The following is a 144179-nucleotide window of genomic DNA, read 5'->3' on the forward strand; positions in this document are numbered from 1 at the left end:
CTCCGCAGCTGAGCACCCACGGCGCACGCCCGGCCTGTTAAATAGCCTGTAACCACTGCGTGACACAAACTCAGTGCTTTGGTCATTAAATAATGTCAGGCTCAATTCGGGTTCGGACAGAAATATGCGGCCCGTGCCGCACTCTAACACACACACACACACAAACACACGGAAAACCGGACATTATCATCAGTTTATAAAAAAACCCGGACGGGAAGTGAAAAGTGGACATGTCCGGGCAAAAGAGGACGTTTGGTCAGCCTAACTAACTTTGCACTTGAAGTATGCCCGTTCACCTACGTTTTAACAGGTCTGACGCTACTATGCGCCCCGGCTGTATCTAGGCTAACGGCTAACATGCTAACTATTATTTTTATGTCACTAGTCACTTGAAACAAATTTAGGACGATAGGAGACGGGTTGAAATAAACCTAAATTTCCCTTTAACTGTGGGGAGAGAGATTGTGGACAAAGCATATTTCTGCTGCTGTAAGAATCTGTTGATGAGCGGAAAGAAAAAAAAATGCTCACTGTCACTGCCGGAACTTTAACAGTGTGACACATCCAGCGGAAGTAAACAATGCAGGCGCTACAGCAGCGTTAGCTCTGTGAAAGTATGGAATTAGTTGTTAATGATGGTGTAGTTGTCGTGTAGAAAAATGTTTCACTTGTAATTAGACAACAATGTGTTCAGTTGAGTCTTTGAGAGAGTTTGTCAACGAGTGACTAACTGCTGCTGCTGAAGAAATAATCATCACTTAAAACGTTACTCTAAGAATACCTAGACTTTTCTGGTTATGTATTCATTGTTTATTGTGGGGAGAGAAATTGTGGATAAAGCATCTTTCTGCTGCTGTAAGAATCTGTTGATGAGCGGAAAGAGAAAAACAGCTCATTATCACTGCCGGAACTTTAACAATGTGACACATCCAGCGGAAGTAAACAATGCAGGCGGTACAGCAGCGTTAGCTCTATGGATGTATGGAAATAGCTGGGAGATGATGGTGTAGTTGTTGTGTAGAAAAATATTTAACATATAATTAGACAACAATGTGTTCAGTTGAGTCTTTGAGAGAGTTTGTCAACGAGCGACTAACTGCTGCTGCTGAAGAAATATTGGGAGTTTTTCAAAGAAGCATCGTCGAGTACGAGGAAGAGATCGATCGTCAGCGCAGACTGTTGGATATCGTTTTGAAGCCTGAAATAAAGTTACACAGGACAGGTGGGTGAAAGCTAATTGAAGTAATTTACTGGCATATGTGTATGTTTGCTGTAGCATGACATTAGTATGCTGTTGGTGTTGTTGTGTGTCCCTCCAGAGCTCCCACAGCAACATGTGTGTAAGGAGGAGGAGGTTGTCCCTGAGCAGCAGCTCTGTATTGAGGAGAGGAAGTCCAGTGTGGACCAAGAGGAGCCAGAGCCTCCAGAGATTAAAGAGGAAGAGGAGGAAGTGTGCAGCAGTCAGGAGGGAGAGCAGCTTGTAGTGAAGCAGGAGACTGATGGCTTTATGTTGACTCCTGCTGATGAGGAAAGTGAGCAGAGTGAAGATCAGACTCTGGACTTCATTCATGATGACACTCAAAGTGCAGCAGAGAAAGAGTCTGTCATCAGCGTACCATTTATAACCTATGTGATACCAACCAGTGACCACCAGCTGCTCTCTGACAACTCTCGTGTTGTTGAAGGCCAAGATGAGGAAGGAGGACATCATGAAAACGATACTCACAGTAACAATGATAACAACTCTGCCATGTCAAAGATTCACCTCAGAACTCACACAGGCGAAAAATCTTTCAAATGTGACACTTGTGGAAAAGCTTTTCGGTATAAGTCAGACTTAAATGTACACTTGAGAGTCCACACAGGTGAGAAGCCGTTTACATGCAACACATGTGGGAAAGCTTTCAGACATAATAGTGGGTTAACAGTCCACATGAGAACCCACAGCGGTGAGAAGCCATTTAAATGCAAAACATGTGGGAAAGCTTTCAGATATTGTAGTAGCTTGTTGGCCCACATGAGAATCCACACAGGTGAGAAGCCATTTACATGTAAAACATGTGGGAAAGCTTTCAGACAGAGTAGTGAGGTTAGAGTCCACATGAGAATCCACACTGGGGAGAAGCCGTACCTTTGCAGTACATGTGGGATAAGATTCAGTGACAACTCAGCATTGAAAAGTCATATGAGAATCCACTCGGGTGAGAAGCCGTTTAGATGTAAAACATGTGGGAAAGCTTTCAGGCAGAGTAGTGAGGTTAGAGTCCACATGAGAATCCACACTGGGGAGAAGCCGTACCTTTGCAGTCCATGTGGGAAAAGATTCAGTGACAACTCAGCATTGAAAAGTCATATGAGAATCCACTCGGAAGAGAAGCCGTTTAGATGCAAAACATGTGGGAAAGCTTTCAGACATAATAGTAGCTTGTTGGCGCACATGAGAATCCACACAGGTGAGAAGCCCTTTCCTTGCACAACATGTGGGAAAGCTTTTGGACAGAAAATGCACCTGAATGTCCACATGAGAACACACACTGGTGAGAAGTCATAACTGTGTAAGACCTTCAAGAAATGATACTTTCATGTGTCTCAGTCGGAAAGGCATATAAGACCTCATACAGACAAGTGGCCTTGTGTTTGTAAAACATGTAGGAGATGAATCAGTTCTGGTTCATGGTCAAAACACACAAGAACTCATGGAAGTGAGGAGTCACGTTTGCAGCACTTGTGGGTAAAGTTCTACTGAAATCACACCTGAGGATCAATAAACAGGAGAAACCATCGAGCTAAAACTCCTGTGTGGACGTGTTCGCTAATTGAATGAAGTAAAATTCATCATTGAGAGGAGACAACAATATGTTGAGGAAGTACATTTTAAAAACGTCAAAATCTTACACTCATATCATGTTTTTACTCACATTTCCACCGACCACAGTACTTCTTTGAAACAGTCTAATTTTTTTTAAGACTCTGTTGCACCATCAGTGCAGAATTCCTCAGTAGTGTAGATGCTGTGGTCCAAACCTTTGCTGTTGGAGTCAAATCCAAAAATTTGTTGTCATGGTAGCTAGAAATCCACCGTAACGGACATTTCATTCCAGCTCACAACTGTTTCAGCAGCAACACAAGACAACAAATAATTATAATAACACAGCTTTTTATGGTGACGATTTAAGAACACCAGATCGAAGTCTAAAGCTGTTAGTGGTTTCTGTTCATCAAGGCTGCAGATGGGTGTGACTGACATTGAAAGTAAAAGTAGTAATAATGAAGAATGGTTCTTTTCTGAGTGTTAATTTATCACATGTAAGAGGTGTTTTAATGTTGCAGCTCATCAGCTGGAGGTCAAGATAAAGTATAATTTGATACTGTTTGATCAGTGATGCTGCTTCATATTGAACAAGCATGTGTGCAGTGGAGTAATCTAACTACATGTACTCAAGTACTGTATTTATGTACAGCATTGATTGTCCTCAGATGGCCACAATTGCATGTCTATTCTACATAGATATGAAATCTGGAACACTTCAAATAAATATAAAAACATGATCACTTTTGAGGTTTTCTTTGATTTCTTTCCTTTAATGCTACACATATTTCTACTTTGCAGGAAAATGGACTTTTCAGGCCCATAGATTTACTTGACAGCTTAAGTTACTTACTGCTGATTACAATCTTTATAAACAACAACAACTAATAGTGAGATTATTGAATACGATGCCTTGTTGAACTATCCATCAGTGTATGAACCAGGTGAAATTTGAAGTATCTCCATCTCAATTAGTTGCTACAAAATAGCCTCAGTAACACTGACAGGACCATTGTGTATATGTATTTTAATGTTCCTGACTTTAAATTCCCTTTGGTGGAAGTGACTTTCTACATTTTTGTTATGTTTTTTAAAGCCTGGAGTATTTTTATGTCTGCACTGTCTTCTTCATACCCCTGCAAGTATGTTTTTGGTTAAAATGATTATGAAATACCTCAAAAGGGCACCAGTAAAATGTGGTTATTCAGAGAAAACTACCTCCCATATGACCCAAGCTAACGGACAATGGAACACGAGTGCAGTCTGCATTTGTGGCAAGGTCTGCAAGAACCCGAGAGGTCTGAAAATCCACCAGGCCAAGATGGCCTGCCTGAGGAGGGAACAAGTGAAGCGACGCTCAGGAACGGCAGCTGACGCATCAGACTTTGTTGCGCCAGCTGCAGAACCTGGTCAGACGGAGGAGGAGCCAGGTCCGGAGGCCCCCCACAGTGCCTGGAACCTCCAAGCAACACCAGTCCCCCCATCAAGCAGGAAATCGGAACACTGCCGGGTGAAGTGGCCTGCCAACAGCTGTGTTGCGCCATTAAATCAACCTAAACCTTTCTGGATATCTGTTCATTGTTCACTGTGGGGAGAGAGATTGTGGATAACGCATATTTTTGCTACCGTAAGAATCTGTTGATGATTAGAAATAAATAAAATAACTCACTTTCACTGCCGGAACTTTAACAATGTATAAGGAAGGAGGAATCCTGAAAAGATGACGGTGTATTAATTATGTAGAAAAATATCTCACTCATAATTTAAAGGGATAGTGCACCCAAAAATGAAAATTCAGCCATTATCTACTCACCCATATGCCAATGGAGGCTCAGGTGAAGTTTTAGAGTCCTCACATTCCTTGCGGAGATCCAAGGGGAGAGGGGGTAGCAGCACAACTCCACCTAATGGAGGCTGATGGCGCCCCAGATTCAAACGTCCAAAAACATATAATTGAAACCACAAAATATCTCCATACTGCTTGTCTGTAGTGGTGCAAGTGTCCTGGAGCCCTGCTCTCTGTGCACCGTGCTCATGTGTGCGCCCTTGCACGAAACTGTGAGACATGGCCACTGCCTTCATGTGTGCACGCACATGTGAACGCGGTGCACAGAGAGGCTGTTAGAGCTGCGGGCTACAATGAGGCTAAAAACAGAGTTCAAATGACGTTTTTCCAAACAACTTTTTATGTCGGGGCTTCAGGACACTTGGATCACTACGGACGAGCAGTATGGAGATATTTTGTGGTTTCAATTATGTGTTTTTTGATGTTTGAATCTGGGGCGCCGTAAGCCTCCATTAGGTGGAGTTGTGCTGCTACCCCTCTCCCCTTGGATCTCCGCAAGGAATGTGAGGACTCTAAAACTTCACCTGAGCCACCATCGGCATATGGGTGAGTAGATAATGGCTGAATTTTCATTTCTGGGTGCGCTATGCCTTTAACAACAATGTCTTCAGTTGAGTCTTTGACAGAGTTTGTCAACAAGTGACTAACTGCTGCTGCTGAAGAAATAATCATCACTTAAAACATTACTCTAAGAATACCTAGACTTTTCTGGTTATGTATTCATTGTTTATTGTGGGGAGAGAAATTGTGGATAAAGCATCTTTCTGCTGCTGTAAGAATCTGTTGATGAGCGGAAAGAGAAAAATAGCTCACTGTCACTGCCGGAACTTTAACAGTGTGACACATCCAGCCGAAGTAAACAATGCAGATGCTACAGCAGCGTTAGCTCTATGGATGTATGGAAATAGTTGTGTAATGATGGTGTAGTTGTTGTGTAGAAAAATATTTAACATATAATTAGACAACAATGTGTTCAGTTGAGTCTTTGAGAGAGTTTGTCAACGAGCGACTAACTGCTGCTGCTGAAGAAATATTGGGAGTTTTTCAAAGAAGCATCGTCGAGTACGAGGAAGAGATCGATCGTCAGCGCAGACTGTTGGATATCGTTTTGAAGCCTGAAATAAAGTTACACAGGACAGGTGGGTGAAAGCTAATTAGTACCAATTTACTCGCATGTCAGCTTTTTCTTCTTTACCATCACATTAGTATGCTGTTGGTGTTGTGTGTCCCTCCAGAGCTTCCACAGCAACATGTGTGTAAGGAGGAGGAGGTTGTCCCTGAGCAGCAGCTCTGTATTGAGGAGAGGAAGTCCAGTGTGGACCAAGAGGAGCCAGAGCCTCCACACATTAAAGAGGAAGAGGAGGAAGTGTGCAGCAGTCAGGAGGGAGAGCAGCTTGTAGTGAAGCAGGAGACTGATGGCTTTATGTTGACTCCTGCTGATGAGGAAAGTGAGCAGAGTGAAGATCAGACTCTGGACTTCATTCATGATGACACTCAAAGTGCAGCAGAGAAAGAGTCTGTCATCAGCGTACCATTTATAACCTATGTGATACCAACCAGTGACCACCAGCTGCTCTCCCACAACTCTTATGTTGTTGAAGGCCAAGATGAGGAAGGAGGACATCTTGAAAAGGATGGTCTCAGTAACAATGATAACAACTCTGCCATGTCGAAGATTCATCTCAGCACTTACACAGGTGAAAAATCTTTCAAATGTGACGCTTGTGGAAAAGCTTTTCAGTATAAGTCAAACTTAAATATACACATGAGAATCCACTCGGGTGAGAAGCCATTTAAATGCAAAACATGTGGAACAGCTTTCCGACATAATAGTAGCTTGTTGGCCCACAAAAGAATCCACACAGGTGAGAAGCCGTTTAGATGCAAAACATGTGGAAAAGCTTTCAGATATAATAGTCCTTTGACAATCCACATGAGAATCCACACAGGTGAGAAGCCATTTACATGCAAAACATGTGGGAAAGCTTTCAGACAGAGTAGTGAGTTGACAGTCCACATGAGAACCCACAGTGGTGAGAAGCTGCACCTTTGTAGTACCTGTGGGAAAAGATTCAGTGACAACTCAACATTGAAAGGTCATATGAGAATCCACTCAGGTGAGACACCATATAGTTGCACAACATGTGGGAGAGCTTTCGGACAGAAAGGTCACCTAAAATGCCACATGAGAATCCACACAGGTGAGAAGCCATTTACTTGTACAACATGTGGGAAAGCTTTTGGATATAAATGTCACTTAGACACCCACATGAGAATCCACACAGGTGAGAAGCCGTTTACATGCAAAACATGTGGGAAAGCATTCAGACATAATAGTCATTTGACAGCCCACATGAGAATCCACACAGGTGAGAAGCCATTTACATGCAAAACATGTGGGAAAGCTTTCAGACAGAGTAGTGAGTTGAGGGCTCACATGAGAATTCACACAGGTGAAAAGCCATTTACATGCACAACATGTGGGAAAGTTTTTGGACAGAAAAGTCACCTGAATGTCCACATGAGAACACACACTGGTGAGAAGTCATAACTTTAAGACCTGCAAGAGATGTGTCTCAATTGGAAAGGTATATAAGACCTCATGCAGACAAGTGGCCTTGTGTTTGTAAAACATGTAGGAGATGAATCAGTTCTGGTTCATGGTCAAAGCACACAAGAACTCATGGAAGTGAGGAGTCACATGCAGCACTTGTGGGTAAAGTTCTACTTAAATCACACCGGAGGATCAATAAACAGGAAAAACCATCGAACTAAAACTCCTGTGTGGACGTGTTCGCTAAGTGAACAAAGTAAAATTCACCATTGAGAGGAGACAACAATATGTTGAAGTACATTTTGTTAAAAACGTCATCATCTAACATTCATATCATGTTTTTACTCACATTTCCACCGACCACAGTACTTCTTTGAAACAGTCAAATTTTTTTAAGTCTCTGTTGCACCATGAGTGTATAATTCCTCAGTAGTGTAGATGCTGTGGTCCAAATTTGGTGTGTTAATAGTCAAATCCAAAAAGTTGTCATATTAGCAAGAAATCCACCATAACAGACATTTCATTCCAGCTCACGGCTGTTTGAGCAGCAATAAAAAAACTCTGTAAACTTTTGACAAAAAATCTTTCTCCTATCATCATTGTGATATTCTAACACGCCATAATCTACTGAGTTTTGACAATCTCATTACTTTCAAACGTGCATGTTGTGTGTATTAGATCTTGAACGGACTTGCACCCCCACCCTTGAGTCAGTTTTTTAAATGTAAATCCACCAACCGTACCAACACTAGAGCAACTACTAGAGGAGACTGTGAAATCCCATTTAGGCGCACTTCCTTCTCACAGACTGCTCTATTAGTCAGAGGCAGCAAAATCTGGAACAGCCTGCCAACCTCCATGAGAGACTGCTCGACCTTTCTAATTTTTAAAAGGCATTTGAAAGACTGGCTCAAGGCAAATCAGACCTGTAATCACTGTTAACTAACTGTATATAGCCCCCCATGTCACTGCACATGACCCCCCCCGGACATGTGCAGTGACATGGGTAAATCTGCACCTCATGATAAACACCACAGCACTTTACAAATGTACTACCTCTTCTTAATCCATCTTAGCACACTCCAACAAGAAATCCTGTTCTGGTCTCTGCATTGTTGCACCTTCATTCCATCTATCCACCTTTGACAGCTCATTTCTCCCATTCCCATCCCACTCAAATTCAACTTAAACTTAACCTTCACAGTGAAAACTGTTGTGAGCACTACAGCACTTTATTACCTTACTAATTATATTCATATGATACATTATGTCAATGATCTTCTGTATTATATTGCACTGTATGTAGTGGTTTTGTTGTGTTTCTCAGTCCATCTTAGCACAACTCCAACAAGAAATCCTGTTTCTGGTCCTTGCATTGCTGCACCTCCATCCCATTTATCCACCCCTGACAATTTCATCTCTCCCAGTTTAACTTATTGTAATTTAATTAAATTTAGACTTTTACTGTGACTACTTTTATGGGCACTGCAGCACTTTATAACTTCATATATCATATACACTATGCCAATGATTCATGGACTTGCATTGTTTCGTCTATTCACTATCTATAGCCTCTTGATCAACTATTTTGCACTGTATCACATTGCACTCTACGTATTGGTTTTTCGTTGTGAATTATTGTCTGTTTGTTATTTGTTTTACATATTATGACTTTTGTGTTCCTGTTTTTGTTTGTTATTTGTTGTTTTATATATTATGACTCTATGTTCCTGTTTTTGTGTTTTTAATGGCCTGAGGTCTTTTTAACATCATGCCGGATGACTACAGTTGAAAATTAGCCTTTGGCTAACACTGGCACATTTACAGCAATGTTCATTACTGTCCTCTAAATAAATAAATGAAATGAACACAAGACAACAAATAATTATAATTATAAAGCTTTTTATGGTGACTATTTAAGAATACCAGATTCACCATGAAGTCTAAAGCTGTTAGTGGTTTCTGTTCATCAAGGCTGCAGATGGGTGTGACTGACATTAAAAGAATAAAATAGTAATAGTAAAGATTTTTTTTTTCCAGAGTGTTAAGTTATAACATGTAAGATGTGTCTTAATGTTGCAGCTCATCAGCTGGAGGTCAAGATAAAGTATAATTTGATACTGTTTGATCAGAGGAGCTGCTTCATTTTGAATAAATGTGTAAGCAGTGGAGGAACCAAACTAATGGTACTTCAGTGCTTAATGTGCAACATTGATTGTCCTCAGATGGCCATGATTGCATGCAAATTCTTCGTAGATGTGAAGTCTTGAACACTTCAAATAAATCTAAGAACATGATCAAGTTTGATGTGATAACTTTTGATTACTTTTCTTTTATGCTTCACAGGAAATTTGTCTTTTAAGGCCACTAGATTTACATGACAGCTAAAGTGACTTTGCTGATTGTAATCTTGACATACAAAAACTAGTGGTGAGGTTATTTAACGATGCCTTGTTAAACTATCCATCCATAAGTGAACTTGGTAAAACATTAAATGGCTCCACCTCAACCACCTGCTGCAAAATTTGCCTTAGTAACACTGACAGGGGCCATTTTGTATTAGTAGTATTTATTTTGGTAATAATTTTGTACATTTCCTAACGTTTGAAAAGCCTGGGGTATTTTTATTTCCACACTGCCTTCTTCATACCCCAGCAAATATGTTTTCTTTAATTTATAAAATGATAAGAAAATAAGTCAAAACAACATCAGTAAAATGTGGTTGTTCAGGGAACATAACCTTATTTTCTTGAGAAATGACGTAAGAGTCACAAGGAAGGCACTCTTTACTTTCTTAAATGACACATGGTTAATGGGAAGAATCAAGGCATAAGATAAATTGATATGATGTTACACACTTTTGTACAGTAGGTGGCGGTATACACCTTAAAGTCGGTCCGCCAATAAAACGAGAGAAGAAGACGGAAGTAACTATACCAACGCTAGCTCCGTTAGCTCCGTGGATGTAAGGAATTACCTAGGAAATGATGGTGTAGTTGTCACGGTGAAATGTATTAAGTAAGAAAAGTAAGAAGAAGAAAGGTAAGAGCCCATCGATGAGCAGCTCACTTTCACTGCCGGAACTTCACCATTGTGACACATCCACCGGAAGTAAGAACAATAACAGCTCCAGCTGAGTTATCTCTGTGGATGTGTGGACTTATCTGGGAGATGAAGGTGTAGCTGTCGTGTGGATAAATATCTCACTTGTAATTTGACAACAATGTGTTCAGTTGAGTCTTTGAGAGAGTTTGTCAACGAGCGACTAACTGCTGCTGCTGAAGAAATATTGGGAGTTTTTATAAGAACTATCGTCGAGTACGAGGAAGAGATCGATCGTCAGCGCAGACTGTTGGATGTCGTTTGGAAACCTGGAAAAAACTTACACAGGACAGGTGGGTAAAGTTTAGTTAGGACATATTTACTGTCATGTCTGTATTTTCTTCTCTACCATGACATTAGTATGCTGTTGGTGTTGTTGTGTGTCCCTCCAGAGCTCCCACAGCAACATGTGTGTAAGGAGGAGGAGGTTGTCCCTGAGCAGCAGCTCTGTATTGAGGAGAGGAAGTCCAGTGTGGACCAAGAGGAGCCAGAGCCTCCAGAGATTAAAGAGGAAGAGGAGGAAGTGTGCAGCAGTCAGGAGGGAGAGCAGCTTGTAGTGAAGCAGGAGACTGATGGCTTTATGTTGACGCCTGCTGATGAGGAAAGTGAGCAGAGTGAAGATCAGACTCTGGACTTCATTCATGATGACACTCAAAGTGCAGCAGAGAAAGAGTCTGTATTTAAAATGCCAGTTATAAGCTCTGTGATATCAGAAGCAACCAGTGAGCACCAGCTGCTCTGTCACAACTCTCATGTAGCTGAGAGCCAAGATCAGACAGGAGGACATCATGACAACAACAGTCACAGTAACAATGTGTACAACTTTACCATGTCAGGGATTCACCTCAAAACTCAAGCAGGTAAAAAATCTTTCAAATGTGACACTTGTGGAAAAGCTTTTCCGTATCAGTCCAACTTAAATATACACCTGAAAATCCACACAGGTGAGAAGCCGTTTACATGCACAACATGTGAGAAAGCTTTCAGACGGAATTGTGAGTTGAAAGTCCACATGAGAGTCCACAGTGGTGAGAAGCTGCACCTTTGCAACACCTGTGGGAAAAGATTCAGTGACAAATCAGCATTGAAAGGTCATATTAGAATCCACACAGGTGAGAAGCCATTTATGTGCACAACATGTGGGAAAGCTTTCAGACTTAAGAGTAACTTATTCATCCACATGAGACACCACACAGATGAGAGGCCATTTACATGCAAAACATGTGGGAAAGCTTTCATACAGAAACGTCACCTGACAGACCACATGAGAATCCACACAGGTGAGAAGCCATTTACATGCACAACATGTGGGAAAGCTTTTGGACGTAAAAGTCACCTGACAGGCCACATGAGAATCCACAGTGGTGAGAAGTCATAACTTTGCAAGACCTGCAAGAAATGACACTTCAATGTGTCTCAAGTAAAAAGACATATAAGACCTCATGCAGACAAGTGGCCTTGTGTTTGTAAAACATGTAGGAGATTGTTTGGTCCTGGCTCATGGACTAAACACACAAGAACTCACAGAAATGAGGAGTCACATAGATGCAGCACTTTTTGGAAAAACACCTGAGGACCAGTAAACACGGGAGAAACCATTGAGCTAAAACTCCTGTGGGGACGTGTTCGCTAACTGAAGTAAAATTCACCACTGAGAGGAGACAACAATATGTTGACGAAGTACATTTTCATTAAAAATGTCATCATCTAACACTCATGTTTTTACTCATTTTTCAGCTGACAACTGTGTCTTTGAAACAGTCTTCCATTCTTTTTAAAGTGTTTGAGTTATAAGTATACCACATTCAACATGAAGTCTATAGCTGTTAGCAAGTTCTGTTCATCAAGGCTGCAGATGGGTGTGGCTGTCATCAAAAGCAAAAGTAGTAACAGCGAAGAATGGTTATTTTTATAGTGTTAAGTTATAACATGCAAGAGGTGTTTCAATGTTGCAGCTCATCAGCTGGAGGTCAAGTTAAGTGTAATTAGATACTGTTTGATCAGAGGAGCTGCTTCATATTGAACAAGCATGTATGCAGTGGAGTAATCTAACTATATGTACTCAAGTACTGTATATATGCACAACACTGATTGTCTTTAGATTTCTAAAGCTGCATGTCAATTCTTCATAGATATGAAATCTGGAACACTTCAAATAAATATAAAAACATAATCAATTTTGAGGTATTCTTTGGTTTCTTTCCTTTAATGCTGCACATATTTCTACTTTGCAGGAAAATGGACTTTTCAGGCCCATAGATTTACTTGACAGCTTAAGTTGCTTACTGCTATTTACAATCTCAACATACAAAAACTAATAGTGAGATTATTACATTCGATGCCTTGTTGAACTATCCATCAGTGTGTGAACCGAATAAAATATAGCTCCACCTTAATGAGCTGCTACAAAATTTGCCTCAGTAACACTTGTAGGGCCATTTTGTGTGAGTGCATCTATGTTTCAAACTAAAGCTCTAGAAGCAGGGCGGGAGTGGGATTTGATGGGGTACAGGGAACAGAGGGAGAGGTAGAGGAGATGAGAATCACCAGGAAGGTGCTTTTTACTCTGAAATGTCACAGGGTTGATGGGAAGATTCAACGACATAAGCTACATAGATATGATGTTATACACTCTTGTACAGTGGGTGGCGGTATGCACCTTTAAGTTGTTTGCGATCCGCCAATAAACCGAGAGAAGAAGAAATGGAAGAAGAAAAGTAAGAACCCGCAGATGAGCGGAGATAAACCATATTTGTCTATGAGATAAGCAGCTCACTTTAACTGCCGGAAATTCACAATTGTGACACATCCACCGGAAGTAAGAACAATACCAGCGCGAACTGCGTTATCTCTGCCGATATGTGGATTTATCTCGGAGATGAAAGTGTCGTTTTCGTGTGGATGAATATCTGACTTGTAATTAGACAACAATGTGTTCAGTTGAGTCTTTGAGAGAGTTTGTCAACGAGCGACTAACTGCTGCTGCTGAAGAAATATTGGGAGTTTTTATAAGAACTATCGTCGAGTACGAGGAAGAGATCGATCGTCAGCGCAGACTGTTGGATATCGTTTTGAAGCCTGAAATAAAGTTACACAGGACAGGTGGGTAAAGTTTAGTTAGGACATATTTACTGTCATGTCTGTATTTTCTTCTCTACCATGACATTAGTATGCTGTTGGTGTTGTTGTGTGTCCCTCCAGAGCTCCCACAGCAACATGTGTGTAAGGAGGAGGAGGTTGTCCCTGAGCAGCAGCTCTGTATTGAGGAGAGGAAGTCCAGTGTGGACCAAGAGGAGCCAGAGCCTCCAGAGATTAAAGAGGAAGAGGAGGAAGTGTGCAGCAGTCAGGAGAGAGAGCAGCTTGTAGTGAAGCAGGAGACTGATGGCTTTATGTTGACTCCTGCTGATGAGGAAAGTGAGCACAGTGAAGATCAGACTCTGGACTTCATTCATGATGACACTCAAAGTGCAGCACAGAATGACTCTGTCGTCATTATACCAGTTATAAGCTCTGTGATATCAGAAGCAACCAGTGAGGACCAGCTGCTCTGTCACAACTCTCATGTAGCTGAGAGCCAAGATCAGACAGGAGGACATCATGACAACAACAGTCACAGTAACAATGTGTACAACTTTACCATGTCAGGGATTCACCTCAAAACTCAAGCAGGTAAAAAATCTTTCAAATGTGACACTTGTGGAAAAGCTTTTCCGTATCAGTCCAACTTAAATATACACCTGAAAATCCACACAGGTGAGAAGCCCTTTACATGCACAACATGTGAGAAAGCTTTCAGACGGAATTGTGAGTTGAAAGTCCACATGAGAGTCCACAGTGGTGAGAAGCTGCACCTTTGCAACACCTGTGGGAAAAGATTCAGTGACAAATCAGCATTGAAAGGTCATATTAGAATCCACACAGGTGAGAAGCCATTTATGTGCACAACATGTGGGAAAGCTTTCAGACTTAAGAGTAACTTATTCATCCACATGAGACACCACACAGATGAGAGGCCATTTACATGCAAAACATGTGGGAAAGCTTTCATACAGAAACGTCACCTGACAGACCACATGAGAATCCACACAGGTGAGAAGCCATTTACATGCACAACATGTGGGAAAGCTTTTGGACGTAAAAGTCACCTGACAGGCCACATGAGAATCCACAGTGGTGAGAAGTCATAACTTTGCAAGACCTGCAAGAAATGACACTTCAATGTGTCTCAAGTAAAAAGACATATAAGACCTCATGCAGACAAGTGGCCTTGTGTTTGTAAAACATGTAGGAGATTGTTTGGTCCTGGCTCATGGACTAAACACACAAGAACTCACAGAAATGAGGAGTCACATAGATGCAGCACTTTTTGGAAAAACACCTGAGGACCAGTAAACACGGGAGAAACCATTGAGCTAAAACTCCTGTGGGGACGTGTTCGCTAACTGAAGTAAAATTCACCACTGAGAGGAGACAACAATATGTTGACGAAGTACATTTTCATTAAAAATGTCATCATCTAACACTCATGTTTTTACTCATTTTTCAGCTGACAACTGTGTCTTTGAAACAGTCTTCCATTCTTTTTAAAGTGTTTGAGTTATAAGTATACCACATTCAACATGAAGTCTATAGCTGTTAGCAAGTTCTGTTCATCAAGGCTGCAGATGGGTGTGGCTGTCATCAAAAGCAAAAGTAGTAACAGCGAAGAATGGTTATTTTTATAGTGTTAAGTTATAACATGCAAGAGGTGTTTCAATGTTGCAGCTCATCAGCTGGAGGTCAAGTTAAGTGTAATTAGATACTGTTTGATCAGAGGAGCTGCTTCATATTGAACAAGCATGTATGCAGTGGAGTAATCTAACTATATGTACTCAAGTACTGTATATATGCACAACACTGATTGTCTTTAGATTTCTAAAGCTGCATGTCAATTCTTCATAGATATGAAATCTGGAACACTTCAAATAAATATAAAAACATAATCAATTTTGAGGTATTCTTTGGTTTCTTTCCTTTAATGCTGCACATATTTCTACTTTGCAGGAAAATGGACTTTTCAGGCCCATAGATTTACTTGACAGCTTAAATTGCTTACTGCTATTTACAATCTCAACATACAAAAACTAATAGTGAGATTATTACATTCGATGCCTTGTTGAACTATCCATCAGTGTGTGAACCGAATAAAATATAGCTCCACCTTAATGAGCTGCTACAAAATTTGCCTCAGTAACACTTGTAGGGCCATTTTGTGTGAGTGCATCTATGTTTCAAACTAAAGCTCTAGAAGCAGGGCGGGAGTGGGATTTGATGGGGTACAGGGAACAGAGGGAGAGGTAGAGGAGATGAGAATCACCAGGAAGGTGCTTTTTACTCTGAAATGTCACAGGGTTGATGGGAAGATTCAACGACATAAGCTACATAGATATGATGTTATACACTCTTGTACAGTGGGTGGCGGTATGCACCTTTAAGTTGTTTGCGATCCGCCAATAAACCGAGAGAAGAAGAAATGGAAGAAGAAAAGTAAGAACCCGCAGATGAGCGGAGATAAACCATATTTGTCTATGAGATAAGCAGCTCACTTTAACTGCCGGAAATTCACAATTGTGACACATCCACCGGAAGTAAGAACAATACCAGCGCGAACTGCGTTATCTCTGCCGATATGTGGATTTATCTCGGAGATGAAAGTGTCGTTTTCGTGTGGATGAATATCTGACTTGTAATTAGACAACAATGTGTTCAGTTGAGTCTTTGAGAGAGTTTGTCAACGAGCGACTAACTGCTGCTGCTGAAGAAATATTGGGAGTTTTTCAAAGAAGCATCGTCGAGTACGAGGAAGAGATCGATCGTCAGCGCAGACTGTTGGATATCGTTTTGAAGCCTGAAATAAAGTTACACAGGACAGGTGGGTGAAAGCTAATTGAAGTAATTTACTGGCATGTGTGTATATTTGCTGTAGCATGACATTAGTATGCTGTTGGTGTTGTTGTGTGTCCCTCCAGAGCTCCCACAGCAACATGTGTGTAAGGAGGAGGAGGTTGTCCCTGAGCAGCAGCTCTGTATTGAGGAGAGGAAGTCCAGTGTGGACCAAGAGGAGCCAGAGCCTCCACACATTAAAGAGAAAGAGGAGGAAGTGTGCAGCAGTCAGGAGGGAGAGCAGCTTGTAGTGAAGCAGGACACTGATGGCTTTATGTTGACTCCTGCTGATGAGGAAAGTGAGCAGAGTGAAGATCAGACTCTGGACTTCATTCATGATGACACTCAAAGTGCAGCACAGAAAGAGTCTGTATTTAAAATGCCAGTTATAAGCTCTGTGATATCAGAAGCAACCAGTGAGCACCAGCTGCTCTGTCACAACTCTCATGTAGCCGAGAGCCAAGATGAGGAAGGAGGACATCATGACAACAACAGTCACAGTAACAATGATAACAACTCTGCCATATCAAAGATTCACCTCAAAACTCGCACAGGTGAAAGGTCTTTCAAATGTGACACATGTGGAAAAGCTTTTCGGTATCAGTCAAACTTAAATATACACTTGAGAATCCACACAGGTGAGAAGCCCTTTACATGCAAAACATGTGGAACAGCTTTCAGACATAATAGTAGCTTGTTGGCCCACAAAAGAATCCACACAGGCGAGAAACCCTTTACATGCCAGACATGTGGGAAAGCTTTCAGACACAATAGTCATTTGACAGCCCACATGAGAAGCCACACAGGTGAGAAGCCATTTACATGCAAAACATGTGGGAGAGCTTTCAGACGGAGTAGTGAGTTGACAGTCCACATGAGAATTCACACAGACGAGAGGCTGTTTACATGCACAACATGTGGGAAAACTTTCAGACAGAATTTTCAATTGATGGTCCACATGAGAATCCACACAGATGAGAAGCCGTTTTCATGCAAAACATGTGGAACAGCTTTCAGACATAGTGGTCAGTTGACTATCCACATGAGAATCCACACAGGTGAGAGGCCATTTACCTGTAAAATATGTGGAACAGCTTTCAGACATAAAAGTAGCTTGTTGGACCACATGAGAATCCACACAGGTGAGAAGCCATTTACATGCACAACATGTGGGAAAGCTTTCAGACAGAGTAGTGAGGTTAGAGTCCACATGAGAATCCACACAGGTGAGAAGTCATATATATGCACAACATGTGGGAAAGCTTTCAGACAGAGTTGTAAGTTGATAGTCCACATGAGAATGCACAGCAGTGAGAAGCTGCACACTTGCAGTACCTGTGGGAAAAGATTCAGGGACAAATCAGCATTGAAAGGTCATATGAGAATCCACACAGGTGAGAAGCCATTTATATGCACAACATGTGGGAGAGCTTTCAGACAAAAAAGTCACCTGAATGTCCACATGAGAATCCACACAGGTGAGAAGGTGTAACTTTGCAAGACCTGCAAGAAGTGACACTGTGATGTGTTTCAAGCACAACGCATATTATATCTCATACAGACAAGTGGCCTTGTGTTTGTGAAACATGCAGGAGTTCTGGTTCTTGGCACACAAGAACTCACAGAAGTGAGGAGTTGCATAATTGCAGCAGTTACTGAAAAGCACCTGAGGATCAATAAACACTGGAGAAACCATTGAGCTGAATCTCTTGTGGAGATGTGTTCGCAAACTGAATTAAGTAAAATTCACCATTGAGAGGTGACAACAATATGTTGTACATTTTGTTAAAAATGTCATCATCTAACACTTATTTTAACTCAAATAACCGTTGAAAACAGTTTGTCTTTGAAACAATCTTCCATTTCTTTTCAGTCTTTGAGTTTTAAGAGTACCAGACTCACCCTGAAGTCTAAAGCTGTTAGCAAGTTGTAAAAGTAGTCATAGTGAAGAACTGTTGTTATTACAGTGTTAAGTTATAACATTCAAGAGGTGATTTAATGTTGGAGCTCATCAGCTGGAGGTCAAGTTAAAGTATAATTTGATACTGTTTGATCAGAGGAGCTGCTTCAAAGTGAACAAACGTGGAGGAATCAAATTACCTGTACTGAAGTACTATATTTACAACATTGTCCTCAGATGGCCATGATTGCTTGTCAATGGTACATAGATATGAAGTCTGGAATGCTTTAAATAAATCTAAAAACATGATCAAGTTTGAGGTATTCTGTGATTACTTTCCTTTTGTGCTACACATTTTTCTACTTCACATGAAAATTGTCTTTTTGGCCACTAGATTTACTTGACAGCTAAAGTTACTTACTACTGACTGGAATTTTTAAATTCAATATTAATAATAATGATACATTTTATTTCATAGAGCGCTTTTCATGGTACATAGACACTTTACATCCATTTAAAATGATCATGAAATAGAGTACAGTAAAATACGCACAGCGTCATTCACATTAAAAAACAATTCGAAAAGATGAGATTTGATGAGTGATTTGAACTGGGACAGATCAGTGCAGTCTTGAATGTGTTTGGGGAGAGAGTTCCAGAGGGAGGGGGCAGCTATAGAGGAGGCTCTATCGCACCAGGTCTGGTGCTTGATCCTGACTGATGGAGCCAGGAGGTTGGTATCAGATGAGCGGAGGCTGCGGGAAAGAGTATAGCGGTGGAGCAGGTCAGTAAGGTAGGGGGCCTGGTTATGGAGGGCTCTATGAGTGATGAGAAGGACTTTGAAATGGTTGTGTTGTGGGACAGGAAGCCAGTGGAGGTTCTGGGGGACAGGGGTGATGTGATTGCGGGAGCAGGAATGGGTAAGCAGATGGGCAGCAGAGTTCTGGATGTATTAGAGTTTATTTAGGACTTTGGATGGTGTACCATGAAGAACGCTGTAACAGTCGTCCATTCTGGATGTGATGGAAGCATAGATTGGAGTTTAAGCAGCAGAGGGGGAGAGTGATGGGCTGAGATAAGCTATGTTTCTTAGGTGGAAGAAGACAGTGCTGGTGATTTGATTGACATGTTTTTCGAAAGGGAGATTGTTGTCAAAAATAACTCTGAGGTTGCGGATGCATGGGGCTGAATACAGAGTGAGTTATCAATGGTGGGTCAGAAGTTGTGAGTGGTTTTGACGAGGGGTTTTGGACTGATGATAATCATGTCAGATTTTTTACAGTTTAAGGTAGCTGGCTTGCATCCAGGACTTTATGTCATTGAGGCAGGTGGTCAGAGTGGAGTGAGTTCCAGTGGTGATGGCTGTCATTGGCATAGCAATGGAAGTTGAGGCCATGGCTGTGAATGGTGTTACCAAGGGGGAGCATGTAGAGGATGAATAGGAGAGGCCCAAGCACCTAACCCTGAGGGACGCCTTGGGACAGAGGAGCAAGGGAGGAGGTGCAGTTGTTAATATTGATAAACAGATGTCGATTTGTGAGGTATGACCAGGAGAGGGCAGTACCGGTGATGCTGAGGGAGGACTGGAGGCGGGAGAGGAGAATTGCGAGATTGATGGTGTCAAAGGCTGCTGTCTGGTCAAGAAGGGTGAGGATAGAGGGGTGGCCAGAGTCTGAGGTGTGAAGGTGGTTGTTAATGACTTTGAAAAGGACGATTTCTGTGCTACGCTGTGAGCGGAAGCCGGATTGAAATGGTACAAACAGGTCGTTGGAGGAGAGGTGGGCAACAGCACTTTCCGGTATTTTTTTTGTATTGTATTTATTTGGAATGGGATTGAGAGCACAGGTGGAGTTTTTCATTCCAGCCATCAACTTGGCCAGCTCCACTGGGGAGATGGGGGAGAACTGGGTCAGATGTTGAGGCTGAGTTCAGGTATACCAGGGGGCTAAGTGTGTGAATGAGAGTTTTAGTTTTGAGAAGAGCTAGCTGGGCAAGACAGGAGGAGAGTATGCCATTATAGTAGTTGACAAGGTCAAAGGGATTATTAGACAGTGGGGGAGGAGAGGCAGACACTACATCGGCAAGATTTAAAAATCATATTGAGGTTGTTAAATACGATGTGGTTATCGATGTGTTTTGTACATTTACTAACATTTTGAAAGCATGGAGAGAGTAAGAGAGCTGTACAACCACACTGACAGCGGAAAGAATTTTTATTCAAATCATCATTTAATACAGGTGATATTACATCTACCTGGACCTTTCTGGATATCTGTTTATTGTTCACTGTGGGGAGAGAATTTGAGGATAAACCATATATTTGCTACTGTAAGAACCTGCTGATGAGCAGAAAGAAAATAAAACCTCACTTTCATTGCTGGAACACAGTGAGACACGTTCAGTGGAAGTAAACAATAAAAAGGTAGAAGGAAGACCAGAAAGGAAGGGTATATCCCAAAACATAAAAATCAGTCATAAAAAAGATATACAAAGAAACTGTGGGAACTGTTGAGTTAAAGAAAATGTAAAATATATTTTACTGCATTGCACTATGGATGAGGAGGAAAGGGAAAGATTGATTGATAAAGTCCTAGAGGCAAGGTGGGGGTGGAATTTGATGTGGTTACAGGGAACAGAGGGAGAAATAGAGGAGGTAGGACCAGGAAGGCACTTTTTTGCTTTTTGAAATGCCGCAGGGTTAATGGGAAGAATTAAGGACATAAGGTACATTCATATGATGTTGCACACTTTTGTATACACTCTAGGTGAAGGTATGCACCTTAAAGTTGTTTGCGATCTGCCAATAAACTTAGAGAAAAAGAAGTAAGAACCCGTTGATAAGCAGAGGGAAAAAAAAATACTCACTTTCACTGCCGGAACTTTAATGCTGTGACACATCCACCGGAAGTAAACAAAACATGCGCTAGCAGCGTTAGCTCCACAGATGTGTGGATTTAGCGGCGGGATGATGGTGTAGTTTTCGATAATAAAGGGTTAGATGTAATTAGGCAACAATGTGTTCAGTTGAGTCTTTGAGAGAGTTTGTCAACGAGCGACTAACTGCTGCTGCTGAAGAAATATTGGGAGTTTTTCAAAGAAGCATCGTCGAGTACGAGGAAGAGATCGATCGTCAGCGCAGACTGTTGGATATCGTTTGGAAACCTGAAATAAAGTTACACAGGACAGGTGTGTAGGAAAAATTAATACTAATTCACTCGCATGTCAGTAGGCCTATTTTTGCTCTGCAATCACAGTAGTATCCCGTACGTTTTGTTGTGTGTCCCTCCAGAGCTCCCACAGCAACATTTTTGTAAGGACCAGCATCTCTGTATTGAGGAGAGGAAGTCCAGTGTGGACCAAGAGGAGCCAGAGCCTCCACACATTAAAGAGGAAGAGGAGGAAGTGTGCAGCAGTCAGGAGGGAGAGCAGCTTGTAGTGAAGCAGGAGACTGATGGCTTTATGTTGACTCCTGCTGATGAGGAAAGTGAGCAGAGTGAAGATCAGACTCTGGACTTCATTCATGATGACACTCAAAGTGCAGCACAGAATGACTCTGTCGTCATTATACCAGTTATAAGCTATGTGATACCAACCAGTGAGCACCAGCTGCTCTGTCACAACTCTCATGTAGCTGAGAGCCAAGATGAGAAGGGAGGACATCATGAAAACAACAGCAACACAGATGAAAAATCTCACAAATGTGACATGTGTGGAAAAGCTTTTCTGTACAGGTATAACTTAAAAATACACCAGAGAATCCACACAGGTGAGAAGCCGTTTATGTGCAAAACATGTGGGAGAGCTTTCAGACAGACTAGTCATTTGACAGCCCACATGAGAATTCACACAGGCGAGAAACCACACCTTTGCAGGATATGTGGGAAAAGATTCAGCGACATACGCGTGCTGGAAAGGCATTTTAAAATCCACACAGGTGAGACTTTGTAACTTTGCAAGACCTGCAGGAAGAGACAGTTGAATGTGTGACAACTGTCAAGGCATATAAGATCTCAGACAGACAAGTGGTCTTGTGTTTGTTAAATATGTGGGAGCTGATTTAGTTCTGGTTCATGGTCAAAGCACACAAGAACTGACAGAAGTGAGGTGTTGCATGTTTGTAGCACCTGTGGGAAAAGTTTTACTCAGATCACATACTTGAAAAAACATCCGAGGACCAGTAAACAGGAGAAACCATAGAGCTGAAACTCCTGTGGAGACGTGCTCTCTATCTGAATCAAGTAAAATTGCCCACTGAGAGGAGGTCACAATATGTTGAAGAACTACATTTGTTAAAATGCCATTTTGTTGAACTAACTCTCAGTTTTACTCATAATCCTGTTGTTCTTTGAAACAGTCTATCTTCCAAATTTTTTGAAAAAGTTTCAAAGTGTTGTCAGTGGAGCTGCTTCATATTGAACAAAAATGCGTGCTTTGATGTTACATATTCTATTCTACTTCACCAGATTTTAGAGGCAAATGTACCTTTTATGCTTTTACTTTTGATACCAATTCACAGCATGGATTTTTCTACATTGTTCCTTGAGGTCTTGGTGTCTTTTGTGGTACTTTGGAGAGATTTGGTTTGGACATTTTTATCAGTTATCTAGGGTTAAAAAAAACCCTTAAATGTAGCACTATATCAGGGAAACAAATGTTATCAACCCATAAACTGCTGCAACAACGTATGAGACATAATTGAACATGGGAATGGCCATTGTATACTTGATAATAATGTTCTTTAAGCACCCTCACACTAAACTTTTAAAGTTTTAATAGGTGCCTAACCAAAACACAATGTTTATCACAGATTTATGACTAGAAAAACTTGACACAGCTGTATCTCAAATCAATCTTCAAATGACAAACTGATTAAACTTTGGTGGTCAAACATCAAGGTCACTGTGACCTCGAATTTGTCTCATTTTTGAGAAAGCCATATCTCAAGAAGGCCTTGAAGGAATTTCTTTTAATTTGACACAAATGTCCACTTGGACTAAGAAATAAACACATTAGACTTTGATGGACGAAAGTCAAAAGTCAAGGTCACTGTGACCTCACAAAATATGTTTCTGACCATAACTCAAGGATTCTTGTACTAATTATGACAAATCTTCACACAAATGTCTAACAGGATGCAGTGATGAAGTGGAGAGATTTTATATCCAAAAGGTGGTCAGCTTCACTGTGACATCATAATGTTCAACGGTGCACATCTTGAGACTGTGCTGATTGTATAGATCTTGTGTGCTGCTGGGGGGAAGATGTGTGTGAAGCATCCATATTTTCACAGTCATTGATGTAAACTGTTAGAGCAGAATGGCGTTGACTTCTCATTTGTGCAAATGGACGGAAAAGATAATCATCTGTAGATTATCACATGTCTTGGATCAAAAAGATCGAGTAATTTTAGAAATAGAGTTCAAAAAGGGTGATCAACAGTAGATTCTTTAATTAGAGTAAGTAATGATGTGGAAAAGACTTTAGTTAGTATATAGTATAATAAGCTCAGTACTGTTCAACATAATGATATATGACATCATTGCAAATTTAGATGGATGATGGGGCCATATGGATGAGGGGAAGAAATGTGCCACGTGTATTCGAGAATATAGGAAGAGCAATAAAGAAAGTGGAGATGTGGTATGAGTGGGGGTTCAATATGTAAACAAGCAAGTCTTGTTACATGATGTTTACCAAAAAACAAAGACCAATGCTGAGAAGTTAACATTGTACAGTCAGTTGATTGAGCGAGTGTCCAAATTTAAGTGCTTGGGTGTATGGCTATGGCAGCAAATATACATTTAATTTTATTTTTTCTTAAAACTTAAAGGGAAATTTCGGTTTATTTCAACCTGTCTCCTATCGTCCTAAATTTGTTTCAAGTGACTAGTGACATAAAAATAATAGTTAGCATGTTAGCCGTTAGCCTAGATACAGCCGGGGCGCATAGTAGCGTCAGACCTGTCAAAACGTAAGTGAACGGGCAACCTTCAAGTGCAAAGTTAGTCCACTAAACAAGCTTTTTTTCCACAAAGACCGCCTCATGTCGTTAGGATAAATGTCAGAGAACATATAGAAAACGACATGTAAACGTGTTGTCTTACCTGTATCTAGGCTAACGGCTAACATGCTAACTATTATTTTTTGTCACTAGTCACTTGAAACAAATTTAGGACGATAGGAGACAGGTTGAAATAAACCAAAATTTCCCTTTAATTTAACTGGGAAAACCTCTTGAGATTAAAAATCTCTTTTTCAAGAGTGTCCTGGCCAAGACAGGCAGCAAAATAAGTTACAGACAGACAACACAGAACAAAAATACATAATAAAAATGTTCAGCTCTAAAACAAAAAAAAGCAATGTAAAACACAAAATAGGATTACTAAAAGATGACTATGTTAATGTATGCTAGAAGTGAACCATAAAAATGCAAAAAAGGGCAACTACGCATGATTACAAAAACCAGCTAAGAGACACTGTGACACTGGCATATTTACAGAAATCCTGCAACAGTGCAGAAACCAATGAGTGCACCTTTAAGTCCCTCTGCAGCAGATTCCATATATAGAGATGCATACATAAATGCTCGCTTGCCAAACTCTGTACGTACCCTTGGTGCAGACAATAAAAACATGTTCTGACATGGAAAGTACATAATAACCACTTAAAAATAAAATGAAAAAAAAAAAAAAAGCGATATATCTATTACGGGCTGTGGCTGGATGCAACTAGGGGGCAAACAAACATCAGAGTTCACCAGATTCACCCCAGTTTGTTTTGTACCCCTGTGGCTTCTCCCAGACGTAAAGATAGACAACAGTGCTCTGGAAAAGAAAAGAGAATGGCAACTGAGTGAAGTGGGAGTTAGAGCAAGTATATATCTAACGAATACAATTATCTCAAAATCTGCACCAGTGGCTCTAATACAGAATAAACAGGAATGTGTGGGAGTCGGTGTGGATAACCCAGAGTTCAACATATCTATTTCCAAAAGACCGTGTGACCAGTTACAGCAGAACTAATGGCAGTCATTTTTGCTTTACAGTGGGTTGAAGAGGTCAGGCCTGGTGGGGTGGTGGTGTGCACAGACTCTAGCTGTTTTAGAAAGCGTACATTCAACAACTGTCAGAGAAAATTTACTCAGTGAACTTTTTCATAGTTAACTAAGACTTCACAGAGGTGGTACAGATGTACAGTTTTGTTGGGTGCCAGCACACGAGGGGCTGAGAGGGAATTAATGTGCCGATAAACTAGCAAAAGGGGCATTACAGAAAGAAATTACAGAACCAGTTCCACTTGGGAAAGGAGAAAGAACAGCAGTGATTCAGAAGAAAGAAAGGGGATATCACAAAAATCAATCATAACAAAGACGTATAAAGAAAGGATTAGAAGTAAGAAGAAGAAGAAGAAGATGAAGAAGAAGGAGAAGAAGAAGAAGAAGAAGTTGTAGTAGTACTTGTAATAAACCCGTCGACGAGCGGAAAATAAAAAACAGCTCACTTTCACTGCCGGAACTTCAACAGTGTGACACATCCAGCGGAAGTAAACAATGGTAGCGCTAGCTGCGTTAGCCCTGTGGATGTTTGGAATTTCTTGGGACGTGATGGTGTAGTTTTCGATAAAAAAAATTGTTCACTTGTAATTTAACAACAATGTGTTCAGTTGAGTCTTTGAGAGAGTTTGTCAACGAGCGACTAACTGCTGCTGCTGAAGAAATATTGGGAGTTTTTCAAAGAAGCATCGTCGAGTACGAGGAAGAGATCGATCGTCAGCGCAGACTGTTGGATATCGTTTGGAAACCCGGAATAGAGTTACACAGGACAGGTGTGTGTTTGAATATCTACTGGTACTAATTTACTGGCATGTGTGTATATTTGCTGTAGCATGACATTAGTATGCTGTTGGTGTTGTTGTGTGTCCCTCCAGAGCTCCCACAGCAACATGTGTGTAAGGAGGAGGAGGTTGTGCCTGAGCAGCAGCTCTGTATTGAGGAGAGGAAGTCCAGTGTGGACCAAGAGGAGCCAGAGCCTCCACACATTAAAGAGGAAGAGGAGGAAGTGTGCAGCAGTCAGGGGGGAGAGCAGCTTGTAGTGAAGCAGGAGACTGATGGCTTTATGTTGACTCCTGCTGATGAGGAAAGTGAGCACAGTGAACCAGACACAAACAGTGACCATCAACTCCTCTCTTGCAACTCTCATGTAGCTGAGAGCCAAGATCAGACAGGAGGCAAACATGGAGACTCGGGATCAACTAGAAATGCAGAGCTTCAACCAAATGAAAGACTTCATGAAAGTGAAAGTCACACTAACAATGTATATGACTCAACAATTCCAAATATACACAGCAATATTCACACAGGTGGAAAATCTGTCACATGTGACACTTGTGGGAAAGCTTTCAAGTTTAAGTCCCACTTGCATAACCACCTGAGACTCCACACAGGCGAGAAGCCATTTTCTTGCAAAACATGTGGAAAAGCTTTCCAATCTAATAGTGGCTTGCTGTACCACATGAGAATCCACACAGGTGAGAAGCCGTACCTTTGCAACACCTGTGGGAAAAGACTCTGTCACATGACTGCGTTGAAAAGGCATATGAGAATCCACACAGGTGAGAAGCCATTTACTTGTGAAATATGTGGGAAAGATTTCAGAACTTGTAGTAACTTGACACTCCACATGAGAATCCACAGTGATGAGAAGCCCCATACTTGTGAAACATGTGGGAAAGATTTCAGGCGTAATGCTGACTTGACAGTACACATGAGAATCCACACAGGTGAGAGGCCATATACTTGTAAAACATGTGGGAGAGCTTTCAGAACTAGCAGTAACTTGACACTCCACACGAGAATCCACACTGGAGAGAAACCACATACTTGCAATACATGTGGGAGAGATTTCAGAACGATCAGTAACTTGACCCTCCACATGAGAATCCACACAGGTGAGAAGCCATATTCTTGCAAAATATGTGGGAAAGATTTCCAACATAGCAGTAGCTTGTTGGCCCACATGAGAATCCACACAGGTGAGAAGCCGTTTACATGCAAAACGTGTGGGAAAGCTTTCAGACAGAATAGTGACTTGAAAGTCCACATGAGAATCCACACTGTTGAGAAGCATTAACTTTGCAAGATGTGCAGGAAGAGACACTTAAAAGTATATTAACTGGCAAGGAATATGTAGCAACTCAGTATGTAACAACTGTGCCCACTGTAATAAATGTGCACAACGTAATAAAAGTTTAGAATGTAATAATCTGCACTTAATGCAAGAAAACCACAAGCACATGACATACTAATAGTTTTGTGCATCATTTCAAGTTTTTACATTACCGCAAAATTATTACAGTTTAAACTCAGCAAAAGAAAAAGTTATAAAGTCAGTACATAGTGTAATATTGTAAAAGAAGAATTCTCCTCTAATCCTCTTAAAACACATGGAACTCCTCTAGTTTTACATGCCACGAGTGGAGTCTTTAATTTAAAACAACTGGACTTTTTCTGTTTTGTCGGGAAGACATTTTGGACCCTCTTAAACGTGTAACAAAAATCAAGGACTACAAAATATCCAGTGATCTGTAAAAATGAAATTCTTTACAAAGATGATGCTGAATTTTAGCATGTGAAATAATTGTTCCACACTTAAAAATTCCAGTTACTTTAAATGTTAGCTGATCTAAGCAGCAAATCGTGTTAGAAAGCAATCTACAAAATCATGTGTCTCACTTTGGCTGCTAGATGGCTCCTATCAGTGGTGAAGCACTTCATGTTGCACAAGGGAGAAGTTCTAATCAACATTAACCCCTTAGGGTAAAGGCAAATTTAATCTGCTTAATTAAAAGTGTTTCATAACTGGCAACTCGTAAGTTGCTTGTGTTGTCTTGTATATCATTCAGTGACACTTGTATTAAAAAACTCTTTTTGCGAGTCTGTGACTAGAGTGCAGGCGGAGCTGTTGACACTCCATTCTGTTGCTCCATCTGTGCCCACAGTACACTCTGCACTCAGAGAGTGTGGAGCAATCAATATCTGAACTGGTTATATATTACCACAGCGCTGCCAGTGTACAGTCCAGCTCCAAAAATAGAAAAGTAAAATGTGGCAGCAGATGTTTAAATCGTGGCGGGCTGCCACAAATAAGTAAATGTGTGGGAAACCAGCCTGCTCTCACTCCCAACCTATTAAATACCATTGCTTCATAAAGTACTTTGGTGTCAGATACTGACGTACAGAGGCAGCAGTCGCAGTGGTACGGTACGCGTTAAGTGGCGGCTATCTCTGATACCACTGGCAACTGCAGTATAAAGAGCAAGAAAGTCCATACATAGGTGGGAGGGGAGGTGGGTCCATCACACACTGGACTTTCACCTGGCAGCCCGCTGTTCATTTCTCGTGTAAAACCAAAAGCCAGTGGAGTTGCTGTAATGACAGTGTAATGTGCTAGTCTGAGTAGCATGTTACACTAGTGATGTATATCTCATGACTTATGTCATGTGACATGACATTACGTTAGTAAGAATCATATTTATTTTAAGCTAAACCATGTTTTTTTTAAAAACTTAATTACGTGCTTTTGTTGCCTAAACTTAAGTGTTTTACCTACGTAGTAAGTTTATTTTAAAAAAGACTGTATGCATGTAACAAGCTGAAACTGTACATTTACTGTGACAACAGAATTGTATTTTGAAAAGACACAGTGCATGAAACAAGCACCAAATGAGACGCTGGCTGTGAACGTCTAAAACAGATGCAGAAGGGCAGGGCTGCCCCTGACCAAATTGGGGCCCTAAGCGAAATTTTATTTATATAATATATTATATATTCGCTAAAGTTTATAGCCTATCAATATATATACGATCACCAACTGGTCATTTTACCACTCCTTTTCATCAGAGGTGAATGCATAGGGCGTTAACAAGACATTCAATAAATGTCAATCAGGGCCGCTGGAAAAAAAAAAAATTCTCCAGTCTAGACAGAGACTGGAGACAGAGATTCCTATCTAATGAGTAGCAGCTTAGGTGTTTGTGCAACAACATACCCACCTTCAAGTGAAGCACAAGCTCCCTCTTGTTTTGCCTTTTTTTCCCTCTTGCTCCCTCCTGACTCGTGATGTCTTTTGGACGACATGTCGACAACTCTTCACCTGCTGCAGCTCTGCAAGTGCCTGCCGGCGCTCCCCTCTGATTGGTCAGATGTCGAATGCTGTCAATCATTGCAGCGACGCATGCGCGGTCAGATTACGGGTCTCTTCTCTCCTTCCTCGAGCTGATTCTACGCGTGCCTCACGGTAGCGCATATGCGCAAATGCGTCCCCTCTTGCAAAATGTGGCCCCCCATGGAAGATGAGGCCCTACGCACAGCGCGTGTTCTGCATTTAGGGAGGGGCGGCCCTGCAGAAGGGTACCTAGAGCGTCATTTTGACGTTATGGTCAGTTGACCTTGAAGTGGTGGTATTTGACGAGTTGGGATGAGAGCACATCAGAAAACCCTGATTTAGTGATGTCAGGATATAATACTTCCTCTCAAAAAGGCTAGTGCATTTATCGGGTGGTTTATGGTAGTGGCTGGAGGGTTCTCTCTCTGTTTCCTATTAAGCTTTGAGTGGCAAACATGTTTGCAAAGTACTGACTGAAATGTTATAGGGCACAGAAAGAATAGGGAGTATTGACCTTTATTGACCACTGATAACTGTAACAGCTTAGGAGAAAGATTTCTGACAGGATGACAATTAAGTGACAGTAAAAACTGCTTTAATGTTTCAGACAGAATGATTCTATATATTATTAGTTACCACAGATAGTACCACGAATTGTTCCAAGAGAAAGGTCATTAATATTAATGGCTACAAGTGATCACAGCAGTAACCTTCTGAGAAAAGTACAGGCCTGTTTGATATTACTAGCTACCAGTGATAAATGCAGTAGCCTTTCTATCCTACATCACTAACTTCCAAAACCGTGGTTCATCTTACAAGTTGCCAGTGATAAAACACTTTTAATTCATCACATTAAATTTGCCTTCAACTGCTAAGGGACTAATGTCGATTTCTGTCAGGAAGAACTTCTCCCTTGTGAAAGATGGAATGCATCACACTGATTGGAGCCATCTAGTGGCCAACATGAGGTACATGATTTAGGAATACCACATTCACCCTGAAGTCTGTTGGCAAATTCTGTTCATCAGGACTGCAGATGGGTTTGACTGTCATCAAAAGTAAAAGTAGTCATAGTGATGAACTGTTGTTTTTAGAGTGTTAAGTTATAACATACAAGAGGTGGGCCAAGTTAAAGTATTATTTGATGGTGTTTGATCAGTGGAGCTGTTTCATATTGAACAAACATGTACGTAGAGGAGGGATGTCACTACATGTACTCAAGTACTGTTTTTATGTACAACACCTATTATCATCAGATGGCTAAAATTGCATGTAAATTCTACATAGATATGAAATCGGGAACACACCAAATAAAAAGAAAAGAAAACGTCAGTTTTGAGGTCTTCTTGATTACTTTGCTTTATTTGCTACATATAGTATTACTTCACTAAATGCTCTGCTCTGCCAAAATGCTATTTAGACATCATAGCCTCAGTAGTACTGACAGGAGCCACTGTGTACTTTCATGCATGTTTCCAGTAATGTTACATGATTACTAACATTTTGAATGCATGCGTGTTTTTATACTGTGTTAAGGCAAAAAAACAAACATACAAACAAAAAAACCCCCACAATTCTTTGGTAACAATTACACATAAATGTAATATAGTAAAAAAAACAATAATTTGAAAAAATAAAGATGAAAGACAGCAATATGAAATAATAGAAGACAGGAAAGTAGGCAATAAATCAAATTTCTTCAAGAAAAATTCTGTTGTATTCTATATTAGCACATTCCTTATTGTTTATAATCTAGACTCAAAGTACTTTCTAAATTCACACCTGAAATGTTCAAATGATGGGTGAAACCTCAACAAAGTGGCTGCATGGGTGTGAAGCATTCCTGGGAAAATGAATAACTTGACAGTCCGCTGAACATTCTTTTTTTATAGCATAATATCAAGCTTCCATCTTAATTTAGTGATTTGTGTGGGTGTTAAAATAGTCCTCAAATAAATGTTTCTTGTTTCTTCTCCTTTTTTTCCCTTCTTTCTTTTTTAATACAAAATTCACATTTGGTATATTTAAAAAATCTGATCAAATATAATAATATTCTTTATCAGTGACAGGAAATCAGAGGAATTCCTCCTTTTGTAGGTGTCCAAGAAAAAAAATATTCCTGTCAATCCAATGTTGCAAATTAAATAAATTCATTCTTTCTGGTTATGTATTTATTGTTCCACCAGGCACGGCGCCAGGATTTTTTCTCTCCCGGGGCTAAGGGGGAGCTTGACCGATACGTGGGGGTGCTAAGAAAATAATTGATTTTCATGACTTCAGTTACTTTATAAGGAGGTTCTTGTTTTTTCAATAAAAGCAGCTATGATACACAGCATAAGCATGTTCGATATAAAATTGGTTTTAACTGAATTTTTCCAAAGAATATCCAACAAAATAGTTAGGCCTAATACAAGTGACCACAAGGCAATGGCAAAAATGTTTCACGTGCGAAGGTGACAGATTCAGCACCGGATGCGCCCATGCGCCTGACAATAACCAGACAATACATCCAAAATGCGACAGCAAGTGCATTTATTCCATATGCATAATTAATATGAATATTCCAGCCATTTGTAATCCTCATACCATCTACGATTTTTTCTTGATCACAAAACGACCCATTGCAACGGACTGTCGGCTAGCTAGCCTTAGCCTAACACGCAAGTATAAACAAAGGACTCCCCCCACCCCCCTTTTCTCCCCTCTCTCTCTCTCACACACACACACACGCACACTCACACACACAGAGGTTATGGTACACCAATCAATGGGGTATAGGCGCAGCACAAACATGCAAGCAGGGATTGCATTGGAACAGAATGGCTACTTAATGTTTTTTAACTTAAAAATATATATTATAAAATATAAAATAAAATGCTTGAGGGGCTTAACTGGGGCTACACAGATTTTTGACGGGACTATAGCACCCACTAGCCCCGGTGTAGCGCCATCCCTGTGTTCCACATATTTATTTTGTGGGGAGATAAACTGTGGATATATATTACGTGGAGGAAAAATAGCTTACTTGCTCTGCCGGAACTTTTACAGTGTGACACATCCAGCGGAAGTAAACAAAGCCAACGCTAGCTAGGAATGCATAGAATTTATTGGGACGTGGTGGTGTAGTTTTTACATAGATAAACATTTCACTTCATGTGACAACAATGTGTTCAGTTGAGTCTTTGAGAGAGTTTATCAACGAGCGACTAACTGCTGCTGCTGAAGAAATATTGGGAGTTTTTCAAAGAAGCATCGTCGAGTACGAGGAAGAGATCGATCGTCAGCGCAGACTGTTGGATATCGTTTTGAAGCCTGAAATAAAGTTACACAGGACAGGTGGGTGAAAGCTAATTGAAGTAATTTACTGGCATGTGTGTTTATTTGCTGTAGCATGACATTAGTATGCTGTTGGTGTTGTTGTGTGTCCCTCCAGAGCTCCCACAGCAACATGTGTGTAAGGAGGAGGAGGTTGTCCCTGAGCAGCAGCTCTGTATTGAGGAGAGGAAGTCCAGTGTGGACCAAGAGGAGCCAGAGCCTCCACACATTAAAGAGGAAGAGGAGGAAGTGTGCAGCAGTCAGGAGGGAGAGCAGCTTGTTGTGAAGCAGGAGACTGATGGCTTTATGTTGACTCCTGCTGATGAGGAAAGTGAGCAGAGAAGCAGTGAAGATCAGACTCTGAACCTAAGTATCAATGTAACTCAGAATGCTGTGGAGGAAAAGCTTCTAAACTACACATCAGTCACACCAGTCATATACTCTGTAGTATCAGAAGCAAACAGTGACCACCAGCTCCTCTCTTTCAACTCTCATATAGCTGAGAACAGGAAAACATGGGGACACAGGATCAACCAAAAATACAGAGCCTCAACCAATGGAAAGACGTCATGTAAGCAATAGTCACACTAGCAATGTATATGACTCTATCATGTCAAAGGTTATTAATGCTCAAACAGGTAATCCGTTTTTTCAGTGTGTAACTTGTGAGAAAAATTTCATGTTTAAGTCCCAGTTGTATATCCATCTGAGATTCCACACAGGTGAGAAGCCTCATTCTTGCAATGTCTTTAGGGAAAGCTCCAGATATGCATCAGTATCGAACGCTCATGTCACACAGGTGAGAAGCCATATTGTTGCAAAATGTGTGGCAAAGATTTCCAGTATAATAGTGGCTTGTTATACCACATGAGAATCCATACAGGTGAGAAACCCTACCTTTGCAAGACCTGCAGGAAAAGATTCAGTGAGACATCAGTATTGAATCGGCATGTAAGAATCCACACAGGTGAGAAGCCATTTACATGTATGACATGCGGGAATGGTTTTACTTGAAATGCTTACTTAAAAGTCCACATGAGAATTCACTCAGGGGAGAAACCATATAAATGCGAAACATGTGGGAAAGATTTCAGATCTAACAGTTGCTTGAAAACCCACATGAAAAGAGCCCACAGCTTAAAAGCTGTATAACTGCAGCACAGAGGTACCAGTTGTTGCATCACCCATACAGCTGAGAAGCCATATACTTGAAAAACATTTGGAAGAGATTACAGAATGAATACAGCACTTAGTTCACACGACACGAGTCCACACTCGTGAGAAACTGTCGTGGAACAAACTTCTTTTTCCCTTCATATGACAGTATTACTTTTTAGCAGCTTTGAAACAATCATAATCTCCCAAAGCAAGGACGATGTTAGTTTCACAGTGAGTGCAATGTAGTTGTTAAAAACTAATGGTGTGATACTGATGTGTATCATATGAGTGACATTACTGTTTATGAAATATGCAAGTCTTAAATGTTAACATGCCTTTGTTTGGCTATTTGTATGAGTCACATGCACCTCTGAAGTTGGAAATTATTTATTAGTCTTTATACGTTGATATTTATTCACATTCGCTTCTTTCTTAATATTATGTTTTATTTGTTCTTTACCTGTAATGCACTTGAAAATACATACATGATCTTGGAATCAGCCAGTCATCTATGTAGGTCAGGATTCTCATACCTGTCTTCCTGAGAGGCACCAGTGCTGGTTCCACACATTTGGAGAACGTGCCTGGAACTTAAGAGGTACTGTGGTAAACTATGGACTGTATAGAGCAATGGACGTAGCTACAGTGACATCACCTGTTGGTTTGTGGACTCGACCATATTTGGATGAGAAGGTTGATCTAACTCACAGACTGTAGCGACGCCTCGCAGACAGCCTGTCACTCAAGTGGCTTTGCCCTTAAATATGCATAACTTTAAGCCTTAATAAAATGTAAATTGGTGAGTTATATAAAAATAACCCCCTGCACAGTTGTTGTCATGAATGTTGGAATTAGCTATAAAGACCAAAAATGTTTTTTTGCACCAGGCTGTAAACATGTTTATTTGTGCTGTTAATTTGGGCATTTTAACATGAGGGTCTATAACCCGTTTCACAAATACCGTCATCTTGGACATCGCGCAGTGCACTGTGGGATTGAAAGCGTCCAAACACCACCGTGTACAGTCTCTGACCATATCTCTGACAAACGGCCGCGATGGATACAGAACATCATTTTAGTGATATGACTGTTAGTCAATTAAAACATTATTCATCAGAATATGATATTGTAGTGTCAAAAGCATTAAAAAAAGATTTGGTTGCCTGTTGCTGTGCAACATGTTTGTTAAATCTGCAACCAAAGGCTACACTGGAAGAATATAATAAAGAAATTGCGAACCAGAGGCTGTCCAAATTAATTTTAGATGGGGGCATAATGTGCCTACCTGATCCTGATATCCTCCGAGATGGTTGGGAAGACAGCCCATCGAGTTATCCACATCTGTTACAGAGTGGTATAGAAACATATTTTGACAAAAGTAAGCAATCAATGAGAATATGTTTCCTAATCTTTTTTTTTTTAACACTTCTTGGCTGTCTTGGTCATCTGCTCTGGCAATTTGCATGACTATATATTTTACTCCTTTGTCATGTATACATTTAGTAATGATGCCAACTAAATAGGCCTATGTGTTTTCTCTTATAGAAAACCGAGCAATTGACATTTTAACTGGTGGTGCCCAGGCTTTGAGGGACGGAAAGTCCCTTCACATGTCAGACCATGTCCATAATGTGCAATATCATGGCATTGGTGAAAACGTGCCATATTGTTTCCTGAGGGCCACAGTGATCAGAGAAACCAACACCTCTCTGGCACCCTATAAATGCTGGTTGATTGTACACAAGGCAAAAGCATTGTTGGTGGATGCCTTCTCCTGTCCTGCAGGGTAAGCCGATATTTATTTGACAAACAATATCATGTTCATTTCAAGAAAATATCATACTTATTAAAATCACATTTTCATTTTTTTATTTGCATTTTGAAAGAAAACAGGAAAAGCTTGCACACTGATCAGAAAAATGGAATGTCCACTCCAAAGGTAAATGGATGTAAAAGTTCCATATTTAATGGTCCATCAAAAATATAAAAATATAACAGGTGCTACCAATAGTGAACCCCTTCAAGCATCGAGGTCTCAGTATCCCGAAGTTTGCTGAACAACCAGATTCTTGCCTTCATATCACACCAACAGGTTTGGTCCAGTGGTTTCTTCTAGCTACAGTGAAATGATTGAATGTCTAGAAGTAGCTCTTGGATGTTGAACCCTCTGTCTGCAAGCAGGATATCACCCCTTTCTACCATGTCAATGATACCTGACCTCTTGACAATTTCCTTGTCGCTCATGCATCCCCCTGCAGATTTTGATACAAAAGACATCGTTCCTGCTGGTGTACATGCCACCAAAACCTTAGCAGTAGGTCTTCCCTTGTATTTTGAGTATATCTGGCTATTGGCTTTTGCCAGTGAAGGCCTCTGTATGGGTATCTCAGTGCAGTCTATGATGGCACGCACATACTTGTACTTTTGGAAGCACTCAGGGTAGTACGGGTGTATCTGCTCTTGTGTAGGCCAATAGAGAAGTGGCTGTAATTTTTTTGTGAGCAGAGCTGGCCATGCAGAAATAATCTGAGATATAACACTGGTGCAGAGTTTAAAAAGATAGGCAAGAAACTTCAGAGACAAATTGAGCTTCAATTTCATCAAAGTTAACAAAAATTCATTCTAATGGGACAAATTTCTCTGCGACCCTGGCTTTTTTTCTGCAACAATCTGGTACCTCTTTACTTTTTGAGACTGCGCACCTTTGAAATAATGTATTGAGGGCAGTTTTGACCGTACCTCATTAAACATCCACTGGAAGATGGCATAGTTTTCTAAGCCTGTGTGCAGATGCATCAGTTCATCTGAATGCTTGATGGCAGAAATATCATAAAGTACTGGGAATGACTGTTTCTCATGTGATAACATTCTCTCAAAGTCATCTTTCTCATGCAACAGTTCCTGAATGTCTCTGTCAGATAAGATTCCATCCATCTCTCTCCTGCACAACATGATTGATTTCATCTGGCACTTTTCACAAACACAGGAACATGTGCAGGCACTTGCTGGCTTAAAACCGTAATTGTGCTGCTCCCGCAGGTCAGAGGTGTTGTATGATGATGATTTGTATGGTGACTGGGATGTTAATGGCTGTGAAGCATACTCAAGCCCAACACTTGGTACAGTGTCATGATGATCACTGTAGCTGTGGTCACCTGACACTGGGCTGACTGGAGTTTGACTGGTGGCTTCCTCACTGGGTCCTGGGGACTGACTGGAAGCTTCATCCTTGAGGCCTGTTCTTCTCTTTTTTGTGGGAATGTCCTCAGTACTCTTTCTCTTCACCTTTACAATCAGAAAGACTTTATTATCACACCTTAAAAATACTTCACAATAAAAACATTGCAAAGGGTCAAATTCATTTTCCTTGGATCCTCATACTTGCAGGTCAATATAAAACAGAAACAACAAATGGCAGAATAACCACAAGAATGCATTAACAACACATTAATAAAAAGTAGAGATAGCCTATGGTCTGCTTAGATTTAAAACCTACCTTACCATGCCTTGTAGTCAGATGTGCTTTCATCATTATCCGGAGACCAGCTGCTAATGATTCTTTGAATCTCAATGTTGTCACTGTGGCTATCCTTGTCTGAATACCCCCTCATGTACAGGGATTGATGGGGCTGTATTCCAATTGGTTTGCCCAGTACAAAATGATTGCTGCAGATTCTGGTGTGATCAGTGATCTTCGGGAGGTCTTTTCTGTTGATGAGCTTCACCCACAGAGGTCGCCATTTGGGAGGGCATAAGTGGAACTTGAGCTCAGGAACATGATCTTTGATTATCCACCTAAAATATCACAACACATATTTAATGTACACAAATAGCATAGTTTAGCTCATGTCTAAATCTGGTAAACATTCAATTAACCTCCATTTTACGGTATGAGACTCAAGTAATGACATTAAAACATGAACGTATACCAATAAATTAACAACTAACTGAAATTATGTGTGTACGCAAACATAGCATGTTTTAATCGGTCAGTTTAGTCAAATATGTGTCAACATGAGGAAGCATATTAACACATCCATGTTTATTAGGGTCCGGGCAGCTAACTGCCAGGACACTATTGTAATCCTAGGTATTCTTCTTCTTTCTTCTTTCTTCTTCTGAGGAAATCATACTTCCCATGGGTGAAAACTCATCAAACTTTGCACAAAGGTCCAGTCTCATGCCAGATATCCTCAGCTGTAAACTCAAGCCAATAGTCCTGATGGTGGCGCTACAGCAAGCGTCTAAAGTTCAAAACTTTGAAAATTCATAACAAATCAACCATATACTACAACTTCACAACTTTCATCAAACTGTAGCCCCAATACTGAAGAAACTTTTAACATTTAAACCTATTAAAAATTATGAAGTTTATCACTGTTTTTTTCAAAAACTGTAAAACTACCTAGCTCCTCCCAGAATTTTTGCTCAATTGACACCAAACTTGCTACAGAGCATCTTCAGACTGTCCTACAAAAACTGTTTCTCAGACTTTTGATTTATCAAAAATTGAGCCTACAGTGCATCAAAATGTTTGACTGTAAACATATACATGCAAATTCTTGCTAAATAAATCTTCAATGTTCATGAAAAAAATGACAAAATTCTAGAGTCATGGTAGATGATGTGTGGCAAATTTCAGAATTTTATCTCAAAAACTGAATTTTTGACAGCATTTTGAATTTTGCTCTAATGTGAAAATGGCAATTTTAAACATCAGTTTTTCACTTATGGAGCAAATCAATCATTGTTAAAATAAATTACCAACATCTCCATGCTGTCTAGATGCAATATGTGTATTTTCAGATTTTTGTTTCGATAACTGAATTTTTTACAGTGGTTTGAAATCTGCTTTTCCATGCATGGACGGCTGCTAAACCTGCACATCTGGCTTAGTCAATTTGTGAAGCTACACATGAATTGTCACTGACTAATTAGCTCAGTGAGATAGAAATTGATTCTTAGTCTCAGAGTTTGTGAGTTCAAGCCTCAGCTGATGCAAAAGGCAGATTGTGTTGCTAAATTCCTAAATGTCTTCCAATTCTTCTGCTTGTTGCTCAGAATTGCCCAAAAATGCCCGGACCCGACCCATCACTGTGCAGCAGCTATAATTGAGATTGGGATTACATTACTGAGTTGTGTTTTTATTGTAATACAGATTATGAACTTCTTACATGTTGACCCTGACAAATACCCCCTATTATGATTAAAAAAACAAACTAAAATGAATACACCTAATTATTATATGCACTATTCGTTTTAGGTTTGTTTTGCAGAAATGGAACAGTGCAGTCTGCATGCAAGACTGCACTGAAATAGCAAACAAATGGATGGATGGAGCTTGAGGTTTTTATTTGCAAATTCAGATTAACAGTACAGTTACACAAAAGCCCTTGGTTTATTTCTATTGTGCTCCCGTGAACCCAATTCATAAGCACAGACAGACAGAACATACAATATGTAAAACTATTTACGGTACATGTATTTACTGTAATCTGACTGAAACTACTGGTAAACTGATTAAATTATAATATAACGATAGTAGCAATAATAAATGTAAACAGAATCAAAATAAAAACTAGTTAAACATGTTAATCGTTTGTTTGAACACATCCACCCAGGAGAGAGGAAGTCACTTAAAGATGAGAACATTTAACAATAATTCTACAGACATATGCATTTAAACTTACTTGGATTTATATCGGCGATCATTGCTACACTCGTACACAGCACATTGATTGGATCCACCCATTGTTATCAATACAAACGACGACATTATTCCAAATAACAGGGAGACTCCGTTGTGTACACATGTTGCGATGGACGCTTCAATCCCAGAGTGCTTTGGTGCATACCCACAATGCATTGCATGATGTTCAAGATGGCGGTATTTGCGTAGCGGGTTATGGGGATTGATTGGCTTTTGGAGCCGGCCTCAGGTGGACATTTCAGGAACTGCAGTTTTGGGGACTATAACCCATAACTATAATATAACAATAAAATCTTTGTATGGTGATGACCGAAGAATATCAGATTCACCCTGAAGTCTCAAGCTATTGGCAAACTGTGTTCATCAGGAGTGCAGATGGGTGTGACTCACACCCATCAGTGCAGATGGGTGTGAGTCACACCCATCTGCATCCTTGTGACTGTCGGTAAAACTAGTCATAGTGAAGAATAGTTCTTTTCATAGTGTTAAGTTGCAACATGTCTAGAGATCTCATTAAAGTAGTGGAGCTGCTTCATGAACAAACATGTATGCAGTGGAGAAATGTCACGACATGTACTCGATTACTTTATGTACAACATTGATTGTCCTCAGTGTGAATTCTACACAGATATGAAATCTGGAAAACTTCAAATATATATATATTTTTAAAAATCCTCAGTTTTGAGGTTGTCTTTGATTGCTTTGTTTTTATGTTACATAGAGTTCTACTTTAACCCCTACCAAAGCTAAAGTTACTTTGCTGATTAAGATTTTTACATATAAAAACTTGAAGTGAGCCTATTAAATATGATGCCTTGTTAAACTGTCCGTCAGTGTGTGAACCAGGTGAATAAAATAAAATGGCTCCGCCTCAACAAGCTGCTACAGAAATGCTGTTTACACATCATAGCCTCAGTGACACTGGCAGGGGCCATTGTTCATGAGTACTCTCTTTTTTTATGATAGTAAATTGTTAATGATGATTAACACTCAATGTCCTCAAGACGATAATAATGTCCAAATGTCTTCAAATGAGAACTTCCTAATTAACAGCATCTTAGCTTGTTACTGTTTCAAAAATTTGTCATATTTGTTGCCATATCAAACTACAAACATTATCAATCATAAATAAGCAAGTTTCATGTGATTAGATTTGGATTTTGTCCACTTTTGTATCGGGGTCAGCGGCAGACTGACTTGGCAGAGATTGCTTTTCCATGGATCAGTGTATTGTGGTCTTATTACCACTAGATGGCACAAAAAAGTGTCCACGATTGAGGACAACAGGTCCAAGTTGAGTGGTAGTATAACGGGTATAACATAGTATAACGTCAAGTAAATCCAACATGTGATGTCCTCATATAAGGACACAGGGTCTCAGGAGGTTAATGATTTAATAAATTAACTGAACTGATAAATTGATTCAACCATTTGAAAACAAATAAACAGGACTGTCCCATTTTACCTAAACATTGCAGTGAGGTAGGGGTTCTTAATGTGTGTGAAGGTCATAAGTTTCTAAATATTTTTCTTGGCAACATATTTGTAGAAATATAGCAGAGAGCCATAACAAGTTCTAAAAGTAACACTCAAGGTCATCTTCTGAATTTTAGTTTTTTTTAATGGTAATTAATTAAAAAGTGCTCCAAATTACCTGACTTCACCCTAACAATATACAAGTTCTCTTAATTTAATGTGAAATTATTTGATCACTTATGCTGTTACAATGAGAAATATTTCACATCATATCCATCCCTCCATCCATCCATCCATCCATTTTCAATCGCTTATCCAAAGCTGGGTTGCGGGGGCAGCAGGCTTAGCAATTTATTCCAGACATCAGAAAACAAATAATATATAATATAAAACTTGGGAGTGATGTTTAAACTCTTATCTGTCTCTGTCCAGTGTGAAACTTGGGTTTATTGTGATGTATCAGATAAGTCCCATCAGAGGCAGCGTCCAGCCCATCCAATGTAGGGGCGTGTCGGCCGACAAGAGACTTCCGTGAGGGCTGCTCCCATGTATCCTATCCTTTTTTTGGGACTATAACCCATAACTATAATATAACAATAAAATCTTTGTATGGTGATGACCGAAGAATATCAGATTCACCCTGAAGTCTCAAGCTATTGGCAAATTGTGTTCATCAGGAATGTAGATGGGTGTGACTCACACCCATCTACATCCATGTGACTGTCGGTAAAACTAGTCATAGTGAAGAATAGTTCTTTTTTTTTTATAGTGTTAAGTTGCAACATGTCTAGAGATCTCATTAAAGTAGTGGAGCTGCTTCATGAACAAACATGTATGCAGTGGAGAAATGTCATGACATGTACTCGATTACTTTATGTACAACATTGATTGTCCTCAGTGTGAATTCTACACAGATATGAAATCTGGAAAACTTCAAATATATATATATTTTTAAAAATCCTCAGTTTTGAGGTTGTCTTTGATTGCTTTGTTTTTATGTTACATAGAGTTCTACTTTAACCCCTACCAAAGCTAAAGTTACTTTGCTGATTAAGATTTTTACATATAAAAACTTGAAGTGAGCCTATTAAATATGATGCCTTGTTAAACTGTCCGTCAGTGTGTGAACCAGGTGAATAAAATAAAATGGCTCCGCCTCAACAAGCTGCTACAGAAATGCTGTTTACACATCATAGCCTCAGTGACACTGGCAGGGGCCATTGTTCATGAGTAGTCTCTTTTTTTATGACAGCAAATTTGCATGTTTATTTACATTTTGAATGCATGGGGTATTTGTATTCCTACACTGTGTTATTACTGTAATAAGGTGAAAAGTGGTGTTTCATGTTGTAACAAGAAACGTAGTCATAGGGTGAACTCAGGTAATTTGAGACATCAGGTGAAATGGGACAAATTAGGTTTTACATCTTTGGCTCCTTAAATATTAGCAGCAGAACAGCGAACATGGTGTTGCATTGGTACTACAAATGTGTTTTAGGCAAGGCAGCTTTATTTGTGCAGCACATTTCATACACCAGAGCAATTCAAAGTGCTTTACAGAGCAATAAAATATAAAATGAATTTTTTATAGCTCTGACCCACAGGGATTTATACACAAGCAGCAATATTTTGAAATCAATTCTGTGAGTGACAGGTGTAAGGATTTTAGAACTGGAGTAATGTAGTCATATTTCCTAGTTATTTGAATGTATTTATTTATTTTATGTGAAACAGTGATATTGATTGATGTAAGATAAGCAGGATGGGCAGAGCAAAGAGTCAAAAAAATTGCTGGTCCCAGAACAAGAAAATGGTCTGAGAATGTTGCATTTGATTAATTGTTTCAAAATATTTCCACCATACAATTTCCTTTTTATGGGAACAGGTTTTGAGTGTGTAGTTAACACATTCAGGTAAAATGGGCATGTTTTACGGCTACCAACTGCAAATCACGAGTTATTCTACTGTGTGCCAGCCTGACATATTTTTTGTCAATTAAAAAAATTAAAAGATGATGCAGTGAGTTCATGTCAGGCACAATAGTCTAGAATTAGCCATCATTATTATAAACACCCAAGTACACAGAGACGTCCACTGTAGACAAAAATGGCATCAAAGAAATCTTTTTAGATGAATATTTAGGTTACATTAAACTCCTGAGACCTGGGGCCGTATTCACAAACATTCTGAGACCACTCTCAGAGAGCTCCTACCTTAGCCTAAAAACTTTTAGTAAGGAGTCTTAGCTTAGGAGTGATTTAGGAAAGTTCTAAGAGCAACTCTGGGCAGAAGGGACAGAGACTTTCATCTTAGTGAGGGGGTGTGGTTGACCCTGTTGCTAGGTATGATGCTTTGTTTTAACAGGTGTGATTGGTTGTCACAGACACACCCTTTTGTGAGCCTGGTGTGAACACCCAGTGAACATGAAATGAACTGCATCACAATATTAACAGTCAGTACGTTTACATGGACAGTTTAATTCCACTTTCATTCATGAAGGGCCATTCCGATTAAAAGTGGTCATGTAAACGGTCATTCCGACTGAAAAATGATCATTCGATTGAAAATGAAATCTAATTAAAGGGGGTGGTTTATTCCGTTTGTCACTCCGAATGAAAGAATTTTGTGTGCATGTAAACGCTCATTCCTCTTTAAGTTCATTCCGGTCTTTCTGCGCATGCTCGTTTCCTTGCCCTTCTGGCGCAATGATGTAGATAGCGCGCATAGCAACGGGTTGAGATAGAGCAGTCAGACTTGTTGCACTCACCAAGGTTATTGTCGTACTGCTGCTTCAAGAATATACGCAAAACAAGCCCGAAAAAGACACTAAGAACGGCGGCGTCAAGCATCTTGTTATTCGGAGCGAAGACTACAATGTTTTCTTCCAGTAAATGTAAACACGTAACATCCGCCCCGCCTCCTATCCAATCAGAAACCTTGCCTGCCCCAAACCTTGCGCAGACCCGAATAAAGGCGATCAAACTGATCTCCCGTGTAAACCCTCATTCGGAATGAATATTTCTCATGTAAACTACCTGGAAAGACTTTAATTCCGAATGATTTCATTCAGATTTATTTCATTCTGAATGAGAAGCCATCATGTAACCGCACCCAGTGTTGTCATTGTTAGTGTGATCATTTGGCTGATCTTAGGTTGAGACAGACCCAAGTCATCACTGCTGCAATGTTGCATTTTTCCAGATTTTCAAATATGTTAGTATTGTGATTATTTTATTTCCTGGCATCATAGCGTTATTTTGTTAGGTGGGAAATGTGTGCATATCCCAAATGAGATTGACCACAAACATTATTCCTGCACGATCTCATCTGTAGCATTTCATTTACTCACTGTCTTTTTGTGTTTAGAGATCGTTTCTCTGACCACTTTGTGTTTCCACCATTTTCTCCTCCTTTCTCCTTAGGAAACTCTTAAGCCTCTTAAAAGTCCTCCTCCCTGCTCCTAACAGTTTTTCACCTTAGGAGGTCTTACCTGTTATCTCTTATCTGTCTCTGTCCAGTGTGAAACTCGGGTTTATTGTGATGTATCAGATCAGTCCCATCAGAGGCAGCGTCCAGCATGTAGGGGCGTGTCGGCCGACAAGAGACTTCCGTGAGGGCTGCTCCCATGTATCCTCGACCGTCGCACATCGCTCATCACAGATCCCCTCACTCCTCAAAGTACAAGCAGGTATACTGTAAATAAAACAGAACCTAACAGAACTATGGCAAGCCGTTTTAACATTTAATCACTAAGTCCGACTATCCGGAATTACCGTTATAGATATCTATAACGTCATTTTGACTAGTAGTAATGTCATTGTGACTAGTATGAATTTTAATTTAAGATATCTGTAACGTCATTCTGACTAGTCAAAACTGAATTACAGATATCTATGACGTCATTCTGACTAGTCAAAACTGAATTACAGATATCTATAATGTCATTCGGACTAGTCAAAACTACAGTTACAGATATCTGTAATTAAGTTTTGACTAGTAAGATTCAAACTATTTTTGCCATTCATGTGTATGGGGTTTGTCATTATAGATATCTACAATTACATTATGACTATCTATAATTCCAGTTTGAGATATCTACAACGTCATTTTGACTAGTCATAATTCAGTTGCGGATATCTACAACGTCATTTTGACTAGTCATAATTCAGTTACAGATATCTACAACGTTATTCTGACTATCTGAAACTCAATTCAAGATATCTAGAAAGGACCATGTAGATATCTTCAATTGATGATAATTAAATATATCTTGAACTTGAATTATGACTAGTCAAAATTAAATTGTAGATATCTCAAACTGGAATTACAGATATCCACAATTCAGTTGCAGATATCCGCAATAAGAATTGCAGATATCCGCAACTACATTGGAGATATCTATAATGACAAACCCCATACACATGAATGGCAAAAATAGTTTGAATCTTACTAGTCAAAACTGAATTACAGATATCTGCAATTAGAGTTTTGACTAGGCAAAATCTAATTACAGATATCTTGAATAAGAGTATTGACTAGGCAAAATTATGTTGCAGATATCAGTAATGAATATCCAGTCTAGCGATTAAATGTTAAAACGGCTTGCCATAGGTGCCAGTCCTGGTGCCAGTTCTGTTGGAGTCAAAGGGGCGGGCGCTGCTGATCACACCCATCATATCTTTGTTGTTGCACTTTTACTAAACAATCCTTCCACCAGAAAAAAAAGAAACACACCTTAGGCTATGTGATGCTTACTGACGTTATTTTAAAAAAATCGAAATATGTGCATGGTTGTTCTTGTTATTGCTCTTGTCTCTGTCCAGCAGCAGCGTCTCAGCCTCTTAAAACTGGCACCAAAGTCTGATCCCTCGCACACTGTTAATGTTGTCATGACTCATGATCGAGGAAATAACAATTAAGAAACGGAAGGCATTATTGATCGTGAAGACTTGCGTCTCACTTCCTGATTTCCACAAAGGCAGGGATGCTTCTCAAGCACTGGTGAGTTTTCTATGTTTTGATAAATGTATTAAATAATCTTGGCATCGGGTGTGTCTCAGCCAAAACAGGTCAACTCCGTAGCCCTCCTAAATACAAACTAAATAAGAACTGTGGTTTTAAAATGAGTATTTTGATTAGCATTAAGAGGACTCTTAGCAACGTTATAAAATAAAATGGCACTGTGATTGCAGTGAAATGGATAAATGCATATCTGTTTGTCAGCTCCGTAAGACCTTATGCTATTTAAGAAAAAAAGAAGAAGTCACAGGGAAGCTTGAGTGTTCAAGACTTTGATGTTTTAAAAAATATTTTTAAGCTTTGCTAAAAAGTGAAAAATCAAAATATCTTTTCCCCCAGTACTCAAGAATTAGTGTTATTTTATTGTTTTTATTATCATCATCATTATAATATAATTTAGTGTTTATCTTTTTGTTTGTTTTCTTTTTCTTTTTTCTTTTCCCCTCTGTTTTTGAACATACTCACAAGTATGCATTCACGCCCATTTCTTTTCCCACTTTTTATATCACCAGCTATAGTCTGACCCCTGCTGCCTCCATTAGCCTATTACATCCCTCTGTAATCAGTGCAACGTGTAATAATAATAGCCATTTTCTCTCTTTTTCGATATTTTATAGTCCTAAATGTTTACCTTATTTCTATTTACTGTAGTTTTATTTATTTATTAATTAATGTATTCATTTTTATTCTCTCCCCTCTTACTCGTCACTGTCATGACTTTCCTCTTCATCGTCTCTTTTCATTTACTACAGCCACCCCTTCCCCGTGATACACTGTTTACCTAAGTGCGTTTAAGTACAGTTTTCAAGTAACTGAAGTTTATTTAGTCATTTTCGCTCTACTTTTAGTGCACTACATTTATTTGACAGCTTTAGTTACTTGACAGATACAGATTACTGATGCAAAATATAATCAGTTGATAAATATGGTACCAAGCAGTGTATAAAGTAATTTAAACAAGCTGCAGCATAAAAGTGACATTTTAATGCATCAATAATAATAATTACAACAACAACAACTAATAATAATAATAATAATAAACTTTATTTATATAGCACCTTTCATACAAGAAATGCAGCACAAAGTCCTTTACAATAAGGGTATTATAAGCACTGAGTGCTTCACATGAAAATGGAATGAACATAAAACAGAACTGATTCATAAAATCATAGAACTGTAAAACTATGAATCAAGTAGGATTTTAAAAGAGTTGCAGCAATGAGAAGCGTAAATAGAAATTTAAAGCATAAAATAGTGTTTCAGACCTGTATCGGAAAGTCAGAGCGAGTTAAAGGCTAAAGTGGGAGTGTATGTATGTTTCCAGGGTTCTGTGTTTCCAGGGTTCTATGTTCCCCCCTTAACCCTGCAAAAAAGGTTCTATGTTCCCCGCTTACACAAAAAAGGTTCTATGTTTCCCGAATTCTATGTTGCCCGCTCAACCAAGCAGGAAATATAGAACCCTTTTTGTGTAAGCGGGGAACATAGAAGCTTTTTTGCAGGGTTAAGTGGGGAACATAGAACCCGAGAAACACAGAACCCTGGAAACATAGGGATGACCCCGGCTAAAGTGAACAGACACGTCTTAAAGGGATAGTTCGACATTTTGGCAAATTCGCCTATTGCCGTAATCGCTACAGTCATATGGGTAGGGACATTACCTTTAATTATCAGTGCCTGTTGTTCTGAGATCGGTGGGGCAGAGCTGCCCGCTGCTCAGCGCACAAAATGGAGGTGAACAGTACAGCCCCTTCTCTCCCTCAAAACTAATCAAATATGCCATCAAATGACTCCAAAACGCTTTTGTGGACAACTTGTAGCTTACACATTCACCACGCTATGAAATAAGATCTATTTCAAAATAAAAAGTAGAAATTGAAAAATGAGCCTATAGAGCAAAACAATCTGAGTTGTTATGAATAAAGAAAGTAGCAGAACTGAAAACATCCTGCAGATTTATGGACTATTTTTTAAATACTTTATATTGTCATCATACCATTTCATATATCTTAGCTGTATATAGCTTATGAGAAATTACATCAGTAGGTGAGTTTATTTATTTAGCGAATGCAAATTTCTCAAGCCAAGCAGTAGCCTCTTGATCTATATTGTAGAGGGAGACTAGACCTCCTTTTAGTCTTTGGAGAGGGCAGGCTTCAATAATATGCTCCATGGTTTGCTCCTCTCCACAAGCACACAGTGGGCTCAGGCTGCTCCCCATCTGTGAAGGCTGGCCAAGCAGGGACCTTGACCAGTCCTAAATCTGCTTAAGGTGGGCTACTGTCTCCTTGGGAGGTTGGTGCCAGGGACTGGTTGAGTCGGGTCTGACACTAGATGTTTGTTTGGGATATCTTTAGATTCCGATTCAGTCACCCAGGCAGACAGGGCATCAATGTCAGTGGGTGGGGGGGGGGGGGGGGGTCCTTCCAAATTGGACGTCTAGATCGGAGACGAGCAAGTGGTGGGTTGAAGATGTCAGCGTGGATTGGTAAATGGGGGGAGTCTTTGACCTTTTGGAGCATCTTATAGGTGAGTTCAGTTTGTCTGATGTTGGGGGGGAGTATGTTACATAGGACAGGGAGCCAGGGGAGCGATGTTGAAGGAATAGTCACAGTTATGATTTGCATAGTGGTGTTAAGTTGGGTGTCTACGTGGTGTGTGTGGGGTGACCTGGACCAGACAGGAGCACAGTATTCTGCTGCAGAATATGACAGGGCCAAAGCTGAGGTGCACAGTGTGGGGGCTGCTGCACCCCATTTTGCACCTGCAAGTTTGCAGAGGAGGTTGTTTCTGGATTTCACCTTCGCTGCTGTTCCTTTAAGGTATTCCTTGAATGACAGTGTCCTGTCCAGAGTCACTCCCAGGTATGTTGGATTAGGGGCGTGTCTGAGCTGAAGTCCACTCAGTCTGATGTCCAATTGTTTGGCAGCTTCTGAGTTTCGAAGATGGAAAACACTAGAGACTGTTTTTGCTGGGCTTGGTTGTAGATGCCAGGCTTTGCAGTACTGGTCCAGTTTTGCAAGGTCCTCATTGAGCACCTGCTCCAAAGAGGCCAGGTCAGTAGCTTGGGTTGCCGAACAGATGTCATCAGTGTAGATGAAATTGCAGGATCTGGTGATCATCATCAGATCTCGCAAGTTCATCTACGCTGATGACATCTGTTCGGCAAACCAAGGTGGTGAGTCACCCAGTGATACGTGAGAATAAAAAACAATTGGTATATAGTGATAAATAAAGATAGATAGTTACAGTACAGGTTTAATTTTTTAAAGTATGTTATCATAATTTTGAAATCATATAAAAATGAAATGAATAAATAAATAAATAAGTAAATAAAATCACAGAATATAATACAAAGAGTACCATATATAAATACACAAAAAAGCTTTTATGTACAGTACAGGCCAAAAGTTTGGACACACCTTCTCATTCAATGCGTTTTCTTTATTTTCATGACTATTTACATTGTAGATTCTCACTGAAGGCATCAAAACTATGAATGAACACATGTGGAGTTATGTACTTAACAAAAAAAGGTGAAATAACTGAAAACATGTTTTATATTCTAGTTTCTTCAAAATAGCCACCCTTTGCTCTGATTACTGCTTTGCACACTCTTGGCATTCTCTCGGTGAGCTTCAAGAGGTAGTCACCTGAAATGGTTTCCACTTCACAGGTGTGCCTTATCAGGGTTAATTAGTGGAATTTCTTGCTTTATCAATGGGGTTGGGACCATCAGTTGTGTTGTGCAGAAGTCAGGTTAATACACAGTCGACAGCCCTATTGGACAACTGTTAAAATTCATATTATGGCAAGAACCAATCAGCTAACTAAAGAAAAACGAGTGGCCATCATTACTTTAAGAAATGAAGGTCAGTCAGTCCGGAAAATTGCAAAAACTTTAAATGTGTCCCCAAGTGGAGTCGCAAAAACCATCAAGTGCTACAACGAAACTGGCACACATGAGGACCGACCCAGGAAAGGAAGACCAAGAGTCACCTCTGCTTCTGAGGATAAGTTCATCCGAGTCACCAGCCTCAGAAATCGCAAGTTAACAGCAGCTCAGATCAGAGACCAGATGAATGCCACACAGAGTTCTAGCAGCAGACCCATCTCTAGAACAACTGTTAAGAGGAGACTGCGCCAATCAAGCCTTCATGGTCAAATAGCTGCTAGGAAACCACTGCTAAGGAGAGGCAACAAGCAGAAGAGATTTGTTTGGGCCAAGAAACACAAGGAATGGACATTAGACCAGTGGAAATCTGTGCTTTGGTCTGATGAGTCCAAATTTGAGATCTTTGATTCCAACCACCGTGTCTTTGTGAGACGCAGAAAAGGTGAACGGATGGATTCCACATGCCTGGTTCCCACCGTGAAGCATGGAGGAGGAGGTGTGATGGTGTGGGGGTGTTTTGCTGGTGACACTGTTGGGGATTTATTCAAAATTGAAGGCACACTGAACCAGCATGGCTACCACAGCATCCTGCAGCGACATGCCATCCCATCCGGTTTGCGTTTAGTTGGACGATCATTTATTTTTCAACAGGACAATGACCCCAAACACACCTCCAGGCTGTGTAAGGGCTATTTGACCAAGAAGGAGAGTGATGGAGTGCTGCGGCAGATGACCTGGCCTCCACAGTCACTGGACCTGAACCCAATCGAGATGGTTTGGGGTGAGCTGGACCGCAGAGTGAAGGCAAAGTGGCCAACAAGTGCTAAACACCTCTGGGAACTCCTTCAAGACTGTTGGAAAACCATTTCAGGTGACTACCTCTTGAAGCTCATGGAGAGAATGCCAAGAGTGTGCAAAGCAGTAATCAGAGCAAAGGGTGGCTATTTTGAAGAAACTAGAATATAAAACATGTTTTCAGTTATTTCACCTTTTTTTGTTAAGTACATAACTCCACATGTGTTCATTCATAGTTTTGATGCCTTCAGTGAGAATCTACAATGTAAATAATCATGAAAATAAAGAAAACGCATTGAATGAGAAGGTGTGTCCAAACTTTTGGCCTGTACTGTATATGTGTTCATGTACACTTACACAAATGCACTCACATGTACACACACACACACACACATACACACACACACACACACACACACACGAGAAAATAGATGAAGAAAAAGAAAAAAATACAGAGTGAAAATACGAAAAGAGAATAAGAAAAAAATACAAGGCCATATCCAAGTAGTTATGGCTCCTTTTGACGACTGTCAGACCAAATGTAGAGAAACACATCCCAGTGGCTTCTGTTCATTATTCTTTTCCCATATGAAAGTAACTTGACCACTTAGACAATATTTTTTCAAACAGTTTGAGGTTCCCCATAATTTTATAAGTTAAGTCTCTATCTACTCGTTGAATGGTGTCTCTCCACATGTCTATCAGGAGCTGTATTCACAAACACTCTGAGAATACTCTCAGTGAGCTCCTAACTTGGCCTAAAATTTTTTGTAAGGTGTTCAAGCTTAGGGGTGATTTAGGAAAGTTCTCTGAGGAACTCAGAGCAAGGAGGGGACAGAAACTTTTGCTGTAGTAAAGAGGGGTGGTTGATCCCATTGCTGGGTATAAGGTATTCTTTTAATAGATGTGATTGGTTGTCACAGACACACCCCTTTGTGATCCTGCAAGGTGTGGACACCCAGTGGAAGTGAAATGAACTGCTGACTGTGAAAATGTTATCATTGTTGGTGTGATCAATCTGCTGATGGAAGGTTGAGACAAACCCAAGTCATCACTGCTGCACTGTTGCATTTTTGTGGTTTTTCAAATATCTTAATGTTGTGCTAATTTTATTTCTGGCATTATATTGTTTTTTCTTTTGGTGGGAAATGTGTGCGTATTCCTAATGAGATCAACCACAAACATAATTCTTGCATGATCTAATCTATTTCATTAACTCACTGTCATCCAGTGTCATCCAACCTCTTTATCTTTCTGCCATTTTCTCCTCTGATTAAGAAACTCGTAAGCCTCTTAAAAATCCTCCCCCCTGCTCCAAACAGTTTTTCACCTTAGGAGCTCTTTTAAGGTCTAAGATGCTTTGTAATAAAATTTTATTTTATCTTTACAAGGACCCAGTCTTAACTTTTTATTATTTATGTATTTATTTATTTAGAGGACAGTGCACATTAATGAACATTGCTGTAAATGTGCCAGTGTTAGCCAAAGGCTAATTTTCAACTGCAGTCCTCCGGCATGATGTTAAAAAGACCTCAAGCCATTAAAAAACACAAAAACAGGGACACAAAAGTCATAATATATAAAACAGCAAATAGCAAACAAAAACAGGAACACAAAAGTCATAATATGTAAAACAAATAACAAACAGATAGACAATAATTCACAACGAAAAACCAATACGTAGAGTGCAATGTGATACAGTGCAAAATAGTTGATCGAGAGGCTATGGATAGTGAATAGATGAAACAGTGCAAGTCCATGAGTCACTGGCATAGTGTATATGATATATGAAGCTATAAAGTGCTGCAGTGCCCATAAAAATAGTCACAGTAAAAGTCTAAATTTAATTAAATTACAATAAGTTAAATTGGGAGAGATGAAACTGTCAGGGGTGGATAAATGGGATGGAGGTGCAGCAATGCAAGGACCAAAACAGGATTTCTTGTTATAATACAGATGATCATTGACATAATGTATCATATGAATATAATTAGTATAGTATATATATATATATGTATATAGTATTCACCTTAAATGGGAAATTTCAAGAAAATGTCACAATTCTAAGAATTTTCTTAAAACTCCATCACTAGGAGCAACTCTTGGTATTAGGAAGCTTTGTTAATACGGCCCCAGGGGTTTTTGAAGCCAATGTCTTGTTATCTGTGTCACTGCTGTGATATGCAGTATCCTTTAGAAATATTTATCATTTTCATTTTGTATTTTGCCTGTCATTTTGCCTAACAGCACAAAATCTGCATTTAAGTGAATAACACAATTCAAGATAGTACTATTTTCCTTCTGTATATGATTCCAAAACAATTGTAATGATGGTCAGAACCAAAATATATGTCCAAAACTGGCACACGATTCACCACACTCCCTTCAGCATTTTGAATGTATTTTACAATTGACCCCTGGCTAGGCCCCGCCCCTTTGTGATGGTCTGTCAAGCTGTCAGAGGGAGCATGGAGCCCACACTGTAAGTAACTGCACTCCCTGAAGAAATATTAGCAACTTTTTGAAAAATTGCAAAGCAATTTCAGAGAGAAGCAGACAGAGAGGTCTACAGTCTGTGTTTGAAGGATATATCCAGGATGTCAAACTCACTCATCAGCAAAAACAGGTCAAAAAGACAAAGATAGTTAGAAGCTTATGTCTAAAGGCAACAGATAACAATGTCAAAGTGGACCACCACATGGTGTTCAAGACAGGGATTTGTAAAGGCGCGACCATGTAGTGACAGAAATGACATGCAGTCATGTAAATAAGATAAATAAGGTGCCTAAATCTGATGTCGTACTTTGGCATCAGGAATTGCACAAGAGGATGAAGATTGTTTCTTGTCTTTCTTCCTCCCCTCCCTATTTGACAAATCTGGGTGTAACCTCTCTTTTGTAAATGATGAAGACATGAAAGAGTGGTAGATGGCAATGTTGCCTTAGAGATTCAAATGACATTCCATTTTTGTTTAGACATTGTCCAAATGTGGTCAGTCCCTTTTATACCCAGATATGTTTCTTTGGAGTATCATCAGGGTTCTTTAAACTTTTCAATACTGTTGAATCATCTCTTATTTTTTCACAGTTTCTCTTATGTCTACCCCAAGTCTCCAAAGTATTTCTAATTAGTGTACTATTGGTTATTTGTAGCCTTTGTTGATTGTCTGTGTCGAAAGGTATTATTTTTATTGAAGCATGGCACATAATCTTCTCTATTGATCTCCATCCACCTTGCTACAGTTATTATTTAGCAAGGTGCATATTATGAGGGAATGAAAGATCATCAGTTTCACACAATTGCAGTCCAGAGAAGTGTAAATTTCTTCTTTAAAATGAAAGATAACTCAAACAAATATATTCCAGTAAAGCTCCACCTCTCCCTGTTTGCAGATATTCACTGACATGTAATGATCAGAGCAGAGAGCATACAAACAGGAAGACATACAGACGGGCTCAGAGAGACCGTCGAGATGGATCACTTATTAAAGCTGTTGCTGTTGCTGTGGAGCTCAGGTAGGACTCTGCTTTAAAGATGAGCTGTTATTCTTTGAAGTATTGTATTGAATCTTTAAATAAGAGAACAAACTGCTCACACACACAAACATCACATCTTTTTTATTCTTCTTTTAATCCATTATGAATGTATTATTCTGATCTGACAGAGAAGCTAAGGACACTATTGGCAGACAGCCTGTCACGCAAAGCGCCCCGCTCTTTGGGTGACAGGCTTGTGTAACTTAATATAATGTAAACGGGTGACTGATTTGAAAATTCACCCCTGTACAGTTGTCATGACCGGGGAAATTGGAAATAGAGATCAAAACCAATTTTTTTTGGTACCAGGCTGTAAACATGTTTATGTCTGCTGTAAAGTTTAGCACTTTAACACTGGGGTCTATGGGGATTGACTTGCCCTTTGAGCCAGCCTCAAGTGAGAGGAATTGCAGTTTTTGGCACTGCCGCGTTGGCTTCATTTTGAAGAGTTAAGTCCGTCCAGCAAACATTTTTCTGTTAAAAAGATGACTATGATCAACACTGAAAAGACGTCCAGAAAAGGTTCAAAAGTTAAAGTTTTTTAATCGATTATCTGAAGACGTTGATTGAATGTTCACATTTAGACCATATTTCACTGGGATTTGCAATAGTGAGATTTTTCATTCTCTACAGTGTGCAAATATTAGTCTGTATCATCTGTATCATTTTGGAGCCTTACCAAAAAATCACATCCAAATTTCTCAGTTGAAAGTCAATATACTGTCCAGTCATGCAGCTTTATACTGATGTAAATCTCCTGATTTTCTCCTCAGTACTCCAGGCTGAAGGAGAACACAAGTCAACAGGTAAACAGAGAATGAACGGAGAAATAAAGAATCATTAAAGCAGAATCAGCAGTCAGTGTTTCATTCATTCTTTTCTTTGTTTAATTCACTTCTTTTACAGAATCTGTCAGGGTGGTGAAAGGAGACAGTCGCTGTGCAGGAACACTGGAGGTGAAACATCAGGGAGACTGGAGACCAGTAAGAGGTGTTTACAGGAGCTATAATGAGGCCCTGGTGGTAGCTGTTGATGCTTGCAGAGAGATGGACTGTGGCTCTGCGGTTTCTGTTGGACGGACAGTGGAGTCCGAAGACAGATCTGTGTGGATCATCAGCTCTGACTGTGTTCAGTCTGGATCTGCTCTGAGGGAGTGTGCATCATCAGATTTCTCTTCCTACATCTTAAATCTCACCTGCCTAGGTAAGCCCATCAGTGACATAATCTATGATATCAAATATGGCTGTATTCAAAACTGCCTCCAATACTAGCATTATTGCACTGATTTGTAAAAAATCTCCAGTATGCATCGGACCAGTGTACCTCACTTACTGTATCCCACAACTCACGACTCACACCAACCAGCGGCTATAGTGGAGGAGAAAACACGCACCTTTAAACTGTAATTTCCAAAATACTACTGTTGTTGTGAGATTTTTTTGAAGTAAGAATTTAATTATTTTAATGACAAATCTGTGGAGGATTTATCAAAATATTGCCTACTTCAAAATTTGCATTTTTTGGAATTGTGAATTCCCACTAGTGGGACATCCAGCATGCCTCGCCAGTGAGCGGTCAGCGCTTATGGTACCCTGTTGAGAACAGTCTCATCTCAGCAAGTCCTTTTGAAATTTGCCACCATCTTTGGTATCTCTGTTGTGGTTAAACATGAGATGTAATTTGTTTGTGGAAAATATACAGAAGAAAAATCGAAATCAAATTAATGTTTGGTGTGACCACCCTAAGCCTTCAAAACAGCATCAATTCTTCTCATTGTGTCATATGGATTACTGTTAATTTATTATGCTGATCTGTTCTGTACGACATCTATTGCACGTCTGTCCGTCCTGGAAGAGGGATCCCTCCTCAGTTGCTCTTCCTGAGGTTTCTACCGTTTTTTTTTTTCCCCGTTAAAGGGGTTTTTTTTTGGGGAGTTTTTCCTTATCCGCTGTGAGGGTCTTAAGGACAGAGGGATGTCGTATGCTGTAAAGCCCTGTGAGGCAAATTGTGATTTGTGATATTGGGCTTTATAAATAAAATTGAATTGAATTGAATTGAATAGGTACACTTGCAGACAGTTTTTGAAGGAACTCGGCAGGTAGGTTGTTCCAAACATCTTGGAGAACTAACCACAGATTGTCTGTGGATGTAGACTGCCTCAAATCCTCCTGTCTCTTCATGTATATCCAATAGTACAGTATATCCAATCAGCACCAAGTAATCCCCAAGCCCCAGCCAGGAGTCTTTCGGGGCCATTCTGAGTACCTACCCTGAGGCAGGGACTTGTTTAGCCCCCGTAAAAGTTCCAGAACTCTGTCCTTCGGGGGTGGTTCCTGCAGTGGAGACACGCACCAACGGCCCCGGCCCCATAAAATTACCCCGAAGTTCCTGCGGTGGAAACGGGCCTAATGACATTGGCTGTATGTTTGGGGTCGTTGTCCTGCTGCAGAATAAATCTGGGGCCAATCCCTGATGGTACAGTATTGCATGATGGATAAGTATCTGCCTGTATTTCTCAGCATTGAGGACACCATTAATCCTGACCAAATCCAAACTCTATTTGCAATAAGGCAGCCCCAAACTTGCAAGAAGCCTCCACCATGCTTCATTGTTGCCTGCAGACGGTCATTATTGTACCGCTTTCCAGCCCTTTGGCAAACAAACTGCCCTCTGCCACAGCCAAATATTTCAAAATTTGACTCATCAGTCCAGAGCACCTGCTGCCATTTTCTGCACCCCACTTCCTATGTGAGCATGCATAGTTGAGTCGCTTGGCCTTGTTTCCACGTCAGAGGTATCGCTTTTTGCTCATAATTCTTCAATGAAGACCCCAATGGCCAATACCTGTTTGGTATAATGGGTTGATCATACACCTGACTATGATCCTACAAAATCCCTCACCATGGGCAAGATTACCTAGATAATTTGATGCTGATTTGAAGGCAAAGGGTGGTCACACCAAATATTGATTTGATTTAGATTTTTCTTCTGTTGGCTCACTTTGCATTTTGTAAATCGACAAAAAACATTTTATTTTAGAAAGCATTCTCACTTAAAGCATTTCTTCACACCTGCCTAAAACCTTTGCATAGTGCTGTAAATAAATAAGATATATACAGTATAAACTATATTGACAGTTGAACAGTGGTAATGAGGTTAACATTACCACCCTGGAAAATGTCAATAGAGCTCCAGCAACACTTGTGGTATGAAAAACAACTTTATTGACCGACACGTTTCGGCTTGTGGCCTTCATCAGGGTTATCAAGAAACATATTGCACACATCATTTAAATAGGTACATTTGAAATTGAAAGAGTTGAAAAAAATAAATTTGTTTTTAAAAAAATGCATGCCTGTGACCAATGCTATACATTAACATATATATATATATATATATATATATATATATATATATATATATATACATATATATCTCAGCCAATGAATCACTAGTAAAGGTGACTGTGTTGGGAGGACATGAGACCTTTGGTCCAACCAGAACTGCCAGGGAAGCAAGGGGAGTGTCTAGCAGAGGTATCGAAAGCACCTATGAGGTGATTTAAAATGCTACACACAGAAAATGAAAAAAAATTACACAAAACAAAAAAATAAAAAATAAAAAGGGAATAGCAAAGACAGCAAAACATAATAAAATATTAAAAGGTAAAAAGATAGTATCAAACTAAACATTGTAAAGAATACATTTTATAAATACACTAGATAAACACACAAACACACAAAAATCACTAATTGAAAAATCCTCATTCATACCCTGTGGGGAGAGACTTTTTAAATAAAAAAATCCAAAATGCTTCTCTCCTTAACATTAGTTAACATCCCCCTCTTTGATTTGGTTGAATAACTTCAATGCCTAAGAAAAACAGAGAAGAGAGAGGATGACTCATTTCATTAAAGTGTCTTGCCACAAGACTGGTGAAGTCCTTTCTTTGAAAGCGCCAGTGTGTAATATTTGGCATGGTTTATTGTCAAATCTGAATCTGAATCTGAATATTCTACCCATTAATATGTTTATATAAGTGTATAATCGCTATAAAATAAAATTCGTTTGGTTTTCGTAGCCTTATAATTATGCTTATATATATATATATATATATATATGTGTAGCAAAGGCCTTGCTTTAGAGAGGTTGCCATCTTGCGCCGCCATGTATGTATGGCAGACCGAGCGGAAAATCCAGCCAGCCAGAGAACGCGTTTTGCGTGTATAAATAAACCAACAAAGACAGCGGAAGGAAGGAAGAAGGAGGAGGAAACAGCAGAGAGTGTTAGTAGTTCGTTGATGGAGAGTAGTGAAAAGTTTTTTTAGTTATAAAGTTTGCGAATGGACCCCACTTACCACGCAACAGGAGAGAATGAACCCGAACGTCATCTGCGAGGAAAAGAAGACGCAACTTCACTCCTTGTGATGCACTCTCTGTGGTGCTTTTCCTCCTGATGATATATCTCCCCAACGATGGTAGCACCGAATCCCATTCTGTAAATGAGAATGTGTGTATGGAGTGTGTGTGTTACACCAGAAGAGTCAGAGTTTGGGACAGAGTCTTTTACCCCCTGGAGTGTTACCGGAGTTTTTGGAGTGCTCAAATAAACTGGCCTTTTTCCCTAACGCTACTCTGGTCTCCTCCTGGTGAGTGCTTCATTACAATATCGTAACATGGTTTAGATTCCTAAATAAACATTCACCTCGTCGCTAGATAGACCTACTCCTGAAAAACTCATGTCTGCGCAAGGCTTTTTGTCCCTACGAGGCCACCATCATTTACCCGACGGGAGGGGTGAGCGAGTGAGCCCTGCAATCTAGAATTTGACCACTGATGTCACTGTTTTCAACGGTTTTCAAACCATTTTACACAGTGGCCCTTTAATGGCACTATATGTTCTGTAATCCGCTCTTTAAGGGATCGGGATGTTTCACCTACATATTTTTTCACATGGACATTTTATTAGGTACACCACATTTTTTATTTGCATGTTATCAGGTCCTTAATATTGATCATTTTATCAGTGACAGGGTGATTAAATTGTTTGGACATGACCCCCTCTCCAGTAAAGCTGTCCCCCCCTAGAATCATTTGAGACACAATTAATAATTTTTGAACAATGCAGTAGTATTTATTGAAAGCACAATGTAAGCGGTGCTCATTATAATCGCACAATAATGTGCTATTTAAATCTTAAAAGATTTAGTCCACCCCTCCCATTCCTAGTAGTGGTATATCCCACACTCTTTCCAACGGGCGGGGCTAGGCTGGACCCGGCTGCCCACATTGCGCATCGCGGGGTAAGATGTACACAGACACAGTTTAACTTACACAAGTTACAACACATCCCATTTACTGTTACAACAAGCCCCAGGCCCAGGCTGATAATATAAACTGTCTGCAACATTTCTCCTGCATTGTTCAAAAGCCTACTCAATTACGAGTGCTGCTAAGTGAAAAGCTAATGATTAAGCTCAGAGTTTAGTGATAGTGAGAGAGGACAGGAGAGAAAGAAGAGGGAGAGGACAGGACAAGAGCAGTCAGTGGCGGAGTGGCTCGTATCTAATGGGTACCTGTCTGTAGGCTCTCCACCTGTCAGTGAGACAAACACGAAAGACGTGCAGTTTAACCGACGAGGAGCGGTCATTACGAGCGACTATTACGCACGGTTGTGAGGTGCGCAGTGGCAGATCTCACAGCACACTGTTTATAAACCAGTTTACCAGTTTAATTGCAGGAAATGTTTGGTTGTTAAGCCATTTTTCACATGTGGCTGCTGCTGGCTTGAGTCTTGACTCTCTTGTTATCAATAACTTGCAATGCTGAGATAAATGTTTAAAGTCCAAAAAAAGTAATTTATAATGAACAGGTCAATAAAACAGGTTTCAAAATTCAAAATACCTTGTAAACAAATGAAATATTCAGTATTACGCATTTTCTTTGGTTACTTTTCTTTCAAACATTTTTTAAAGTTATGATCTCTCAAGTTATGAAAACTTGCAGCATGAAGAAGTGTGTTTTGTTCTGTAGGTTTTTGGTAGAGAGAGGAAGAGAGGACATTATCTTTTTTTGTCGCATTGATATCAAGGAAATTGATTTCTTCAAGGCTATAATTAAGGGTGAATTTTAGACCTGCAAAATTGTCATTTAAAAACTGTAAAAACTCTAGGAGGGTGGGTATAGATCCTTTCCAAAGTAAAAACTCATCATCAATGTATCTCTTCCAAGACATGATAAAAGGAAGAAAAGGATTCTTGTGTGGTTTGTACAATTTTTCTTCTTCTAGGTAACCAACAAAAAGACAGGCAAAACTGGGTGCCATTTTGTTGCCCATAGCGGTACCAGAAATCTGGAGATAAGGTATATCATTAAAAAAGAAATAATTCCTCTCTAAAATGAAGGAGGCTAGATTAACCAGAAAGGAGGTGGAGGGTGTTCTCGCTGATCTCTTGTCAAGGAAATACTCTAGTGTGTCAAGTCCTTGTTGATGGTCAATATTTGTGTATAGAGAGTCAATATCAAGTGTACAACATAACCACCCTTTCATCTTATCTGATAAACAGGAGGTTTTGTGTCTCTGTGAACAACCATTTCTCTCCATTTTCTTCTGTCAAGTATGGTGTACCTCAGGGCTCAGTTTTGGGACCAATTTTATTGTCTTTGTACATACTTTACTCTTCACATTATTTATAGTCATAGACATGATTTCTGATTTTTTGAACAGCATGTCACAAAGCTTGTGCAATCATGTTTTTATCATCTTAGAAATATTTAAAAATATATTATCAATTTTAACTTTTAAAGACACAGAGACAATTTTATACACCTTCATCTCATTATGCCTGGATTACTGCAACAGCCTTTTTTCTGACCTGAATCACAAATCTATTAATTATCCCCAGACTGTTCAGAATTCAGCTGCCAGGCTTTTAACCAGAACCAAGAGACATGATCACATCACTACAGTTTTAGCCTCTTTACACTGGCTCCCAGTATGTGTTAGAATATATTGTAGGATTTTACTGATTACCTTTAAGGTTCCTCATGGTCTCTCTCCTAGCTATACAGTATCACTGACCTCTTGGTACTGCACACGCCGATATGTAGTGTGAGATCCTCAGGCAGAGGTCTTTTGTCAGTTACAGAGACAAGGCTGAAAACTAAAATGATGAAGATGTAATGCGTAAGAAAAGATTTTCTTCCCACACTGCCCTCCAGGCTTCCTCTTTTGCATTGTTTGTTTGCAGGCTATGTCACTGTTGATGATGTCACCCGTGTCAACATCAACTTAAGGTTGATTTGGTGTCGCCTCTGACCTTTTTAAATTACATCATTGTCACAGAACGTGGACTGACTTATGAGGAGAGTGCCCATACTTCTGCTTGCAGTTGTGAGGAGGTAATAAATGGTACAAGTGAACAGGTTCAACATAAAATGAGATGTAACCAGCTATTTTACTTGTTTCCTGGGCCCTTTTCAGGTCTTGGGCCCCTGGACAGTTGTCCTGTTGCCCTTATGGGTAAACCAGTAGGAACTGCAGATATAGTATCAGTATAATTCTTAGTGCAGGTGTAAGTACAAGTAATGCCAGTAGTATGGTGTTATATACAGAATAAAACAGTATGATATGAATGTGGTGAATACACTATGGACAAAATATATGTCAGGATGAGCTGAGATGAAAAATAAAATGAAATGATTTTCAGTTTCATATTGCATAGTACTATGAAAAACAGTATGTAGTATATAGTACATACTGCACATTGTGTTGGTTAGTAGTAGGCGGTTTTGTAATCAACCAATAACAATCATGTAGCCAGGCTGACACATACTTGCAGCAGCAAGAATGGCAGCAGACTGACTCCAGCAGCCATGACAGAGTCTGATGAGCTGCTTCCTCAGCTAAATCAGGTGCTGAATGTGCCAAGATATATTTTTTAAGTCTGCTACTTCAGGAGTCCTAAAGGCCAACCACAAATCAGCCTGAAAGGACGCCGTCTTCAGATTGACAGCTTTCTGAGCCTCTGCTTTCCACCAGCAGGTTCTTTGGTCTTCATTGTAAGAGGCACCAGTGACCTTCTGGCCACAACTCTGAGCAGCTCATCAGTATCTTCACATGCATGTGGTGTTTAAAAAGTTGCACACTTTTAGATTTTAGGGATTACTTTCCAAACAGATTTTATTTTGGGTAACAGATCTTCTCAGGAAAATAAAAAATAGTTAAAACTTTTGAACCTCTCTGTATTGCGAGCAAAGATTGTGATTGTGATTCAGACTTCTATCGTTTGTGGTGTTATTAAGATGTGTTCTATTGTTATTGAACTGATGTTGGAATTGTGCTAAGTTCAGTTTAAATCACAAAATTGTTGTTTGATGACATCTTTTTATTTTGTGTCTGATGTCTTTTATCTCTCTCCCTTTTTTATCTTCTATTATCTCTACAGACTCTGTCAGGCTGGTGAATGGGACCAGTCTGTGCTCAGGTAGACTGGAGGTGAAGTCTAAGCAGTCTAACCAGAGGTGGTCCTCAGTGTGTGAAGCTGACTTTGACCAGCAGGATGCAGAGGTGGTGTGTAGGGAGCTTGGCTGTGGGCCTCCCTCAGCCCTCCAGGGGTTGCTCTATGGAGAAGTGGAGGCTCCAATGTGGACCAAAGGGTTTCAGTGTGAAGGCAATGAGGCGGCTCTCCTTGACTGTAGAAGCTCAGGCTCAGATAGAAACACCTGCTCACCTGGCAAAGCTGTTGGACTCACCTGCTCAGGTAGAAGAGGAGCTGCAGCTTTGATTCTGTTCATTTCTGTTCTAATAAAACTCAATTTATTCTTTTACTGATGACTCTCTTTTTTCTGTTAAGACCCTGTCAGGTTGGTGGGAGGAGACAGTCGCTGTGCAGGAACACTGGAGGTTAAACATCAGGGAGACTGGAGACCAATGACTGCTGTTTACGATGTCTGGACTCTAAAGACAGCAATTATTGTCTGTAGAGAGCTAGACTGTGGCTCTGCTCTTTCTGTAGGATGGAGAGAGGGGTCCTCAGACAGATCTGTGTGGATGACCTCTGGCTGTGATAACTTTAGAACTGCTTTGAGCAAGTGTGTAGTGTCAGATAACTCTTCTTCCATCACAGATCTCATCTGCTCAGGTAAGCTCATCAGAGACATCATCTATGACAGGAATTCAGCCAGGTTGACTCACATATGAAAATGTTTACACCTGGTATGAACATGTTTTTCGGTGATCTGGACACCAGTGAACAGCTGAGACACATTGCTGTTCACACCTATGTCTGTTACTTGTCTTCAGCTGACCACATGTGTTCAAATGTTGTTATTGCTTACACCACTTACACTAGAAGGTCAAAGGGCCCCGTGCACAACTATTAAGTCCATGCTTGCTAACCGCTCGCTAGTCAAGTTAACGGTTGTGTCTGTGCAACTGCAGATGTCGCTTTCAGCAGAATTCAACATGTCTCCGTCGATAGGACAAAACAATGGATGGTCACACAACGCTTTGCCCAACTCATCATGAAATGGGCGTAGAGAGCGTTACAGTGCTGTCACCAAAATTACCACCACATCCTCTATTGAAGTAGTCCTTGTTAAGGGACAGATCAGGAGACATAATTGTGTACACTACAAAAGATATGTGGTCAAATGTGTCCCTGAACACCTCAGCAAGTGGTTTGAGTGATCGGATCACTACGTGTCCTGGTGGTTGTTTATGCTTGTATTATAGCACTGTCCACTTGTAACTGGATCACCAACAGGCTCACACATGCACCAACTAGAATGGCAGCAGACTGTCTCCAGCAGCCATGACAGAGTCTGATGAGCTGCTGCCTCAGTAAATTTGCTGCTGAATGCACCAAGATATATTTCTGTATGGAAAAAATACTTGTCTTCTGCTTTGGGAGTCCCCTGGACCAGAACACGTTGAAAGTATTCAAAATGGATAACAATTGTAAGAGTGTATTAAATGTGAATGTGATGGCAAAATAGCTGCAGTCTGTAGTTATAAAGATGTGTTGTGTTGTTAATGAACTGATGTTGAAATTGTTCCGAGTCCAGGTTGAATCACTGATTTGTTGTTTGATGACATCTTTTTATTTTGTGTTTGGTGTCTTTTATCTCTCTCTATTTTATCTTCTATTATCTCTTCAGACTCTGTCAGGCTGGTGAATGGGACCAGTCTGTGCTCAGGTAGACTGGAAGTGAAGTCTAACCAATCTAACCATAGGTGGTCCTCAGTGTGTGAAGCTGACTTTGACCAGCAGGATGCAGAGGTGGTGTGTAGGGAGCTTAGCTGTGGGCCTCCTTTAGTCCTCCAGGGGGGACTCTATGGAGAAATGGAGGCTCCAATGTGGACCAAAGAGTTTCAGTGTGAAGGCAATGAGTCTGCTCTCCTTGACTGTAGAAGCTCAGGCTCAGAGAGAGACACCTGCTCACCTGGCAAAGCTGTTGGACTCACCTGCTCAGGTAGAAGCAGAGCTGCAGCTTTGGTTCTGTTCATTTCTGTTCTAATGAAACTCACTGTATATTTAAAGAGATGACTGTTTCTTTTCAGAGCCTGTCAGGTTGGTGGGAGGAGACAGTCGCTGTGGAGGAACACTGGAGGTTAAACATCAGGGAGACTGGAGACCAGTGGGTAAAAATTCAATTAACTGGTCCCTGGACGAAGCAGCAGTTGCATGCAGAGAGCTGGACTGTGGCTCAGCTGTTTCTGTGGGACTGAGAGAGGAGTCTTCACGCAGATCTGTGTGGGAAATCAACTCTAACTGTGTTCTTTCTGGATTTTCTCTGAGGGAGTGTGTAGAGTCAAGTTCCTCTTCCTCCATGGCAGATCTCACCTGTTTAGGTAAGCCCATCTATGACACCATCTATGACAGTAATGCATGCACACCATCAGAGGGGTCAAAGGGTACAGATGGCCCCAGCCCAAGGCCAAGGGGGGGCCCATGAAAAGGTCATCGGTTGGCCCTTGAATGGAATCAAGTGCAACGATTTACTTACAGACTTAAATCACTGGCAATGCAAGTTATATGTACTTCCATGATAAATAAATGTATTGTTATCATTAAAACTCATTTCAGCGTGCCATTTGATACCCCCACTCCCGCAGGTAATTTAAAATTGTGCAGTCCATCTGACAGAGAGGGTCAGATGCACAGAACACACAAGTACTGCTAATTTGAATATGAGGCACACAGACTGAGCCTGACTGACTAAGTCAGAATGCCTCACCAAAAATCAGGGGCTCAAAAAAGAAATGCCAGAGCACAGAAAGTGCTAGCTAATGAAAGGAGTGGAGAGGCGATGACCAAATGCTTAGCAAAAAAAAAAAGAAGTGAAGAAGCACCAGGTATGACAGGCAAAGCTGATGGTGAGAATTGAGACAGACTAATATTAGCAAATAAAACCTTCTGTATCAGGCTCAGTTTTAAGGCTATAGTGAACAGTATGACAGGTGTCATATTAAACTAGAGGACCTAAGGCATCCATTGATACCAACCATGTTATGCTATCTTGTTGGAGAGGGGGATAAATAACACTCCAAAGTTATGCTAAATGTTGGCAAAGGAAAAGGGAACATTTCCATTTTTCAAAATGGTGTATTTAAATATTTCTGCATACTTGGGGTCCCTAAACAATCTTTATATTGCATAAATTGGGTATAACTGGAGAAGAGAGCGTTGACAGCGATGTACTCTTTATACTATTTCAGTTCTGCACATAATCTGGCTATCTTACCATATTTGAAATAAATGTATCAGTAAAAGTGGTGAGAAGTATTTAAGCCAATGTAATGAAGTACAAGGCCATATATTTTATTGTAAATGTACTCAATAAGACTTAAAGGTAATCTGCAAAAAAATTACATTTACAATTACATTTTATTGAAAAAATTACTCAAGTATTTGCAACAGAGTAAATTTAACACATTACTACCAACCACTGATTAGAATTGTGCTGAGTCAAGTTTAAATCACTGATTTGTTGTTTGATGACATCTTTTTATTTTGTTTCTCGTGTCTTTTTATCTTCTTATCTATTTTATCTTCTGTTATATCTACAGACTCTGTCAGGCTGGTGAATGGGATCAGTCTGTGCTCAGGCAGGCTGGAGGTTAGATCTAACCAGTGGTGGTCCTCAGTGTGTGAAGCTGACTTTGACCAGCAGGATGCAGAGGTGGTGTGTAGGGAGCTTGGCTGTGGGCCTCCCTCAGCCCTCCAGGGGTTGCTCTATGGAGAAGTGGAGGCTCCAATGTGGACCAAAGGGTTTCAGTGTGAAGGCAGTGAGGCGGCTCTCCTGGATTGTAGAAGCTCAGGCTCAGAGAGAGACACCTGCTCACCTGGCAAAGCTGTTGGACTCACCTGCTCAGGTAGAAGAGGAGCTGCAGCTTTGATTTTGTTCATTTCTGTTCTAATGAAACTCACTATATCCTTTAACTGATGAGTCTCTTGTTTCTGTTCAGAGCCTGTCAGGTTGGTGGGAGGAGACAGCCGCTGTGCAGGAACACTGGAGCTGAACTATCAGGGAGACTGGAGGTCAGTGTCTGATCGTTACGAACACTGGACCCTGAGGGAAGCAGTTGTTGCCTGTGGAGAGTTGGACTGTGGCTCTGCTGTTTCTGTAGGACGGAGAGAGGAATCCTCAGACAGATCTGTGTGGTTAATTTTGCCTCACTGTGTTCAGTCTGGCTTTGCTCTAAGGGAGTGCGCAACACCAAGTTCCTCCTCCTTCATCATAGTTCTCACCTGCTCAGGTAAGCCTATCAGTGCCATCATCTACGACATCATCCATAATAGTAATGTACCCGTGGTTTACACACAGATGCAGCAACTAGAATGGCAACAGACTGTTTCCAGCAGCCATGATGAAGTCTGATGAGCTGCTGCCTCAGTAAATCAGGTGCTGAATGTACCAATATATACACTCAAAAAAGACTTAAAGGAACATATTTTTAGAATGGCTCACCTGGTCTACTTTAAACGTTAGATGTTGTGCATTGTTTATGTGATTATGAGATTAATTTAACTGTAGAGGGGTATGTGTTTGAATTGTCTGGAGCATAAATAAGATGCTTAGAGGAGTGTCTGTGTGAACATACAACTATATAAGGAATGGAATTTGTGTTACTTTAATTAGCTATTCATCCAGTCTATGCACAGGATGATGTTTTGTCTATGGATTTTGAGTGTTGAATGTCTCCTGATGGTGTTTGGTGATGTCAGACAGCATTTGCCCAGACTGAGATTGCAAGAGCAGTTCAGTTGCTGGAAAATGGTAAAGGGCTTTTAGTGGTGTCTCCAAATGTGATCTGCCAACGATGGAGATGTTACCAGGAGACTGGGCAGTACAGCAGGAGACGGGGACAATGCTGTTTGCGTATGACAACACCTGGGGTGCATTTCATCATGCTGATGTGCCCCTCACATCCCTCACGTGCTTCCTTTCCTCACATCTTAGTTCTGCTCTTGGGAAAAGCAAGCAGAGGAGGCAAGGAAGAGACATGAGGACGGAGGAGTCAAATCTGCAAAATGAGAAATCCTAGGTTACGTGGTGTAAGTCATGAGTAACGACGTGCTGCACAGCTGTATCACCTGTCAAACTGACTGGTACAAATGTCCACAGAACCCCTTATTTAAGAACAACTTCAAAACCTTACAGTATCTTTCATAGATAGATAGATAGATAGATAGATAGATAGATAGGAACATCTCCTATAAGCCAGTAAAAGTCTTGCATATACAAGGGGCCTTTTCAATTGTATTGTAAGATGAAAATAAACAAAAAACAAACTGCTGCTTTGTGTGATGCCATAACACTTGTTAGATTTATCACACACAAGGTGACGAAGCATTATATTGCATCTCACCATGTAACTGTGTCATGCTATATTATCTATAGATCCCTATCACGACACTACAAAGTAAGGGCTGTGTGAATAAACAATCATGTGGAGCTGTGGCATTATACATAATGGAAGACAGTAGTCATGCCACTCGATAAAAGACTTCAGTGTACCTTGCTCTGAGCTCCTCAAGTAGACTCCTCTCTCCTTTTCATGATGGTGGAAGGTGGACAATTCCTGCTTCATGGCTGGAGAGAGGAGGCGAGGGAGCATATGTTAGCGTGATGAAAAAAAAAACCCTAGATAAGACCATTATCTCATCACCTTGGCTCTATTCTTGGAAATTGACTTCCACTGTGCTACTGTAGTTGACTTATTCAACTAGACTGTTAGAAACGGAATAGACTCCATGATGATGGTATGAGAACCAGATGACCAGTCAAAGGCCATCTTCTCACTGCAGGATATCGTACAGCATGATTGAATTTGCACATGAACGTCAGAGCTGGCAACTCTATCAGTGGAAGCAGTTACTCTTCACAGACAACAGCAGGTTTACTGTTTCAACTGATGATAGGCATGTTAGAAACTGGAGATGCCAGGGAGAGTGGCATGCTGACTGCAACAGTGTGGAAGTTGATAGCTACTGTGAGGTTCTGTCATGGTTTGGGCCTGAGTGTGTTTGGGTGGTCATACGGACTAGACATGTTTGGTAGAGGTGATAAGATACTGCAATGAAATCCTGGTGCCTATTGTCAGACCATTTGCAGGCATGTTGGTGACAACGTCCCCTTAATGTAACATTATGACTGTCCCCACAAAGTTCAGGTGTCCTTGAGGACGAAGTCATCTTTGTAATAGACTGGCCAGCCAGGCCTCCCGACCTAAACCAAATCATGCATATCTGGGACATGCTCTCCAGGCCTGTTAGAGGCAGAGAACATCTTCCAGATTTGTTCATAGACTTCCCAGTGTCTTATTTGCGGAATGGAAGGTCATACCCCAAAATGAGATTGTATGGATCATCAAGAGGATTTCACGTCATTGCAAATAGTGTGTTAATGCTAAAGAGGGTTGCAGGAGTTATTAGAGAATATTTGTGGTGAAATATGTGTCATTCTGACTACAAATGACTTGGTCCTTAGTATATTTCATTCTGTATCTGATGCATGTTTTTGCATGACATCCCCCTAAGGGTCAATTTGTGTTGATGTTTCATTATTTCTTTGATATTGTCTCGAATTGAACAAATGCAACCACGCACTATGTTATTTTAGCCATACCATTTTGGTAATAAATATATTTTTTAAGATAAATCTGTTACTTTTGGTACAATTTTTATGTCAAAACTTCAACGAACACCACTGACCACTCAGTGAGTTTCATGGCTTTGAAAACAAACATTTAGGGTGGTTTTAGGACAGATTCACACATGGCCATAGGCAACACTGTAAAGCCAGGCAGGGGAAAGTCAAATTCTCTGAAAAGGAGCAATCGTCACAATTTTAGTCTTAACCACTTTATTTCATCATATAACCCAGAAATGGGGCTTAAAGTGCAAAATACCAGACTTCTCCTTTAAGGACATGCATCACTCAACAACCAATCTAGTGGCGGCGTAGATGGTGTTATACTATCATTCCTGTTTGGTCCTTGGAGTGATGATTGGTGTGATCAGCTAGTGTTTCAGTGGGTAGCCACTGTCACAGAGTAGTAGCCCATTGATTCTGCCAGCACCAAAGTCCTAATACAAGGCACTGTCCCAAAGGATGTGTGCATCGTGGGTAGATCCAGGCCACCTTGCCACCAAATTAAAGATGGAATAATTTGCATTGCAAGCAATTCGACCATTGATGAAATGGTATTCATTGTGGTTGACATTCAGATACTCATGTTCACATGGTGTCTGGATCCGTATATGAGCACCACTGATGCACCCCACAATGCCAGGAATGCTGGAGGCAGAATCGCCATTTCATTACTACTGACTCCACTTCATTTGGCAGATGGCTCAGTGCCAGTGACATTTTGGAAAGCACCATTTGCATAAAAACGTTAACAGTTGTAATGCCGATGACAGTGCTGCGTTAGGGTCAGATACAAACTGCAAGTCCGGTGACAGCTCTTCAAGAAGTTCAAAGAGATCTCTCAGACAGAATCGAAACCTCTCAATCAGCTCCTCGTTGTTGTTTATGTCCAATGAATTGTTTCTGTGTGTAATAACTCTCTCTTGTCTAAATTCTCGCTTGTTGTAGAGTCTATATGAGAGATGTGCCATTGTTTCAAGCTGTTACTGTGAGTTGTTACCATAGAAACAGAATAGATTTTTGACTTTATGCTTGCTCCTGACTAGGCGTGAGATTTATCTCTCTCTATTTTATCTTCTATTATCTCTCCAGACTCTGTTAGGCTGGTGAATGGGACCAGTCTGTGCTCAGGTAGACTGGAGGTGAAGTCTAACCAGTCTAAGCAGTCTAACCAGAGGTGGTCCTCAGTGTGTGAAACTGACTTTGACCAGCAGGATGCAGAGGTGGTGTGTAGGGAGCTTGGCTGTGGGCCTCCTTCAGTCCTCCAGGGGGGACTCTATGGAGAAGAGGAGGCTCCAATGTGGACCAGAGAGTTTCAGTGTGAAGGCAATGAGGCGGCTCTCCTGGATTGTAGAAGCTCAGGCTCAGAGAGAGACACCTGCTCACCTGGCAAAGCTGTTGGACTCACCTGCTCAGGTAGAAGAGGAGCTGCAGCTCTGATTCTGTTCATTTCTGTTCTAATGAAACTCAGTTTATTCTTTTACTGATGACTCTCTTGTTTCTGTTCAGAGCCTGTCAGGTTGGTGGGAGAAAACAGTCAATGTGCAGGAATACTGGAGCTGGAATATCAGGGAGACTGGAGGCCAGTGAAATTTTTTATTGATGTTTTTTCTGTGGAGCCAGCAGTTGCTGCCTGTAAAGAACTGGGCTGTGGCTCTGCGCTTTCTGCAGGACGGGTAGAGTCCTCAGACAGATCTGTATGGAATCTCAACTCTGACTGTGTTCTCTCTGGATTTGCTTTGAGGGAGTGTGCTTCATCAAGTTCCTCTTCCTTTCTTCGGAATCTCATCTGCTCAGGTAGGCCAATCAGTGACATAATTTATGACATCATCTATGACAGTAATGTTTTCAGTGTGTTTCTGTTGGAGTGAGCTGAAAAGTTATCAAGGACAATGACATCCTATAGTGCCTAAAGACAAGCAGACAGACAGACCTGTGACATCACATGCTTTTTCAGGGTCCATTGTGTTGAACAGAGGTTGAATGCAACCTCTCACCATCTCTTTGTTTACAGACCTGCTGCTTCAGCCCAACATCTCTGTGTCCTCCTCCATGGGCAGGGTCTCTGAGGCACAGCAGCAGGAGTTTCAGGTGAACTGGGGCTCGCCCTTCACCATCAGCTGCTCCGTCCAACCACAGTACCCAGAAGGCTACTTCGAGCTCACCTTCACCTCCTCCAACTCAGCACACAACTATACAGAGCAAGCTGTCAATCACTCTGCCCACTTCCTGTTTTCTGCAGAGTCCGCCCACCAAGGAAACTACAGCTGTGTTTATCACGTCTATGTTTTTTCTCATAGCTTCTCCTCTCAGAGTCGTCTGCTCTCTGTCACTGTCTTAGGTAAGTTGACTGTAGTTTTCCATCCTACATACATGTGGGTTTGGAAAACAGGATTCATCCAAACGGACTGAAAATGATCAGCTGACCCCAGTGTCTATGCATGTTGTTGTTTCTGGAAAAACAGTGAGAATACTGTCATTGATTTGGCCAAAATGTAGCATGTAGTATGCAGTGTGCAAACAAAAGCAAAATCTGCATTATGCCAAAAATACACAGATGTTGTGATTTGGAAAAAATCTCCAGTATACATCAGATCATTCTACCTCGCCTACTGTATCCCATAATGCAAAGTGCTTACACCAACCAGCAGCATGGTGGGGGAGAGAGCTCACAACTGTGGGCCCTAAGTTTAAAAAAAAAAAAATTAAATACTACTGTTATTGTGTCTCAAAATGTACTTTTGGCTTCTGAGGCAAGAATTCACTTGTTTACACAACAAATCTGTGGTCAATTTGTCAAGATAGAGCCTACTTGAAAATCCCACTATCGGGATGGCCAGCGTGCCTCGCCAGTGTGCGGTCATTGCTCATGGTACTCCACTGAAAACAGCCTCATCTCAGCAAGTCCTTTTAAAATTTGCTGTTGGCTCTGTTGGTATATCTACTGTAATAGGCAACCTTTGGTCTGAGAGTAGCCGGACCCACCGGATGTATGCTCTGACTATGAGTCTGCCATTGGGCCACTGATTTCAGCCGACATGCTCCCCTCCTTCCACTATCTCCATGTTACTGTTTGTATATGAGCAGCAATAGCAGTAGGAAGAGCAGAAATGGTATCAGTTTAATTTCTAGTGCAGGTTTAGGTACAAGTAATGCCATCAGTATGGTGTTATACTGTATGAATAGAGTGAATAATACTATGGACAAGATATGTACAGGAAAAAAACAGTGGTATAAATATGAATACATTATAGGTGAGATATAGTATGGATCGTAGTATGAAGTGTTTGGGTATGAGAGCACATGCAGTGTGACACTAAAAATACATACATCTTGATAGTTTTAAAATGAAAAGAGGCAGGGTTGTCCTTTATATCATATTTTGTTTAATTGTAATTATACATAACAGAGAAGATAACCAGAGTAAACACATACTGCCAAGACGAGCTGAGATGGTGTCTGGCATACTGCAAAATAAATCGATTCAACAGTTTTGTACTGCATACCACTATGAAAAGCAGCATGTAGGACATACTGCATACTGCATTTGTTGGTACTGTAGTATGTAGTAGGTGGTTCCGAATACAGCCAGTGTCTATGGTGTGTTATTAAGGTGTGGGCCTGCCTTTGTAGGTCAGGTGATTGATTCTGACAGACGTGCTAGAGCTTCTGTGATTGGTCATATAAGAAGGTGCTTCCTTTAGTTTACTAGCGAATCAGACACTAGCTGTTTCCACACCATTCTGGTTTATCCTCCCTCCTAGCAGCACAGAAGGTCTATACAATTAGCACAGTTGGCACCGAAGATTGGTGTCACCAATTCAGTATCTGACCAAAGTAACCTTTTCTGTTCCTGAGTTATAATGTTGAATCATAGCCAGTATTTTTGCAGAACATTATGATATCACAGTGCATTTGACCTTTGACCTTTTGGATATACCACATCATCACTTCATCATTATCCCCTTACAGCGTTCTTGAGATATCATGTCCACAAGAATGAGCCAGACAAGGTCACAGTGACCTTGACCTTTGACCCATGTCCACCAAAATCTAATCAGTTCATTTTTATGTCCAAGTGAACATTTGTGCCAAACTTGAAGAGATTGTCTCAAGGTGTTCTTGAGTTATTGTTTTCACAAGAATGGGACAGAAGGACAACCCAAAAACATAATGCCCCCGGCCACAGCTATCGCCGGTGCAGAGGCATAAAAAGGAGAAACATCAGGAGGATCACCAGAGGAGAGACTCCTCTTCGGAAAAGACAGACAGGCCATACTTTCCTGAGTACACATGTGGACCAGTAATAATGAACAAACACAATGATATTAAGTACATCAAGTGCAAACATTTAATATGGACTGAATATAAAGTGTAATAACAGATAAATCTGTGATTTCAGGTCACTACAGTTTGTGTTTCATGGACTCATGATGTTGTGTGATTTGATGTGATTGCTGTCTGTGTGTCTCAGGATTGAATCCAAAACTTTGTATTATTGGAGCGGTTGTCCCGCCGCTGATTCTGCTGTTGGTGATTGGTGCCCTTTGCTTCTACTGTAAGGTAATTATACACGTCTGTTGTTTAGACCACTGACTGAAATGAGGTACTCAGTCTGTGTTTATTCCAATGAAGAGAGGAGTAAGGCAGGAAGTCACATATGCATGCTGTCATGTTTTACAGGCCCGCAGGGGATAGGCAATGGGCACACAGTAGAAAACTGAGCTGGATTATCATTCTGTGGGTGTTTCTGCAGCTGAAGGAGCTCAGGAAGCAGAGTAGCACCTCCAAGGAGCCCATCCCACATCCAGTAGATTTCTATATGCATGTTTCATTTCAACAAGAATTTTGTAATTTGAGATTTTTTTTCATTTCACGAGAATTTTTAATTAATTTTGTAATCAAGTATGCCTAATTTACTTAATTTTGTAACAAAGGGTTCTGCTTATTTTCATGGTTAAGTATTTTGCTTATTTCATAAAAATTTTGAATCTTAATTTTGTACTGAATGAGTTTTATTTTTTCAAAGGAGTTGTGTTTATTTTTGTAATCATGAACATTGCTTATTTTTGTGATAACTAATTTTGTAAAAAAAAAATGTTCTTAAGCAATTATTTACTTTTGTGCTGAATGATTTTGCTTATTTTTAGAATTAAGGAATTGTCATATTTCATAAGAATTTTATTGATTCTTTTTCATTTATCCCTTTATTACTCCATGAATAGAAAATACTGTCAGCAGCCATAAAATAAAAACAATGTTTAGGAACAACATGTTCTGTAAATGATATGAATGTTGTATGGAAAAACCCTTTGTAAAAACCCTCAGAATAAAAACCCTCTTATCACCTTATTACACAATGAAAATAAATAAATGAATTAATACAAGGAAAACTGACGTTTTATATCCAGACAGGGCCACCTGAATGTGTTGTGTGCATTGTGCAATGGTGTGTCAAAAAAAAACAACTTAGCATAAATCTGCAGAGTCTGGATTTGAGGTTCTGTTTTACACCAAGATGCACTGAGTAGATTTTTGATTTATTGAGTGATAGTATGTTAGCTGACAGGTTTGTAGTATACTGAAATCAGATTTTAGGACCTCTTGAATTTGTGATATAAAGGCTTTTGATGTATATATAATAGTATCATTTGCATATAGTAGTATAGTATAGTTAACTAGAAAAAGAGTTGGAGGTCATTAATAAAAAAAAGAGAAAATGGTCCTAAAGTAGAACCTTGAGGCACACCTCCATGCTGGGTGAGCAAGTCTGATTTAGACCCTTTTTCACATTGATTTCTGTGGTGAACATGCACATTAAACCACAACAATGTATGTTTGGAAAGCTCAACAGCATAAAGCTTTTCCCAAAGAAGATAGTGATCAATCAGACCGAAAGCCTTGGTGTAATCAACACATATTGCTCTTGTGAGATGATGGCAATCAGGGCCACAGAAAACATTGTTAGAGAAGGGAGGAGTAGTTGTGGGAAAAGTTGGATATGATAGGCTATATATAGATTATTTTTATGATTAAGTTATTGTGATAATGCATTTCTAAATTGATTACTGATTTCTGAAGATTAATTTTCCACAATCTTGAGATCAATGTGTAGTTACAAAAATCTTTGGCGGTAAAATCCTCTTTGACTGTCCTTAAGTTTTAAAATACATGCAAACAGCTTCTCAGTTAAAGTCTGTGTGTGTCATTATCCCGATCACAAAATAACAACTTTCCTGCGTCCCAGTGCAGATTCACTCATTCACTCACGTACAGTAACTAGCATGCACTAGGGTCTGCCTTAATAGGGTGCCTTTGCCTTACGCCACTGCCAATGAATATCAGAAAAATGGGAGTTCCACACGAATTTCCCCCCATGAAGTTATTATTCTTATTCATTCATTAGTTAATTTGTGACTTTTAATATTTACAGTAGGTTCCAAGTCCTGTAGCACTTTGATAAGCGTTTGATTGTCTTGAAAGGTGACAGGAAAGATTTAAATCTGATGAATCCTCATAGAAAGCTGAGCTTTAACACTTTGAAAGTCTACATGAAAAAATATATTCCTGTCAATACAATGTTGCAAAAATAGCGATTTGTTTTTTCTGGTTATGTATTTGTTGCATTGTGGGGAGAGAAACTGTGGCTAAAGCATAAATAATTTTTCGGCCGTAAGAAACTGTTGATGAGCGGAAATCAAAAATAGCTCACTTTCACTGCCGGAACTTTAACAGCGTGACACAATCAACGGAAGTAAACAATACAACCGCTAGCTGCGTTAGCTCCATGGACTAACAGGAATCGTAAAAAGACGATGGTGTAGTTGTTACGTAGATAAATACCTCACTTATAATTAGACAACAATGTGTTCAGTTGAGTCTTTGAGAGAGTTTGTCAACGAGCGACTAACTGCTGCTGCTGAAGAAATATTGGGAGTTTTTCAAAGAAGCATCGTCGAGTACGAGGAAGAGATCGATCGTCAGCGCAGACTGTTGGATATCGTTTTGAAGCCTGAAATAAAGTTACACAGGACAGGTGGGTGAAAGCTAATTGGAGTAATTTACTGGCATGTGTGTATGTTTGCTGTAGCATGACATTAGTATGCTGTTGGTGTTGTTGTGTGTCCCTCCAGAGCTCCCACAGCAACATGTGTGTAAGGAGGAGGAGGTTGTCCCTGAGCAGCAGCTCTGTATTGAGGAGAGGAAGTCCAGTGTGGACCAAGAGGAGCCAGAGCCTCCAGAGATTAAAGAGGAAGAGGAGGAAGTGTGCAGCAGTCAGGAGGGAGAGCAGCTTGTAGTGAAGCAGGAGACTGATGGCTTTATGTTGACTCCTGCTGATGAGGAAAGTGAGCAGAGTGAAGATCAGACTCTGGACTTCATTCATGATGACACTCAAAGTGCAGCAGAGAAAGAGTCTGTAGTCAACATACCAGTTATAACCTATTTTATACTCAAACCAAACAGTGACCATCAGCTCTTCTCTCACAACTCTCATGTAGCTGAGAGCCAAGATCAGAAAGGAGGACATCATGAAAACAACAGTAACACAGATGAAAAATCTCACAAATGTGACACGTGTGGAAAAGCTTTTCTGTACAGGTATAACTTAAATATACACCAGAGAATCCACACAGGTGAGAAGCCGTTTATGTGCAAAACATGTGGGAGAGCTTTCAGACAGACTAGTCATTTGACAGCCCACATGAGAATTCACACAGGCGAGAAACCACACATTTGCAGGATTTGTGGGAAAAGATTCAGCGACATAAGCATGTTGAAAAGGCATTTTAAAATCCACACAGGTGAAACTTTGTAACTTTGCAAGACCTGCAGAAAGAGACATTTGAATGTGTGACAATTGTCAAGGCATATAAGATCTCAGACAGACAAGTGGTCTTGTGTTAAATATGTGGGAGCTGATTCAGTTCTGGTTCATGGTCAAAGCACACAAGAACTGACAGAAGTGAGGTGTTGCATGTTTGTAGCACCTGTGGGAAAAGTTTTACTCAGATCACATACTTGAAAAAACATCTGAGGACCAGTAAACAGGAGAAACCATAGAGCTGAAACTCCTGTGGAGACGTGTTCGCTATCTGAATGAAGTAAAATTGCTCACTGAGAGGAGGTCACAATATGTTGAAGAACTACATTTGGTTAAAATGCCATTTTGTTGAACTAACCCTCAGTTTTACTCATAATCCTGTTTTTCTTTGAAATAGTCTATCTTCCAAATTTTTTGAAGAATCTTTGTTGCACAGTGAGTGCATAATTCCTCAGTAACACATAGGCTGTTTACTAAATTTGGTGCTATTAGAGTCAAAATCCAAAAAGGAGTTGCCACATTAGCAAAACAGTCTATCATGGGGGTCATCCCATTCCAGCTGATGGCAATTTAAACCACAACATAAGACAGTAAATAATCACAATAACAAATTGGCAACACTAGATAGGCCTCTGCTGGTTATGTGGTTTGAACAATAATGATCAGTGTCCAAAGGAATGTAGCCAACGACATGCTGTTTTTTGTGACATTGTGTATTCTAACAATAAAACTTTGTAGGATGATGGTTTAAGAATACCAGATTCACCTTGAAGTCTAAAGCTGTTAGTGATTTGTGTTCATCAAGGCCGCAGATGGGTGTGACTGTCATCAAAAATAAAAGAAGTCATTGTGAAAAATAGTTCTTTTCAGAGTGTTTTAAGAAAACCTAAACCTCTCTGGTTATGTAGCCTAATTATTATTTATTGGTGGGAGATAAATTGCGGATTAAGCACTTTTTCTTTTTTTTTTTTACAGCTGTAATTCTTCTGGCAGAGTCAGGAGACACCTTACAGAAAATGTTGAATGTTGTTCAACTCTGGTGCTCTAAATGGACGCTTGTGTTCAACCAGACTAAAACCCAGATTATGCACTTCAGAAAAAAGGGTACTGCAAGATCCTCACAGAACTTTCTACTGGGTGATATGCCTTTGGAATTTACTGATTATTATAGATTCCTGGGGCCTCATTTATAAAGCTTGCTTACGCACAAAACGGGGCTTGAAAGTGGCGTACGCCACTTCCCACGCAAAGGTTGTGATATATAAAAATAAACTTGGCGGGAGAATGTGCGCACCTGTAAGCAAACTCTGAGTCATGCGTGCGCACATTTTGGAGACACTGGGAAGTGGCGACGCAGAAGGCGAGGTGGAGAAGTGGAGTCAGATTTTTACTGATGTCTTACACAAATTTAATGTCACGCTATATCCACCTTAGATCCACGTTATCATTGAAAGTAAATCCAGCAGCCTTATTTTGCGCTTGGAGCGAGTGATAATTGTTTCATAAAAACATTGTAAAATCCAACTCAAATCCTGAGTTGAAATTCTTTCTAAATACGTATTTAATCCGCACTGCCTCTAACGTCTCATTGTCCACTCTGTGAGCGCAGGAGGGGGAGAGGATGGCGCAACTGCATGGAATATATTTATTTATTTAGCTAAATATTTCCAGTGCATTTATCATGTCTCGAAATACAGCCAGTAAGCACAACCGTTACACTCATTTCATCAGCCCTACTTAGACGTGTTGTTCATGACAAAACCGGCATGAAGAAACGTGTTCGCCTATTACACTTTCATCTTTGAATTGTATTTCAAATTACACATTGTATTTTGGGACAGGGATACCACTGGTTCATGCTGTAATTCAGGCCGGGTGTCTGATCAGACTAATTGCCACAAACATATAAATACTGCGGTGACCCTCGTGCGTAATTGCGCAAGATGGCACTGACACATACTCCTTTTTGCCTCCACCTTTAATAAATGTGATTCTTTATGTCGCACATCAATGTCAAACATCCTCAAATTTAAAAGCAACACATTAACTACATGTTGGTAAAGGAGTAGAAATATTTGGTCTACCTTTAGATCAGACCACTTTTTTTTTCCTCTGTCACTGTCCATGTAGTCCCACAGACACAGCTGACAGCATCAGCAGCGTTGATGTGTTGGCACTGTTTTTTTTGCTTTCTTTTATTAGTGATCCTGCTGCTGTGGCCACCAAATAAAATCTTTCTTCAGTCCTCCACCTCCCATTAAAGGGTCTTGAGCTCAGTCTCGGAGAAATTCCGTTTTTTGGTTCGTTTCTCATTTATATGCAGATGGCATTCATGAGGTGATTTGCATGACCATTTATGGTTGAACTAGGGCGTATAGAGGGCAGAATATGAGGCGGATCTGGGTGCGCACAACTCCAGGAGGTCTGTGATTTATAGAGAACATTGCGTGCAAGTGTGCGTGCGCACGGTTTTATAAATCAGATTATGTTTTGGCGCACGCCATTTTCAGGTTTTGGGCGCACGTCAACTTTTAGTATGAATCCTAAGCACTCTTTTACAAATGAGGTCCATGGGCTTTATTTTGGATGAATTCATGTCTTATGATGTGGGGATTGGAATACTTGCAGACTCTGGGGGAAGAGCTGTAGGGTCAATAATTAGTAAAATGAAATTTTGTAAAGATATTGGTTACTCCACATTCTCGCAGCTTTATGAAGCTTGTGTATGTCCAGTTCTCACTTATGCAGCTGGAGTATGGGGTAACAAGGATGCTAAAAAAGTAAATCCTATTCAGAACAGGGCCATAAGATGTTTCCTCGAGGTACATACATTTGCCCCCAGTCTTGCAATACAGGGAGACATGGGGTGGGAGCCTATGGAAATTAAACAAAAGGGAGAAATGATACGGCTGTGGAATTGCTCTGTTAATATGTCAGAGAGTAGACTAACAAAAAGGGTTTTCAACTTGGATAAAGCTCACAGTCACCCCTGGACAAAGGAAATCTTGTATTTTTAGGGAGGCTGACCTTGCGTACATTTTTCATAACATGCTTTGTTGTAAATATGTTGAAACAAAAGTTAATTTTCCAATATAAAGAGAAATGGTCAAATCACATATGGCTCAAGCCCAGGCTTAGATCATATGTTCAAATGAAGCAGAGTTTTGGCCCTGAACCCTACGCTACTTCCTTTCTAACCAGAAGCCAGAGCTGTGAGCTCAGCTGAGAACTGTTATCCTACCCCTCACTATTGAAGTGGGGCGGTTCACTGCGGTACCTGAAGACAATAGGATATGTAATGTCTGTGATCTAAAAGAGGTTGAAAATGAATTTCACTTTATGTTTTATTGCTCACAGTATGAGGACTTAAGGGTTCCCTTGTTTGATGAAATGCCAAAACAAAAAGCTGATTTATTTTGGGCGGATGATGGTCAGAAGTTGGAGTGGTTATTTAAGACTGAGGTTTTTAAGACTGCTGATTTCATTTTCAAGGCCTGGAATAGAAGGCAATCCTTGCTCTTTAAGTGAAATATATCAATGGATTAGATTAGGGTTCACTGTCCTAATCATGAGGACTGTTGTGTTCACTCAAGTAAAAAGTATTTAGAAGGTGGGGGAGCTTATAAGCATACGTCAAAATTGAACCCACACGTCCGAGTCCACAGAGGCGAGAAGTCATTTACATGTAGAACCTGTGGAACAGCTTTCAGGCGTTACAGTGACTTGAAAGTCCACATGAGAATCCACACAGGAGAGAGGCCGTATACTTGTAAAACATGTGGGAAGGCTTTCAAACATAGCAGCGTCTTGAACGTCCACATGAGAACCCACACGGGTGAGAAACCGTACCTTTGCAAGACCTGTGGCAAAAGATATTGTGCGTTGTCCTCGTTGACAAGACGTGAGAATCCACACAGGGGAGAAGCCCTACCTTTGCAAGACCTGCAGGAAAAGATTCAGTGACATATCAGTATTGAAAAGGCATTGTAGAATCCACACAGGTGAGAAGCCACATACTTGCACAACATGTGGAAAAGCTTTCGGACTTAAAGGTAACCTGAAAGTCCACACGAGAATCCACACAGGTGAGAAGCTGTACGTTTTCAAGACCTGTGGGAAAGACCCTATAACATCTCCTCACTGACAAGGCATGTAAGAATCCAAACAGATGAGAAGCCATGAAACTTTAAAACATGGGAAAGCTTTCTACCAGAACAGTGTCTTGAAAGCCCACATCATAACTCACAGCGGTGAGAAGCTGTGACTTTCAGGAAATAGTGTTGTCAGTGAATCAAGCCAAATGATTAATACAGTGACCAGTGTCCTGGGAAAGTGAGCAACGAACTGTTTTTGTTTTTTATCTTGTGTGTTTTAAAAATAAAGGTTTGCATGTTGATGATTAAAGAAGAGGCTGAGGCTGAGATGCAGCTGCTGGACAGAGCCACGATCTGTTTGGAGACCAAAAACAAAGCGCATATTTAGATAAAAAAAAATGTCAGTAAGCATCACATAATGTGTGTGTTTTAATCTGGTGTTTTGTTTTTTGTTAATTTACAGCATAAAAACAATATCCAAATAAAGTAAAAATGAATTAATACAGGTGTTCACAGATTAGCCAGGGGTAAGAACAGAACATTAACAGAAATCTTATATGGGATTATGAGATGTTATACAGGGTGCACAGGTTCAGTGTTTTAGTAGATTTCTTATTTTCTGATAATAAAATTGACTTCATATATTGTTTGATCGGAAATTTTTGATTCATGAATGTGAGAGTTTGCAGGTAATGGAAACAAATTGATAATTTAATTTTGATTTGCTTTGGTAGAGAGATGAGTAAAAATGCCAAACAATACATTTTCATAAGGAGGGGAAATTTCAAAATCAGTACACTGGGAAATAAAACCAACAGGCAAGTGGAAACAAGACCAAAGTAGATGGTATAAATCTTCTGGAATCCGTTGACAAAGTGAGCAGTCCACAACAATGGTGTGCACAGACTCTAGCTGTTTTGGAAAGCGTACTTTCGTAGTTTATTAAGACTTCACAGAGGTGGTACAGATGTACAGTTTTGTTGGGTGCCAGCACAGGAGGGGCTGAAAGGGAATTAGTGTGCTGACAAACTAGCAAAGGGGCATTTCAAAAAGAAACAATAATAATACCAATACCAATACCTTCAGTAACAGAGGTTTCCCGTGCCGACTTTAACCTCTCCCAAATTGATCATTTTGTTGATAGCGCCGTAGGCTCGCTGCGAACAATGCTCGACTCTGTAGCTCCTCTTAAAAAGAAGTTAACAAAGCAAAGAAAGTTTGCTCCTTGGTATAACTCTCAAACCCGTAGGTTAAAACAAATATCGCGAAAATTTGAAAGGAATTGGCGATTAACCAAACTGGAAGAATCTCGTTTAATCTGGACAGACAGTCTCAAAACTTATAAGAGGGGCCTCCGCAATGCCAGAGCAAACTATTACTCAGCATTAATAGAAGAAAACAAGAACAACCCCAGGTTTCTTTTCAGCACTGTAGCCAGGCTGACTGAGAGTCAAAGCTCTATTGAGCCTTGTATTCCTTTAGCCCTTAGTAGTAATGATTTTATGAGCTTTTTTAATGACAAAATTCTAACTATTAGAGGCAAAATTCATGACCTCCTGCCCTCAGATGGTAGGCCTACCTATCTAACCTCAAACACAGCTGTAGAATCTGATATATATTTAGACTGCTTCTCCCCAATTTCTCTTCAAGAATTGACCGCAGTGGTTTCTTCATCTAAATCATCAACGTGTCTCTTAGACCCCATCCCAACTAGGCTACTTAAGGAGGTCTTTCCTTTAGTTAACACTCATATATTAGATATGATCAATATATCCCTATTAACAGGCTATGTACCACAGTCTTTTAAGGTAGCTGTAATTAAACCTCTCCTAAAAAAGCCCACCCTGGATCCAGAGGTGTTAGCAAACTATAGACCAATATCTAATCTTCCCTTTATGTCAAAGATCCTTGAGAAAGTAGTCGCAGACCAGCTGTGTGATTTTCTCCATGATAATAATTTTTTTGAGGAATTTCAGTCAGGATTTAGAGTGCATCATAGCACTGAGACAGCTCTAGTTAAAATTACAAATGACCTTCTGATTGCTTCAGACAAAGGACTCGTCTCTGTTCTTGTTTTATTAGATCTTAGTGCGGCATTTGACACAATTGACCATCAAATTCTACTGCAGAGACTGGATCACTTAATTGGCCTAAAAGGTTCAGCACTAAGCTGGTTTAAATCTTATTTATCTGATCGTTTTCAATTTGTTGATGTTCGTAATAATCATCCTTACGTACCAAAGTTTGTTTTGGAGTTCCGCAAGGTTCTGTGCTCGGACCAATCCTATTTACTCTATATATGCTTCCTTTAGGTAACATCATTAGAAATCACTCTATAAATTTCCATTGTTATGCGGATGATACACAGTTGTATTTATCGATGAAGCCAGAAGAAAGTAATCAATTAACTAAACTCCATAACTGCCTTAAAGACATAAAAAATTGGATGAGCACCAATTTCCTGATGTTAAATTCAGACAAAACTGAAGTTATTGTTCTTGGTCCCAAACAACTCAGAGACTCTTTATCTGATGACATAGTTTCTCTAGATGGCATTGCTCTGGCCTCTAGCACTACCGTAAGAAACCTCAGAGTAATATTTGATCAAGATTTGTCTTTTAATTCTCATTTAAAGCAAACCTCACGGACTGCATTTTTTCATCTGCGTAATATTGCGAAAATTAGGCCTATCCTGACCCGAAAAGATGCAGAAAAATTGGTCCACGCTTTTGTTACCTCAAGGCTGGATTACTGTAACTCTCTATTATCAGGTAGCTCTAGTAAGTCCTTAAAAACTCTCCAGCTAATTCAGAATGCAGCAGCACGTGTACTAACAGGAACTAAGAAACGAGATCATATTTCTCCTGTTTTAGCTTCTCTGCACTGGCTCCCTGTAAAATCCAGAATTGAATTTAAAATCCTACTGTTAACTTATAAAGCTCTAAATGGTCAAGCTCCGTCATATCTTAGAGAGCTCATAGTGCCATATTATCCCACCAGAACACTGCGCTCTGAGAACGCAGGGTTACTCGTGGTCCCTAAAGTCTCCAAAAGCAGATCAGGCGCCAGAGCCTTCAGCTATCAGGCTCCTCTCCTGTGGAATCATCTTCCTGTTACGGTCCGGGAGGCAGACACCGTCTCCACATTTAAGACTAGACTTAAGACTTTCCTCTTTGATAAAGCTTATAGTTAGGGCTGGCTCAGGCTTGCCTTGTACCAGCCCCTAGTTAGGCTGACTTAGGCCTAGTCTGCCGGAGGACCCCCTATAATACACCGGGCTCCCTCTCTCTCCCTCTCTCTCTCTCTCTCTCTCTCTCTCATCCTATTACTGCATCTTGCTAACTCGGCCATTCTGCATGTCACTAACTCAGCTTCTTCTGCGGAGCCTTTGTGCTCCACTGTCTCTCAGATTAACTCATACCGCAGCGGTGCCTGGACAGTGTGACGTGTGTGGTTGTGCTGCTGCCGTGGTCCTGCCAGATGCCTCCTGCTGCTGCTGCCATCATTAGTCATTAGTCATACTTCTACTGTTATTATACAGATATGACTATTGTCACACATGTATACTGTCAGATATTAATACATACTTTCAACATATTGTACCACAGTAGCCAGAACTATAACTATAATATTATTACTTTCATTAATGCTGTTGTAAGCTACTGTCATTACCTGCATCTCTCTCTCTCTCTCTCTCTCTCTCTCTCTCTCTCTCTCTCTCTCTCTCTCTCTGTCTCATTGTGTCATATGGATTACTGTTAATTTATTATGCTGATCTGTTCTGTACGACATCTATTGCACGTCTGTCCGTCCTGGAAGAGGGATCCCTCCTCAGTTGCTCTTCCTGAGGTTTCTACCGTTTTTTTTCCCCGTTAAAGGGTTTTTTTGGGGAGTTTTTCCTTATCCGCTGTGAGGGTCTTAAGGACAGAGGGATGTCGTATGCTGTAAAGCCCTGTGAGGCAAATTGTGATTTGTGATATTGGGCTTTATAAATAAAATTGAATTGAATTGAATTGAATTAACAACAATAAACTGTATCTATATAGCATCTTTAATACAAGAAATGCAGCACAACGTCTTTTACAATAAGGACATTATAAGCACAAATTGCTTCACATGAAAATAGACATAATGACCATAAAAGGACACTTAAAAACAGTTTAGAACAAGGACTAAGTGATTCAAAACAATAAATCTTGAAGAAATCGTAAGATGAGATAAATCATAAAGAGTCACAAAATCGTAACACCCTAAAATCATAGAATTGTAAAATCATAAAATCAAGTAAGATACAAAATTTTGGAAGAGTTTCAGCAGCGTGAAGCGTAAAGAGAAAGAGTTTCAGACCTGTTTTAGGAAAGTCAGAGCTAGGTAAAGGCTGAGGTGAACAGATACGTTTTTAGCTTTCTTTTAAAAAATATTCAGCGAGCCAGCTTATCTGATACCTATAGAGTTATTGGTACAATAACAGCACCAGGTCCGCTTGGGAAAGGAGAAGGAAAAGCAGTGATTCAGACGAAAGAAATGGAGATAAGGCAAAAAAGGTGGGAGGAAGACCAGAAAGGAAGGGGATATCACAAAATACAAAAATCAGTCATAACAAAGACATATTATAAAGGAATAGAAGGTGTTAGAACCGTGGGGTAAAGAAAATGTGGAATGTATCTTACTGCATTTCACTTTGTATGAGGTGGAAAGGGAAACATTGATTGATAAAGTCCTCGAGGCAGGGCGGGAGTGGAATTTGATGGGGTTACTGGGAACAGAGGGAGAAGTAGACGAGATAAGAGTCACCAGGAAGGCACTTTTTACTCTCTGAAATGCCACAGGGTTAATGGGAAGAATTAAAGACATAAGGTACATTGATATGACGTTACACACTCATGTACAGTCGTTTGCGATCCGCCAATGGTCCTGTTTTTTTTTTTTTTTTTTTTTTTTAATTTTATCTTTATTAACAGATTCCGGCATTACAAAGTCAACAGATTCAAACGTTCCAGTCAAACAGTAGCATATTTCACCAAGCAAAACTTAATATACAGTCAGTATAAACCATGTTAACAACATTATAACATCAATACATAACATAAAATAAATTAAGATAGAAGGAAAGGAAAGAGTCAGAGATTTCAAAGTTGTTGTTTTTTAAATTAAACAGCTCATTCATAAAAATTAAAAACAGTGGTGTGACATTTGAAAGCCTGCATCTATGGATAAAGTATTTAGCCATAATAATTAAAGTGTTATATAGCATATCCCTTTTTTTGTCCTGCATTAAAACACCAATTTTAATAGTGGTGAAGTCTAAGATGGGTGCTTGAGAGTCCTTCTCAGAAGTCCAGTGTTGAAACAATCCCCAAAAAGTTCTAAATTCATTACAAGGATAAATGTCATTTATGATCTTAGAATTAGTCACTTTAGTTTTTGGTGGGACCGGGAGAAACAGGTGTCTAGTTCTAATTAGAAGAAGAAGAAGAAGTAAGAACCCGTTGATGAGCGGAAGGAAAAAAAAGAGCTCACTTTCATTGCCGGAACTTCAACGCTGTGACACATCCAGCGGAAGTAAACAAAACAAGCGCTAACAGCGTTAGCTCAATAGATGTATGGATGTAGCTGGGGGATGATGGTGTAGTTTTCGATAAGAAATAGTTTACTTGTAATTAGAAAACAATGTGTTCAGTTGAGTCTTTGAGAGAGTTTGTCAACGAGCGACTAACTGCTGCTGCTGAAGAAATATTGGGAGTTTTTCAAAGAAGCATCGTCGAGTACGAGGAAGAGATCGATCGTCAGCGCAGACTGTTGGATATCGTTTTGAAGCCTGAAATAAAGTTACACAGGACAGGTGGGTGAAAGCTAATTGGAGTAATTTACTGGCATGTGTGTATGTTTGCTGTAGCATGACATTAGTATGCTGTTGGTGTTGTTGTGTGTCCCTCCAGAGCTCCCACAGCAACATGTGTTTAAGGAGGAGGAGGTTGTCCCTGAGCAGCAGCTCTGTATTGAGGAGAGGAAGTCCAGTGTGGACCAAGAGGAGCCAGAGCCTCCAGAGATTAAAGAGGAAGAGGAGGAAGTGTGCAGCAGTCAGGAGGGAGAGCAGCTTGTAGTGAAGCAGGAGACTGATGGCTTTATGTTGACTCCTGCTGATGAGGAAAGTGAGCACAGTGAAGATCAGACTCTGGACTTCATTCATGATGACACTCAAAGTGCAGCACAGAAAGAGTCTGAAGTCAATATACCATTTGTAAACTATGTGATACCAAACAGTGACTATCAGCTGCTCTGTCACAACTCTCATGTAGCTGAGAGCCAAGATGAGGAAGAATACCAGCATGGAGACTCAGGATCAACTAGAAACACAGAGCTTCAAGCTAAGAGCTTCAAGAAAAGACATCATGAAAGCAATAATCACAGTAACTCTTCCATGTCAGAGATTCACTGTAAAACTCACACAGCTAAAAAATCTTTCAAATGTGACACTTGCGGGAAAGCTTTAAAGTTTAAGTGCCATTTATATACACACATGAGAATCCACACAGGTGAGAGGCCGTACCCTTGTAAAATATGTGGAAGAGATTTCAGATATAATCGTGACTTGAAAGTACACATGAGGACACACACTGGTGAAAATCCGTTTATATGCAAAACATGTGGGAGAAGTTTCAGAGAGAACAGTTACTTGAAACTCCACATGAGAGTCCACACAGGTGAGAAGCCGTTTGAATGCACAACATGTGGGAAAGCTTTCAGACGAAGAAGTAACTTCAATGTCCACATGAGAACCCACACAGGTGAAAGACCGTACCTTTGCATGACCTGCGGGAAAAGATTTTGCGAGATGTCTTCCTTGACGAGGCATATAAGAATCCACACGGGTGAGAAGCCATTTATTTGTAAAACATGTGGGACAGCTTTTAGACATAGTAGTCACTTGAAGGTCCACATGAGAAGAGCCCACACGTGAAAAGCTGTCAGTGTAATCTGTATTGAAAAGGCATATTAGAATCCACACAGGTGAGAAGCCATTTATTTGCATAAAATGTGGGAAGAGTCCAAAGTGGTGACAAGTCATAACTTTTTAAGATCTGCAGAAAAAGACACAGATGTGTCTCAGTTGTTGAGGCATATAAGATTTTATGCAGCAGTGATCGTCAACTGGGGGCCCTCGGACCACATCTGGCCCACCAGAGCTTTCCACCTGACCTGCAGAATATTAATTAATTCAGAAAATGTAAGGAGGGAAAGAAATATGATACAGTTTTTAGGTTATATAGTATTTTTACTTCTTATATTGAAGACACAAAACAATTTAAATGGAAATAATTTTATCAGGATTGATTTACCAGCCCCAAATTTGTGCGTTTGAGTCAGGAGTAGACTTTACGAATCCATCTCTCAGCTTATTATGAGCGATAGTGATGTGTCAGGTTCGGTAAGCTTACTAGAAAAATATCAAATGTCAAAAAGTGACAAAGCAGCATCCTGATTAAGTCAACCTTAGAAACATTGCATGCAGTAGTTCAGCTTCCACTTTCTTTCCCCCCTCTCTGCCACTCTTTCTGTGTCTCTCCCACATACACAAACATACACACAAACAGATTTAGTCGGACTTTGGATGGAATTATTTATAAATACAAGGAGGCATTGCTCCGTGTCTCTCCTTCCATCAGCTGCTGTGCTTTCACCATTATTTTCAGGGGCAGATTTCGTGTGGTGGGGCCCCAGGCTAACTGCCTTGCTTTCTATTCACCCTTCCTCTAACTGGTAGTATTGATGTTGGCAGGTATAGAGGAAGTACTTAAAACTTTTTCTCTCAGGTGACACTATTAATAGCACGCAGCAAAAGTTTAAAGGGAAATTTCGGTTTATTTCAACCTGTCTCCTATCGTCCTAAATTTGTTTCAAGTGACTAGTGACATAGAAATAATAGTTAGCATGTTAGCCGTTAGCCTAGATACAGCTGGGGTGCATAGTAGCGTCAGACCTGTTAAAACATAAGTGAACGGGCATACTTCAAGTGCAAAGTTAGTCCACTAAACAAGCTTTTTTTCCACAAAGACCGCCTCATATCGTTAGGATAAATGTCAGAGAACATATAGAAAACGACATGTAAACGTGTTGTCTTACCTTACCGGTGTGCTGCCATTTTTGTTTATCATCTAGCTCTGCTTTCCAAAGTGCGTCTAAGTCCTGCATTCAGGAGAAGTCTTATCAGCACGCTGTAGGCTATTTAAACTTAAAGTCTGTTCAAGACAGGGTTTTTAATTCTTATATAATGCTGGTTTGTTTAGTAAATAATAATGCACCATTATTTATATTTTGTGAATATAACAGTTATAACAATAACAATCTTGCCTCTCATAACATCCTCGATCTGTATCTTTTTAAGTTTGCTCCCCCATTTTAAAACATAACCAGGTGCCTACGTATATGTAATAATTTGAAAGCCTGGCACACAGTGTCTGCTCAGAAAAATTCTGGCCCTTGAACAAATGTAGTTGAAGACCCCTGATGTACTACATGGTGCTTTTAATGAGTCAGCCTAAATAATAGAGTGATGGGTGTCTAAAGGGTTGTGGGCAAAAAATGGTGTTTTCTGATCTCATGTTTTGGTGTGTTTTACTGTTGCAGCTCAACTGCTGGAGGTCAAGTTAAAGTATAATTTGATACTGTTTGATCAGTGGAGCTGCTTCATATTGATCAAACATGTCTGCAGTGGAGGAATCTAACTACATGTACTCGAGTACTGTATGTATGTACAATATTGATTGTCTTCAGATGACAGAGATGAAAGTACATTCTACATCGATATGAAGCGTTGAATACTTTAAATAAAACCAAAAAAAGAGAGTTTTGAGGTCTTATTGATTACTTTGCTTTATGCCACATATTGCTCTACTTCACTACATTTTACAGGCAAATGTATTTTTAAGGCCACAACATTTATATGACGGCTAAAGTTACTTTGCTTATTAAAGATTTTATGTAGAAAACTAAAAGTGAGCTCATTAAATGGACCTGCACTTGTATAGCACCTTTCTAGTCTTCCTACCACTCAAATTGCGCTTTCACACAACCGTACACTGGTGGCCAAGGCTGCTGTGCAAGGCTCCACCTGCTACTCAGTTTGTAACACACTCACACACTGATGAAACAGCCACTGGGGGTTCAGAATCTTCTTCAAGGATGGTACCACATGCTTCCACTGGAGGAGCCGGAGATAGAACCTCTGATCATCTGATTAGTGGACAACCTGCTCTACCGCTGAGTCACAGCCGCCCTCATGATGCCTTGTTAAACTATCCATCAGGTAAAAAATGAAACAGCTCCACCTCGACTAGCTGCCACAAAAGTGCTATTTACACATCAAAGCCTCAGTGACACTGACAGGAGCCATTGTGTTTGAGTACTTTGATGTTTCATACTTAGATTTTTTAAATTGTGTAAATTATCATTTACAACATGTGACATTAAGATAAAGAAAAAATATATCGGCATCATTGAATTTTGATGACAAAGAGGCATGATTCCTCTTTCTTTAGGATTATACAGTAAACATGTCAGCAGGACTTAGGGTAAATGTTGTACATATATATAAATGAATAAATAAAGATAAAACAACAATTTAAAATAACAGAAAAAGTAGACAATAAATTAACTTTTTTTTAAATTCTGTTGCATACTAACCACAGTATATGGGCACCTTTCTTATTTGTAATCTGGACAGCCTCAAAGTATTTTCTAAATTCAATCTCGAAGGGTTAAATGATGATTGAGGCCTGGAGAATTTGACTTTATGGTTTGTGAAATTTCCTGGTAAAATGTATTAGTTGACAGTCTGCTGAACTTTCTGCTTTTTGTTTTCATTATATGGCTTCCAGTTTGTGTGTTAAAATACTCCCCAGTGTTTCCAGAATCCAAATGTGTGCTGACATTTGTAAAATAAATGTTTCTTTCATCTTTGTTTTCACAAAATTTTCACTTAGTGTTGAAAAAAAGGATGGAAATTTGTTGCTTGGATAAATATTATGTCCAATTTCCTGATGAATTTCTTTAATTTAGTTGGGGATTTGTGACTTTCAATTTATTCTGTTTACAACGGGGGAAAAATATATATTCCTGTCAATCCAACGTTGCAGACATAGTGATTTAATATTTGTGGTTATGTATGTATTGTTTTATGGGGAGAGAAATGTGGATAAGGGATAATTCTGCTGCCCTAACAACCTGTTGATGAGCGGAAAGAAAGAAAAAATAGCGGACGTCCACTGCCGGAACTTTAACAGCGTGACACAAATAGCGGAAGTAAACAGTACAAGCGTTAGCTGCGTTAGCTCAATGAGCGTACGGAAATAGCAGGGAGACGATGGTGTATTTATCACGTAGATGAATACTTCATTTATAATTTGACAACAATGTGTTCAGTTGAGTTTTTGAGAGAGTTTGTCAACGAGCGACTAACTGCTGCTGCTGAAGAAATATTGGGAGTTTTTAAAAGAACCATCGTCGAGTACGAGGAAGAGATCGATCGTCAGCGCAGACTGTTGGATATCGTTTGGAAACCCGGAATAGAGTCACACAGGACAGGTGGGTGAAACTTAGATAGTTTATTAACACAGGGCAGAGACTTTTGATTATATACATAATCCTAAATATTTAAATATATAATTTTAGGCCTCAGATTTTGCTCGCATGTCTGCTTTTCTTCTATACCATCACATTAGTATGCTATTCCTTTTGTTGTGTGTCCCTCCAGAGCTCCCACAGCAACATGTGTGTAAGGAGGAGGAGGTTGTCCCTGAGCAGCAGCTCTGTATTGAGGAGAGGAAGTCCAGTGTGGACCAAGAGGAGCCAGAGCCTCCAGAGATTAAAGAGGAAGAGGAGGAAGTGTGCAGCAGTCAGGAGGGAGAGCAGCTTGTAGTGAAGCAGGAGACTGATGGCTTTATGTTGACTCCTGCTGATGAGGAAAGTGAGCACAGTGAAGATCAGACTCTGGACTTCATTCATGATGACACTCTGAGTGCAGATGAGAAAGAGTCTGTAGTCAACATACCAGTTATAAGCTATGTGATACCAAACAGTGAGCACCAGCTGCTCTGTCACAACTCTCATGTAGCTGTGAGCCAAGATCAGAAAGGAGGACATCATGGAGACTCAGGATCAACTTGGAACACAGAGCTTCAACCAAACCAAAGACAACATGAAAGCGAAAGTCTCACTAATAATGTGTGTAACTCTACCATGTCAAATATTCACGGTAAAACTTACACAGGTGAAAAGTCTTTTAAATGTGACACTTGTGGGAAAGCTTTCAAGTACAAGTCCCAGTTATACATCCACCTGAGAATCCACACAGGTGATAAGCCATATTCTTGCAAAACATGTGGGAAAGATTTCCGCTATAGTAGTCACTTGATAGTCCACATGACAACACACACAGGTGAGAAGCCATATTCTTGCAAAATATGTGGAAAAGAATTCCGACACAATAGTCGCTTGAACATCCACATGAGAATCCACACAGGTGAGAAGCCGTACCTTTGCAAGACCTGTGGGAACAGATTCTGTGAGCTGTCAGTACTGAAGAGGCACATGAGAATCCACACAGGTGAGAGGCCATTTACTTGTAAAGTATGTGGGAGAGCTTTCAGACGTAATGGTGACTTGAAAGTTCACATGAGAACCCACACAGGTGAGAGGCCGTACCTTTGCAAGACCTGCGGGAAAAGATTCAGTGAGGTGTCCGCATTGAAAAAGCACATGAGAATCCACACAGGTGAGAAGCCGTATACCTGTGAAATATGTGGGAAAGATTTCAGAATCAGCAGTAACTTGACAGTCCACATAAAAAGAACCCACAGGTGAAAAGCTGTATCACTGCAGCACAGGGGTAAAGTTGGAAAACATCGAAGCAATATTAAGATGAATAGTGACTTGTTGGTTCACATGGAAGGAGCCCCTGGTGACAAACTATGTTCTTGCATAACATGTTTTCTCCTTTCATATGACTGTATCACTTATATTTCTGTAAGCAGCTTTTAAACAATCATAACCTCTTGAATCAAGGAAAGTGTTAATTTGACAGTGAGTGCAATGTAATTGTTATTAAAGTAATCGTGTAAAATCAATGGTTTTGCCAAATGTGTATTTATGAAACACTTAGTTTAAACTGTAACATCGACCTACAGGGGATCTATGCCCATTTTCAAATTTTATACTCATTAATCCTATGCTCTTCTAAGATAATCCAAAACTATCAATATGAACAACCCGCTCCCAAATCCCAAATCTTTAGTGCTTTTAAAGCATCACATGTGGGACAGCTTTTTAGCACGGGTGGCCTTGGGTGTGATTTTTTTCCCCCAGTGGTGCCACGTGTTAAAAAAAATTGCAATTTGGCAGAATTTGAAAATGGACTGTCCTCCTGCAGCTCTCCCCTCTCTGTCCTGAGCCCCTCCAACCATACCAAGCACATGCACTCATTCAGTAACCCAGTGACTTTTACTGATTTATTTCATCTTATTTTTTGTACAGTTGCCCGCAGGTCATTCTTTAAGCGCCTCTTTGCCCTGCTCTCTGTTCATCAGACCACAAAGGAAACAAGAAGTAGCGAGCTAGCCACCTCACAGCCCCTCCGCCTCGCTCCCAGCTGCTGTAAACTGCTTCCTTGTGAGGAGAGCAGGCAGCAATTCAGGAGACGGACCCTCGGTCAGCAGCTTTAGCGGCTTGAATTCAGCAAGCACAACCCCCCCAGCACTGGTGACCAGTGGTAGTGCTAGTTTTCACCTGTGTAACAGCAGCAACAGAAAGTTTACAGCTCTGGAGAGGAATCAGGGGTGTCAGCCCCCCTGCAGCTGGGGTTTGTGCTGTCTGGATTCTGGTGGCTGCAGCTTCTGACAGGCAGTCCGTCTACAGATCTGCTGCCAGCTCATCTCGTGGCAAGGTGGTCCGTAGTGGTGGGGAGTGAGTTGGAGGACACGCTGTGATTCAAGGCTCTCACCTGCTACATAAAGGTGAACTTGAAGCTGCAGCTGTGAGCCTTTAGCTCCGGTTAGCAGAAGGTTAAACTATAAGCAACGTTTTCTCTCCATCTCTGAAACCTTTCGCTGATATTGATGTATTTTAATGTGAATATTGTCAAACTTTCAGATTCTTTTTGTTCAGTGCGTCAACCTTTTCTGGGTTGCTTTACAGTTTAGGCAGTTGTTGCCAATCCTGGAATAGAAACTGTCCGCAGGATTCTCCACCATTGAATCAGGCTTTTATGGAGGGGAAGTTCATGCACATCTGCGTTTGTAGGACAGCCAATAGGAACAGCCTTCTCTCTGAAAGGAACTGTGATTGGTCAAAGTGTCCTGTCACAAGCTAGATTTTCTGAAGCCTGGAAACAGAGCCAAGAGGAGATGCAGGAGTCTTGTTTTATCTCCTTTCACTTGAATTGCAATATGCTCAAAGATTGTTAACTGTAATGGACCTTCGCACAAAACAAAAACACTGAAAAGCTGAAAATCCCTTGTGTGGGGTTTTAAGATTAAGGACTTGGTTTATACTTATGCACAAACCGCTCTGCAGCACCTGGAGCCATATTAATAAAACTTTGTGTATGCCTGGTCTGAAGAATGCATGAGGTGCACACAGTCTCATCACACACTGGTCATTTTTAAATACCAGTTTATGTGTGGGAAAAGGCGCATGCTTGGTTTTTGGCCCTGGGACTTGTTTCATTGGCTGAAAATGAGTTGCAGCCTTACAAAAATCACCAGTGCCACTGTAACACAAATTAAGGACAGTAATGAATGGTTCTTATACATTTTTGTCTTTAAGTATTTGATCGGTCAGCGTAGTTTCTTTAAAACGGAATGGTTCTTTCTTTGGAAGAATGAACAAAATTAACGTCAACTTGTTTAAACAGAACATGTACAACTGAATGACTTCACTTCAGCAGCATCCAAAGTTCAGCACAATTACAATCAAACTCAACAGGAGCTTTTACACATCGCCAAACACACAAAACAAAGACACAAAAAGGGGATGACATGCTACAAAACAGGTAGGTTGTGATTCTGTGGTCTTGGGCCGTCAACTCACCTGCAGAAATAAGTCATGTGAGAATGAACAATGAACTTTGGACTGTCGCAGTTAATAGCTAATCATTTACAAAAGTAGCTCCAATAAAGTTTCGCCCTGTGCATGACTCATCTGAAACTAACAAGGAAGTACAACGTGTCATTTAGTGATGGTGAACTTGAAGCTTCATGAAGCAGTGAGCCACTTTGACACAGCTGCTGCTTCGAAGCGTTTTATACAGTCAGAAGAGTGACATCTGCTGGCTGTGTGTCAGAACTGCATCTAAGTGGAAGACCTGAAAAAGCCTCAGGACTGCCAGTAATGAGGCCTGCTCTCAGTAGTCATGTGATTGTGGGTGTGCCGAAGCAGGAATCGAAACTGTCTCAGAGCACTTCTGCTTCAAAAGAACACACTGTGTCGAGCAAACTGGGTCGAGTGTAACATCACTGGTGTCATTTTGAGACAGAGAGAGATTTACCTTTGTCGAAAACTCAAAACCTTCACTGGAGGGAAAACTGGAATACTGCTACTTGCTGCTGACACTGAATGTGAGTTTACCACTACCAAAAAAACAGCATGACAGTTAATGTTCTAGTTAACAGACTAAAAGCATGACTGACTGACTTGTGCTGTTGGCCGCTTTTTTCCCCAACTTTTTACAAACACAATGGCTTCCATATCAGAGGAGGATCTCTCCTGTCCTGTCTGTCAGGACATTTTTAAAGATCCTGTTGTCCTGTCATGCAGCCACAGCTTCTGTAGAGACTGTCTACAGAAATGGTGGAGAGGAAAACAAATTCGAGAGTGTCCAGTTTGTAAGAGAAGATCATCAAAGGGTCAACCACCTTGTAACCTGGTACTGAGGAACCTGTGTGAGTCCTTCATACAGGGGAGAGCTCAGAGAGGTTCCGCAGGGTCTGAAACTCTCTGCAGTCTGCACTCTGAGAAACTCAAACTCTTCTGTGTGAACCATCAGAGGCCGGTGTGTCTCATCTGCAGGGATTCAAAAACTCACAAGAACCATAGATTCAGACCTATAAATGAAGTTGCACAGGAGCGCAAAGAGGAGCTGCAGGAATCCCTGAAGCCCTTACAGGAGAAACTGAAGCTGTTTGGAAAAGTTAAAAGTAACTTTGATCAAACAGCAGAGCACATTAAGGTCCAGGCCCTACACACCGAGGAGCAGATTAAGGAGCAGTTTAAGAAGCTTCACCAGTTTCTACAAGAGGAAGAGGAGGCCAGGATCTCTGCTCTGAGGGAGGAAGTGGAGCAGAAGAGTCAGAGGATGAAGGAGAAGATTGAAGCTCTGAGCAGAGAGATAGCAGCTCTTTCAGACACAATCAGAGCCACAGAGGAGGAGCTGAGATCTGAAGACATCTCATTCCTGCAGAACTACAAGGCTGCAGTGGAAAGAGTCCAGCAGCGCCCCCTGCTGGATGATCCACAGCTGCCCTCAGGAGCTCTGATAGACGAGGCCAAACATCTGGGCAACCTGACCTTCAACATCTGGAAGAAGATGAAGGACATGGTCTCCTACACTCCTGTGATTCTGGATCCAAACACTGCTCATCCAGAACTCATCCTGACTAAAGATCTGACCAGTGTGAGATGTGGAGAGAAACAGAAGCTTCCTGATAATCCAGAGAGGTTTGAAAACTTTTGTATTGTCCTGGGCTCTGAGGGCTTTAACTCAGGGACTCACAGCTGGGATGTTGAGGTTGGAAACAGTACTTGCTGGTTTCTGGGTGTTGCAAAAGAGTCTGTCCAGAGGAAAGGGAGGATACGGTCCGGACTGTGGAGAGTAGGACTCTCTAATCGTAAATTTAGAGCCTTCTCCCCGTCAGCCTATCCAGTTGTTCTCCGAGTGAAAAAGAGGCCTCAGAGGATCAGAGTTAATCTGGACTGGGATGAAGGAGAGCTGTCATTCTTTGATGCTGATACTGACACAGAGATACACACCTTCACACACACTTTCACTGAGAAGCTGTTTCCATACTTTAGCAATAGTGATGAACTCCCAATTAAGATTTTACCGGGTGAGGAGGATGAGGAGGAGGAGGAGGAGGAGGAGGAGGAGGGGGAGGAGGAGGAGGAGGAGGAGGAGGAGGAGGAGGATAATAGCGATGACAACAGTAACGATTCTGATGACTATGATGATTATTACGATAATTATTAGGTCGTACAAACAACAACCAATTCCTTAAAGGGAAGTGCTGTGTAATTTTATGAAATGTGATTTTATTTTATTTGACTGTAAATTAATAGGCAACCAGGAGACAGGAAAAATATGTGAGACAAACATGGGACAAAGCTACCAATTTACCTTATTTTGTATGTTTTTTTCATTTGCTTGTGTTGTGTCATTTTGCATGTGTTCTCTTTTTTTTAGGAGGGTTTCCACTGTGTCATAAGTGGAGTGGAGATGCACAGATGTTTAACACTCTGGGTCTACAGTACTGGGAATTATTTTATTTACCTGCAAGCTCATTTAATCAGTTTGTGAGTGTCATCAGTGAAATGTTGTTTAATATAATTGAGTAATTTTCTTATCAGCATATAAAAAAATATTGCAGTTGGAGTAACTTGTGTTTTCTAGTTTATATTGTTTTTTATTGTTGAGGCAGTGTGAGAGATTTTGTTTTTATTCTGTGTAATTTCCTTTGTTTCGAACATTTAATCTCCTTGATAGCATTTTTTTCTGTAACCTGCCGTGATTGTTTGTAGCTTCTTTTGAACACATTTATCTGTAAAACAGAAACAAATGAAGTGCAGATGTATATTTTTATGTATAATATATTAGGGGCTGAATAATTTTTTTAAAGACATAAAAACAAATATTAAACCAAAGCGTTTATTGTCAAGACTGAAATGAGGTTTTACTGTGCTTGTCCAGATAAAATTCTTAATGCTTCCTCTTAAGATTAAAAAAAAAGTGTGTGTGTGTCTTTTATGATTGTCATCATCTAGAATTTTCCCTCTGGTTCTGCATCATTGTGATGTCACCAGGAGGTTTCATACCTAATTTGTCGTGACACAGCTGAGTGTTTTTTATTGGAAAACACATACACTTACGGCACACACACACACACACATATAAAGTGTCATTGTGCTATTTTTGTCCGCTTACCTCAAAATGATGAATCAGTGTCAGGGACAGAGAGAGAGGGACATTGTGTGTTTGTGATCTCACAGATGAGTTTCATCAGATCTGCCTCACAGACCGTACACAGGACATCATCATCATGATTCGGCACAGTTCATTTCAGTCTGCAGCTGCAATCAGCCTTGTGACTGAACAGGAAAGATGCTGTCGCCATAGACTCTATGAAATAATGAATGTAGCCACCATGACGTCACCCACTGGTTTTTGGACTCTTGTTTTAAAGCTTTGGCATTTGGACTTTGCCATCTTGGATTTTTGGAGCCAGAATAGTGACCATATTGGGATGATAGGGTGGAACTAAGCCTAAAACCAGCCTCTAGCTGGGTTAGTCATAGTATAGTATGTCTTAAAAAATGTCATAGTATAGCATGTCAAAACAATGAGAGTAACAGCTTGGTTTAAAGGCTAAAAAGATGGGAGTTGAGGTAAGTTTGCAAAAGGGTAAAAGCATTTTTATATACAAAATAATAAAGAACCAGAAAAACATGATAGTCAGTAATCAATAATATATGTGTATATGGGTGAGTGAAAGTTGGAAGCATACAATCAAAAACACAGCTGCGTCTGCAAGGAAGAGATAACAACTGCCTAAGGAGTGAGGTACATCGGGACTTTTTTTCATGATTTTTGACGACATACTATACTCTGACTTTTTTTCATGATTTTTGTCGACATATTATACTATGACTTTTTTTCATGATTTTTGTCGACATGCTACACTATGATGTTTTTTCATGATTTTTGACTACATACTATACTCTGACATTTTTTCATGATTTTTGATGACATACTATACTATGGCGTTTTTTCATGATATCTGACGACATGCTATACTATGGAATTTTTTTTATGATTTGTGATGACATACTATACTATAACAATTTTTCATTATTTTTGTCAACATACTATACTATGACGTTTTTTAATAATTTTTGTCGACAAACTATACTATGACGTTTTTTCATGATTGTTGACGACACACTATACTGTGATGTTCTTCATGATTTTTGACGACATACTTTACTAAGACATTTTTTCATGATTTTTGTCGATACACTATACTATGACGTTTTTTCATGATTGTTGACGACGTACTACACTATGACTTTTTTCATGATTCTTGACGACATACTATACTATGACGTTTTTTCATGATTTTTGACGACGTACTGCACTATGACTTTTTTCATGATTCTTGACGACATACTATACTATGACGTTCTTCATGATTCTTGACGACATACTATACTATGGACGTTCTTCATGATTTTTGTCGACACACTATACTATGACGTTTTTTCATGATTGTTGACGACGTACTACACTATGACTTTTTTCATGATTCTTGACGACACACTATACTATGACGTTTTTTCATGATTTTTGACGACATACTACACTATGACTTTTTTCATGATTCTTGACGACATACTATACTATACTATGACGTTCTTCATGATTTTTGACGACATACTATACAATGACTTTTTTCAAGATTTTTGACAACATACTATACTATGACTTTTTTCATGATTTTTGACGACATACTATACTATGACGTTCTTCATGATTTTTGACGTCATACTATACAATGACTTTTTTTCATGTTTTTTGATGTCATACTATACTATGACGTTCTTCATTATTGTTGACGACATACTATACTATGACCTTTTTCATGATTTTTGACGACATACTATACTATGACTTTTTCATGATTTTTGATGACATACTATACTATGACATTTTTCATGATTTTTGACGACATACCATAGTATGGCGTTTTTTCATGATATCTGACGACATATTATACTATGACTTTTTTTCATGATTTTTGACGACATACTATACTATGACAATTTTTCATCATTTTTGTCAACATATTACGCGATGACTTTTTTTCATGATTTTTGACGACATACTATACTATGATGTTTTTTCATGATTGTTGACGACATACTATACTATGACGTTCTTCATGGTTTTTGACGACATGCTATCCTCCACTCACCAAACTTTGCACAAAAGTCATTCTATAGTATGTTGTCAAAAAGCATCAAAAAAACGCCACAGTATAGTCTGTCGTCAATAATCATGAAAAGAAGTCATAGTATAGTATGTCGTCATAAATCATGAAAAAACGTCATAGTATTACATTTCGTCAAAAACCATGAAAAAAACGTCATAGCATAGCATGTTGTCAAGAATCATGAAAAAAGTCATAGTATAGCATGTCGTCAAAAATCATGAAAAAAACGTCATAGTATAGCATGTCATCAAAAATCATGAAAAAAACGTCATAGTATTGCATGTCGTCAAAAACCATGAAAAAAAGTCACAGTATAGTATGTTGTCAAAAATCATGAATAAAAGTCATAGTATAGCATGTCGTCAAAAATCATGAAAAAAACATCATAGTATAGTATGTCGTCAAATATCATGAAAAAACGTCATAGTATAGAATGTCGTCAAAAATCACAAAAAAAAGTCATAGTATAGTATGTCGTTAAAAATCATGGAAAATTTCATAGTATACTATGTCGTCCAAAATGATGAAAAAACATCATAGTATCATATGTTGCCCTAAATCATGAAAAAACAGTCATAGTATAGTATGTTATCAAAAATTATGAAAAAAAAGTGATAGTATGGCATGTTGTCAAAAATGTTGAAAAAACGTCATATTTATAGTATGTCGTCAAAAAACATGAAAAAATGTCATAGTATAGTATGACGTCAAAAATCATGGAAAAACATATTAATATAGTATGTTGTCGAAAATCGTGATTTGTCATAGTATAGTATGTCGTCAAAAATCATGAAAAAACATCGTAGTATAGCATGTCGTCCAAAATCATGAAAAAAAGTCATAGTATAATATGTCGACAAAAATCATCAAAGAACGTCATAGTATAGCATGTCGTCAAAAATCATGAAAGAACGTCATAGTATAGCATGTTGTCAAAAATCATGAAAGAACGTCATAGTATAGGATGTCGTTAAAAATCATGAAAAAAATGTCATAGTATTGCATGTCATCAAAAACGATAAAAAAAAGTCATAGTATAGCATGTCGTCAAAAATAATGAAAAAAGTCATAGTATCGTATGTCGTCAAAAATCTGGAAAAAATGTCATAGTATTGCATTTCATCAAAAATGAAAAAAAATCATAGTATAGTATGTCGTCAAAATTTATGAAAAAAAAGTCAAAGTATAGTATGTCGTCAAAAATTATAACAAACAGTCATAGTATAGTATGTCGTCAAAAATTATGAAAAAACATCATAGTATAGCATGTCGTCAAAAATCATGAAAAAATGTCATAGTATTGCATTTCGTCAAAAATCATCAAAAAAAGTCATACTATGGTATGTCGTCAAAAATCATGACAAACAGTCATAGTATAGTATGTCGTCAAAAATGATGAAGAAAGTGTCATAGTATAGTATGACGTCAAAAATCATGAAAAAAGTCATAGTATTGCATGTCTTCAAAAATTATGACAAACAGTCATAGCATAGTATGTCGTCAAAAATTATGAAAAAACGTCATAGTATAGCATGTTGTCAAAAATCATGACAGACAGTCATAGTATAGTATGTCGTCAAAAATGATGAAGAAAGTGTCATAGTATAGTATGACGTCAAAAATCATGAAAAAAGTCATAGTATTGCATGTCTTCAAAAATTATGACAAACAGTCATAGCATAGTATGTCGTCAAAAATTATGAAAAAACGTCATAGTATAGCATGTTGTCAAAAATCATGACAAACAGTCATAGTATAGTATGTCGTCAAAAATCATGACAGTCATAGTACAGTATGTCATTAAAAATCATGAAAAAACGTCATAGTACAGCATGTCGTCAAAAATCATGAAAGAACGTCATAGTATAGGATGTCGTCAAAAATCATTACAAACAGTCATAGTATAGTATAGTATGTTGTTAAAAATGATGAAAAAACGTCATAGTACAGCATGTTGTCAAAAATCATGACAATCAGTCATAGTACAGCATGTTGTGAAAAATCATGACAATCAGTCATAGTATAGTATGTCGTTAAAAATCATGAAAAAACGTCATAGTATAGTATGTCGTCAAAAATCATGAAAAAATGTCACAGTATAGTATGTCGTCAAAAATCATGAAAAAATGTCACAGTATAGTATGTCGTCAAAAATCATGAAAAAACATCATAGTATAGTATGTTGTTAAAAATGATGAAAAAACATCATAGTATAGTATGTTGTCAAAAATCATGACAAACAGTCATAGTATAGCATGTCGTCAAAAATCATGAAAAAAAGTCACAGTATAGTATGTCGTCAAAAATCATGAAAAAACGTCATAGTATAGCATGTCGTCAAAAATCATGAAAAAACGTCATAGTATAGTATGTCCTCAAAAATCATGAAAAAAAGTCATAGTATAGTATGTCCTCAAAAATCATGAAAAAAAGTCATAGTATAGTATGTCGTCAAAAATCATGAAAAACGTCATAGTATAGTATGTCGTCAAAAATCATGAAAAAACGTCATAGTATAGCATGTCCTCAAAAATCATGAAAAAACGTCATAGTATAGTATGTCCTCAAAAATCATGAAAAAAAGTCATAGTATAGTATGTCCTCAAAAATCATGAAAAAAAAGTCATAGTATAGTACGACGTCAAAAATCATGACAAACAGTCACAGTATAGCATGTCGTCAAAAATCATGAAAAAATGTCATAGTATAGCATGTTGTCAAAAACCATGAAAAACAGTCATAGTATAGCATGTTGTCAAAAATCATGAAAGAACGTCATAGTATAGCATGTCGTCAAAAATCATGAAAGAACATCATAGTATACTATCTTGTCAAAAATCATGAAAAAAGTCATAGTATAGTATGTCGTCAAAAATCATGAAAAAACGTCATAGTATAGCATGTCGTCAAAAATCATGAAAAAACGTCATAGTATAGTATGTCCTCAAAAATCATGAAAAAAAGTCATAGTATAGTATGTCGTCAAAAATCATGAAAAAACGTCATAGTATAGTATGTCCTCAAAAATCATGACAAACAGTCACAGTATAGCATGTCGTCAAAAATCATGAAAAAATGTCATAGTATAGCATGTTGTCAAAAACCATGAAAAACAGTCATAGTATAGCATGTTGTCAAAAATCATGAAAGAACGTCATAGTATAGCATGTCGTCAAAAATCATGAAAGAACATCATAGTATACTATCTTGTCAAAAATCATGAAAAAAGTCATAGTATAGTATGTCGTCAAAAATCATGACAAACAGTCATAGTATAGTATGTCGTCAAAAATCATGACAAACAGTCATAGTATAGTATGTCGTCAAAAATCATGAAAAAACGTCATTGTATAGCATGTCGTCAAAAATCATGAAAGAACGTCATGGTATAACATGTTGTCAAAAATCATGAAAAAAGTCATAGTATAGTATGTCATCAAAAATCATGACAAACAGTCATAGTATAGCATGTCATCAAAAATTATGAAAAACGTCATAGTATAGTATGTTGTCAAAAATCATAACAAACAGTCATAGTATAGTATGTCGTTAAAAATCATGAAAAAATGTCATAGTATTGCATGTCGTTAAAAATCATGTAGTAGTATGTCGTCACACATAATGACAGTCATTGTATAGTATGTCGTCAAAAATCATGACAGTCATAGTATAGCCTGTTGTCAGAAATGATGAAAAAACGTCATAGTATAGCATGTTGTCAAAAATGATGAAAAAGCGTCATAGTATAGCATGTCGTCAAAAATCATGAAAAAACGTCATAGTATAGTATGTTGACAAAAATAATGACAAACAGTCATAGTATAGTATGTCGTGAAAAATCATGAAAAACGTCATAGTGTAGCATGTCGTCAAAAATCATCATGAAAGAACGTCATAGTATAGCATGTTGTCAAAAATCATGAAAAAAACGTCATAGTATAGTATGTCGACAAAAATCATGAAAAAACGTAATAGTATTGCATGTCGTCAACAATCATGAAAGAACGTCACACTATAGCATGTCGACAAAAATCATGAAAAATGTCATAGTATTGCATGTCGTCAGACATCATGAAAAAAAGTCATAGTATTGCATGTCGTTAAAAATCATGAGAAAAATTCATAGTATTGCATGTCGTCAAAAATCATGAAAGAACGTCACAGTATAGCATGTTGTCAAAAATCATGAAAAAAGTCATAGTATTGCATGTCGTCAAAAATCATGAAAAAATGTCACAGTATAGGATGTTGTTAAAAATCATGAGAAAAATTCATAGTATTGTATGTCGTCAAAAATGATGAGAAACATCACAGTATAGTATGTCGTCAAAAATCATGAGAAACGTCATAGTATAGTATGTCGTCAAAAATCATGAGAAAAATTCATAGTATAGTATGTCGTTAAAAATCATGAAAAAACATCATAGTATAGCATGTTGTCAAAAATCATGAAAAAATGTCATAGTATTGCATGTCGTTAAAAATCATGAGAAAAATTCATAGTATTGCATGTCGTCAAAAATCATGAAAGAACGTCACAGTATAGCATGTTGTCAAAAATCATGAAAAAAGTCATAGTATTGCATGTCGTCAAAAATCATGAAAAAATGTCACAGTATAGGATGTTGTTAAAAATCATGAGAAAAATTCATAGTATTGTATGTCGTCAAAAATGATGAGAAACATCACAGTATAGTATGTCGTCAAAAATCATGAGAAACGTCATAGTATAGTATGTCGTCAAAAATCATGAGAAAAATTCATAGTATAGTATGTCGTTAAAAATCATGAAAAAACATCATAGTATAGCATGTTGTCAAAAATCATGAAAAAATGTCATAGTATTGCATGTTGTTAAAAATCATTAAAAAAAGTCATAGTGTTGCATTTCATCAAAAATCATGAACAAACGCCACAATATAGTATGTCGTAAAAAATCATGAAAAAACGTCATAGTGTTGCATGTCAAAAATCATGAAAAAAAGTCATAGTCATACATGTCGTCAAAAATCATGAAAAACGTCACAGTATAGCATGTCGTAAAAAATCATGAAAAAGCATCATAGTATTGCATGTCTTCAAAAATCATGAGAAAAAGTCATAGTATAGTATGTCGTTAAGAACTGTGAAAAAATGTCATAGTATTGCATGTCGTTAAAAATTATGAAAAAATGTCATAGTATTGCATGTCGTTAAAAATTATGAAATAACGTCATAGAATTGCATGTCATCAAAAATAATGGAAAAAGTCAGTATTGCTTATTGTCAAAAATCATGAAAAAATGTCACAGTATAGTATGTCATCAAAAATCATGAAAAAAGTTATAATATTGCATGTCGTCAAAAATTATGAAAAAAACGTCATAGTATTGTATGTCGTCAAAAATCATGATCAAACGTCATACTATTGCATGTCGTCAAAAATGATGAAAAAAACCCTCATCATGCTATTCAGTTTTGAGGACATATTATGCATGCTATACTTTGATGTTTGTCAGCATTTTTGGAGACACCATTCTATGATTATTTTTTATAATGTTTGACAACATACTATATTATTACGTTTTTCATGATTTGTGACTTCATAGTATACGATGACATTCTTATATGATTTTTTAATGACAGACTATAAAATGACAGTTATTCATGACATACTATCATATTTTTATGACATACTATTCTATGACTATACCCTTTCTTCGGATATACTACACTATAACAATTATTATGGCATACTATGCAATGTAATTTCTTTTACTATGAAATTTTCATGATATCCTATAGTATGCCATTTTTCCCGACACACTATACTATGATATTTTTCTATGATATACCATACTCTGACATTTTTTATGACATACTGTACTGTGACTTTTTCACGACATACTATACTATGAAAGTTTTAATAATTTACTACTATCACCTTTTATCACATACTATACTATGACATCTTTACCACATAGTATACTACACCCTATTTTCTGATTTACTATACAATGTAATTTTTTGACATACTATACTATGATATTTTGATGACATTTTTATTATTATTATTATTATTATTATTATTATTATTATTATTATTATTATTATTATTATATGTCATCAAAATATTGTCATATAGACTGTCCTTAAAATGTCATAGTATAAGCTTTGGTTAAAAAATGTAATATATTATGTCCATAAAAAAGTCATGATCATCATGCTGATGTAGTGATTCAGCTGTAGGACATTATACAACTTAAAACAATAAGTCATCCAACCCACACAACCACAGCAGTAGTCCGTTCATACCTCTGAATACGATCCACCGGAGCATTTCCTACCCATGGGTGACAGAATAGTTCGTGTGACCATTGATGGTCTGAGCTTTAAACTCCTGGGTAATGGTCACAGTTATACCAAAACTACATAGTTAGGTTTAAAAAAAAACATCAGGGTTTGGCTTTAAAATAAGTTAAAATAAGTTTGTTATTAAGGTAAAGTCACTAAAATGTGAGCTACAAATTACTTGGTAAAACTGATGTCATAAAGAAAAAAAGAACATAATTATTTTCTTGTAAAGTTTTGTATACATCATGTGAGCACTCATATGTTTCTTTTTAACTATTCACTGTAGCAGCAAGTGTGTAGTTTTTCCAGTCTGCCAGTTGACAAAACTCCATACAGCAACAACAGCTAACATCAACACCTCAGAATGCTGGAGTGAAATTTAAACATTCAGCAGTTCATAAACAATATTATGTAGATATTTTACACACACACACACACACACACACACACACACACACACACACACACACACCAGCACCACCACAACACACACACACTTACTGCAGCAAACAAACAGTGAGCCTGAGAGCCACTGTGACTCCTGATTACACAGCAGCAGCAGCAGCAGCAGCGGCAGGAACAAAGTGAGTGCAGGTGAGTCACATTAAAGGTTAACTGATAATATGAAGATCAAACTCTTTGTGCTCGACCCGCCTGTTATCTAAAACCAAACAGTGGCAGGTTAAAGGATGTAGAAGGCCACAGCCTCCGAGACTCCCAGAGATAACAGAGGGATGATGAAGGGAGAAAAAAAGAGCATCCATCTGCTCGTACACGGTACTGTTCACATATTGTCACATCTTTAAATGATTTACAAATATATAATGAGATCAGCCTTCCTCAATTTTTAAGCCATCTTTTTAAACCATTATCTGGCTCATGGAATCATTAAAATCATATGAAATGGTTACATTATTCTGCAGAAGTACTTCTACTTTTGATATATTTTGCTTGTGGTATTCATACTTCTGCTCAAGAAGCAGATGTAGGTACATGCGCGCAGATATCCTTGATACAAAAAAGAATCTAAATAAATGAATGACCTTTGACCTTGTGACATTTGCATTACATTACACAGGAACAAAGAGTCGCTGATTTTCTCTTTGATGAGATCATTCTCTGATTACATTACACGCACGCACACACACACACACACATACAAACAACATACACACACACATACAAACTTTGTTTCTCAAACACACATGAAAGAACAGATTTTCTTTCATTCATTATCTATGCAAACACACAGCCTTTCTTTTGTGCCTCCTCTCTCTCTCTCTCTCTCTCTCTCTCTCTCTCTCTCTCTCTCTCTCTCTCTCTCTCACACACACACACACACATGCACACAAACACACTTCCCGCCAAACCTGCCCTCTGGACCAGTCTTGCCCGCGGAGAGCGTTACAACCCTTCACCATGGAGACGATTTGTCTCATGTTGCCGCGGCGCCATGTGGCGGACAATGCTCTGCAAACACACACACAAAAAAAACCACTGACACACACTGCTGATCCTGACCCTGTTGTACACACACACACACACACACACACACACAAATTGACAAGCGATCAATGTGAATACTCTGCTCATACTTGGGCTCATGTAAGTTGGAAAGTGTGTTTCTGGGTTTCTTACTGAGCGTGTAGGACATGTCGTCATCTTATATAAAGACACAGAAGGAAACAGAAATTACTAAATGAGAGACACAAAGAAAAATAGAATAAATGACAGACAAAGAACAAGTTTCAGTGACCTCAGGTGATGTTTAACTGGTTACCATGTGAGAACTGTTGTATCTCTTCTGACCACTAGAGGTCCTCAAAGACTACAGTTTGACGTGAACTCTCTCCAAACTGTCTCTCCTCTCTCTCGTCATCATGTTCGCTCTGATCTGCTGGCTGAAAACAAAAACCTCTGATCCGTCCAGTAAACAGACGTCATTCTGTTCCAAACTTTCTGCCAAGTTTCACCTCAGTCTGTTTGCTCTTGCTGATCTGACACTGATATTCCTTTTGTTGTGTGTATCTCTCAGAACCACAAGGTGACTACATGTATGCTCATCCTGTCCAGCTGCTGATCGGGTTTGAAACCAGAACAAACTTGATGACCAGCTGCCTTTTTGATATCAAATTCAGTTAAATAAAACCAACAGAGTACGAGAACTCAAAGGCTTGGCAGCAGCAGCAGTTGTTACTAAATTCAGTCCCAGCGCAGAATTTCCATGATTACTCAGCCAGTGAGATTAAACTTGAGATTAACGAAGCCCCTTTAATAGAAACCCAGTTCTGTGCAGAAAAGGCTGGAAAAAGAAAAGCCAGTAAGTGATTCTCACTGTTCCTGAACATTGGAAATAATCCTAACATCTTCAACTGAAGACATTTATACTTCTGATGAATTGGATCATGAGGTATCTCCTGAGCCTGATGTTTCTTAATACTCTATGCTATAGAGCTCCATTGTTGTCCACAAACTATTAAAGAACATCAATGAGCCACTTGGTTGCCCTGGGCATATTACTTTACTAACATGAACACACTGTAATCACACACTGAGCTGCTGCCACAAATACTCACTGGATCACCAAATGTAGATTCAACTGAAAATAGTCCCCAACAGATGAGCTAATTCTGTCTGTCTGAGAACTGTTTGCTAAAAAGTACAGTGGCCAGCTATTTCAGGAAGTTACTGGGCATTTAAAAAAAATAAATATTAAAAAAATTGTGAATTGTTTTTAAGATTTAGGATTTGATTTTAAGGGTTTCCCCCGCCCATTAAAGTCCTCCTCCTTAATCGCTGTGAGGGTCCAAGGACAGATGTCTTATGCTGTAAAACCCTCTGAGGCAAATCGTGATTTGCGATAAGTGCTTTACAAATAAAATTGACTCTTATGAACATCTTTTCAGTAGCAACCAAAGCGTTTGAGACTGACAGCTACAGACAGGAGAGGAAAGTAAAAAAACAAACAAAACAAAAACCCCAAAGCCTGAGCCTTTAAATGTACTTTCTCTACACTGAATTAAAATTTAACACCATTTAAAAAACAAAAATCACTCCCTCCAGGATTTTGCATGTTGATGTTTGCATGTGGGATTGCTGTTGGGAAATGCTTTTTCTAAAAAATTGCAAGAGTTGTTGTGATAAATTTAGACATTTTTTTGCAATGAAATTGTGGGAGCAGGTGAAAATTGCACAAATTGTTGTTTTTGTTTTGGTGTAATTCGTTAAAAACCAAAGGCAACTTGTTCCAGGGAGAATAAAAATGCACTGTTTTGATTTAGATATATGTTTGTCAGTTGATGCCGTTTGTGTTCCACCACAATGTTGCACATTGTGCAAAACAGTTTACCCCCACATCCGTGTAGAACATCAGAGAATTCTCTTGCATCTCCTTCAGCAGTAGTTTTTGTAGGTAAATATGAGACTTTCATGTTGCATGTCTGCATCTTCACATCCAGAAACAAGGAAAGGAGTTTGGTGACTTGTGTGAAACTACGATGATTGGTCACATACGCAGAATTGCAGAATTCATGGGCTCTGGTTGAATTAACATCCATTCTTGCGACTGTGACATTGCAACATCCCAGAAGAGCTGTTCTTTTTGATGGTATAAAAGTTCAGAGGGCCAGGCACATGGGGGAAAAGAGTGTTTCATGACCTTTGCAAACCAAGTCAATTATTTTCATTTGAAATTATGTTACAAAAATATTTTATTATACATATTTTGTCAGTAATGCTTACACACCAAGTCTGAAACTGTTTTGAGTTTCTGCATTTTCCACCTCTGTTAAAAGGCTCAAAAAGTGAATAGCGAGGTTATTTCTGCTTTTGCATTTTGATTTCTAGTGCAAATCCTATCCTATAAATAACTAGAGCACTCGGAGAGCGCAGACCTCTGCCAAGCAGCTCGGATTTCCCGCCATTTTATTATTTTATAGACTTCTCTTCAACTGATCACCACCAAAATTTCCTGAAAATTTCATCAAAATCCATTCAGAACTTTTTGAGTTATTTTGCAGACAAACAGACAAACAGACACCGGCGAAAACATAACCTCCTTGGCGGAGGTAATAATGATAATTGTAATTATATAGGTACGTATGAATGAATGAACTAACTTCTCCTTCTCTGAGCAGTTAGACTTATGAGGTGTGTGATATTAGATATGTGTTTTTACAAGGTCAAGATATTTATACATGTGTACACTCCGTTACCAAGTAATGGTAACATAGATGACCACGTATCTGACCTACTTCTAAAATAACCTGCTCACATAATGATGCTGCAGCTTGACAAGCTGTCTGTCGTATTTCACAGACTCACCATTTAAATATAGAAAAATTGAGTTGCACTTTTGTAAAGTGGAATTTGGCATAGCAGGGTTTGGAGCCAGATAACTTTGCGTGATACTTTACCGGTGATACGATACTGGTGTGAATACTAATACATACACATTTTAAGTACTGTGGCTGAACTGAACTTTCATCCAGAGCCATTTTCAGGGCAAACATTGCAGTGGTCATGGCTATTTGCAGCTGTACTTTGTGTTCATTGGTAATTAGCAAATGTCATGCCAACATACAAAACTAAAATGGTGAGCATGGTACACATGACACTGGCTAAACATCCCCATGTTGTCACTGTGAACATGACACCAACTGCTACTATCTTTACATTTTAAAAAGACAATAAACAAACTTTGAAACTTAATTTTTATCCATGTTAGCGTTGCTGTGATGGGCATGCTAGCATTCAGCTCAAAGTGTACCAGCGCCTTTGTACAGCCTCATAGAGTCTCTGGTGTGGTTATGGACTCTTTCTGGCTTTTCACACATACAGACTCAAAAACCGGGACTGGGACAGGCTGCTATTGATTGTGGTTGTGAATGTGAACTGGTGTTGCAGCCCGGTGCTGCCTGCTGAGCTACGGAGATTTTAAAAGTGCCCGGTAACACAACAGGGAAAATTAAGAAAGGTTTAACATTATGCAGATGTCCACTGATGCAATGCGAGTGACAACCAGTGCTTGGCATGATTTCCACAGAAACAGCAAAATACTTTTAATAATGAGTACCACAAGGTAAAAATAAAAATTGTTAATAAATGTTTAACAAATCGATTTCTCTCTCTCAAATCCTTTTAGGGTGTTTAGTGCAAACTGATTTAACTTTGCAGCCACTGACGCCACATGTGATAACTACAGATGACGGTAAATGCTAAAACAAATTATAACAAAGTACCACGGGTAGAGAAAAGTCATAAAAACAAACTGACTCAGTAATGTCAGTTACACTATATAGGCTACTTTAGGTTTGATAACAGTAGCCACATTACTGGCCATACCAGGTCAAGTAAGGCTGTAACTCTAAACCCCTCACTGTATTCAATTGAACACAAGGGTGTGTTTTTATCACTTCAAAGGTCTTACCTTTTTTAACAGTTGCATAGTCTCACTTTAATACATGATACATTTTTATACAGTGAGTTGTAACTGTTTATTATTACAGCTACACAGTGTCAGAATAACACACCTGTTATACTGACACATACAGACAGAACTGTCCGTGTGTTTGAAGAAGAGAACACGCCTGTTCTCGAGAATAAAAACATTCATTTTATAAAAACATTCAGTTTCATCTTCTTCTCAGAGTCCTGGTCGGTTTTGTTCGGTGGACTCCAACAGAACTCGTCCAGCTGTGAAACTGTTTCTGTTCTGCCCGTTTCAGCCTCTTGGCCTTGAGCCGGCTGCCTGTTTACAGAGCAGGTTGGGTGTTCGGGGATGCGTCGCCTGGGCAACCACCCTGCTTGAACTTTTGTTCCTGTGTGTTGCCTCGATGACTGCAGCAGCAGTAGTAGTCACGAGGAGGAGAAATGCCCGCCAAACTTCGGCGGCCAATCAGGAGCCAAGTAGGGAGGGGCCCAGGGAACAGCAGGGAAACACAGAAGAGTGAGTGTGTGTGTGTGTGTGTGTGTGTGTGTGTGTGTGTGTGTGTGTATGTGGTCACACACTGTAAAAAATGTCACACAGCTAGTAGTTCTGAGCCAGATTACAATGTTTTGACTTTGTGTAGGGGCATATAAAAGAATTCAATAATCTGAAAAGATGGATAATGTTTTGGGTTTGTTTGTATCGTAATATGTAATAATTAGTTTTCTAAGTTATGTTCTATATTTATAATAATCTGACTTTTTTTGCTCTTTTTGTTTTTTTTTTGAAAAACAAACTGATCTTAAACACGTTTGTCTTGTGTCTGTCTTTAGTAACATCTTAAAATATAGACAAAAAAAAAAAAGAATAAAACTAAGTCTTCAAGCATGTAAAGTTCTATTGACATGCCAAATAATGGCATTTATAAGTTGCCAAACTTATTCTGAAAGCAACAATTGACTAGGCTATAGGACTATGCCATAAGCCTTTCAATAAAACCAAGCATAAACAGTTTAGAGGACTTAAACCTCTGCCCCTGCATGTTGACATTTTGTCCGTCAGCTGACCTGCTAATCTTTATGAGAGTTATCATTATTTATTCATTATGTATTTATTTGAGGTGAAGGCCTTCTCAGTGTGAGTTGTTTTTAGCTGTTCAGCTTTGATTTTAGCTTTGAAGGTTGTTTGTCCAGTTCCGACCATCATGATCATGGTTCAAACCCTGATCCACACAAACAAAGACAGGACAAAAATTACAGTTCACACTCGTCACTTTTTACAGTACGTGTGTGTTTTCCCGCCACTGAGCAGTTTCTGGAATTCTGCCAAGAATAAGTTCCAGAGACGGAAGGAGACAGAAAGTCTTTCATTCACAAATATGAACATGCTTCTGGTATTCACTGAAATTGCCTCCCTGTGTGTGTGTGTGTGTGTGTGTTCATTTTCCTCTAAAAAAATGCTTGAGTTTCACTGTCAAATAAAACTGTGAGGGGGCGAGATGCTTTACATGTGTGAGAGGCTGTGAATGTGAGTGTGTGAGAGTGAAGGTGTTACTTCAGCAGCACGTGTCCAAATACTGCTGTACACACACACGCGGTCAGTTCAGGTCAGGATGTTTAAAGGACAACTCAGTAGACGGGTGAAGTCACACACTCAGTTTGGTCATCACTGTCTAAACAACAATACATGAGGCTGAGTATGAAGGAAGATGTTGTCACTTCTCTCAGGCTGCACTACAGATGGATTTTTAAATTTGTTAGGAAAAAAAAAGAAAACGTAATGACAACTGTTCTTGGGGAAATACAGATATTGTTGTTTTTTGCTGTGCAGGGAAGTGCAACTTTTCCTCTTATGAAAAGATTATAAAACTTACATTGCTGTAGTGAAGCTGAGGGACAGTTACCTTTTCTTTTCACATCTGGATCCTCCAGTACTCTGCATGTTCTTATTAATTTCATAGTGCTCAAAATATTGGGAAGGATGTCAGAGAGACACCTTAGGACCCCCTGACAACATGATAATCCTCTTTACCCCCCAAAAAACATACTGATTATTGTCAATTTCTCTATAATATAAAATTTATTTTAATATTTTAAGAGAGGAGCAGCACAGAAAATGCAAAAGTCAGCTAATGTTGGTGCTGCAGCTGCTGATGTGCAGGTGCCACACAAGTGGTAACCTCCGGGGCTAGAAAATAAAGCTAACGCGAAAATTCCCCCAAACTGCAGTTCCTCTAATGGCCACTTGAGGCTGGCTCTAAAAGCAAGTAAATCCCCATAGACCATGTTAAAATGCCAGTCAGTTTTGGCCTCTAAAGCTATGTCCTTGTCCATGACCACTGTAACTTATTTGATTAAATGTTTTAAAAACATGAAGGCTGCCTCTCCAACCTGAACCTATCACTGTGTTGTTGTAAATTTACAGTGTTTGTTTTTTTGTATCATTTAGTCCTTTTCCGCCAGATGTTTGCATGTCTTACAGATCAACAACATGGACTGTGTAAGTAATGGACATAGTTACTGTGACATCCAGACTATTGTTTTGAAGCCTCAGGCTTGGCATTTTGGCTGTCACCATCTTGTTTTTGTAAGCCACAAGTGACCATATTTGGGCGAGAGGGTGGCGCTGTGAAGGAGTGAGGGGTGGATTTGTTTAATAGACTGTAGTGAGGCCTTGCAGACAGCCTGTCACTCAAATTGCCCTGCCCTTAAATATGTGTAACTGTGGGCCTTAAAGGGATAGTGCACCCAAAAATGAAATTTCACCCATTATCTACTCACCCTCATGCCGATGGAGAATCAGGTGAAGTTTTAGACTCCTCACAACACTTGCGGAGATCCAAGGGGAGAGGGGGTAGCAACACAACTCCACCTAATGGAGGCTTACAGCGCCCCAGATTCAAATGTCCAAAAACACATCATTGAAACCACAAAATATTTCCATACTGCACATCTGTAGTGATCCAAGTGTCCTGAAGCTCCGCCACAAAAACATTGTTTGGAAAAATGTAATTTGAACTCTGTTTTTAGCCTCACTGTAGCCTGTAGCTCTAACTGCCTCTCTGTACACCGTGTTCACGTGTGCGCGCTTGCGCATGAGCCCAGCGAAAGCACTTGAACACACATGAACATGGTGCCCATATCTCACGATCTCGCACAAGCGCACACACGTGAACGCGGTGTACAGAGAGGCAGTTAGAGCTACAGGCTACAATGAGGCTAAAAACAGAGTTCAATTTCAGCCTAATCACCAGAATTAATGTTGGCATTGTATGTTTCTGCAAACCACAGATATGAAAAATTTGCACTTTACTATGTAGTGGATATGTTAAAACTTTATGTTAATGCTGAGGTTAGCCTGTGGTTAGGTTTAGGCACAAAAACAATTTGCTTATGACTAGGAAAACATTATGTTTTGGCTTAAAATACCTGGTTTTGGTACAACATCTCCACTGGAGACACAGTGATGACTCGCTATAAAGTACAACTGCATTTGTAGTTTTTTGGTCTCCAACAGTGGTCTGCAGCTTGGCAGCTGTGTTGCCTCGGTGACATGAAATCCACCATCCCCTCGACCTTCCAGTGACAAAAGCAGCTCATATACAAGTAATCAGAACTACTTCACTTTTGAAAGATGTAAAAGTAAATATAAATTTTTGAATATACTTAAAAACTAATGGTTACTTTTATACTCAAATCCAAGAATGTATACAGTAGTAGGAGTAGTAACTGTGACATAGAAGCAGCATAGTGTGTGTGTGTGTGTGTATGACCTTGTAAAATGACACCACCTTGTGTGTCCTCAGCAGCGCACTGACACATGTTGTTGAGCTCACATGTTCATGTTCATGTACTGTCACTCACTTTCACCCTTACGCACACACACACACACACAAAACTGTGGGTGACGTGGCGTCAAAGTAAAGGTGTTGACAGAAAGGCATATAGTATACTTTTTCTTCTCCTGTCTCTTTCATGATTTTATTTTACTTTTCCAACTCTGATGATGTGGTGTTTTTACATTTCTGTATTTTAGGATTGTTTTTGTCATTTAGTCTGGTGGGCGCCATCAATAACTTTTCGTTTTGTGTAACCCTAGAGAGGGTTAAATCTGTCCGGCAGTGTTTCTCAGAAAATGCTGTCTGTGTGAAGTCTAAGTCACACCTCAGCTGGAAGTGGGCTGCAACCTGAACCACCCACTCTGAGTGTGGGAGGGAGCTATATTTGCTCTCTGACATGTGAATCTTCTTTAAGTCATGAAAGTCATATTGTTATGAAAACAACATATATAACCAAAAGTTTCAGTGCAGTGAACAAAAGTTGAGGTCTAAACTTTGGTTATGGTCCTTGGCAGTCACAGTGAAGTAAATATAAAAATGTATTTATTTCTGATGTATACTTTGCTTCTAGCTCTGGTATACAGTGACACCCACAGCAGCTGAAACAGACAAAATGTAAATGGAAAGAAAAGTGTACTGTAATGCCTGGGACTGGACAGCTGTTGATTCAACTTAATACCCTCAACTGGTTTTACATTTTCATAACTTATCAGCCAAGTTCGAACAAACTATTCACCAACATTTCAAATAAGTCACATTTTTAGGTAGCAGGTACAATGTGTAAGATATAGCTAGTATGTATGTATGTATCCTCATACAACAGTTGGTATGATATCCTATTAAATAGTGCTCTGCGAATGACGTTATGTACTTAACACAAAGGTATGTAGGTTAGGTTAAGGGAGAAAAAACATGGTGACGATGTACCTTAAAGGACAGAGTTCACACAGTTCTGAACACCAGTCACCTGGCTGAAGTTCTGTCGGACAGTCCTGTATTATGTGACCCAACCTGCCTCCTATGTATGAACTGCATTACTTTTTGCAGGAAAACGTACAAACAGTGCATTAGATCAGCCTGCTATGTAATGTGTTGCAGAAGTATCTACTGTACTTAAACAATGTGTCCTTATAGAACGGTTCGTATGATATCATGCGAAATAACGGCCCATGAATGACATTACGTACTAAACTTAAAGTTACGTAATTATCATAAACATACAGAGGTTAGTTTTAAGCAAGTAAAGTTGGTTAGGTTTAAGAAAAGAAACATGGTGAGGACGTACCTTTAAATGACTTCACGTGGTTCCAAAGACACGTCTCTTGAAGAAAGTTCAGAGGGAAAGTCCATATTTATTTTGACCCATTCACCACCATCTGCCTCCTTACAAGACTGCTCAGGACCACTTCCTTGTTTGCGCCCATCAGCACATTGATCACATGATTACATGGGATACGTACGAATCTGGGTGCATTACTTTTCATAGGAAATCATCCAATCAGTTTATGAAAACAGCCTGACTGAAAATTAGCAGAGGTTACTTACTCAAGGCAAGTGTTAATGTTCAGCCCTGAGGCCAGTGTCATGTGTCATGGTTGAATTTTGCATAGTCTTGTTAGTTACGAGTTAAGATTGTTGTTAAATAACTGGTGACTGTAAATTTAGATTATATGGTTCCTGTAGCAGCCCAATGAAATGCTGCCCTCTATTTCTTTGGAGCATGTGGCCAGGTGTTTCCAAGCTGCAGCCTCTGGAGCTGAAAAATGAAGTCAAAGCAAATTGCCAAAAGCTGCACTTCCCCGAACTGCCACTTGAGGCTCACTTGGTCAATCCCCATAGACCCCTATGTTAATATGGCCTGTGTTTATTTCTGCTGTAATGTTTTACAGCAGAAATAAACACGTGTACAGCTGGGCACAACAAAACAACAAAAAAATCTCTATAGCTACTTTCAAGATGCATGACAACTGTACAGGGGAGGAATTTTTATATAACTCACCTGTTTACATTTTATTAAGGCTTAAAGTCTTGCATATTTAAGGGTGGGTGACAGGCTGTCTATGAGGCATCGCTACAGTCGATTAGTCAGCTCCTCTCCTTACTCCTCCACAGCTCCACCCTCTCATCCAAATATGTTCACTTTTAGCTCAAAAAACAAAAACAGAAAAAGAAAAAAGACAAGATGGTAATGGCTGTTTTGAGGCTACAGATCAGCAGTCTGCAAACCAATGGGTGACGTCACATAATTTTATACATTCTATGGCTATCACACATTGCACCTTTAAAGACAGTTGAACACAGAGGAATTCCTCTTATCTTTTTAAATAGTCTTTTAAAATATGTTATATGTAATTTTGAGGGATAAACATAAATATTGGTTTGTACCTCAGTATTCGACTGTGACTGTGTGACTTCACCAAAGCTAAAAGTGTAGAGAAGCTGCTAACCATAACTTGCAGTGGCACATTGATGGTGCAGAAGAAAAAGTAAAAATTTTCAATTTAATTAGTCCACCTTAAAAATTATATATAGATTATATGTAAAAAAAAAAAAAAAAAAAAAAGTGCATTGTACAAATTCATACAGGTTTTGCTGTTTTGTCTGATCTGAAGCAGGAAGTGTCTGGCAATAAAAATCAGTAAAGGAACAAAAGGGGAAGTAAAGTTAGAATGTGAAGCAAGAGAGAGGTTCATGTTTCTGAAGAAAACACAAAGAGGAAGCTCCAAGTCCGGTAAGAAGTCTTCAGCAGCACAGGGTCAAAGATCAACTTCAGATAGGAGACAAGAGAAGAAGTTCAGAAGGTTGAGTTTAAACACCGGAGTTGCAAGAGGTTTAACTTTGAACATGTTGAAGGATCAGCTGTGGGAGTGAAAGTTAATGATTAACAGGTGTCATGTTGAGGAGGCACCGAAAAAACATGCCCCCTAAACCCCAGTGAAAACTACACCCCGGTTAGAGCATCAAAACATTGTGTGTAGTAATCAACACATTGTAACGATTATCAACATTGATGTGGACAGTTTTCGCCTGTTCCAGGGAGCAGTTTTAACAAACAATAGGCCTCATTTATCAATATTGTCCTAAATTTTTCTTTAATTTGTTTTTGAGAAATGTCCCATGAAAAGTCTACGTCACATTCATGATGTGTTCATAAACGTCAGAACTGTTCACACCTGTGTTCTACAATGATGAATCCCATGTGCCAGTTAACCCTAGCATTGGCAAATAGGTAAATGTCCTGCAAATCCCCAGAAAAGGGCGTGAGACTGAGAAGAAGAAGAAGAAGAAGAAGAAGAAGAAGAAGAAGTAAAGTTGAGAGAATTAAGCTAAGAGTGCCAATACGAAAATCTTATTTGTGAAGATTATCTTGCTGAACAAAACCTGTAAGTATCATAAACTTTTGTTTGACACAGAGCTTATTTTCTGCAATGACCCAAAATGACGCTAACTCCTGAATGGCCTACAAACAACGCTGATACATCAATGTGTTAATCATTTTCATGCTGTGGCTGGTAAAGGTGGAGCTGCTGGGTAATGTGTGAATTTCCCCATCAGGATCAATGAAGAAATACATATTTACCTTTAAATGACACTGACTTTACACAGCTTTCTGCAATTTGCACACTATACATGCATATTTGTGTTTGACATTGCTTTTGCACCAAGTGGTTGTGTTCTGCTGGGACGTGCAAATTTCCCCCTGAGAAGTATCCATCTGTCAGTCCGTCCAAAACTGACCTACAAACTACATTTGTTCCAGCTGTAAGACATTTTCAGCTGCAGCACAATCATCTCCACTCAGAAATATTCACATAATCTCAGATATGATATGATATGATATGATGAAACGGAGACACTCAGCAGGTGAGGATCGCAGCACATGTTACTACAGTAACTGACCCAGAGTTTCCACTAAATCCACTTTGTGGAACAGTTGCCTGCTGGTAGTTTGCTGCGCTGATGTCAGATCGATTAACGGACAGCAGGTCAGAGGTGAAATGGCAAGGGCAGCAACGATAAGCATAACTCAGGAGTGACACAGAGGAATGTATTATCACATGCACACACACACACACACACACACACACACACACACACACACACACACACAAAACTGCAATATCAACACACGGAAAAATTCCAAGTTCATTGTGGAACTGACTGTTGACTCATTAGACTCTGCTATTTTATTCATTCAAGTTCAATTTTCAATTCAATTCAATTCAATTTTATTTATAAAGCCCAATATCACAAATCACAATTTGCCTCACAGGGCTTTACAGCATACGACATCCCTCTGTCCTTAAGACCCTCACAGCGGATAAGGAAAAACTCCCCAAAAAAAACCCCTTTAACGGGGAAAAAAAAAAACGGTAGAAACCTCAGGAAGAGCAACTGAGGAGGGATCCCTCTTCCAGGACGGACAGACGTGCAATAGATGTCGTACAGAACAGATCAGCATAATAAATTAACAGTAATCCATATGACACAATGAGACAGAGAGAGAGAGAGAGAGAGAGAGAGAGAGAGAGATGCAGGTAATGACAGTAGCTTACAACAACATTAATGAAAGTAATAATATTATAGTTATAGTTCTGGCTACTGTGGTACAATATGTTGAAAGTATGTATTAGTATCAGACAGTATACTTGTGTGACAATAGTCATATGTGTATAATAACAGTAGAAGTATGACTAATGACTAATGATGGCAGCAGCAGCAGGAGGCATCTGGCAGGACCACGGCAGCAGCACAACCACACACGTCACACTGTCCAGGCACCGCTGCGGTATGAGTTATTCTGAGAGACAGTGGAGCACAAAGGCTCCGGAGAAGAAGCCGAGTTAGTGACATCCAGAATGGCCGAGTTAGCAAGATGCAGTAATAGGATGAGAGTGAGAGAGAGAGAGAGAGAGAGAGAGAGAGAGAGAGAGAGAGAGAGGGAGAGAGAGGGAGCCCGGTGTATTATAGGGGGTCCTCCGGCAGACTAGGCCTAAGTCAGCCTAACTAGGGGCTGGTACAGGGCAAGCCTGAGCCAGCCCTAACTATAAGCTTTATCAAAGAGGAAAGTCTTAAGTCTAGTCTTAAATGTGGAGACGGTGTCTGCCTCCCGGACCGTAACAGGAAGATGATTCCACAGGAGAGGAGCCTGATAGCTGAAGGCTCTGGCTCCTGATCTGCTTTTGGAGACTTTAGGGACCACGAGTAACCCTGCGTTCTCAGAGCGCAGTGTTCTGGTGGGATAATATGGCACTATGAGCTCTCTAAGATATGACGGAGCTTGACCATTTAGAGCTTTATAAGTTAACAGTAGGATTTTAAATTCAATTCCGGATTTTACAGGGAGCCAGTGCAGAGAAGCTAAAACAGGAGAAATATGATCTCGTTTCTTAGTTCCTGTTAGTACACGTGCTGCTGCATTCTGAATTAGCTGGAGAGTTTTTAAGGACTTACTAGAGCTACCTGATAATAGAGAGTTACAGTAATCCAGCCTTGAGGTAACAAAAGCGTGGACCAATTTTTCTGCATCTTTTCGGGTCAGGATAGGCCTAATTTTCGCAATATTACGCAGATGAAAAAATGCAGTCCGTGAGGTTTGCTTTAAATGAGAATTAAAAGACAAATCTTGATCAAATATTACTCCGAGGTTTCTTACGGTAGTGCTAGAGGCCAGAGCAATGCCATCTAGAGAAACTATGTCATCAGATAAAGAGTCTCTGAGTTGTTTGGGGCCAAGAACAATAACTTCAGTTTTGTCTGAATTTAACATCAGGAAATTGGTGCTCATCCAAGTTTTTATGTCTTTAAGGCAGTTATGGAGTTTAGTTAATTGATTACTTTCTTCTGGCTTCATCGATAAATACAACTGTGTATCATCCGCATAACAATGGAAGTTTATAGAGTGATTTCTAATGATGTTACCTAAAGGAAGCATATATAGAGTAAATAGGATTGGTCCGAGCACAGAACCTTGCGGAACTCCAAAACAAACTTTGGTACGTAAGGATGATTCATTACGAACGTCAACAAATTGAAAACGATCAGATAAATAAAATTTAAACCAGCTTAGTGCTGAACCTTTTAGGCCAATTAAGTGATCCAGTCTCTGCAGTAGAATTTGATGGTCAATTGTGTCAAACGCCGCACTAAGATCTAATAAAACAAGAACAGAGACGAGTCCTTTGTCTGAAGCAATCAGAAGGTCATTTGTAATTTTAACTAGAGCTGTCTCAGTGCTATGATGCACTCTAAATCCTGACTGAAATTCCTCAAATAAATTATTATCCTGGAGAAAATCACACAGCTGGTCTGCGACTACTTTCTCAAGGATCTTTGACATAAAGGGAAGATTAGATATTGGTCTATAGTTGGCTAACACCTCTGGATCCAGGGTGGGCTTTTTTAGGAGAGGTTTAATTACAGCTACCTTAAAAGACTGTGGTACATAGCCTGTTAATAGGGATATATTGATCATATCTAATATATGAGTGTTAACTAAAGGAAAGACCTCCTTAAGTAGCCTAGTTGGGATGGGGTCTAAGAGACACGTTGATGATTTAGATGAAGAAATCACTGCGGTCAATTCTTGAAGAGAAATTGGGGAGAAGCAATCTAAATATATATTAGATTCTACAGCTGTGTTTGAGGTTAGATAGGTAGGCCTACCATCCGAGGACAGGAGGTCATGAATTTTGCCTCTAATAGTTAGAATTTTGTCATTAAAAAAGCTCATAAAATCATTACTGCTAAGGGCTAAAGGAATACAAGGCTCAATAGAGCTTTGACTCTCAGTCAGCCTGGCTACAGTGCTGAAAAGAAACCTGGGGTTGTTCTTGTTTTCTTCTATTAATGCTGAGTAATAGTTTGCTCTGGCATTGCGGAGGCCCCTCTTATAAGTTTTGAGACTGTCTGTCCAGATTAAACGAGATTCTTCCAGTTTGGTTAATCGCCAATTCCTTTCAAATTTTCGCGATATTTGTTTTAACCTACGGGTTTGAGAGTTATACCAAGGAGCAAACTTTCTTTGCTTTGTTAACTTCTTTTTAAGAGGAGCTACAGAGTCGAGCGTTGTTCGCAGCGAGCCTACGGCGCTATCAACAAAATGATCAATTTGGGAGAGGTTAAAGTCGGCACGGGAAACCTCTGTTACTGAAGGTATTGGTATTGAATTTAACGACGAAGTAATCTTTTCCTTAAATTTTGTGACAGCACTATCTGATAAACATCTAGTATAGTAACTGTTGCTAAGTGGCGTGTAATCGAGTAAAAAGAAATCAAAAGTAATCAGATAATGATCTGATAGCAAGGGATTCTGTGGAAAGACTTTTAGGTTATCAATTTCAATTCCATACGTCAGAACTAGATCGAGGGTATGGTTAAAACAGTGAGTGGGTTCATGTACACCCTGACTGAAGCCAATGGAGTCTATTAATGAGATAAACGCGGTAGCCAGGGAGTCATTATCAACGTCGACATGAATGTTAAAATCGCCTACAATAATAACTTTATCTGATTTAAGAACTAAACTGGATAAAAACTCTGAGAATTCAGATACAAATTCAGAATACGGGCCAGGAGCACGGTACACTATAACAAATAAAAGTGGCTGCGAGGTTTTCCAGGTCGGATGTAAAACACTAAGAACGAGGCTTTCAAATGAATTATAGTCTAGTTTAGGTTTAGGGCTGATTAACAGACTAGAGTTAAAAATGGCTGCAACTCCCCCTCCTCGGCCGCTGCCTCGAGGAATGTGGGTATTATTATGACTGGGAGGAGTGGACTCATTTAGACTAACATATTCATCTTGACACAGCCAGGTTTCAGTGAGACTGAGTAAATCAATATGATTATCTGATATTAATTCGTTTACTAACACTGCTTTAGACGATAGAGACCTGATATTTAACAGTCCGCATTTAATTCTCCTGTTTTGTCTTTCTGTCACAGAAGAGGTTTTAATTTTTATGAGGTTGTTATGCACAACTCCTCTTTGTTTAATTTTAGATTTAAATAATTTAGGTGGTCGGGGGACAGACACCGTTTGTATAAAACTATGAAAACTATGGCTGGGTAACTGAACTAGAAGCTCAGAGAGGCGTTTAGGACTGCAACTCTCTGTCCTGGTCTCAACTCTGGGTTGTCAGGGATTTAAATTACTAATAAAATTTGCCAGGTTCCTAGAAATGAGAGCAGCTCCATCCAAAGTGGGGTGAATGCCGTCTCTCCTAATAAGACCAGGTTTTCCCCAGAAAGTTTGCCAATTATTAACAAAACCCACATCGTTTGCTGGACACCACCTGGAGGTGAAGTTCTGTTCACCTCTGAAGCTCAAGCAGATGGTTAAGGGACTTTAAGAAACCTCCAAGAAACTTTCAAAGGACTTTTTAAGGACTTTAAACCTCTTTTCACGACAAGCTGCCAACGAGGTATTTATTGAACTTGTAAAATATCCTTTTATGTCATGTCAGCATTGAGCATCATTTTGTGTTTACTTTGATTTTCATGTCATGTGCCTTGTAATTTATTGAGATATGTTTATTCAGGAATATAGTTCTCACGGCGTAAGGCGTGATGGTGTGACAAAGACGAGGATGCAGCAGAGAAACAAGACATGCCCAAGCAACAAACGCCCGTTTCAAAGAACCGACCTGTGTCTGTGTTGTTGTGAAGAGAGCTACAGCAAATATTTGCACATCTAACGCACACAAAGGCCTACTCATTTACACATGCACACACTACTTGTTGGGTTAGGTTTAGAAGAAGGATTATAGTTGGCCGTCAACATGTTATGCACTTGATGTAATGTGATGACATGATGGGATGTGACCAGGCCCCCAGGAATTGCCTGGGGCTTTGAAGCCAATTTTCTTAGTGGTTGAACAGTGGTACTGCAATTTCCAGGGTCCGTCATGTGATGCCACTGGGCCCAAAAGTACTTTTTCCCATAGACACTCATAGGGAAAGAGACATCTGTAAATCAGTAGATTCAGTTTTTGAGCATCATAACCCCCGCAAAATGACTCGTTCCACCATAAGGATTTAAGCCATGCAGTCCAATAACATTCTGAAAGTCTATAAGAGCCCCAAAATTAAATTATTTTATCCCCATTCAAGTTAACAGAGCGTTGAACTGAAAGTCAGTGGCTGAATGGCTGCTTGTCCGCTGACTTTTGGTTTCACACTGGATTTGTCTTCTGTGTCAAAGTCCTGTGTTTGTTTGATCTTTCCCCCATGTCGTCCATCTGCCTCCTCAGACTTTGTAGGTCCTTACACTGTGTCACCTGACTTCCTCCCTCACTCCTGTAATATGAGGAAGGACAGCCTGTAGTGCATCGGCTCACGATTGCGTGGGTCACAGTGCATAAGTATTTGTAGGTATTAACAAGCAGTGACAGAGAACACCCAACACACACACACACACACACACACACACACACACACACTTTAATCTTGATGAGCCTAATAAGGTCTCACATACTGTGTCAGTCTGTATCAGTTTTGCTAGGAATGTTCGGTGAATATAGAATAACAGAAACAACTACAATAAAGAAACAAGCAGAGACACGTCATCAGCTCATCCATCTGTGCCTCTTCCCCAAAATTTCACAGAGTGTAGAGATGTCTGAACACACACAATAGAAAAAGAGAAAACAAACATTTCTCTGGAGGGTGATAAAGTAAACTAAGTGCCTGCAGTACTTTTGTGGTTTTGAAAAGGGTTCCATATTCAATAAAAATAAAAACAAGAGAAAGAAAATAAGCTAAACTGGATCCAGGAAATTGAGTCCAAGGACTCCACTACCTGTGGTTTGGACTGTCTCCATAGCAACAAAGGATGCCAGGTGTTGCTCCAGCAGTAGAGCTGCGGGTTCAAATCCCCAATCGTATCGGACAATTTGGGCTCTCCTCCCTCAGAATCAACCAACCAGCTGCAGGCAACAGAGACTCCAGTCTGATTTTATCACTGGACAAATTAAGTGTTTTAAAAACAGAAAGCTTTAACAGCAGTTAGACTCTCTGCAGACACTCTGCTGCCAGCTTTGCATCTGTTTTGAAACTCATTTTCAGGTTGCGGTTGGGAAAAGACTGGATCAAGTTGAGTAACAGTTGGAGGTTTGGAGAGTGTTTCACATATTTCAGGCTCTTGCATCACAAAAAGTTTTTTTTTTCCTTTTTATGGTTATTCCATCCCAAGCAGATGATTTCAGGATTTGGGAAAATACCCTGAAGGCTGAAGTTTAGTTTTCCTTCTAGTTGGGTCAATACATTTTGCTGTCACAATCTTTAATGTAAGAGAAGGAAAACTTTCCTAAAATGGAAATACTCAAATAAAGTAACACAATCTCAAAATTGTGCTGAAGTGCAGTACTGAAGGAAATATATTGAGTTACACCCCACCTTTAAAAGAGTGCTATAGTTGATATTTTAAATCTAAATTAGGTCATTTGCATATAATAACATCATCTAGTTGCTTTATCTATTATGCATCATTTTTGTAAGTTTTGTTTTGAGAATTTCCACCATGAAAAAAAATCACATTTACTCCCATAGCAGCAGTGTTTACTACAGTCTTTCTGTAATCATAATCAAAGATTTTAACACGGTTTAGCAGAGTTCACACAGTATCAACATTAACTCAGGGTGCTGCAGGGTGGCACAGCGACCAGGAAAAAAAGGGTGATGGTGAGAGAAAAGCATGTACTGATAGATGCTTATCTTTACTCGCCTTTCACTCCACTCGAACCACCTGGAAAGATATCTTCATGACTTTCATGAGCTCTTGAATTTGTCAGAAAATAATAATCTTAATAATCAGTATGATACACCACCGAACGGCGTTAGTTTGTAACAGGGCTGGACAGAACCCTCTCATGGTGGTGTGATAGGTCGTTGGACAGCGTCAGTTTAAAATGGTACTGAAAAAGCCCCTATAGGACTGGGGGGTGATTTCAGCAAACCTCAGACTTTCACCTGGTAGCCCACTGTTTGCTTCCCGTTGGATATGATATATTGACATGAAAATCCACTGACAAAGCAATAATATGTGATGACTTGGGATGAGAACATGTTGGGTCATTTCCAGTTAAAGAGGAACTCCACTAAATTTACACATATTTCAGGGTGCAGCTGTTGGGGCATTTAAGTGTGCCTGCTGCACGGCTACATTGAAAACAATAAATTTGAAGGTGCAAAAAACGCAGCATGTCTACAGCCCCTTAATGCACCGTGCTAACCAAGCTAGCACCTCCCATCTAAATGTACCACTGTACCTCCCATCTAAAGGCACCACTGATGGCCAAAAAACAAATGGGTGATGTCACAGTGGCTATGTCCATTATTTTATACAGTCTATGCTTTAATTCAGATTCACTTTTTACAGACACACCAAAAAATGTGACAGTGAAATTCATTCACATGTCCGTGCCAAATACAGTAGGTTGGTGTGTAGCAGGGGCGATTGCTCTGAGACAACAAGGCAGGCTGAACTTCCCCTAAAATTTCATAGACGTTTACGTTTACGTTAACATTTACGTTAAAATAAGAATTTACATTGCATTAAACGTGCGCTAGGATGTGTTTCACATCGTGACTATGATGTTCAAACGTCAGCTGTTTATCACCAGTTTTCAAAACGTGCCCTACCTGTCATACATTCTCGTGTCAGCACGGTGGACGTGGAGCCTCCAAGCATTCCTATGAGACAGCGCTGAGCAGGCTTTTTTCATGCAGCAAAGCGAGACGGTCATTAGATAAAAGTCACAAAATCGTCACTTCCAGGGAGGCTCAGCTTCCCTGGGACCTAATGGAGCGGTAGGCAGGAGAGGACGCTCAGTGTATGCATGATGATTGGAGGAATTGTCTAAAAGGCTGAACCCCTTTGTGATTGACAGCACTTTGGAAATACACACCAGCATCGTCGCATTTTGAGCTCAGTCCCATGCGGATATTTGCGAGTGGAGTCTTCTGACAGAGTGCCGTCCGGAGTTCCTTATTTCCATGAGCCATAGAGCTCATTTTCACTGTTAAACCCATCTCAAAATCTCCGAGGTGTGTGCTGCTGTGGTTCTATGGCATGAATGTGGTTGAAAAACGGCTTCAATTAAATGTTCCTTTTGTAAGTCACTGCCTCGCTACAATATGACAAATGTTATGATGTAAACCTAAAGTGAGCTTCCCCTGTTTGAAAGACCAGCAGCCGCCACTGGTGTGTAGTGACTACTAACAGATGATGTAGCGACTGTTGACTGAGGCTAATTTTGTTTTGATCCTGGCAAAATGGAGACAAAACTGTACTGGTGCTTCATGTCATTGGACAGAACAGTTACATAAAAGTGGATGGTGCAACACATGTCATATGACACCTTCCTCCATTTTTAACTTGACAGCACAAATTTGTGTGTCAGACTTCACCAAAGTTGAACTCTGTACAAAACATCTGGCAGATTTACTTCATCCCATAAGTGAATGAACTGATCATGTGGCTCTAACGTGAACTGATTTCTGTCTGAAATGTCACTGTGATGAATACTGCTCTGTCCCAGCCCTCAGTCACCATGAGTCACAGTACTAAAAATATTTTGATTAAATGAAACATGATCCAGACAGCATAATGTTTCCACCAAAAAGGTACACTCTGTTAAAACATGATAGCATGTTAAACATACTCACAAGTCACTATGACCTTGGTCAGGTACATCAGATATACACGCCTTCCCACCCGCCTGACCGCCCACACATACACAGACACACACACACACCACACAGCAGTTACACATTAACTCGCAGTGCAGCTCCAGAGTGCTGACGTGGATCTGAAACACACCAGCTGACAGACTGACTGATGAAGCAACACAAAGCGCTGCAAGCCCAGCAGGTCTGACCTGAGTGTGGCACTACAGTAAAGGAGACGTGGAGGTGCTGCACTCATACACTACATGGTGGTGCTACAAGTCAGGGGGGTCATCATAATCATCGGGATTCATCCCTTAGTGATCAAGAACATCAAAAAACCAACCAACCAAACAAAAAAGGTTAATTCAGGTGATCTGTCTATAAGATGCTCTACAGGATCAAACGCTTAGTTTGTCCACTTTAGTCCGGTCCAAACAAAGACGACGAGAACTGTGATTGGCCAACATGTCCTGCATGTTTTGCCTTCAATTAGAGATTGTTGATGGTGAAGACATCATGAGGCAGTTAAAAAAGGCTCCCATATCTTCTCCTTTTCTGTTAAACACATGTAGCAAAGACCATCTCCAGTACAAACCCTATGCTTACCAAGATCACTGCCCTTGTTCAGAGTGGGGGGGTCCTGAGGCGTTCTCAGGCCAGACAAGATATGTAATCCCTCCAGCATGGGCCTCCTACCAGTTGGATGTGCTCGGAACATGTGTTGAACCACCTCAACTGCGGCTTTACTTAGAGCCTATCTCTAACTGTAAGTGCACACCCAGAGTTGCAAAAGCTGTAAAGGCGACTGATTCAATTCATTTTCAATGGGCACCGGCGACCAGGGCTGCACAAGCTACAAAGCTGCAAAGCGTCCGCGTTTTGCCAACCAGAGCTTCAGATGAAAGTTGGGGAGTTGTGAACTTTGTGCAAATTAGCTATGACGCATTTTGGCTGCAAATGACCAGCCACCAATCAAAAAGTAGATGTCCATCACTTGTGTGGAACCCAGAGAACATCCTCGGAAACTTTAGGTCCTTCCACACATTTGTTCCTACTTCAAAATGAGAGAGAGGCTAATCACTGCTGTAGCTGGACACCGAGTCCTTTATGATTCGAGCCTGTTTATATATAGGGACCGAAATCAAAAGGAGTAGGCGTGGGAAGCCGTATCGTGAGTAGCTGTTGAGGGGCTGTTGATGACTTGTGGGAGGAGCTGTTGATGACGCCGCACGTGCGACCCACTGGCGGTGGATAAACAGGAAACAGCTGATAGCAGGAATGAGCAGCTAGTAGCAAGAGGGAAACACAAACCTGACAGACACTGTAAAGATGAGCAACTGGGGAGACAAGGAATTGCGTGGTCTCCTTGTCCTCGCAAATGAGGAGGCCATTAACCGTCAGATGGCGGGGACGGTGAAGGAAGGGCCAACTTACAAGAGAATCGCCGAAGGACTGACCTCGGAACAAGGCTGTTTACGTCACACGCTGAGGTACACGTTTTGTTACTTGCTCACACCCCCCATTCTGTATGAACAAAAGTAGGTAGGCAGCATTTTGCTGCACTCCCCGATTTTGTTTTTATACTGCCAATGCTGAAAGAAGACTGGGCTTTCCTGCAAATGTGCACAATTCCTATTTAAAAAGGGCTACTGGCTGGCATAAAACAGCTCTCAATGTTGAACTTGGCTTTTCTGGTGTCAGTGGTAGTTTGCTTTGTTTTTGTTAAGAACTCAACAAACAGAAACTATGCTGTAGAAAGAGAAAAGCCTGCTGGGAGTCTTCACAGCTTCACACTAGTTTAAACATGCAAGAGAGATGGTGCGGTGAGAGAGAGTTTCAGGTTCACTGAGTTCACGTCAACTTTACCACACACTGCACTCTCGTGTATTATAGTTCAAACACTGATATGCTTCGGTCTGATATGTCCGGTATGGAAAGTTGCAATAGCCAATAGTTGGATTAGAAAGAGATGGAGTAAACGTATAAACAGTGTAAATAACTGGAGTGAATGTATTTCATTCAGTTGTGCTCAGACGGCGAACAGAAAAGAGACAAACAACTGATCATAATAACATAGTTTGCAGGATTACAGAGCTCTGGTCATTCAGTAGTTACTTGTTAAGATCCCTGCTGTATCTACTCAGAATTTTAACTGTTTTCACCTGCTGCTTGCAGCGCCTTCATGCCCTTCCTACTTACTATCTTTCCACTGGGTTCAAAAACATTTCTCTGAAGTTGTGGTGTCAACATGCTGTAACTGTACCCGTCTTTTCTTGAATGTGTGTGAGAGACATACCTACATTTCAGACACCAAACAGTATACACAAATTTCATAGGAGTTTTTTCCTCTTTTGAATTGAAGCTCTAAGAGACGGGTCACCAACATTTGCATTTCATTTTTTGCAGCTATGAGTAGCTCATATATTTTCTTTATGTACAGTATTATTTACCCTCCACAGCAAACTTAAAAATCTATTTACTTGCATACTGAAGTTTTTGAGTAAACGGATAGGATTGGGACACAGTTCACGTCCCCGGTTCACAGGGTTCATGTCACTTTTATTGCAGTCTCATGTATCACAGCTATCTAAGTATACATCTGCACTTATACATACAGTGTGTGTGTGGAGGTGTCGAAACCTGTATGGATGTCAGCTGGTTTGGCAAGTTTCCCAGCTTTTTTAGGTTGTAATGTAGATACACACACACACACACACACACACACACATCATGCCTTAACACCTATGATATATAATGGTAACAGCTTTTGCCCTTTAACTCAGGTCAGTGAGAATTCCTTTGCTGTTAAGAGTCAGACAAGCATGTTTGTATGCTCACTCTCTGGGGGAACATCCACAACACGTTCTACACTTTCACTGATGTCCAGTAGTTTTTGAGAAAAGTGGATTAAGCAACACCTCCACCTCTGATTCGTAAAATCAGAGGTTCAGCAGTGTTCCGTACAGAGCGCATGTCACATGATTTCAGTGCCAAAAATGTCACAAAATGCATGAAATATTACTTTCTAATTTTATTTACTACTTATACTACTATTTATTTTAAATGAATCATAATCAATTATATAAAATATTTGTGAAATCCTATCATCACTGCTCACAGGATGATGTGCAAACATTAACTGTTTTACAGCTACAGCTTAGGTTTGTAAACTTGTCATATTATGTCTCAATAAAGTTGAATAAAAAAGCACTGTGCACAAACCTAGCAAACTTACTGAAGTTTCACGGGAGAAAAATGTTGTGGAGGTGTTTTGCTTGGTCGGGAAATATAGAGGAGTATTTGAAGATAAAATACATATTACTTTAAATCATTGCCTGAAAGTAGTGACAGTCTAGGCTCAACAGAGCTTTGTGAACCTGTGAAGCTGAGATAGGAGCAGGGCTACACAGGGGTGAAAGTAGTTTTAAATTCTTGCCAGTACTATTACCAAAACCTTCACTGCTTCATATTGTTCAACTCTCCTTGCTTCATGCATTTTTAGCAAAGTCAAAAAACAAACAAATAAAAACATTTCAATATTTTACTGTATATGGAGTAGAAAGAAATTAGAAACACTTCATAACGTGTGTAGTAAAATATTTGTTTTAATATTTAGGGTGCTGGCATGTATGAAACCTTAATGAACACTTAAAACCACGCATGTCATTTTTCTCTTTTTCTCTTTACCTATTTTTCGTTGTAAAAAAACATTGATCAACATCTGCAATAAACTTAGGTTTTTTGACGTCCGAGCTCCAGTTGTGGAAAAATCAAACGTCCCAGTACAATAAATCAAAAGCACCCCAACCGCTGTGTTTCGGAAGTAGATGCGCATGCGCAGTCACGTACTGCTGAGAGTGAAATCCCTGATCATTAGCTCACACGCAGCTTGCTCAAGCTGTTCTATGTGTTGTTGAAATTAAACAAAATAACATGGAAAATATCTGCTTATTATGCTACTGATTTTAATTGGGCTATTTTTGGATGAACTGAAAGACATTTAACGAAGTGTTCCATGTCTCGAAGGCTGGGCTCATAGGACACCACCGGACTCTCTCCCAGGGGAGGGGCTGGGGGAGACAGGGAGATGTCCGCAAGGCTCCGTCTAGCATGGACCAAAACACAGCACGGACGGTTCAGAAGCAATTCGGAACGAGTTAAAAGCAATTAATAAACAGATAAAGTGGTGTTTAAAACTGCACATATTGCTAGCAGATCTATTTCCTGGCCTAAAGTGTGGCCTCTGTCGGTGTCCTTCTGGTACTGCATACCGTCACTGAATCTTTTACTGGTACGCAGTACAGGACCGTACCAGCTTACTTTCACCCCTGGGGCTACATGGAACAGGCTCGGGGTCTCCTCCTGCAACAAGTGCCCCTGTATTAGTAGAATCAAGGATTGAGCCAGTAGGAATAAAACAACTATTAAAAATGTCTGTAACATCATTTCAACCCTTGATTACACTTTGATTCACTTTTAGAATATCAGGAAGGCTGACTGAGGAATTGACTTGAAGTAACAACGGCATTATTTTGATTTTTTATCATTATCTCTCTATTAACATTTAACTGAAATCATGATCTTGCCCTGACCCTAAGCAAAGTGCTTTTGTTGCCTAAACCTAAAGGCTCTGACACACCAAGCCGACAGTCGGCCGTTGACCAAAGTCGAGCCGTCGGTGAGTGTCTGTCGGCCTAGTTTTTGCGGTGTATCCTGCACCGTCGGCCCTTCGCCGTCTGTGGCTTTTCGGCTGATTGAGCATGATGAATCGGTGGTGGAGCTAGTCGGTGAAAAAGATCACTCTGATTGGCTGTTTAGGTTTTATTCCCTTGCCCCTGTAGCGAGTGAATCTGCCTGTAGTGAAACCGGGGCTAACCGGTGCTTCATCCTCAGGCTCCACTTCACTCAGCTGCCCACAGACCCACTGCTTCTTCCCACTTTAACCTGAATAACAAACTGGAGCTAGCTGGGAGCATGACCGGAGGGAAACACAGCCAGTTAGCCTCTGCTAGCTTCCCAGCTAGCCCCGGCTCTCCGTTTGGATTCAAACGGAGAGCCGAGCCCTGGTTTGTTATTCAGGTTAAAGTGGGAAGAAGTAGCAGGTTTATCAGGCAGCTGAGTGAAGCTGAGTGAAGCTGAGTGAAGTGGAGCCTGCGGAGGAAACACCGGGACCGTCTGAATGTAACAGTCCGTGGAGGTGCTGCGGTGCTCGGCTGCACAGATAGGAAACCCCTTGGCTGTCAGGATGTACCACTCTGTCACTCCACTCTCTCTGATGCAGGTGCAGAATGTACGTGCCATTTGGCCGTCGGATGTACTCCGTGTAGTGTGTTCTGACACAGGGCGACGTGAGGCGACGTAGACGACACAACAGTTGGCTTTCATCGCCGCACCTTAAGACAGGAGTCTGAACATGAACCCGGGACTCTAGTGCCACAGACCTGCACTTTGTATGTCTGCCATAGCTCGACCACCTCCCTGCAAAACCCTCACCGTACATAAATATTATGTTTCATTAACTCACAGGAACATTGTCTCTGAACAGGCAGAGATTAGGTTGTCACCACAATGTAATAATGTAAAACAATAAGTAACATATCGATGTAATTTCAAGAAGACAGAGTTGAATTCACAGGCTGTGGCTTTTTCATGTCAATTTACAACAAACTGCTGTGTCGATCTAATTCATGCTAGATGTCGGTTTTGTGGTATTTTTTGTTTCGTTCCACTCTTAATCCCACCTACAAAGCTATGGATTGGCTTAATTGTTTTTCCATCAGAGGAAAATTGCTGTAAAACCTGCTTGAGTCACTGAAAGACATGGGCAGCAGCTCAGAGGTGTAGAAACTGGATACAAATAAAGCAGAATGTTGTAATAGTCCCAAAAGAAAATGATTTTTTATTGAGTTTGTAAAACTCATTATGCAGCTCAACACAAAACATGAATGAAGCTTGGGCAATTTTCCTGTTCATGGATCTTTATGTGAAGATGCTGACGATACCTTAAATGAAACCTTTCACAACTTACATATAAAGTTGGATAACTTGACTGTCAGTGTGTTGGTCTTCACACACACACACACACACACACACACACACACTCTGCACTGCACATTGTCCAAATAAGTACTTCCTGTTCCTTCTTGTCAGGCGGGAAAATGAGCATGGTTGTAAAATGATTAACTGCCAACAGAACTAAGTGTGCAATAGTGGATTTAATGTGGATTTCCATATTTGTTAAGGTGGGAGTGTATAAACGGTGAATCATTAAAAGAATTTAACAGACTGATTGTGTAATAATTTATTCCTGTGTTGTTGCAACTTTATGACTCTCCATGTTTGAATAACAAATCAAACAAGAACCGGAAATCCTGCTGACTAATAAAAAAATGACCTTGGAACGCTTATCACTCCTTATACAATTACTGACCCACTAATACATATTTTAATTGTGTGTGCTCCTACTGTGCAGTATTATGACTATTACTGATGTCAGTAAAGTTCTTTGACACCTGAAAAAACATGTCATATGATTTTTAAAATGTTTGTCGGGTAATAGAGCAGCTGTTTACCGCATTACTGCCTCATACATAATAAAATTTAAATTGACACTTACAATATATCTGCTGATGAAATAACAATATTTGATTATCTGTGATAGTTTTTGTGTCCTCTGTTTGTGTAATGATTTGTTTACAGACTGACAGTCATTACATAGACTTTTAATCCTGATTATCAGCCGTAAATAGCTTCCCAGCTGCCCACCAAGGTCGTTATTTTATTTGTTTATTTTTATCTCCATTTTATATTCAATACAGAGTATGGGACTAAACTAGAGTTTATTTCTATTGCTAATGTTCAACTCTTGTCCCTGGTTGGGGTTAACATGTAGGCTAGATGTTGATATTTGGTTGAAATTAGGCTGATATTGAGTATCCGAAATTAAACATCAGGACAGCATCTAATGCCAATGTAATTTTGATGTGCAATAACAACATTTAGTCATAAGGTATGGAGAGCAAAACCCAACATCTGCAAAACCTTTCAGTGTTAATGCCCACACAACGTAAAATTCTAATGTCATTAGACATTTAAAATATCATCAACGCAGTTTTCATCACAATTAAGGAGTCCAAAGTTGTTCTGATGTCATATTGACATCCAGTGCCAGATGGATTGAATAAGTTAATGACTGCATTTTCATTGATGTTCTCTCTTTTTAATTCAACACATTCTCACTCCGACCTTGTGACATACTGATGTTTGGTCATGGAGTTTCCATGTCCAGATACAATATGCAAGGTACCCTGGGTTGTTGGTTGCTGTGTCAAGTTCTGCCTGTTACATTCATTGTCTTCTTTCAAAATATACTTCTGTTTACACAGGAAATTTACAGTTTACATACAGTCTCTTTCAAAATAAAAGCACTACAACGCAAATTGACTTTTTTTTCACCCCTTCGACAACTAAAGCGTGTGGTTGGGTTTGTGAAAAAAAGAACAGGGTTTGGCTTTATGATTATGGTACGCAAACACTGCTTTCCTAGGTGGAAGTCGGTGTTTGTTGGACCCATCCACCACCCCTCCCACCCACCCCATTCAGACTTTAGCTTCCTTGACTCTGGTTCTTGTCCCTACGCATTTCCCGCACACTGCCTGCTGCTGTTAAACTATAATGAAGTCTGTCCGCGTGTTATGCTGACGTTAAAGGATATCTTTTTTCGTCGGTGTCTGACACCAGAAGTCACTGCCCAAGCTCCAGATTTTGACGACTTTGGAGTGAAACTTTGTTGGGTTGTTTGGCAGACTTGTGTTTTGGTGGTTTTGTTGTTGATGCTAAATAGTGAAGCACTTTTTGTGTTTACATTCTGTGCATGAAAGGTTCTATGTAAATTTAATCAATTCATTTATTCATCTATTCCTTCATTCATTACTGCCTTGGCTGGTCGTCCCTTCAAATCGCACACACAGATTTATGTATTCCACATATAATACTACAATATACAAAACTTTAATTTTCACCACATACATAGTGGCACTAAAGGAAGATTATCCAATTCTGACTTTACATCACAGTAATACAGACAAGACCAAACGATTAACCTATATGATCATTTATTGCATCAGTTTTTAATATTTCTCTTTCATGTTAAATAAGAAATCCTTCAGACTATGTGTCATTGCTGATGCAGCCTGCAGGAGTCTGGAAAAGGTTTAATACCAGTTTCCATTTCTGGGAACTGATCCACACACACACACACACACACACACACACACACACACACACACTGTTCTGGTGACTTTTATTATGCAATGGTGTAAAACATTAACAACAGTGTTATTGTCAGTCAGAGGTAGCGTGGAGGTTGTGGTGATGGTGTAGTGTTCTTGGTCTAGTGACTAATCTATATGTGTTGTTTATGTGTTGTTTCTCAGCCAAGCCCTCCATTCATCTAGTTACATTCACAATGAGAACTCCACTGTGGGAGTTGTGATGTTAAACATCTTGCTCAAGAGCTTTTTGACTCTGAAGTCTGATGCCCAGATTCAGCTCTCTACATGATGGTGACACTCAAGTTTGAGAGATGTGAGAGTTAACTCAGACTATCCAATTTAATCATCACTTTATCAAATATTCCCACACAGCAAAAGTCAAGCAGATTAAAAAGCTACTGTTCAGATTGACTGCTCTCCAGCATGTCGGCTACATAATGATGATTCAGGGCAGAACTTCAATCACACTCATGGTTATCAGCATGCACTGCTGCTAAAAAGGTGGCGGTTTGGCAGTTAGGTGGCAGCCACCACACAGTCTGTCGATTCAGCCGTGGAATACTCTTTAATAGACTTTATTTGTGGGGCTCTCTGTTGCCAGGATGAAGGGGGCAGGTTACATCATGCTTGAGGCTAGGAAGGAGGCACTTGACTTTGCTAGAAAAAAATGGTATGAATTTTCACTGAAGTTTTGTCTTAATTTTTAATCTAATCTAATTTGGGAAACTTTATACATGTGTAGTAGAATTTAGAGAAAGACCCAGGAACGGGAAAGGTCAGGATTAAGGACTGATGAAAAGGTGCAGGGGTATGTGTAGTGTTACTTCTTTTGGCTGTTGTTTTGTTTTTTGATACGATATACTTTATCTCTTCTCAGAGGAGTCATATATAACGTTATAGCCTATGTTACATTAGAGGCAAACTAAAAATACCTGTCCAGCAGAAACTCTGTGACCATCTCGTCCCTTTTTAGCTCAGGATGAAGTTGCATCAGTCTTCATCATCGCTCTGAAGCAGAGCTGATATTGACCCGAGTTTTGGCTCTTGCAGCATCGAGTTCTCTCTTCGTGTTAGCTTTTTCTGCAATATTCTTTCTTTTGCCAACTGATTTCCCTGCTGTAATGGCTGGGGGTGGAAGCGGTGGTCCGCATTTGTCTGCCATTGTTACGGAGAAAAGTTTATATCCACAATCGTCCCTGTTACTTGTCTCACAGACTCACTCTTCCTGCCGGTTGGGGGCAGGGGGGATGTTACCATGGAGGCCTCCATGTGGGGAAGACAGACAGGACGCTTGTCCAATCATTGCATTCGGTCTGAATGCAATGATTGGTCGGAGTTTTCTTAGAACCATATGAGAATGGTATAATGATGAGTTTTTATTTCTGGTGGAATTTACTTACATTTTAGTGCGCCATCAGCTCATTAATAGCATTTTAACCTAAACAAAGAAAAGTGTAAAATTTCCAGAAAGGTATGTGTTGCTTTAATGCATAGCTGCAAGTTGTGTCGAAAATAAAATTATGCCAAAGAAAAAAAAAGAAAAATAGCAAACTATTCAGGTTAAATTTCTATCCATGAAACTTAACCATATACACTACATAGCCAAAAGTATGTGGACATCTAAACATTACAATTCTCGAAGTTGAACATGTGATTCCAAAACCATGGGCATCAATTTGCTGCTTTAACAGCAACCACTCTCCTGATTTCATGCTTCTCGTAAGATATTGGTGCCTGAAATCAGGAATTTCTTCTCACTCAGCCACATTTGTATTAGTGAGGTCCGACACTAATGTTGGGTGAGAGGGTCGGGCTCACAGTCGTGTTCTTGTTCATCCAAGTTTTTGGATGGGGCTGACATCAGAGTTCCGTGCAGGCCAGTCAAGTTCTGAGGAACACATTTCTTTACGGAGCTGGCTTTGTGCAGGGAGACTGAAACAGAGAAGGAAACAGGAAACTGTTACCACACAGCTGGAAGAACACTATCATCTAAAATATCATTGTATGCTGCAGCATTAAGATTCCCTCAGTGGAACAATAGCCATGAGAAACAGGGCCAGATTTAAAAACTACTTTCGCCATGGTGTATTTAACATGTATGTTGCAACCCTTTGTGTGTGAGTTTCGTCTCTTTCACATCTAGTATGTAGATTATTTCCTGACAGCTCATCTCCCCCCTCAGGATCAATTTGAACAGTCAGATAAAATCTACATTTCACACAATTTTCATTTGTTTGTCATGAGACCACAGGACGTCGTCATGGTTAAACAAAAGGTAAAGGAGTGTTAATGCATCTTACTTGCTGCCTCAATCTCTAAAAACCTCACTTTCTCCTTGTGGTTGACCATCGGTCATCCAGCTTTCAGGACTGCTGTGCATGTACAATGTCAGCAGTGGTCTGTGGCTCTGATTCAGAGTGGAAAGTGGTGAGTTTATTGGGAGTATCAGCACTGCAGAACTGGTTTCACAATGACTGTCAGTACGAGTGTTTTTGAGAGCTGGTTTCAGTGTGACTGTATATTTGTGAATGAGTGACACATGCAATAGTCATCCTATATTTGACTTCCACTGGCTGGTTGTGTGTCAGCTCTTAACAGTAACCATGCTTTGTTTCTTTGGCTGCAGATTAAAGCTCAGACACCAACCGGCTGTGGAAAAACAGCTGGAACTTTACAGTTTGGTGACGAAAGAGTTTTAAACTGATGGATCAGTTTAGAGGTTTAATGGGGGTCGGATCACACGCAAGAAAGCTTAGGTCCTGGATTATAACCAAAAAAACATTTGAGTTGGAACTTTTTCTGCATTTTAATGGACACGAAACTCAAAGTTGTGTTAAAACAATTCTGGTTTGTTGAAAAAAGAAAAATCAAGAGGTCTGAAAATCAACTATGGTGAGCTAAATTCTGATAGAGACAGGCCTGTTTTTGAAGGCTATTTCATTTATTTTAGCAAAAGGACTTTGTGTTTTCAAAGCAGGAGTAAAAAAAAAAAAGCAGATGGATGAGAGGACAAAAACAAAAACCTGGACTGCTGTAGCTTTGATGGCACAAAAGAAGACTTTTATTGATGTGGACAGATCAATCAAACCACAGTTTGTAAGCCTAAAGGTGACTGAAATGTATGTTTTAAGTGTGCAGAGACCCTTTGGGTTAAATACGCTTTAAATAAACCTTATGTAGGCTATTACAGCATGCGTGCAGAATATCTCAAAATGTATAGAAATAATTTGACATCTTGGGGAAATTAGGGGCTGTTCTTTGTTTATCAGAGGAGAGGGGTGACTGGGATGTGACTTGTTTTTGTTTTTTGACCTTCCCCAAAGGTACAAATACTTTTCTTGAACCTCCCAGAGTGACTGGCAGAAAACTCATGACCATCCCTCCTCCATAAATGAGTTATTAGATTTTTAAAACTTACCATTTGATGTTTGAAAGTTAAAAGTTGAAAACAAAATCCTGGATTTGAAAAAACACTTTTGATTTTTCCTTTTGTTGTGCATGCTGGTTAGTCAGTGCAGATGGTTTATTTTTGGTCAAATTTTAAGTGAGACGATTGACAAAGTGATTTTGATGAAATTTCAAGGTTATGTTTGTTTCTGAAATAAGCATTTGTCCCAGATAATGTGTTCAAGAACCATCAAAAAATTGATGAATGAAATGATGATTTCTGTTTTTTTACAGTTTCTGGCAAGTTGTCTTTCAGAAATAAATAATATGTAATGTAATGTATAATGTATAATGTATAATAATGTAATATAAATACAAAACACAGCCATTTAAATTTGTATGCTCCTCCCCTAAGCCAAAAATAATTATGAAAAAAATCATGAGTCCCTCCGCAATGCTTCAAAAATGATTTGACATGCCTCCCCTTTTTGCACCACCCCTTCCTCCATCATAAATAATGAACAGTCCCTTGTGAATGCTGTAATTATAGCTCACATTTAAACTTAAACAAACCTCAATTTGACCTTGAATATTTGTCTGACCTAAATATTGCCTACTGTGTTTATGTGCATGTTTGTTTAAATAAATATGTCACCAACATTTTTGCCAACATGAGATTCTCTCTTTTTTTCCTCTCCACCACCGCCTACTTGCACAAGTCTGAAGAAACATTAAACAAAACTTGAGAGACGACACAGCATAGCTTACTGGTAGCCTGAAGCTGCACTTTTGAAGTGGAGGAGGCACAGTTGTGATAGCTGATAGCTTGCCAACCCTTAGTAACGAGCCAGAAACTTGTTGTTTTACCCTCCAATAACTTTATCTTTGACTCTGTAAATCCAACAGCGAACTGCACAGCTCCCAGGCTGTCTGTTCCTGGAGAACCAGCTGCAGCACACCAGCTGGATTATGACTGTAACTGTGGTGTTCCCGGAGATTCCCTAAGCTTGTCTTAAATACACAAGGGCATCACTTGATTTGTTTTTGTTGGCCAAATTTTGTATAACCCTTTGTACTCTGAAATAGAAATGATCCACCAATGCTTACATTGGTATTTTTGCCTATTGTGATTGTGTGTCATTCCCAGGAGTGTCTTCAAATGCTTTATATCCCTAAAATCTGTACAGCTTATGGTATGGTTGTTAGGTTGGGCCCCAGTGCACTCTACTATGATGGGCCCTTGTGCCAGATTTTGCATCAAACGAGCCACGCGATATTTTATAGTATCGTCACATGATCAAATACAGATTTGACTATGAACATATCATTTTTTTACACCCCTGATTTCAGGGATACAGTGCATGAGAAAGATCTCAGGAGCTTTCATATTCATAGATTATTCTGGAAAAGTGTGTAGCAAATGATCACGTTTTAAAATATCCTATTAATGTTTTTGCCTCAGCGCTGGTTTTGAACTGCAAGCTGGGTCACTTGTAAAGAAGCTGAGTCACTGTGTCATATAAACACAGTGATCCAGGTTTCTGTACTGACGACTTTTCCACGCAAGTGATGAAGAAGTGAGTCAGAGGAACAAACAATACAATGGAACCTGACATAATGATCAAGTTGAACCCTTGGCAGGAGATGTGATGCCTTTGTGCAGCCTTTTAAAGTCTCTACATGTCTAAATATAAACACAGGTCATGACCTTTGACCTGTATATCATGGAGCATTTATCCTTATAGTGATATCAGTCATAATGAAGCTCTTCCTTCCTACAATCTGACCAACAGATGGTTAAAATAAGTGGAGAGATTTCCTTTTTCCTGTGTGTGTTTCCATGGCTGTAACCTGCTGTGACACACACACACACACACACACACACACACATATACAAAGACAGGGAGAGACAGAGGAGGGTCAGTTCAGAGCGATGTGGGGTCAGTGAAACAGAACTGCTGACTTCTTTTGTTCTCGATCGTTCAGCCTGATGCTCGATTGTGTCTCTATTTCTTTGTGTGCGTGTTTGTGTTACAGGACAGAAATAAAAGTTGACATATTAGACAGCTTAATGGGATGTGTCAGCCGGAGACAATGAGGAGGGTTTTTTTCATCTCGCTCTCTGATTACCCCCCTCTTTCACTCTCTCTCATAACAAAGTGGGGGGGCTCTCTCTTTCTCTCAGTGCTCGGCTCAGTTCATGTCCAGACATGTCTGTTTCCTCTCTGCCATCATTGTAACAATAATTATTACCCTTGTCGCACAGTTTCATCATCAATTAATCAGCCAGTTATTTTCTCCATTAATTATTCGGTCCATAAAACATCAGAAAACACAGGCGGAGCCATCAAATGTCTTGTTTTGTCAGACTAACAGTCCAAAGATATTCAATAATGGAAGAGATAAAAAAAGCTTTTTTTCTGCAGCTCTACTTTAAAGTCTTAAAACAGTTTAAAAAAACAGTAAATCACGAGAACACAACGTGGAAACTTGACTAGAAGCTCGTCTGTTTAAACAAATCTTCAGAGTTCACAGAAGGTTTGTGGCTCGGGGATATTTTCAAAGCTGACCAAAAGAAAGAGCAATAAACATAGCCTCCAACATCATTAGAGGAAAATCACACTTCAAGAGCCAAGGTAGGAATGTTAAAGAAAACATTAAAACATGCATAACAAGGACGCAAAAATGGAAATGTGCTGCAAAAGAAATATGCATAGGAAAGAAAACAGATGTATGGATGTGTGGTTCCTACACATTTTCAGTGTTTTAGCTCCATCAGTGCGCTGACCTCTAACAAGTGAGGAAGTGAACCTTAAGTTACGATTGTTTTGTTGACGTGAGGAGCAACACAGCCTCTTGGAGCTGCGCTAACAGGACATAAATTCTTTAGGCCTTGTGCAATCTTTGCACCCTAAAGCTTTACTTTAAATGTTCCAAATCTGCTTTGTTTGAAATAGGAACTAGGAAGTCTGATGCAGTTTCATGCTGTGGTGAAACCTTTAATCAAAAAGAAAAATCTGGATCCCTCCATCCTCTCAGACTTTAGGCCCATATCTCAGCTCCCCTCTCTAGGTTCTAGAGAGAGCAGTAAATAACCAATTGCAGTCTTTTTTAGCCCAGCACAACATTCATGAAAAGTTCCAATCTGGCTTCAAACCTAGACACAGCAACAAAACTGCCCTGCTGAGAGTCTTTAATGATTTTAGCTGCAGACTCAGGTAACTCTGTCAGCCTGATGCTTTTAGACCTGTCAGCCACCTTCGATACAGTTGATCCGTGATCCTGCTACACTGCCTTGAGCAGTCCGTGGGCATTACAGGCTCCGCCGTTAGCTGGTTCAGGTCTTATCTGACAGATCAGATTTTTTCTGTGCAGTCAGGTCACTTTTCCTCTGCTGCAGCCCCACTGACCCGTGGAGTCCCCCAAGGCTCCATCTTGGGCCCTGTTCTTTTCTTGTTGTATATGGTGCCCCTTGGTGATGTTTTTAGAAAGCACAAGATTCCATTCCATTGTTTTGCTGACGACGTCTAGATTTACCTGCCACTAAGGTCTTTAAGCAAGGATGCAATGCAACCTCTACTGGATTGTTTGAGTGATGTCAAATCTTGGTTGAGTTCTAATTTCTTAAATCTTAATGAGTCCAAGACAGAGGTTATCCTATTTGGAGGCCACATGTCCCCACGCAGCTCCGCAGATTTCCTGGGCCCCCTGAACCCCAACA

General features: G+C 39.7%; 10 protein-coding genes and 1 pseudogene across 13 annotated transcripts; 10 read left to right on the forward strand and 1 right to left on the reverse strand.

Moving 5' to 3' along the window:
• The first annotated feature begins 429 nt into the window (after window positions 1–429).
• LOC144458268 (uncharacterized) lies at window positions 430–3549 on the forward strand. Its single transcript, XM_033627056.2, has 2 exons — window positions 430–1222; window positions 1320–3549. The coding sequence occupies exons 1-2, from the start codon at window positions 1051–1053 to the stop codon at window positions 2549–2551; spliced, it is 1404 nt and encodes a 467-aa protein (XP_033482947.2). The 5' UTR covers window positions 430–1050; the 3' UTR covers window positions 2552–3549.
• Window positions 3550–5510: 1961 nt separating this feature from the next.
• LOC144464634 (uncharacterized) lies at window positions 5511–12484 on the forward strand (annotated as a pseudogene). Its single transcript, XR_013492305.1, has 5 exons — window positions 5511–5794; window positions 5891–7204; window positions 9292–9316; window positions 10387–10604; window positions 10704–12484. The product of XR_013492305.1 is annotated as an uncharacterized LOC144464634 (transcript).
• A 359-nt stretch (window positions 12485–12843) lies between these two features.
• On the forward strand, window positions 12844–15293 carry LOC144464401 (uncharacterized). Its single transcript, XM_078171193.1, has 2 exons — window positions 12844–13413; window positions 13513–15293. The coding sequence occupies exons 1-2, from the start codon at window positions 13242–13244 to the stop codon at window positions 14496–14498; spliced, it is 1158 nt and encodes a 385-aa protein (XP_078027319.1). The 5' UTR covers window positions 12844–13241; the 3' UTR covers window positions 14499–15293.
• A 384-nt stretch (window positions 15294–15677) lies between these two features.
• On the forward strand, window positions 15678–18446 carry LOC117257130 (uncharacterized). Its single transcript, XM_033627057.2, has 2 exons — window positions 15678–16222; window positions 16320–18446. The coding sequence occupies exons 1-2, from the start codon at window positions 16051–16053 to the stop codon at window positions 17723–17725; spliced, it is 1578 nt and encodes a 525-aa protein (XP_033482948.2). The 5' UTR covers window positions 15678–16050; the 3' UTR covers window positions 17726–18446.
• Window positions 18447–23950: 5504 nt separating this feature from the next.
• LOC117257137 (uncharacterized) lies at window positions 23951–34151 on the forward strand. Its single transcript, XM_033627066.2, has 4 exons — window positions 23951–25957; window positions 26060–26743; window positions 32470–32631; window positions 32729–34151. Exons 1-4 carry the CDS (start codon window positions 25786–25788, stop codon window positions 33190–33192), a joined length of 1482 nt encoding a protein of 493 aa, XP_033482957.2. The 5' UTR covers window positions 23951–25785; the 3' UTR covers window positions 33193–34151.
• A 1907-nt stretch (window positions 34152–36058) lies between these two features.
• On the reverse strand, window positions 36059–44619 carry LOC144464408 (uncharacterized). Of its 2 annotated transcripts, none has more exons than XM_078171204.1 (3): window positions 44445–44619; window positions 37270–37563; window positions 36059–37053 (listed from the first exon to the last, which is right to left on the reverse strand). In XM_078171204.1, the coding sequence occupies exons 1-3, from the start codon at window positions 44600–44602 to the stop codon at window positions 37050–37052; spliced, it is 456 nt and encodes a 151-aa protein (XP_078027330.1). In that variant the 5' UTR covers window positions 44603–44619; the 3' UTR covers window positions 36059–37049. The 2 variants fall into 2 exon arrangements, 1 of the variants encoding a protein (XP_078027330.1); XR_013492113.1 differs by lacking the exon at window positions 44445–44619 and adding an exon at window positions 39459–39525 and having other exon boundaries at window positions 36070–37053; window positions 37265–37563.
• A 1043-nt stretch (window positions 44620–45662) lies between these two features.
• Window positions 45663–74748, forward strand: LOC117257129 (scavenger receptor cysteine-rich type 1 protein M130-like). Of its 2 annotated transcripts, XM_078171134.1 has the most exons (16): window positions 45663–45955; window positions 53086–53142; window positions 54053–54175; window positions 54970–55002; window positions 55103–55399; window positions 62644–62958; window positions 63052–63339; window positions 64358–64672; window positions 64761–65051; window positions 66270–66575; window positions 66669–66959; window positions 70448–70771; window positions 70865–71152; window positions 71370–71696; window positions 73830–73918; window positions 74039–74748. In XM_078171134.1, exons 3-16 carry the CDS (start codon window positions 54070–54072, stop codon window positions 74051–74053), a joined length of 3285 nt encoding a protein of 1094 aa, XP_078027260.1. In that variant the 5' UTR covers window positions 45663–45955; window positions 53086–53142; window positions 54053–54069; the 3' UTR covers window positions 74054–74748. The 2 variants fall into 2 exon arrangements, with proteins under 2 accessions (XP_078027260.1, XP_033482946.2); XM_033627055.2 differs by lacking the exon at window positions 53086–53142.
• Window positions 74749–76091: 1343 nt separating this feature from the next.
• Window positions 76092–78036, forward strand: LOC117257134 (uncharacterized). Its single transcript, XM_033627063.2, has 2 exons — window positions 76092–76391; window positions 76489–78036. Exons 1-2 carry the CDS (start codon window positions 76220–76222, stop codon window positions 77169–77171), a joined length of 855 nt encoding a protein of 284 aa, XP_033482954.2. The 5' UTR covers window positions 76092–76219; the 3' UTR covers window positions 77172–78036.
• An 8630-nt stretch (window positions 78037–86666) lies between these two features.
• LOC117257133 (uncharacterized) lies at window positions 86667–90613 on the forward strand. Its single transcript, XM_078171186.1, has 2 exons — window positions 86667–87113; window positions 87211–90613. Exons 1-2 carry the CDS (start codon window positions 86942–86944, stop codon window positions 88230–88232), a joined length of 1194 nt encoding a protein of 397 aa, XP_078027312.1. The 5' UTR covers window positions 86667–86941; the 3' UTR covers window positions 88233–90613.
• A 944-nt stretch (window positions 90614–91557) lies between these two features.
• On the forward strand, window positions 91558–93396 carry LOC117257132 (uncharacterized). The gene is made up of 2 exons (XM_033627059.2): window positions 91558–91855; window positions 92025–93396. Exons 1-2 carry the CDS (start codon window positions 91684–91686, stop codon window positions 93131–93133), a joined length of 1281 nt encoding a protein of 426 aa, XP_033482950.1. The 5' UTR covers window positions 91558–91683; the 3' UTR covers window positions 93134–93396.
• A 2269-nt stretch (window positions 93397–95665) lies between these two features.
• On the forward strand, window positions 95666–98198 carry LOC117256479 (nuclear factor 7, brain-like). Its single transcript, XM_033625912.2, has one exon. The coding sequence runs from the start codon at window positions 96003–96005 to the stop codon at window positions 97509–97511; it is 1509 nt and encodes a 502-aa protein (XP_033481803.1). The 5' UTR covers window positions 95666–96002; the 3' UTR covers window positions 97512–98198.
• The last annotated feature ends 45981 nt before the right edge of the window (window positions 98199–144179 follow it).

Source organism: Epinephelus lanceolatus, chromosome 1 (genome assembly GCF_041903045.1).
Source record: "Epinephelus lanceolatus isolate andai-2023 chromosome 1, ASM4190304v1, whole genome shotgun sequence".
Lineage (NCBI taxonomy): Eukaryota > Metazoa > Chordata > Actinopteri > Perciformes > Serranidae > Epinephelus > Epinephelus lanceolatus.

Excerpts from the sequence above, each read along its gene's own strand:
- LOC144458268 (XM_033627056.2), top strand. The coding sequence starts at position 1,051 with ATGTGTTCAGTTGAGTCTTTGAGAGAGTTTGTCAACGAGCGACTAACT. Across the intron at positions 1,223-1,319 it reads AATAAAGTTACACAGGACAG|AGCTCCCACAGCAACATGTG; the intron begins GTGGGTGAAAGC and ends GTGTCCCTCCAG.
- LOC144464401 (XM_078171193.1), top strand. The coding sequence starts at position 13,242 with ATGTGTTCAGTTGAGTCTTTGAGAGAGTTTGTCAACGAGCGACTAACT. Across the intron at positions 13,414-13,512 it reads AATAAAGTTACACAGGACAG|AGCTCCCACAGCAACATGTG; the intron begins GTGGGTAAAGTT and ends GTGTCCCTCCAG.
- LOC117257130 (XM_033627057.2), top strand. The coding sequence starts at position 16,051 with ATGTGTTCAGTTGAGTCTTTGAGAGAGTTTGTCAACGAGCGACTAACT. Across the intron at positions 16,223-16,319 it reads AATAAAGTTACACAGGACAG|AGCTCCCACAGCAACATGTG; the intron begins GTGGGTGAAAGC and ends GTGTCCCTCCAG.
- LOC117257137 (XM_033627066.2), top strand. The coding sequence starts at position 25,786 with ATGTGTTCAGTTGAGTCTTTGAGAGAGTTTGTCAACGAGCGACTAACT. Across the intron at positions 26,744-32,469 it reads GCATATGAGAATCCACACAG|TTGAGTCTTTGAGAGAGTTT; the intron begins GTGAGAAGCCAT and ends CAATGTGTTCAG. Across the intron at positions 32,632-32,728 it reads AATAAAGTTACACAGGACAG|AGCTCCCACAGCAACATGTG; the intron begins GTGGGTGAAAGC and ends GTGTCCCTCCAG.
- LOC144464408 (XM_078171204.1), bottom strand. The coding sequence starts at position 44,602 with ATGTGCGACGGTCGAGGATACATGGGAGCAGCCCTCACGGAAGTCTCT. Across the intron at positions 37,564-44,444 it reads AGACAGATAAGAGATAACAG|GTGGATAATCAAAGATCATG; the intron begins GTAAGACCTCCT and ends GTGATATTTTAG.
- LOC117257129 (XM_078171134.1), top strand. The coding sequence starts at position 54,070 with ATGATCAGAGCAGAGAGCATACAAACAGGAAGACATACAGACGGGCTC. Across the intron at positions 62,959-63,051 it reads TGTTGGACTCACCTGCTCAG|ACCCTGTCAGGTTGGTGGGA; the intron begins GTAGAAGAGGAG and ends TTTTCTGTTAAG. Across the intron at positions 63,340-64,357 it reads CACAGATCTCATCTGCTCAG|ACTCTGTCAGGCTGGTGAAT; the intron begins GTAAGCTCATCA and ends TTATCTCTTCAG.
- LOC117257134 (XM_033627063.2), top strand. The coding sequence starts at position 76,220 with ATGTGTTCAGTTGAGTCTTTGAGAGAGTTTGTCAACGAGCGACTAACT. Across the intron at positions 76,392-76,488 it reads AATAAAGTTACACAGGACAG|AGCTCCCACAGCAACATGTG; the intron begins GTGGGTGAAAGC and ends GTGTCCCTCCAG.
- LOC117257133 (XM_078171186.1), top strand. The coding sequence starts at position 86,942 with ATGTGTTCAGTTGAGTCTTTGAGAGAGTTTGTCAACGAGCGACTAACT. Across the intron at positions 87,114-87,210 it reads AATAAAGTTACACAGGACAG|AGCTCCCACAGCAACATGTG; the intron begins GTGGGTGAAAGC and ends GTGTCCCTCCAG.
- LOC117257132 (XM_033627059.2), top strand. The coding sequence starts at position 91,684 with ATGTGTTCAGTTGAGTTTTTGAGAGAGTTTGTCAACGAGCGACTAACT. Across the intron at positions 91,856-92,024 it reads AATAGAGTCACACAGGACAG|AGCTCCCACAGCAACATGTG; the intron begins GTGGGTGAAACT and ends GTGTCCCTCCAG.
- LOC117256479 (XM_033625912.2), top strand. The coding sequence starts at position 96,003 with ATGGCTTCCATATCAGAGGAGGATCTCTCCTGTCCTGTCTGTCAGGAC.